The sequence below is a fragment of the Agelaius tricolor genome, unplaced genomic scaffold (assembly GCF_023055355.1).
Source record: "Agelaius tricolor isolate 1412-34295 unplaced genomic scaffold, bAgeTri1.0.p SCAF_5, whole genome shotgun sequence".
Lineage (NCBI taxonomy): Eukaryota > Metazoa > Chordata > Aves > Passeriformes > Icteridae > Agelaius > Agelaius tricolor.
This window is the reverse complement of record NW_027269265.1, coordinates 8,892,468-9,020,001: the sequence shown is the minus strand read 5'-3', so window position 1 is coordinate 9,020,001 and position 127,534 is coordinate 8,892,468. Positions and strand designations below refer to the sequence as shown.

The 127,534-nt window shown below is 42.6% G+C and overlaps 2 protein-coding genes across 8 annotated transcripts; one reads left to right on the top strand and one right to left on the bottom strand.

Annotated features, from left to right (window-relative positions):
* Nucleotides 1-3,572: 3,572 nt before the first annotated feature.
* SIVA1 (SIVA1 apoptosis inducing factor) lies at nucleotides 3,573-10,460 on the top strand. 4 transcript variants are annotated; one of them, XR_011679097.1, is made up of 5 exons: nucleotides 3,573-3,749; nucleotides 3,872-4,048; nucleotides 4,716-4,872; nucleotides 5,625-5,779; nucleotides 9,757-10,460. XR_011679097.1 is itself a non-coding variant. In XM_071426311.1 (4 exons), exons 1-4 carry the CDS (start codon nucleotides 3,632-3,634, stop codon nucleotides 5,677-5,679), a joined length of 507 nt encoding a protein of 168 aa, XP_071282412.1. In that variant the 5' UTR covers nucleotides 3,573-3,631; the 3' UTR covers nucleotides 5,680-10,460. The 4 variants fall into 4 exon arrangements, 2 of the variants coding, with proteins under 2 accessions (XP_071282412.1, XP_071282411.1); XR_011679096.1 differs by having other exon boundaries at nucleotides 6,586-10,460; XM_071426311.1 differs by having other exon boundaries at nucleotides 5,625-10,460.
* A 10,787-nt stretch (nucleotides 10,461-21,247) lies between these two features.
* AKT1 (AKT serine/threonine kinase 1) lies at nucleotides 21,248-100,466 on the bottom strand. Of its 4 annotated transcripts, XM_071426308.1 has the most exons (15): nucleotides 99,900-100,230; nucleotides 93,230-93,405; nucleotides 88,418-88,603; nucleotides 61,065-61,193; nucleotides 54,297-54,408; nucleotides 51,386-51,533; nucleotides 44,787-44,918; nucleotides 44,555-44,620; nucleotides 42,639-42,707; nucleotides 41,799-41,924; nucleotides 40,403-40,531; nucleotides 35,521-35,735; nucleotides 28,156-28,243; nucleotides 23,121-23,223; nucleotides 21,248-22,581 (listed from the first exon to the last, which is right to left on the bottom strand). In XM_071426308.1, exons 5-15 carry the CDS (start codon nucleotides 54,395-54,397, stop codon nucleotides 22,502-22,504), a joined length of 1,257 nt encoding a protein of 418 aa, XP_071282409.1. In that variant the 5' UTR covers nucleotides 54,398-54,408; nucleotides 61,065-61,193; nucleotides 88,418-88,603; nucleotides 93,230-93,405; nucleotides 99,900-100,230; the 3' UTR covers nucleotides 21,248-22,501. The 4 variants fall into 4 exon arrangements, with proteins under 4 accessions (XP_071282409.1, XP_071282408.1, XP_071282406.1 ...); XM_071426307.1 differs by lacking the exons at nucleotides 88,418-88,603; nucleotides 99,900-100,230 and adding an exon at nucleotides 100,334-100,466; XM_071426305.1 differs by lacking the exon at nucleotides 88,418-88,603.
* Between the last annotated feature and the right edge of the window lie 27,068 nt (nucleotides 100,467-127,534).

Sequence of the window (127,534 nt, the reverse complement as noted above, 5' to 3'; positions counted from 1 at the left end):
AAACTCCCTATTTAAAGGAGGAGGTAGAGTCCCACCTCTATGTGATGTGCTTTGGTATCTTTCTAAATGGCCTAGTAATGAAGGAATAGAAAAAATTGGGAAGTTTTACTACAAGCACATGGAGAGGAGGGCTTTGGTATAAGTAAAGCTGAAGGAATAGGTTAAGTATTTTAAGGCCTCGATCACTATTTATCTACTTCTAAATCACCAGTGGATCTTCCTCAAGGCTCACTGCTCTGGAACACTCAGCACCATTTTGCTGGGTGACAATTCAGAAGACAGGCAGGTGAACCAATTCCCTCCCTGCAGGGTGCTCAGACCTGCTGGTACAGAGCAGACAGAATTATTTTGCCTTCATAGCTTGCAAAGAGGAGAGAGCTGGTCAGTAGCAGATGTTGGTGAAGGTGAGTCTTACAAAGCAATTAAGAGATGTCACCACCCTAGGCTGACTCAGAGACGCAACAGAAGATTCCTGCAGTGGGGTAGGGGTGGCAATGTGTCAAATGTAATCAGCCCTCAGCAAAAGCTGGACTTGATGATCTTTGTGATTCCCTTCCAACTCAAAATATCCTGTGATTCTGCAAAAGTGCCCTTAAATTTACTCTTCAATGACAGCACCAGCAGCACTGCTGCAGCATGAGCTGCTCCCTTTCAAATCTACTTCATATTTGAGATCAGTGTTTCAGAGCACTCCTTCCCCACAAGTGGAACAGTGCTTTTAGTTCTTTCTTTGTATTTCATCCAGTTCTCAGACAGCCGAGTTCCATCCATGTTTATCCCATGCCATGTGAATGAAACGTGTGTGATCCACTGTCCTCTATCCTGACAGGGGTCTTTCCAACTGCAATTACATTCTGATTAACCCATATTCCCCAGAGAACTTCAAGGACATCAGATTGTCTAGCTAGTGAATATTTACAAAGTAGTTTCCTTAGAGAGAAAGAAAAGGACATGAGTTTTCAATATGCAGTTGGAAAAGTCTGCTGAACGTCCTTAAGCATGCATTTGCAAGTATGTGCAGAAAAAGCCAAAGTAGAAGTCCTTGCAGATAAAGAAAGAGTGGCAGGAGTAACATCTTGGAGCTTAGAAGGAATTTTTGGGAATTGCTACAAATTACAGCCATGGCTTTGGCTCCACAGACCAGAAGGCTGGGCTCATCAGCTCAACAGAAAAGTAATTTAAAAAAATCACATTAACCTGTAAGAAATAGTTGCAGGTTGTACCTGCAAACTATTAGCAGTTCAGCCGCTCACTATCATCATTTTGGTGTTTGGACAATGTTCTGAGGCATTTGTGTGATTTTTAGGGCTGTTCTGGGCAGAGCCAGGATGCAGAGCTTGATGATCCTTGTGTGTCCCTTCTAAGTCAGGATAGCCTGTGATCCTCCAGCCATAGTCAGACACTGTGCTCAGTATCACTGGTCTTTAGGTTTCAGTAATTTTGGAAGAACTCGAGCAGTGAAACCAGACAAGAGTTAGTCCATTACGTATTGTGGCTCATTTTCAGCACACTAATCTATGCCATTCTAAATCTTGTGCTAGTATTGAAAATGTACATTGAAGTTTCTATGAGTTTCTGAATGAAAGCCTTTTTAAAAATACTCATTCTGTCACTGCTATTTGAGGAGGTTGTTATTGTTTGTTTTTTCATGTTTAGAGTTTTTGTTTGTTTCTTTGTTTTTTTCAGGAAGAAACACAAGTCATAACTTGGTTTTGACCAGAACAAAACAAAAAAAAACAGGAACAAGTCCTTCACCCTTAGCAGACTGTAAGTTAATTCATGGAAAAATCTCTCCTGTACTTGGTTGTGATCCTGTCCACAGTACATACAGGGGAAGTTTTGAATTCAGAGACCTCTGGAAGAAATGAAAGTGTTTGGAAGAATAAAACTGTCTTGACAGATCACCTTCAAGTGACACAAAACATAGCACCTAAACTCCAACGGTTTTTAACTTGTTTTCCCTGAGGAAAACAATGTATTTTCAAAATATACATTGTACCCAGACTGGCTGCCACTTGAAATGGCATCTGATACTTTTAACCCATGTAACCACACCTGGGGTGCTATGGAGCCCACCTGTAAATAGAAAATTAATTGTAGTAATTCCCTTTCACAGCAGAAGGTCTTGGAGAGCTCCAGATTTATCTGAAACTGGGTGTCAGTCCCCAAAAACTCATTGTGCCCATAAGTGGTGAACCCACTCCTGATGTTGGCTGGTGCCAAGGAGCCCACCAGAGCCCCCTGGCCAGATAGGGATTCTCCAGCCTCCTTGGTGGTCTTTCAAAAAGGAAATTCTCAAGCTTGTGTACATTTTTGTTGGTTCCACAGCATTCAGACAGCCCAAGCCTGGGCAGGGGTTTTAGGCTACACAAAGAGCTCCATGAGCCCAGTGTAGTGTGGGGCCCTGCCAAGAAGGGAAAAGAGGGTTCGTAAGTTGGATGCAGGACTGGAAAGGATACTAAGTAGGTTTACAGGTGAAATTGGGAAAATTGTTGATTCCCTGGAAGGCAGAGGTCTTGCAGACGGACCTCGACAAGTTAGAGGGCTGGGCAGTCACCAACTGTATGAAATTTGAAACAGAAAAGTGCCTGTTTCTGCACCTGAAGGAGGGCAACTCTGAATGTAGAGACAGAGTGGGGAACTAAGAAAGGGACCTGGGGGTCCTGGTTGATGGGAAGTTGGGTATGAGTCAGCCGTGCATGGCAGCCAGGAGGGACAATCCTGTCCTGGGGGGGATCAGGCACAGCATGGCCAGCCGGGCAAGGGAGGGGATTGTCCTGCTCTGCTCCGGGCTCGGGCTGCCTCACCTCGAGTGCTGGGGGCAGTTTTGGGTGCCACAAAATAAAAAAGGATTAAAGCTGTAAGAGAAGCTTCCAAAGGAGGGCCACGAGGAAGGTGAAGGGTCTGGTGGGGAAGCTGTATGAGGAGTAGCTGAGGGCACTTGGTCTGTTCGGCCTGGAGAAGAGGAGACTGAGGGGAAACCTCGCTGCAGTTACAGCTTCCTCATGAGCGGCAGAGGAGGGGCAGACATTGATCTCTTCTCTCTGGTGACCAGCGACAGGACGTGAGGGAATGGGCCAAGCTGTGTCAGGGGAGGTTTAGGAAAAGGTTATTCACCAGAGGGTGGTCGGGCACTAGAACAGGCTCCCCAGGGCAGTGGTCACAGCCCCAAGCCTGACAGAGTTCAAGTAGCGTTTGGACAATGCTCTTAGGCACATGGTGCGAGTCCTGGGGTGTCCTGTGCAGGGCCAAGAGTTGGACACGCTGATCCTCGTGGGTCCTTTCCAACCCAGCATATCCATGATTCTGAGTTTATTGACAAACGCGAGTCCCAAAAGTGGTTTCGCTTTGCCCCGCCGGGTCCGCGCCGCCGCTCCGGGCGCACGGAGGTGACGCCTGAGGGGCGGTGGCAGCGGGCGGGGCGGCGGGGCCGGGCCGGCGCCTCTGCCAACCCCGCCGGACGCTCGGGACGCGGCGGGAAGAGAAATTTTCCGCTGCGGACGAAGCTTTCGCTTTCCTGCGGAAAGAACGGAGCGGCCGCGGTTCCCGAGAGCCCGGGCCGGGATGTGAGGGAGGCGGTGGCGCGGCCGTGACGCGGCGCGGGGCGGGGCGGGCGCGGGTCGGTCCGGCCATGCCGAAGCGCTCCTGCCCCTTCGGGGACGCGGCCCCGCTCCAGCTGAAGACCCGCGTGGGGCTGCGGGAGCTGAGCCGCGGCGTGCGGGGCGAGGAGTACCGGCGGGAGGTTTTCGGTGAGCGGGGCGCGGAGGGGGGAGCGCCGGGCTGGCCGCCCCGCCGGGGGGATGTGCCGGCCCGCCGCGGCCCGCGGGCATGGGGAGCCCGCCCCTGACTCTGCTCTCCTCTCCGCCGGCAGAGAGGACCCGGCGGCTGCTCTTCAGGGGTGCCCAGGCGTACATGGAGGGCGCGGCGGCCGCTGCCCGCGCGGCGGAGCCGGGGCCGGCCGGGGAGGCACCGGGCGAGGGGCCCCGCTGGAGCGGGCAGCTCCTCATCGGCCACGACGGGAAACTGCGGCGGCGGCCCGCGGACAGGGGTGAGTGCCCGGGCCGTGTCACGGAACAGCGTAATGCCCTCAGCTGGAAGGGACCCGTCGAGGTGTAACTCCTGTCCCGCCCAGGACATCCCCGACGTTCCCACCGTGAGCCTGAGGGTGGAATGATTCTTAAACTCTGGCAGGATTGGGCCCTGGCCACTTCCCTGAGGAGTGTTGTAGTGCCAGACTACCCTCTGGGTGAAGAACCTTTTTCTAGTATCCAACCTAAACCTCCCCTGGCACAACTTGAGGCCATTCCCTCTGGTCCTGTCCCTGGTCACAGTGCTGTCCCTTGGCTTCCCCTCCCAAGGAGATCTATACTATGATGAGTAGTTTTGTGCTGTGTAGTTCTTCTTTATTAACTTTCCTTAAAGGCAGTGTTAGATTTGACCTGACGGATTTCGGAATTGCTTTCTCTGCTCAGTGGCAAGACTAAGGGATGCTAAAACAGAACAATTTGTTCTGTTTTAGCATCCCTTAGTCTTGCCACTGAGCAGAGAAAGAAGCAAGAAAGTTCCAAGCTGTTCTCCCTGTCCCTTGGCATTCCCGAAGTGCTGCCACCTGTAGCTGTGCACGGCGCCGCGCTCTGCAGCCCCTGGGACTTCCAACTGCTTTCTCTGCCTTGCTGTAAAGCTCATCCCTTCTTTACCGTGTCTTTGCCAAGCAGTTCCGCCGCTGGGAGCGTCCAGAGCCTGCTCGTCGTGTGTGAGAGCGGCCGATGTGAAGGAGGCGTGTGCGCAGTGTGACCGGCTCGTCTGCCAGAGCTGCAGCAGGCTCTGCAGCTGCTGTAACACGGTGACCTGCTCCTTGTGCTCCGCTGTTGAGTAAGTGCCTTTCGAGTTTGGAAGCTTATTTTAATTACACATGACCTGATAGTCGGGTGCAGCAGATATCTAGCTCATACACATAAAGAAGTTAAAGTCTTCCCATGCCTTAGCAGCAGTAAAATGTCTGAAACGTGCAAGCCAAGATGCCTGTGTGAAGCACTCTAATCAACCGTAGTACAACTCTAGTTCAGCTTCTTACTTAAATGCTGTAGGAGGCAAACATTTCTCTTGCTTTCCCACCAGCAGTATAGTATGCTGGCCAGTGCTGACTGCATGCACTTCCAAGGAATAATCTTAATTTTTTTCCCTCATTGTTAACAATTCTGTGGTATAAAGAAATACTGAGTGTGCTGTGTGGGAGTCCCGTGGTTGCAGTTGATAATGGAATAGTGTGCCATTCTTATGTTCCAGAAACAGTAGGCACTCTGACTTTTGTTTCTTCTGTTGTTTTTTTTTTTGTTTCTTTTTTCCCCTAGTTATGGTGATGTGGGAGAGCAAGTTCTCTGCAATGGTTGTTCAGTATTTCAAGTCTGAAACTTGATGAAATAACCCTTGTGGCTAAAACATCCATGAATTTCATGAAGTCTTCTCCTTGCAGCTGATCAAATACTCCTTTTAGCATGTAAATTAGTTATGGAATTTCTATGTTTTATATCTTTATATTGTACTTTTAAATATTGTAGTTAAATAAACATTTATATTTTAAAGCTTTTTAGATTATTTTGAGTCGGCTTTCTCCTTTTCCCTAGTTGTGATATGCCTGTCTGGAAGGGACCACTCTGTGCTCTTACCTGGTGTTCCTGATGTGATACAGGATTCAGAATATTCTCCTCGCTTGTTGGTCATGTTAGGACACAGTTTTGGGGATCAGAATAGAAATCAGTTGCTCCTTCTGTGCTTTCAGGTGAGTGTGAATCCATTCTGGACACACAACATTTTCTTTGTGAGCTTACTAGGAAAATCAGCCAGGCCTGAGGGCTTTTCCAAATAAGAGAATTTGCTGATTCTGGTTAAGTTGTTTTTTTAAGCTATCACAGACATCTTGTGTTTACTGACAGCTTGAATGGTTTCAATCTTTCTATGGTAACTTTGATAGAAAGAACAGTAGCACACCAGGCTTGGAGCAGAAAAGTTTTTCTCATTAGTAAATTTTCCAGTACCTTCACTGAAAGGTCTTTCTTGGAAAGCAACTTATCTATATGAGTTTATCACGAACACTGTAAACTTCATAGTAGCTCATGAAGTGGTCTGAAAAATGGTCAGCACTCAGGGGTACCTCTCCATAAACCAGCTCATTCCTCATTTTCTTCTCAAATTACTGCAAGGGCTTGGTATTGTTTGTGCTGTAATAGTGAAGTAAAGTACTACTGGACAGCCCCTCAAAGTAGTTTTCCTTTACTGATATTGCTGTTTCATTAAAAAAGTCACTTTTCATCTAGCAAACCAACTATGCCTAAGAGGAAACTACAGTGGTCTTTACCTCAGGAAAATGCTGATTTGAGTGGCTGATTTCAGACTGTAGGATAAAAGGAATAGGTTCGACACACACAAGAAAAGAAATCCTTGTGGCACAGCTAATGGTCTGTTTCTCAAATTCTTTGCCCTCAACTCCTGAAGCAAAGCCTGCCACTCATCCTTCCCAGTCTTCTCAGCTTAATTAGTATGTTTTGGGTGGAGTAACATTGTTTCAACTGTTTCCCTCCACTTCAGCCATTTCTGTTTGAAGAGATGGAAAGTCCATTGCAGTGCAACTTGAGAGCCTGACTTCTCCCTCGTGGGGACACCTTTATTTGACATTCTGTTGGAGGCATTCTGGGTGTTTGCCTGTCAGAATCCTGCAGCTACCCAAAGAGAATGGTAAATGTTTTAGCAAAGGGTGGGGGTGGCTGTTGCAGGAGAGCAGCCCTTCTTCATAGCTGCAGTGTCATGGCTTTGGGTGTATCAGCTACAGTGGGGTGCAGGATGACATCCTCTCTATCCTGTGTAGCACTTTGTGTCACTATACAGACACACTTTGAAAGCATTTGGGTACTTCAGGGTTTCCTGAGGGGTGTTGCTTCACTCCCAACCATCTGTGCCACCTTAGACTGACCATCTGTGCCAGCCTGGACATGCTGATGGATCTGGTTGGTTTTCCTGTTCTGCATGTTTTGGAGACAGTTAAAATGGGGGACTTTACTGGTTCTTACTCCAGTCTTAATTTTGAGCAACTCTGAAATGTGTCCTATCTTCATTCCCATAACAAACAAAAAAAAAAAGTCTCAAGTCAGGTGACTTAGTTGTGGAAGAATTATCTGGAATGTGCAGGAATTTCATAGCATTATTTGTCTTTTCAAAGCTCCAATAGATGAAGTCAGGATGGTGGCAGATCTCTGGTGCAGTTCCCAGCTGGTATCACAGGGCAGATAAAAATGTTGCTCCTGTGGCAATCATTTTAAATCACAAAGCTCAGTTTTATGGATGGGAAGAACCTGTGGTTTACTGCATTTAGATGTTAGTTTTAGGAAAGACTTTAAAAACTTGGCTTTGTTTCATTTGAAGCTTTAAGCAGTGAACTAAAGTGTTTTTTCAGTCAAGTATATTTTTTGAAATGAAACCTTTAAGTATGTGTCTGCTTTTTCTTACTCTCTCCTGAGGGTGAGAGACTGAAAATAATGTTTTGCTTCTAGGCTCTGGGAAAGATGAGACATGTTGTTTACAAATGATTTGTGTTTCAAACTAGTGATAGAAATGGTTTTTTGGCTCATTTAGTCACTGCTGTATTTCATAGAAAGCTGTCCACTGTAAACAATGACATAAATTTCATGGCTTAATGTTCTTATTTGTTATCCTCTAGCTGCTTGAAAGATGGCTGTGCATTAGGATAGATACCCAATGCAGCATGAAGAGCTGGGAGAAGAAAAGCAGGAGGGTGGAAGAAGGTTAGAGGCTGGGAGGGGAAGGGCAGGAGGAGCACAGAACATGAGCATGGCCAGCTCTTGCATAGGGGAGGTCCTTCATACATGTGAGAAATGGGGTTTAGTGGTTACCACATCTGCTTCTCTGCCTTCAGAAGGTGACAGAACTGCCTGTGTCTACCAAAAGACTCAAATATTATTCAGGGAAGTTCTTTTTCTAGTCCTGCAGTTCTCAGATAAACAATGGGAGGTAAGACTGGAGACTGTTTGTAAATCTTTATAATGCCTACAGAAACAAAAAACAAAAAACAAAACCTCTGTGAAGGGAAGAATCTTTGGGTGAGAAGTACAAAGATTTTTCTCTTTGCCTAATTAACTCCTCCTCACAAGGACTTGTCTGTTGCCACTGATCATTGAGCTGTAATAGAGTTACAATACAGCACATAGGGTACCCCTAGGACTGTAAATGAGAGCCAGAGAAATTGTCTGGTTTATTAGCTGAGCAGGAAATTGGGCTCAATCCTGTGCTTTTTTGTTGTAATTGTATGTTCTTCCCCTCCTACTCAGTGCAAAGTGTCAAAAATCAAAGTTTGCCTGCTGTTCCAAGGGAAGGAGATCCCCTGAGGAGCCAGCATATTGATGGGTAAAAATATCCTGCAGTAATGATTTTACAGATGGATGAGAAACTTCTGAGGCCTGTGTATCATTACTGGTGACATATGTCTCAAAGAGCAGACCTTTATGTCCAAAAGGAAGTCAGCTGATCTGATCAGGATAAAACAATTTCTCTTAGGACTAATAACTGAGTCAGTTCTAGAAATGTGTGGTTTCATAGACACCAGATATTTAAGGACAGTCTGAGGTGGTTAATGACTGCAGTATCTCCAGTATCTCCAGACTGTATTAGAACAAACCCACAACACTGTAAAAAAGCTCACTGAAAAGAACAAATACACTTGAGCCGTCTCCTTCAATAGCATTTGTCCTGTACACAAAGGAATTCCCAATATTTTGCAGTTCAGTCCAGAAGTCTGCTTTCCTCCAAGAGAAAAGTGAGCCATCCTACAGGTGATCCAGACAACGTGAAAATTAAAAATAAATAAATGTTAGCTCTCCATTCTGTGACTGATGTGTCTTTTGTTTAATACAGTCAGCACCTCAGCTTCTTCCCCTCCTTTTTGTTTTAGGGTCCTACACATTTGGGTTCTGACTTGTAGTCAGTTCATGGGCTTTTTTTGGTATTCCTTTCTGGACAGGTGATAACTAGATGCAGCGGTATTTTATCTCAGGACAGGGCATAAACCCCAAATAATGCAGGTGAGAATGAGAGACAATGTCCTTTTTTCCCTTACAAGTATGGGCAAGGCATTTATGCTTTGCTTCTGTGCTGAGTTTGCTGCCATCAGCTGTGGCACTCAGAAGTTTCAGCAATATGCAAAGGGCTTAAATCTTCTGAATCTTACTTTGGAGAGGTGCAGCCAAGAAGTAGAAATGGAAACAGTTACCTTTGTCCCCAGGTTTGTTGGGCCTGTTTTCCTTTGAAAACACTCAACTGGCCTCTGGCTGGATTGGTGAGACAGCAGCAAATCCCAGCACCATGCAAGGAATAAATACTTCTCTCTCTCACCATGCTCCCTACCAGTCATTGCGTGATGGCTTTGGGTTTTGACAGGATCAAACTGGATTAAAAAATTGAATCCCAGCAAAACTTACCTGTCATTAGGCTCCCACGTATGGAGTATGTGTACAAACTTGCATCTCCTGCTGCTCTGTAGCTTTTGGTTAGGTGTGATACTGTTTCATCATGGCAAATTCTGCAACTAAAAGCTCTTTGTGCTGCCTTTGCCGCCCATCTGGACTCCAAGAGCACTGACTGCCTGGACATGAAGCCCTCTGTGCTTGGGGCAGCTCCAGCTGGGATGGAGTGTGGCAGAGCACCTCCTGTTTGTTCTGTCTGTCAGGCTTTGTCCTCTGTTCTTTGCAGTGCTTTACCACGGATCGTGAGACTAAGCTTAGATCCAGACTACTGCAGGAACGTGTGGGGTTGTCCAGGGAGGGGGAGGAAAACCTCAACCCACCCAGCAGCAGCACTCAGACGTGCAGAACAAAACTGCTGCAGCAGCTCAGGGACTCCAGAGCCCACCCTGGCAGCACAACCTCGGCTGTGGCAGCTTGGAAAGGGAGAGGGATATGGGGGCTCTTCCCAGAGAGCTTCCTGCCCCCAGCAGGCTTCTGAGTGAGGACAGGTAAGGCTGAGGAAGAGCACCTGTGCCTGCTTTCCTCCACTCTCTTTAGGGTTTCTCACTGCTGGGAAGGGGAAGGTGGCAAAGCTTTGAACACTGTTTTTAGTGAGGTAAATTGGTTAACCTGTTAAAAGCAGTCAAGAAGCCTCAGAAAATGTTAATGATTCTTTAAGAAATAAGTAGGAGCTGTGTAATTAAAAGCAAATACCTGTGGGTAGAAAATTGGAATAAAATTCTTCCAAATTACTTTTTATTTTACATTATTAAAATTGCAATAGGGTGAAAGTGATCACACAATGTTGTATATTTTAATGGCTAATACACATGCACACACATATATAACTTTTTGTATAGATATTTTATATTGATAGATATTAAAATACCATAGCTTTTACAGTTGATTGCATTTTGAACTGCTACAATTGTAATACAAGCTTTAATATTTGCTGGTGGTGTGTATTCTGGGCTTTTGTTATTTTGTTTTCTTCCTCTGGGAAAAAACTCAGCTGGAATCAAATTATTATGTCTTACACTTTTATTAAAAGTTTTTATTCTCATGGCTGTGATTTGCATTAAAACCCTGTGATAGATGTTATTTATCTTTGCAGAGCTTATTATTGCTTGAACATTTTGTGGTTATAGGATTACTTTAAATTTTAGGATTTATTTAATCGTATTTTCTTACACTGTTTTGCTCAAGTGTCATAGTTTAAATCATGATCCCCTTCTCGTTTATTTGTTCTGTAAGATTCAGATGTTTTTCTATTTCTTCTTTCCCTGACAAAGACCCAGTTGAAGGTTTTGAGGGGAGGTGTCTCCTTGATAGCCTGCACCAGTACTGTCCTGATCTGTTCTGTACGATTTCTCTCAGACTTGCACTGAATTCCACCAGCTGCCAGCAGCTCCTTGTGCAGAAGTGCTCTTTAATCTGATTAGAGGCTTAAGATAAAACAATCCCTCCTCCAAGCTTCGCAGCAGAAGTTTCATCCTCAAGCCACAGGGTGGCAGCACGACGTTGGGTTTATGGGTTTTGTTACCCAAATTCTTGGATTTCTCAAATCCTCACTGCTCAATTGATACTGTAGTAATTGGGCTGCTAGTTTGGAGAGGAAGTGTATTTTAAAATATTCCCCTCATTAATCTGTAGGTCAAATATTCACAAAACAGATTTTTTTAATCCCAGATATTTTGTACCATTCATAAAATATGGCCTGAAATTCAGACCAGACCATTTTGCTGCCTGCAAAGACAAGAGCAAAAAGTAAATCAGATGCAAAAGCATAAATTGATCCCATTTTTTCTTTGAATTCTAATGTATCAGTATGACAAATAAGGGTGATTATATGCCAACATGTAAGTTATGTCACACTTTTCTTAAAAAGAAAAAAAAAGCCCAAAAACAAAAAACCCACCCCACCAAAAAAAAAAAATCCAAATATTTCCATTACACATTTCTTTGCATTGAATTAACACCCTGCTCAAGGTGCTTCTCACAAAGATGTGAAAGAGTACAGTGATGTCCATGCCAAGGGTAGGACTGTGGATCTGGACCAGGACGTGTGCAGTGGGGGCTGACTGGCAGTGGAATCTCAGGGACGGTCCTGGTGGTGGAAAAAAGGTGAGAGTTGTGCCAGTCTATGAGGAGAACAATTTGGGGAATGATGGGCTGGTCAGTGTGACCTCAGCCCTCAGGAATGTTATAGTGTGAATCCCCACAAAAGCTGTGTCCAGCTCCACATCCCGGCACAGGAAGGGTGGGAACATAATTGGGAACAGTCACACAGATTTATCATGGACCTATCACATGTGACCAACCTTACTGGTGTTTCTGATGAGATGAGATGAGCAGCACTGGATGAGAGGAGAGAAATGGAGGTGTCCTTGCCAGGGGAAAGGCAAACCTTGTTGGGCTGCAGGGGCAGGGGCAGCACAGACCCCCCTGCTGCTGCTGCTACTGCTGCACACAGGCTTTGGTGGCCCTGGACACCCTGCAGTGCAGAGAAACCACAGAGGGGAACAAAAAGCCTGGTGACTTCCCAGGTCACACATGGGACACATCTGTGCTCTACAGAGTCTACCAAAGCACAAGGATTTAGTAAATTTTTGAGGACTGCAAACTGTGTGTTGAGGTGTGGACACACTTAGAAGTTTGTGATGTTGAAACTCTTCAGCACTCTGAGATCTTCTGTTCTCCTGAGCATTGATTGCTGCTGCCAGAAATGAGGAACTGGTAAAAGGCAATGAGTATGTCCACTCTTACATCCTGTTTACTCTGCTAGAACTACTGATATGATCAAACTTACTCATATCCTTAGGTGTTTTGGTGGGATGCTCTGTAGAGTGCAGCACTTTGCTGAATATTGATTTCTGAACCTAAAGAAATGATTCAATTTTCAACCAAGTAGTTTACATACAGAATTTAATGCACTTTTATGTATTTCATCACAGTGAGTTTCATTTCATTCATTGGAGCTTGGTTCTCCCACGCTTTCTTGCACTGAGTAATACCTCCCCAAATGAGTAATCTGATTGTTCTCATTTTGCTTTCCATGATAGCAAGATTATTTACTGCCCCAAAATAGATTTTGAAGTATTTTTAAATGCAGTAAAAACAAGCTTAGAAACCTGGGATCAGTTGGGATAAGTACAAGGAGTTGAAAGTACAGTAAAATGCAAGGTTGAAAATATGTAGTCAGTGTGCAGATTTTCATGGTCTCCTCCCAAAAATGTTAAGAAAACCAGTTTGAATATTTCCTTTGTAAATTGTTTTCTCTTCTGTTGAGTGGTTTCACTCCAGGTTGTTCTGGAAGTCCTCACTTCTCTAAAAATGAGAGAACTTGGTTTCAGTTGGGTGTAGTCACCTGTACTGCTGCTTTAGAGCTGGTTTGAAGAAATTTGTGTACTGAGACGTGTCACAGGAATGCAGGATCTTTCTTGCTCAGCCAGGGCATGGAGTAAAGAAGTATTCTAGAAAACTGCTTTATTCCTGTGACTTTGGGTCAGCACTGCTGAACACAAACTTCTTTAAGTCCTGAAAATCCCTTTTGTTCCTCACCTAGCTGATATTGGAGTGTGCTGTCTTGGTGAGACCAATAACTAGATGTTATTGAACATGGAGTGAGAGGAACTTCCTTTCTTCCCTGGTACAAGACTTCACTCTGTTTACTCTGTGCAGTGTCATGTTTGGGATCATTGCTAGATGAGTTTTTCTTACATCTTGCACTGGCTTTATCCCTTCTGTGCTGTTGCTGCTGCTAAGGACACAGTGAGAGCCTGTGCACTTCTGTTCCCCTTAGCACTAACAAGGTTCCCATTTGTGAGCTGCAGTGCTGTCCTTGTTCTGCTGGAGAAATCATCAGTGCTTGCAATGCTGTCCCTTCATTGGTGCTGCTGCTGCTTGTAATCTACTACAAAACTACACAACCTGGGGTTCTTGCCTCTTTTCCTTAGTGCCAGACATTGTGGCAAGTGCAGCTTCATGAGCAGGAGTCGTGGCTCCAAGCTGTCCCTGAAATGGCTGTGATATTAATTCCATACATGGTTGCTCTGCCCAAGTGAAATGAAAACTTCCACCAAAATGAGTGCTGCCAGAAATGAGAGCACCCTTTAAAGTTTAGTGGCATACATCACTTGGACATGGAAACTAGTTCCAGCCTTAACACTTGTTCTCTGTATTTTCTCAAGAATTTCAGTTCTTGTGAGGCCTTTAACTTAGAATATTTTCTTAGTTTGCTTAACTCCTGCTACCATCTGTTGTTCAGTAACAGCTCGGAGCCAAGGCGGCTGATGGAGATCTGAGTTCTCCTAGATCAGCACTTGGCACCACAAGCTTTTTCACAACCCAACAAGCAGTTCCAACAGCTGCATGCATGAATCACTTAAGTTATAGTACCCTGCAGTACCCTGTAAGAATGGGTTTTGACAATCTGGTCAGATGCCACACAAGCAAAAGTGTGATGAACTGAGCTCCTTGGAAGGTGTAAAATAAATTTAAGATGATTATTTTGATACATATTTTAATGCAACATGCTCCACCGTTTCATAACTGTTCAGAAAGTTCTGGGATTACCTAGATTGCATGTAAGAGTTTATAATTATGAAAAAATTCAGTGGGTTGGGGTGTGTGTGTGTTTATTTGTTGTAGCAAACTATTCTGACACATTCCCCATGGCATTTCATATTACTGAGAGACAGTTTGCCCCAGCAGTAGAACAGCTCTTCACGTGCTTTCGAGTCAGTCTATATTTAAACCTCTCTCCAGCAGTATTTTATTTCAGTTGTTTTACTCTGGTTTGCCTAGCTGTGGATGCATTCTTGATTATGATCTGTGTTTATTGAAAATTTGCTGTCACAAAACCATAGAATGAATCATTTAGGTTGTAAAAAACATCAAATTCATCCAATTCACCCAGCACTGCTGAGCCCAGCACTAAACCCTGTCCCCAGGTGCCACATCCACACAGCTTTTAAATACCCCCAGGATGATGGGTGACTCCACCACTCCCTGGGCAGCCTGTCCCAGTGTTCACATCCTGCTCTTCTGCAAACACTGCAGAACATCCTTTCATTCAGAGGCTGGCCCTGCAAGGGCACCCCTGGAAGCTTTGCAGGAGGACTGTGTTTCAATCCAGGCTGGTTTCATAGCAGGGAGCACCAACACCAAGGGACCAGTGTCAGTGAGCCTGGTGTCACTGGGCAAACTGGGCTGCACAGCTGAGGATCTGCCCCCGTGTGTAATTTGTGTTCTGCTCCAGTGGTGTCATTATTTGTTTAATGATAACCATTGCTTTGGCTGAGTGTTTCACACGAGGCCATTTACAAAGGATTTATGGGGTCCATATGTTTGGATTTCACTTAGCTGCCCAAATAAGGGGAGAGGGAGGAGGATGGAGGTTGATTTTATTTTGAACCTGCATCTGCAGACTAGCTGGAGCCAAGCAGGGTAACTACAGGATGGGACAATATCATCCAGGAATAGGGTGTTAAAACTTCTTGGGCAACTTCCACAGAGCTGCCTGGCAGGAATTCCCCCTCAGTTCCTCTTAGAAAATGAGATCAGTGGGTACCCAGGGGATAATGTGGGCTGGGTGCCAGAGAGGGGAAGCTTTCCCTGGTTCTGCAGTAGGATGGGAAAAGACAGGATTGTCTTGAGTTCCAAGAGTTTTATCAATATTGTTGAGTTGGACTGCAAGCCTTTCACACCTAGAAAAGTGGGTAAATTGGTCCTAGGATATACAGGCTGCAGACTGAAGCAGTGAACTTGAGGATGCTGAAGTAGCTTGGGTTTAGTTTCCCACATTTTAATGAGTTCTTAAGTGTTTGTAAGAGTTTTAAAGAGAAGATGTAAATATTTTCCATCAGCAATTTTCAGTTAGTGTCTTATCGGGTACTTTACATTTTTAGAGAACTCTAGATAGGTTAAACTTGATATTTCATACCACAAAGCAAAGCAAAGTGAGATAAAGGGCAGACAAATTTTCAGTTTTGTTTTCCCCAGGTTTTTTGTATTTATCAGGTTCACACAAATTTAGGTATGTCCTGTAACAAAACGGATGCCAGACAGTAAGGGGTAACCAAATATTTTTTTAAAGCAATCAATTCCATTCTAACTCTGCTGAAGGAGCAACAGTGTGTGACAAAAGGCACTGGGCACTTATCTCCTCCTCTTATCTGTAGCAGAATTGATATTAAAAATATCAATAGGAATAGGAAATCACTTTAAAACTCAATGGGAGACTTGCTCTTTTCTTTGTTTAGGCCAGTATTTCATGCCAAAATACACCAGTCAGGACTCTGCATGAACCTTGAGGACATGCTCTGTACAGACAGTGCAAGTGCTCCTATGGATTGGGGTCAGAGGAAGTCTCCACAGTGACCCAAGGAACATCCAGCATGAGGAAAATAATTATTTAAAGAGATATTCTGTCAGTTGATAACACACCCTCTAGAAGAGACTGCAGAAGATGAGAGACAGGGTAAGGCACCAAAAAAGAATGAAAGTGAGGGAGAAGAGGAAGAAGGAATCCATTGTTCCTTGTCTGCTGGGAATAGATGGGAGAATGATGTCATAAGGCAAAAGGCAAATAAAGAGAACTGGAATTCTGAAAAAGAAAAACCCTGAAAAAAAGGGAAAAGGAACTCAGTAGTGCAGGCTGGTCTCTACAGGTACCACCCAGCAATCTGCATCCAACCTCTGTGCAGCAGGGAACTGAAAGCCCACCTCCATGTGCCAGCTTTTTTCCTGCTACCAGGAGAGGAGAGCTGCTCAGCAGAAGACAGATGGCATTGCCATTGCCTGTGCTCCTGTGGGGGCTTTTTCCAGATGGGGAGTTGGAAGCTTCTTTGTGCTGCTCCAGCCTTCCTGTGCAGCAGCCCTCGGGTGCTTGGGGCTCCACCAGCCTGCGTGCCTGGATCCAGTGCTGCTCAGAGGAACTGCAGCTGAACCCACTGGGAAAATAAATGGATTTATATCCAGGGTTTTCTCCCTGTTTGAGGTGTCCTTGTTGATTTCTCCTTTCTTGTGAGGAGAGATTATAGAGAGATTGCTAATAAAAGCCAAGTTACTGTCAGTGATCTGAAAAGAAAGCTGACACAACTGTTCTGCAGAGGGAAACCCCAGACAGCTCTGTGCCACTCACACACTGACCTCCAGCCAAACTCGGTGCTTTCCTGCACTGCTGGGATGCCTCTCCTACCTCAAACAAGGCACAGCTATGAGAGGTTTCTCAAAGTTACCTGAAAAATCACTGGGCAGTCCAGGAAGCATCACCCTCATTACAACTCCCTTTGCTGCTTACGGGAATTTTAAAAAATATCATTTTAAATACCAAGCAGGCACCTTTGATCCCCACTTTCTTCACATTGAGCAAGTCACCACAGAAAGTAAAACTTTGGAGAGGTAACCTGATTCTAAGTTTTACAAGCAAGTAAAGGGAGATACCAAGTTTAATCCCTTTATCTTAGTTACACATTAAATTTATGACCTCACCTGCGTAAATAAGTACATTTTGTTCCGCTTTCTTCCACTTCCTTTCCTCTGCAACTTTCCAATCTGCAGTTGCTCCAAGAGACTTTGTTCTCTCTGCTTTGTACTCAGTTTCATTCTACACTCATTACTGGATGGGCACCAGGTATTCCTGTCTACCTGTTTAGTTTCGTTTCTCCCAATCTCATCAGAATAAGGAACAATCACAACAGCTAAACATATAATATGGAAAACTTATCATGTGCTGCAACCATCCTAATAATATCACTCCATTTTTTGTTCTGGAAGTTCATTGAAGGGCTAATGTTCTGATCTTTCTGCACATCTACAAAGCCTTTAAAAGTCACTGGAGCAATTTATCAGGTATGTGAGAAAAGTTCATTAGCTATTTAGGAAAAAAAATATCACTCAAATGCTGTATGAACTCCAGCCCTGTGTGTGGGAGAAGGTGCTGGAATTGTTCTCTGAAGTCAGGTCTGTGTCCCAGTAAATTAAAATAAAAAGCCAATTTCAGAATAAGGAGCCTCTAAAGTGCAGCAAGTCCTAATGCAGAGCAGGGGCACAGAATCACAGAATAAGCCAAGCTGGAAGGGACCCACAAGGACCATCGAGTCCAGCATGTTCAAGAATGGATTTCATGTTCCTTCTAATCCAATTTCAATGAGATCTCAGGCACTCTGCTGAAGATCACAATCACCATTTTTTGTTCTGATATAGATTTTTTCAGTACTACACAACTTCCTGGGTAACAGCATCAGTACTGTAAGGACAGCAGCACAAAGGAATAGATACAGGGAGTTTACCAATAGCTAAAGATCAGAGTGTTTGGGGAAGAGTTTGTGTGTCCTCTATGAAGACTTTTGACTCCAGTATAAAAATAATTATTTCTTCTGCAGGGTGAATGTATTAATATGTAGAGAATTTGAGAGACCTTCAGCATCCAGACAATACAGCAAATGCTGTGTTGCCATTTATCTTCTTGAAACAAACTCAAAGCCCCAGTGAAATGCAGCATTACAAGCAGTTACAGTAACCTGACAAAACACATGAAGAAAGTGTGGAAAACAGGGTTACATTTAACACAAAGCCCATCTTTGGGAGGAAGCAAAAAAAACCCAGTTACAGGCAAAAAAAACCCCATGTGAAGCAGCACTTCAGCAAACGGGAAACAGAACTGAGCTATGTGCAGGCTGAAAAGCCACAGAGGGAAGTGGAGTTTTTACACATGAATACCTTGATTTGGTCCTTAAGAACCCACCACGCTCACAAAACCAGGGTGGCGACCATCAGTTACAGAAATTTTAAAAAGTGTCAAGCAGGAACTACTGTAACAAATTGCATTTGTTGAAAATGATTTTGGGCAGAGAGCAAGAGGCCATCAGCTGATTAGAATGCAGCATATGCTGCAGCAGAGAGCAGGCACACGGCTGCACTCTCAGCTGCAGGAGGACAATAACCCTGCTCACTACAGGCACTGTGTGTTCCTTGCCTGTTACTCCTCGTGGCAATTAACCTCCCTGTTATTACAAAAATTGAGCTCAAAGTGGAAGACAAACAGTCATTTGCATCGCTGAAGAAACAGGATCCTTTACATTTGCCTGTTTCTTCAATTTTGTTTTTACCTCTGAAGCTCTTCTAGATACAGTGAAATAAACTGGACCTGCTAAATCATCATTTCCCAAACTTCTCAGGCAGATCTGTACAACTTGCACAGGCACTGTCTGTGTGTGGGCTCCCCCTCTGCACCTCTGTCTCCTTGGAGTTTGCACTCCCACTGTGGGCTGTGACCTCTGATCTGAGACCACCATCCTACAGCCAACTGCTGGAGATAAAAACCTGTTTTGGCATGTGCTCTCTAAGAAGCAAAGGGTATTTTCTCTGACAAAGATTGAGAAGGCCCCACAAACACTCAGGAGTATGAAAACACAGAGTGGTGTACTGAGCACTTCAACACATGGGCACAATCCAAAGCAGCAGACAAAATTTCCCACTAGTTCAAACAGGGACCGTCCAATTCAAACAATCCAGGCAAGGTTTTGCCCCCAAACCTCCAAAAAACTATCATAATTTGTTTCTCAGGTGGAAAACTGTGAACAAATTCAAAAAACAGCTAGGGACTCAAGACAAGTATGAGAGCTGGAGAGCAGGTGGAGGTCACCTGCTGGAGGAGTGAAGGTGCAGAAAGAAAAATGAAGAAAAAGCTGCTTCTTGTACTGGGGGGGTGGGTATAGGTCACAGTTCATGCAAAGTTTGGAATACTATGAACCAGAGTTATCTTCATCCACTTTAAAGGGAGAACAGCCTGTCATATCCTAATGGGATTGTACTGGATGCTTAGTTACACCAGGGAGTATAAAATGGAATTTGCAGAATTACCTGGCTCCAGCCCATGTCTCAACCCCAAGCAGCACTCAGAGAAGTGTATCTGTTTCAACCACTGCCCAGCTGACCTCAGTTCCAGACTGCAGTCACAGGCACACAGAGAACTCACTCATGTGCTCTTGCCAAGGGGCTTTTTCCCTGTTTTTCTCCAAGTTCAAATTTACAATGACATTCCTGGGCTGTAGCATAGATCCACTACTGGTGCTCAGAACCTGGGATGCACCAGCTTTGCTGCAATGTGCAACACCAGAGCAAGATGACATTTTTCAATGCCAGAAGGAAAAATGGGGAGGCTCTGGCTGTAGACAACTGTTAGAAAAGTTCTGAGGTTTCAAATCAAAGAGCTAAAGAAACATGTAAGATTTAAGCAGTCTCTGCATATATGGTACAAAAAGAATCTGAGATGAATGACACTTAGGTCACAGGTTTTTGCAGTAGGATTTTCTGTGTTGAAAATGTAAAAAACACATTTGGTGTTTGCAGATATACAGCTGTAACAGCCATAACCATTCAATTATGGACAACAAGGTATTTAGAACAATCACTGGCAAAATGAGGGAATGTGTCCAGCATTCAGGTGTGGCCCTCAGAGCTCTCAGTTGCTAACAATATTAAGATTCAGAGATTTCTGGCAGCTTTTTTTTTTTTTTTTTTTATATAAGGGAATTAAAACAATCCATTAGCAACAACTGGCAGGAAAACAGTGAGACATAATCAGCCTCAACAAAACAACCTGATCCATGCCCGCTCCTGCATTTGACAGAGCAATTTTCCTGGGGCAGATAATGGTAACCTTTGCTCAGTAGTGTTGCCTATATTTGGATGCACAAAGTTGTGTTGGTTCAGAACTTGTCAAGACTTGTAGACTTGCAGAAGAGTTTCTTTGGACTTGGTCCCTGGGCTGGCTGGAGATGCAGATGAAGGCTTGGAAGCAAAGGAAGGAGAGCAGTTAGATCAGACCTGCTGAACGGGACAGGCTGTCCAGCACCAGTCTCTAGAGACACAGATCTCTTCTTCCCCTTCCCCCCTTGCATAAACACACAGTAAATTGCACTGGGAATTACAGCTTATTCTTTGAACCAAAAAACGTGCTGGATGTTTAATGGCTTACCACAGTTGCAATTCCTGCTGCTTATTCTGAAGCACACTGCAGTTGTTCTTGGATGTTCATATCTTGTTCTTTGTATTGTTGTTTGAAAAAGGACATTCCAGCCTCCTGTAACCACCTCCCAGCTGTGATTAACATTAGTGCCTGGAGAGGGTTAGAGACTGTGCAGCACAGACTGGCCCGGGTGGTGGAACAGAAATACCTTTGCAGATCAGGGCCTTTTGCTGGCACCAGGAGGGCAGCAAAACAAGGCCAGTCCTCATTCACCTCAAGACAATTTATTCCTGGCACAGGTTGCTTTTCTCTGAACAAGCGTTTTCCAAAATTATCTTTGCATAATGATCAGCACAGAGATGAAACAACTGAGGAGGAACAGAACAACCTGAATCCCTCAGTGATATACACATCACACTTGAGAAACTGGAGCAGTTGTTGCATCTCTATAAATTCAGAAGGCTCCTACCACAAGAAATAAGAACCTAACTCGTTAAAGCAATTTTATTTAAGTATTTGGAGGGAAACTTTCATATCATGAGTAAAAATACTAGAGTTGAATGTTGTTAAAAAAAGTCAAGATGATGGGCTCTCTGTGCAAGCACAGCAGTGTCTGATGGAGAGGGGAAGAGAGGGTTTTCATAATATTATTCCTTTCAAAAAAAAATTAAATGCTACTTAACTGGAATACATGTCATCATTTTTTATACAGTCAAGAGAATGAAAAAAAACAAAAAAAAAGCGCAATTTAAAGAACGCAACCTACAATGGAATAACTTTATTTGCAGCAGAGACAGAATAAGACTGCTTTTATGAAAATTACAAAGAAACATGATACAACAAAAATAGGGCGTGGGGAATTTCCCACTAAGATTAAAAATGAAAAACAAAAAAAGAGTTCACTTTTTGAACACCATTATTATTCAAACACATATGAAGTTTCAACCTAGTTTTTTTTATACATGGGAAACACTGTTAAACTGAATCTTCAAGAGCGAGAAGGCACCATGAACTGTTGGTTGATACCTTTAATGCACACTCAAGAAAGAAGAAATGATCTGGCATGATGCAAAAATTCATTAAGTGTTTATATATATTCATATATCTTTTCGTAAAAAAAAAAAAAGCGGCAACAAGTCATTACTTCAGTGCCAAATGTACTCGTGTCTGGCTGACTCGCTCATGAGGATGATTTCTCACTTAGACCTGTGTGGTATTTCTGTACAGTGGTGAAAGTGGGTGATTTTGTGTTGTTGCCTTTCATATTAGATTGGTAAATCAAGCGTTTTTCTAGGTTCTGAGAAGCCAATCCTATGAAGTATTCCTAGATTCTATGCAAACGGAATAATTAAATGCACTGCCTAGAATGAAATACTCATCTGTACGGCGTGGCAATCCCACCGGATTCAGTTTGATATGTAATGTCTTGTAGCAGATGTTATAACAAAAATAACTTTTGCTTTTTGATTTACCTCACTGAGGCCATTAATGCTGTTCCTATAGTTGGTTTTCTGGAGTTGGATGACACTTCACTGCTGTCCAAAATGAGTTTGAACCTTAACCCTCCAGAGTTTGTTCACTTTGTTGCTTATATTATTGCACTAGCTACTAAAGTCTTATATCTTCCTATATAAATCTAATTGATCAGAGTGCAGATTCTGTATTTAGATAATGAACTGTATGAAATAAATAAAATAAGGGGATTTTCTGGTCAGAGTTGCTGATATGTTGAATACCTTAATTATTTCTAAAGTAAACAGTTTTGGTGTATATTCTTAAAAACCTATGGTGATTCAGCATAAAAGCCTTGACATAATACTTAAAGAATGGATTTGTTCTCCTTCTCAAAAACGCATCAAAGAATTGTTTTAAATACAGAATCTGTGAGGCTTCCTACAAATTCATCTAAGTCGTAATACAAACACAGTTTGTAACTTGATAATATAGAAAGTTCTCTAGTGTCCATTGAAGTAAGGTCCCCAAAATGCAGTCTGTTTTGTTTCTGAATGGCAAAACATTAAGCGGTTCCACTGGCTGAGTAGGAGAACTGAGGAAAATGAGGTCTTCTCTCGTTATCTACACAATCCATGCTGTCATCTGAAAGAGGAATAAAAAACATTAGGTAACATTTGCTACCTTTAGTTTTATTTTCAGCAAATGAACAATAAGAGAATGCACAGTAAAGTTCTTTCAGGAAATAGATGTTCAGATGTCCATTAAAAACTGCTAGGAGCTGCACTGCTTAAATCCACACTCACTGTTCTGAATTTCTGGCAATTGCTATTTGAGAGCATCAAACATGCTCAGTTATCACAAAAATACAATATTTTGGTGGGACATTAGCCCATGCTCAACTGACTGCTTGCATATACACAGTGTGTGTGGATATGGATATGAGCTAAACATTATTATCACTGTTTTCCAGTGGGAATGGGCAGGTTTGGAAAAAAACACAGTACAAATAATTTCACTCTTATTAAGCAGGTTTTTCATTTTACCAACTTCTTGGTCAAATACATATGGAAAACCCTCAAGTTTAAACTGATACTTTTTCATATGGGCTGAAGAGACCCATCAGAGCAAATTATTTCTGGTGGTGTGGAGAACACAGTGGGAAACATTTGGAAAAACTTTACCTTGGTCAGGAGGAGTGATTGTTATCATCTGTGCTGTAAATTCTTCATCGAAGTATCTTGTATCTGTTTCAGATGTAACCTGTGGCTTGAATGGAGGTACAAGCTAAGGAAAGGAAAAAAAAAGTGTCCATTTACAGGTTCTTGCAGTGCTGTTTGAAACAAGTAGAATTTGACACAGTTATAAGCTACACTGCCTTTTTCTACATTCCAAAAATGTCTAAAAAACACCAGTTCATGAAGGAAGCATATACAGTAAAAATACTTGCTTAGGTGTGCCCTTACTATTTATGGGGCATTTGAGGCATTTTTTTCCCCTAAGATTTAACTGCACAAAGAAAACTTTGAATCCTAAAATTTCTTCAAGTAATAACATACTGACCAGTGTTTAAAAATAACACCACATATTAGTTCCCCACATCATTATACGGAAATTGTCAACCTCATCTAGTCAGAGTTATGCTTAAGGAGGATGAAAATGATTAAGAAAGATGCTTAGTGATATAAAACTTATCAGCTAATCCTGTGTATCACCACAAGGGTTGTAACATTCACCAAGAAGTTTCAGCTACAGTGCTACTGTGCCCATGCAGCTCACACTGGAGGTCTGACCAACCCAGCAGAATCTAGGCCAAGGCAGCAGCAACATTAAGCTTTAATATTCCGGTCCCCTATCACTGTCATATTTTCTGGAAAAATCCCTTCACCAGGATTTCTTCTCCTGGGAAGCTGAGAAGCCTCAGAGTAAAAGGAAAACAATATTATCTCATTTGCTTCTCCTGTGTTTTGCTGCTTTGGAATGTGGTTGGAGATTGTTTATCCAACATGTAAATTATTTTAATTTAATGACCAATCACTGTCCAGCTGTGTCAGTGCTCTGGAGACAGTCATGAATTTTTCATTAGTATCTTGTTAAGCCTTCTGTAAGTATCCTTTCTCTATTCTTTAGTATAGTTTTAGTATAGTATTCTTTAATATAATTCTTTAAAATAATGTAATATCATAAAATAATAAATTAGCCTTCTAAGAACATGGAATCAGATTCATCATTCCTTCTGCCACAGAGGACCCCAAAAATACCACAGTCCCCAAAAGCAGTTTGATGTCAACTCTGAACTTCGAAAACCTGGAGTGCTTACAAAAACCTGAGCCCAGTCAGCAGTGAACATCCTCCTCTTGCTACACCAGGAGCTGCACTTGTTGGGGTTTATTCCTGAAACTCAGGCAGACAGGCTGGAAATCATCCATGTGTACCTAGGCAAGCTCTGGCAAGAGCAGCTCCAGATGGAGCGGAGCTGCCTGGCTGGGGCTGGAGGAGGAGCGCGCCTGGGAAGCGGGATGGGGAGATGGCTGCATACAGATGCACACACTTGGAATGTGGACAACTCTGGAGGGCACTGGAGAAGGATTCAGACCTTGCCCACCTTCCCCTGCATGGGGGCAGAACCAGGATGTGCACAAGGCTCTGAAAGCACAGGGACAGGGATCCTGCTCACCCACCACCGGGGTTACGCGTGGCCATCTTTTAATAGCGCACAGCCACACCGGGCAGCAATTCAGGAGCGTGACTGAGGAAGCCTCAAGCTTCCAATCCAAAACTGCAGGGAGAGGTTTAGCAAGGTGGATGGTAAATTGCTCCAACTGGAATTATGCAGTGACCCCAGACATGCACTTCTGCATTTGTATATACAAGAACGACACCAACAGAAATCACTACCTGGAAAACATCAGCAAATCTTGAATACACAAACATCTCTTCCCCACCCCTGACTTTGCCTCCTGCTTGGATATGAAGAATCATTTGTTTGTCAACTTTCAAGCTCCCTATCACCAGGATGGTCTTTCTGATCTGTTTTGAGAGCACCTAACAATGCCTGTCTTACAAACAGCAATCCAAATAAATGCGCTCATTTTCAATGTAAAGACAGTAAGAAACATAATGTATACATATGGCAACGCTCCCATATACAAAGAAACATTTACTGTTTAAAATCAGAGCATAAAAGCTCTGTTTATTATAAGAGAGCATAATTATAGTATATTTTCATCATCTTTTTTTCCAAATTACTCACAATTCTCTGTGCCCAAGAATGGCTTAAAGGAGCTGGGTACATTACCCTTACAAAAAAATATTAGATCCTTAGAAGCAGTCTTTATGTCCTGAATTTAAAAAGGAAGAGGAAATAGGAAATCCCAAAGTCAGGAGTTACTCTGAGCCTTGCAGTCCCCTGAAGCTATTGAAGAGGGAATGCTTTACATTATAATGTTAATAAACACTTCTCAATCAAATCACACCAACATATTACATATAAAAGCCCTGTGGAGCAGGAAGATTCTTCCTCATGTAACTCTATTCCCTCTCTCTCCTTGCAGCAGCTTCTGCCTACTTCCCAAAGCAGCCTTGGGTTTGACAGGCTGTGCATGTGTGTGTGTGTGAAGCTCTATCTGTCCTTTTAAGCTAATGGTGGTTTTGGCACTCACAGTGCCCCCAGTTGCTCTGCTTGCTGTGCACAGCTCGGAGTGATTTAGGGCTTGGGCACTGCAGCAGCCACCTGAACTGAGCACATTGGAGCAACTCGGAGCAGCAATCCCAAGCCAGCACACATGTGGAATGGGCCAGTGCTGCCTGGATCATTTTCCTTTTTATTTTAGTATCTGTTAAAAGCAATTTGAGACAGATTATGATGCACCCACAAGACATCTTTTCCCCCTCGCTGTCAAATTCTGAGCGCTAAGCTGGAAACAGAGGGGAAGCCGCAGAAAGCTCCAACGCTGGCTTTAACAAGCAAATATGTCACTTTACTGGGAAGCTGTCACTGCAATAGCTCTGCAGTTCAACTGGCAGGGAGGTGCCACCTGTAGCCTCCCACGGCTGCAGACCAGCATTGGTACCCACAGGCTCATGCTAGTTTAAGAGAGAAAAAGGACCTGAAAAAAATCCCCATGTGATTAAAATCTCTTTGAGTATGTTTTGCTTGTGGGTGGGCAGAATACTGCAAATTAAACTGCACCTTTCTCTGCATCAGAGACAGACAGCACTCTTCCAAGTGAGCCTAATAAACATTTTAAATCTGGGGGACAGCCCCAGTTATTCAAAGCTCCTTGTAATTTAAAGCAAAGCTATGTTTGCAAAAAGCTTAATTACAAAGCAAATGTTCTGGATTACCCAAGCCCATATTCATACACATACCCAGCATTACTGGAGATGGTGGGGAACCAGGCTTAGCACACAAACAACTCTCAGCAGCTGACAAAATGCAGCTTTAATCCACAGGACTGCACTTGAGGTAAATGCTGCAAGGCCCTCTCTGGACCACCAGAATGTAGGCAGCAACTACTCACAGGCTCTCCATTTGCACAGTGTGCCTACCTCAGGTGCAAACACTAATGGGACACAAGCAAAGCCAGGATCTGGACTTCTCAGATAGGCCAAGGTCAGGAATAGTATCAATTAGCACACAGCTTTCTCTAAAAGATGCAAGTATTTGGAATTTCCTCATAGTTTTCAGAATAATCTGAATCCTTACCACTATGGAACAATTTATGAAGGCTTTCTCAGTCCTATGGATAAATAAAACATTGCCTCCAGCTTGTGTGATTTCTCTTCTGTTCTGGGAACTGGGACTACTACCAAATGACAAATAACTTTACTCAAAATATTTGAGCCCCACTGTCAGCTTTTTACCTTAAACTGCATAAAACCAGCAAACCCTCAAGCACTCACTTTGTCAGCTGGGTGGAAATGGGGACAATTTCCTGTTTAAAATAGGAACACAGATCTACTTTTCATGTTATACTCAATAAACTCCATGGAACTCTCTTCTGCCCTCCTGACTGCATGCATCTCTCCCTCAAGGGATGCTCTGAAAGGACTGAGGTCTTAATGTCTTATCCCCACTTTCAAGGCACAAAAACTTGGTTTATGATTTTTCAGTTCTTTTAGCCACACAGATCTGTGAGGAAGTGAAAGAAGAGAAGGAAACAGAGCCCTCTCTGTAGCAGTACACAGGCACTGGACAATGCTCCCACTACAATATGGGAACTCAGTTTCTGTCAAGTTTCTTACCTGCTCCCACCAACTGGAGGGAAAACCAAACTGTATTTAGAGATCAAATGAGATCTGATAGCACAAGGGACTGCTGGGGGAAGGAGGGAAATCAGGCAAGGCTGGGATAGAGTGACATTATGTGGCACCAATAGATGGGAGCCTTGAATCAGCAGACTCACGTTTGGCTGCATTTCATGAGTGTTATGAGAATGTGGCTGCTGAGAATTGAATGTGAGAGGACAATAGCACACCACCCTCAGAGCACAAAGCAGGGCATCTTGGAGGTGTGAAAGAGTTATCTGAGAAGAAGGGGCAGTGAGGCACAGACAACTGATGAAACACATTCTTACAGGAAGGGCTGGGCTCTTTGACTTCAGCTCCCACTGAAAAGCCAACAAACCCAGTGGGTCTCAAAGAAAACCCATGAGAAATACCACCAAGTGCAGACACGTCATATCAGTCCTTTGTCACACACAAAAAGTAGTATTAGGCTTGGATTGATGTAAGTCCAGTCTTAGGACTTGTCTTGAATGCTGACAACATTAGACTGAAAAGGCAGGAAAAGATCAATGGGAAAGAAGAGCCCATCTTCTACTACTCCCTCAAGGAAGTTTGGCTTCAGATGCTCAGGAACCAACAGCAACTCTGGGCTTGCAAGGGATGCTTCAGTCAACAGCAAGCAATGGCAGCAAGAGTTCATAGGAAAAGCCATTTTAAATGCCTGTATACTCTAAATTTGGAAGCTATTTTGATTACATCCTATTTACTGAGCCATAAAACCATGTATCTCATTAAAAGATACTCCTATCATTACAAAATAAAAATTCAGAAGTAATCTGATCACAGTATTTTAAGTTGTTTTTGTTGCTAAAAACAACTGCAAACCTTTTCTGTGGAGGGTTTCTGTGTATCTTGAGAGAGCAACAAAATTTGAAACATTTGATACATCCACAGCTACAATTCACCTTGGGAGAACAGTTGTATAAATACCTTTTTCTCGTATACATCTTGCCAAACAATGCCAGCAAAGAATTTGTGCTGCATAATCTCCTTGGCATCATCAGGACCACCACCTAACCTGTAGGAGGCAAAATAAAAGTAATTAAATGTTTGAGTACAGTTATTTTTTCTAATACAATTTTTATTGCAGTGTACTGAAGAAATTTGGAGTTTATATAATGCATTTGGGAGCAGTTCTAGCATTTGCTGTGTGCTTGGTTTTTTGTGCAAGGCCTATTTTAGGCTTCAACACAGTTCCACTAAAAGATTTAAAAACAGGCTAACAAACAGAATTAGAAAAAATGTCTCTCTTAGACAAAGAAAAAACAATAACCACAGTTCAAAAAACCTCCCCTTCAGGAATGATGCTGTCCTGGGGACCACAGCAGATCCTGTAAAATAGAAAGTCTGAGCCACAGATCCTTCCTTCTACATTAACATGCAACTACCCCTTGCAGTCTTCTAGAGCACAGTGATGCCAGCAGTAAAACTGAATTTGAAGTGAAAGAGAGACAAGGCTTTTTAAGGCAAACTGATTTATGCAACCTGATTTAAATTTCCATTAAAGAAAACAGTTGACAACTGCAGTGATAATATCACAGCATATGCAAATCTTTCCTCTTCCTTGGCTTCAGGAAAGCACAAAGAGTGTTTTATTGACTCGAGGTATATCAAGATAAAGCACTTTTATTCCAAAATAAAACTGTCCACACAGCTTATAGATGCAATCAGTTTTGCTGCAGTGTTGAGCTAACTGATGCTTAAATTTTGCTGTGGAGGTTAAAATGTTCTCTAAAAGACTGAACCACATCTGCAAGCAAAGGAGGCAATGAGAGAACAAAACAGATACTGGGTGATCAGCAGGAGACTCAGGTAACAAGGTTAAAACAATGCTCAGGTGTTACCCACGTTCACCCAGGCTGATCTCCAGGATCTGCCTGTTCTCCCATGCCTGGTGCCACTGGCAAGCTGAGATACTGACCCCATTTCAAGAGCTTGAAGCAATGACTCTACAAGACCCAGGCTAGAGTTATACTGTTACAGACATCAGGGACAAGGCCTGTTCTCTGGGCCTGGAGCCAACACCTGGCCAGGCCTCATCCATTGTGCACAACATCTGGCCCTGAATGTCCTCTGGGCCACCTGTGGTAACCCCATGCCCCAGGTCATGATTATCTGGGGATAGAGGGGAGGGGTTTGGTTCAAAATATCAGAGAAAATATGAAGGCTGTGCTAAAACCCATTGAAGTGGCATTTTTACAGCTTGAGACTGCATGCTCTGGAATGCAGCATGAAAGCACAATGCTGTTGGGACAGCACTGGATGACAGCTCAGCATGGCAAAGTCAAATACTGTGACACTTTGTTCTCAGTGCTCACTGGGAATGGATCCTGAAGCATTCAAGCCCTCGGCCATGCCCGAGCACCATCTCAGTTAAGGCAAACTGGCAGAGGCCACAGCTGTACCAGGGACACCCAGCAGCACAGGTGCCTGACAGTCCAGGGGCTGTGCTTGCCTCCTTGCCCTCTTCCATTACAGTGCCACAGTGACCTAAGGGGTCTGCTCCCTACCATCCTTCTGGAAATGTGCAGTGCAACAGCTCCCCAGCCTCCCAGTACCTGGGTGACTCTCTCCTCCCCAGGTGAGCCCTAAGACCAACCCAAGTCCACCCCAGAGCCCCAGGGGCCAAACCAAGCTGGATGAGAGCTCTCCTATCTGCCTGGCAGCGCTTTCTACAGCTGCAGAGCAGCCTGGAACAGAGACAAACTCCAGGGCAGCCTGGGAACAGAAACAAACTCTGTGAGTAATCATTTCTCGGCTGGTTCCCTCCAGGTGGAGTGGCTTTGCCAAGTCTCTGCCAGACTCCTTGTTGCTTCCACAGCACAATGATGATGGCTGATGAAGAGGGTGGAGTCAATCCTCTTTATCCACAGATGTCAACAGACTGCACAGGAGCTCAGCAGTGATTCTGAGCTAAGAAGCACCTGAAAGTGTTCTGCAGAAGCAGGCAGGAAGGCTGGCTGGCTGCAGCCATGTACAAGTGCTTTGCAGAATACGTTATCTAATGCAAGCCTGTGTTCCATGAAGGGCAAACACATACTCAGGGAAATGCCAAGAAAGACTCCAGATGTTTTACTTACCTTTTAAAAATGACACAAATCCAGTCAAAGTGAATGGTGAAACAACAGATATCTCATATTTTGGATATGGATTTATTCCAAAATACAGTCTTGTTTTTCAGAATTATTACGAAAGGTCCGTCTCAAGGACAACAGAATTAAATTGGCAACTAGCACAAAAATTATGGTTAAGCACCAGTGAGGATGTAAAGAGCAGCAGGTTTGTCTTTCATACGGACATGCAATAAATAAAGTAAAATGCAGCAGAAATAAGGGTTCTGAAGAGATTCCTGGATCATAAAGTTAAATTCTGCACATTTAAGTCCTCAGACAGAACCAAAAATAGTATATATAGGACTTGAAAAGCAAAAGCTACAGAAATTTACAGTATATAAAGAAATAGAACAGAAAGTATAGAGGCCAAAAAGTAATTTAAAGAAAAACAAGAAAAAAACATCCCTCAAAACCTAACTGCCAAACAATTCTGGTTATTCATTCAATTTCTATCTACACTTGAGAGACCTTCTTATTTTAGTTAAATCCAAAAGTGAAAATTATTAATAAAGTGCAACATCAATATTAAAATGAAATTATTTTCACATTTAATATCTTTATGAAACTGCATATTGCTTTTAAGTCCCTTTAACCATTTAATGACAAATGCCTGTGCTCCATTGCACTGAGGGCAATCAGCCATAATTCCACAGATATATCATATAAAAATAAATTTTAAAATTTGCTGTACTGTATTTTTAACATATAGGTATATATAACACATAGGAAGATTGCAATTAGTGGATCACATGAAAAATAATGTATCTCTACTTGCCCACTTACTTGTAGAAGTAAACAGTGCTCAGCTCCCAGGTCCATTCCCAGCTCTTTAAAAAGAAACCTGCACACTTCTGGTTTTCCAGCCCTGTCTTCACATGATTTCTCTGAGTCAGCCCTGCCCCCAAACCTGATTCTACCATGGCACAAACATCTCCTCCAGGCTCAAGAACGGCAGCCCAGCAAAGGCTGTTGGTGTTCACCATCTCCAAGCACACAGACTCTTATTTCTCCTTCTCTGATACAGTCAAGATGGACACCACTAGCTTATTTTACTATGGCCCTTACCTTCAGAGGCTTCTAGTAGCCACAGGAAGGATTTGGGAGCTCTATCCACAGCAGCTTCCTGTGACTGGCACTATCAGCACAGAGAAGCTGTCTTTGGCTTTGAGAACAGCATGACTGGAAGACTCCATATTTGGAAGGAAAAGGCCACATTCTTCCCAAAGTCCAGTACACAGAGTCTTTGGGTGCTTTCCTGCTCAGAGATTAAAACTTTTGGAAAGCCAAATGCAGCTAACTCCCAGCTCTTTGCTGAGCTTTACTTCCCCACTTCTTCATTAATCACCTGTATGTGACACAAACATGGTAGATCCAAAAAGCACTGAAAAGCTCCCACTTCACATCAGTAATCAAGAGGAGCCATGTTTGAGGTTGGTGAAGCTTGGGAAGTCTCTAAAATAGTGATTTCTGGAAAGCTGGGAGAAAAAAATGCTGTAAACTTGCCTTTTATGTTTTTCTCAGCTTCAATTTAGATCTCTGTGGGAGAACTGTTTGAGTTTGTCTAAATCACTGTGGACAGAACTGATTTAGACTAAAATTATCATACACAACAGCTAAATCTCAGCCTGACTCAAAGCACCTGGTGAAACATGGAGACATGAGCATTTTGCACTTCAGCTGATACATAGGACCCTGAAGCTGTCTGGAGACAGAAACACTTTCCTACTCAGGGCACACACAAGTCACCTGTCATGTGTGGCTCCAAAACTCTGCATGTCCACAAGGCATCCAAGGGTGCTGTCCAAGAGGACCAGCTCTTCAAGGTTACCTCCTTCTGCTGGCCACAGCTAGCTGGGACCACCTCCAGGCCCCTGAAATCCCCACAAGTGTCACCTTTAGCTCTTCCAACACCAGCAGTGACTGTGAGGGCTGCAGACCTCCCTGTGCCTGACAGCAAGGGTGCTCAAGAGCCACCTAAGCTTCCTGTGGCAGAGCAGCAGAGAGGACACAGACACACAGCTTAACTACAAATCTCCTCCTTTCACTAGGGAAAAAACCAAGGAGTTATAAAAGTAAGGGCTTGACTGACTCTGACATTCCTGAACATCTGTGACCAAACTTTCATGTAGATATGGAAGAACCTTCATGGCAAGGGAGAATGAAGTAACAGAGTTTCAGGTGACTGCAAGAACTGACCACCAGGTCCCAGGGAGCAGCTTCAGCTCTCCAAAGCCACAACTGCAACTCTTTGAAGGCATCAGATGTTTTGAACAGGTGTTTTTGAAATGCTGCATCATCTTCCTCTCATTCTTGCTGAATGGCAAGGTCCAACAGCACCAGAGGCAGGTGAAGCAGCCTGTGACAAACCCCATCTGAGAGAGGCTGAACAACCCTGGCCCATGACAAGGAACTAAGGCACTTCAGATTAAACCATCCTCAAGTTCTCTCAAGTTAAAAACCTGCCAAGATTCAGAGCTTGCAAGACACTGATTGTAAACCTACCCACCCATCTAAACTTAGCCCGCTTACACAGGGTGCTCTGATCCATGCCCACTTTCACAGGATGCAGTCTCCACAGCCACAGGAAGAACAATAAAAGGTAAAAAATTTGTTGTTTCATGTATGAAAATATGCTCTGATTACCTTTTCATTTGATCCATGTCACAAAGCAGCAAAGGGGAATTTCAGGTCACATTAACAGGAAATATTTACAGAATAGATTTTTTCCTTCTTAGGAAAATTAGGGCTCACATTACAAGATTAATAAACTTCTATCAATCCCAAAAGAAACTTCAAAATTCCTTTTCTCTTACAAAATGGATTTCATATGACCAAATTTAGAAAACAGCCATGATTAAAAGCAGAATGCAATTTATTTTTCTTCACATTTTCTCCATATGCCTGGGAGTTTGAGACTGAACTGGTATTACTGAACACAGTGTGCTAACACTGCTTCAGTATATCCAGCTCAGGTCCAACAGGTCATTTTTAAGATTTAAGTGACTGATAGAGATCACAATTACCTAGCTCCCTGATCTTTAACCTAAAGTATCCTTGGCACTAAGCTTCATTATATCAACCTTTATTGTTGGGTTGGTCAGGTTTTTTTTTATCATTTCAGGGGAAGTGACAACATCTCCCAGTTTCCTTTTTCTCATGGTTTTGGCTGCCTCCTCCATCTCAGTCTGAAGTTCATCCAAAGTTACGCTGCCAATTCTGCCGCTTTCTGCCACAAATATTACAATGACACCAACTTCTGTCCACCACTGACACCAGAGGGCATTTCTGCTGAATTACACAGTGGCTCCCCAAAGCACAGACTATCACACATTACATAACTTTTCAGTGAATGTATTTCAGTAGCTCTCTGGCTGTTTTTTGTCCATATGGCTCCATGAGCACAATGTGAGTCCACTACCAAGTATGCCAGGCGCCCTCCCCAGCACCCAGACTACCCAGAAAAAAGAACATAACACTACAAGGGCAGGATGCAGGACTTCCACCTCCAGTGCTTCCAGATCAGTTCTCCTGAAATGCTGCCTGAAATGTCACAAAGTGCAAGGGATTTGCTGAACCACAGCTTCAGTTAAAAGTTATGGGAACAGTGACTGGGGAGAAACCAGTATTTAAGAACAGTCCATGATCCAAAAAAGCTTGGGAAGCACCAGTGTAATTAGGCATAATTATAATAAGGCATGTGTGCAGGCTTGTCTAGTCAACAGTTATTTCTATCAGCAGCATGAAAATCATCTGTCCACCAGATCAGAGCAGCACTGCTTCCAAGCCTGCAGAAGATCCATGTGAAGAAGTGGCTATTTGTATAAAGTGAGCATATTGTGGAGTAATTATTGGCATTGGGAAAATCTTGTAATTAGAAATGAGTGGGTATTCTTTGTTTGTAAACAAATTGCATTTTGGTTCAGCAGAGATGCTCCTTTAAGAACAAACTGCAGCAGATGCTGCTTGTGTTCCCAGTGATTGAAAGGCCCCACCTGAATAAGCTATGAAAGGGTCACAATTGCATTTAACCTAGTGCTTTACTGGACAAGAATGCTGTTGGCAGGGGCTGCAGCCAGGCTTGCAGAGCAGAGCCTGGGGGCTGCTCATCAATTACACAGCCTTCTCCTGGAGGTCCTCTCATAGACACTGGGTTCAGGAGGGGCTGCAGCTGTTGCCACCTTGTACAGGGCTGGCCACGTTCCCCACAGCACCACCAAGATGAATCCTCCAACATTAAAAACTGTGCATTTGCATTATGAGACCTCCCAACAGGATTTTCCATCAAAAAATAGTGAAGGAAATAGCCTACAGTGATGACAGAAATCTTTGCTACAAGTATCCAGGTAGTGGCAAATCCCATTTTCCTGCTATGTGCACACACAAACAGGCAGACTAAACAAACACCAGAAAGTAAACCGGAATTCCCTGCTTGCACCTCACATGAAAGGTTTCCTATTTGGGGCCTATTAACAGTGGAAGGTTCAGGACAGGAGATCAGGGCCAGAGTCACAATATTATTTGTTTTAAAAATGTCTGGGTTGACAAGATGGCAGGTTTTTAAACTGATGTTTATCTCTGTGAAGGTCAACATCCTCTTTGGATCTTGTTCCATTTTCTGTTTGTTAGCCATTAGGGGCTTCTTTTGTGGGTTTTTTTTTTTTCTGTTTTTAAATCAAGGGTCATTTTTTAAAAAATACAGCAATATAAGAGAAACAAAAAAAAAAGGAGGAAATAGGAAAAGTCAATTGAGCATGGTATAAACTCCACTACAAACACGGTACAAACACCACCACCTACTGTCCAAAGCCGGACGCTAAAACACTGGCACATATCTGGACAAAATTCAGGAAAGGGACAGCAGTCTCAACTGCAACAGAAGGCAAAAGCATTTGGGGTAGAGCATCACAGCAGCCACTGGATTCATTACAGCCAAAGGTAGGGTTAACTTGCTTTTTCCCAGGCTATAGTTTTACTTGAATGGCAGCCACCATACTCTGAAGTTCAGCACCAAAGCTGCTTCGTGTCACTATTTATGCTGTTGGCTCATTCAAAAAGTTAAAAATAAATGAGCAGATCCATCTTCTGCATCTTGTTGGACAATCAATTTGAATGGATTAAAAATTAAATTACAATTTTGTCTCAAATACTTTAAAAAAGTGCAACTATTAAGCAACAGCCTCACCTTTGCTTGGGATCTTTCTTCAGCAAACCTGACAAGAGGGATTTTGCTTCAGGTGACAATGTGCGTGGAAATCTGATCTCCTCCATAAGGATGAGTTCAAAGAGCTTTTCATGGTCCTGATTGTAGAAAGGGAGCCGTCCACACATCATTTCATACATCACAACTCCTAATCCCCACCAGTCCACTGCACGGCCGTAGTCATTATCCTCCAGAACCTGCAGATTGCAAGGAAAAGGCTTTAGAAGGTACTCCCACACCAGGCATGAACACAGAACTCAAGAAGCAAAATTTACCCCAGCAAGTCTATCTTTGATCACACAGCCATATCTACCAGCAGAGTATCTGCAGAAGAACCATGTGAAAAGAACTGGTATCCATGCTCACCACCCTGACTGAGCAGAGGGGGAAAAGGAGGCAGCAGGAGTGTTACAACAGCTTCCTTGTCTTCCTTCTCCCATCTTCCCTAACATTACAGTCATGATAAGCACAACCTTTGAAAGTCCAAAGGCCAAGAACTGTTCTCACATTACAGAGCTAGCTGTTAAACTCTCACTTATTCATCACAAACTGTTCCAAACAGGATCCAAGTTTTTAGAAAAACTCCAACCCACCAAGGAGCCAGTACATGGAGAAAAGGCCATCAACCTGCTCTCTCACAAGCAAAAAGCTGAACATATCCATCATCTTCTTATCAACCTGCACCCCAAAGCTGTGGCTCTGCACATCCTAAAAGACCACCCACAAATACTCAATGACTAATCTATATTAAACACTAAGAGCCAGAACAACAGTTTTAACATTTGACCTGCTCTCAGGCTGTAAAATGGCAGCCAAATTGTCTGGAAATGTTTCCCCCCCCAACCCTTTGCCCTGCTCCAAAGGCACTCCTGCCTCTGCTTAGAGGGCTGCAAACACGGAACAGTCAGTGGGGTGGATTTCTGCCAGGTCTCACAGCAAAAGGAGCCCAGCACAGTTCATTCTTCCTTCCCCTGGGTACTTCTACCTAGCAAAGCAGTGGCTGGTGCAGGGACTCAGGACCCCAGCAGCTCTTCCCCCCTCTCCTGCTTGCTCCAGAGAAGCCCTGCCACAGTGCAGAGAGTTGCTGAAGGGAGTGGGGAGTGTTTTGTGGCCTGTGCAGTGGATGCTACCAGGGCTTCTCCAGACTTTGTGTCTCCTATGCAGTTGTCCGTAGCTGACACCAACATCTCATGTTCCAAACCCTGTCCTCAGGTTTTAGTTATCATCTTTGCTCTTTGCAGGGGCCTGCACTCAGCTACTTACTCGTGCCAAGAGCATGAACCACAACTGCAAAACCATCCTGTTTTCTCACTGGACAGTGTCTGTGTGAGCTTTACATTCCTGCAATTCAGAATACTTAACATTCAAAATTAAAAAGGTAAAAGAGCCCAAGTCAGTGCAAGCTTAACAAAAGCAAGATCTTTACGTCTTATAAATCCTGATATAAAGGTTTTACACATAAAAAAGAACCATCGAGGCACTTCACATAACAACTGTTTGCACTCTGCCTCTCTTTATTCACTAATTATTCCCCTTAATTATCTGAACGAGGGAGAGGGCCTGCAGTAAAAATCAAAAGGCTGCCAGGTATTGGATTACCCCACGTCGGTCTATTTCCAGCATCCCCGGCCGTATGATTCACACCAAACGACAGCTGGCTCTGCAGCTGCCCCCTCCATGGACACGGCCGGCACAGCTGCCGCCGGCTGGGATTCCGGGAGCCGGCCCCGTCCTTCCCGAGGCTCGGCAGCCCTCGGCTCACAGAGACTGTGTGACAATGCAATTCTGGGATTCCGGGAGCCGGCCCCGTCCTTCCCGAGGCTCGGCAGCCCTCGGCTCACAAGAGTTTGTGTGACAATGCAGTTCTGGGATTCCGGGAGCCGGCCCCGTCCTTCCCGAGGCACGGCAGCCCTCGGCTCACGGAGTTTGTGTGACAATGCAGTTCTGGGATTCCGGGAGCCGGCCCCGAACTTCCCGAGGCATGGCAGCCCTCGGCTCACAAGAGTTTGTGTGACAATGCAGTTCTGGGATTCCGGGAGCCGGCCCCGTCCTTCCCGAGGCACGGCAGCCCTCGGCTCACAAGAGTTTGTGTGACAATGCAGTTCTGGGATTCCGGGAGCCGGCCCCGAACTTCCCGAGGCTCGGCAGCCCTCGGCTCACGGAGACTGTGTGACAATGCAGCTCTGGGATTCCAGGAGCCGGCCCCGAACTTCCCGAGGCACGGCAGCCCTCGGCTCCCCTCGGCTCACGGAGTTTGTGTGACAATGCAGTTCCCGCTCTGAGTCACCCCGCTCCACCAGCGCTTCCTGTTCACACTCCCCTACGCTCGGCTTGCCTAAAATAAAACACTCACACGGTCTCCGATTTGTATTTTTGTTTTTTAAACTGCTGCAAGAGATGCAATAGGAGAGACTGAAAGAAAAAGAAAACCACAGAGGTCTTTGCTGCGCATGTAGTTAATGTTACAGGTGCTTCTAAAATGCAGTAAACACTTCACATGTTACTTTAAAAAGTGTATTAATGCTCTGTATTATAAACTAGATTACTAACTACAACGATTTCCTTCACCTCCATTAATTTTAAACAGACTATAAAATGCTTATTTCTTCAAAGTTCTTTAGCACAATGAGCATATCTTCAGATTAGTGATTGTGTAGAAGAGAGCAATGGTGTGAGTATCAAAACTGCACCGTAACAAAAAAAAATATTGCACTCATCCATGATTTATTGCAAGACACCGGATAGCTGGGGAGCAGTAAATAACAAGGTCATTTCACCTAAATTAAGGGATCATAATTTCTTAACGAGCAGCTCTAGACTGTTGTGAGATGGAATTCAAAAAAGAAGGCAGAACAGCTGTACACATCACAGCCATTGATGCATCTGACACATCAAAGTTGACATGGTTCAGTCACTGTCATCCATGCATGAGATTCCAGTATGAACCTAAAAACAACGGTGCAACAACTGTACAGACACACTGCCGTGCTGGACTCGAGTTACAAATGCAGACAGGAGCACTGACACCCCTGCTTTGAAGGATGTATGACCTCAAATGCACAGAAGATCTTTTGCACACAATTTCCAGATTTTTGCATGCTATCAACCAGATGACAAAAGCCTCCCCAGAATTTAACACTCCAACTCACAGATGGGACTTGCAAGTAAGGGAGAGAACTGAGTTAATCAAAAGGATTTGTCCTTCAGGGTTTTTGGATGAGCCAACTCATCATAAATATTAAAAAAGAAAATGTAATAGCAAGTAACAGAACAGAAAGAACAGCCCAACTGCCTGCACAGGGAATCCCCACATTCCAAGTTAGGAAAAACCAAAACAATAAATATTTTTAGCATCCTCATAAAATCCTTGATGAGAAACTGAAGTTCTGCAATTGATTTTAAGAGGGAAGCTTAAATAAAAGGCATGTTTATGAATAATAAACACTCTGTCATGCTGCTAATTACTCTCTGCATCAGTAAATCTCAAATTGTGGTGCATGGACCCCAATTTAGATTCACTGAAGACTTCTGGTGATCCATGGAAAAGCTGGCAGTCATCGTGAGACTGGCTCCGCCTCTTTGCTGCAAGCTACTTCGACAGGTGCCCATGTTCTTCATTATTACAAAGGACTGGAGGCCCTTGAAAGCAGCTGGGAGTTAAAAAAAAAAAAAAAAACCAACAAAAACCAAACAAAACCCAAGAGCATGCTGCCACCACTATGAAAGCAGGGAGCACAAAAGCGCTGATCGGCAAAGACATCAGCTCACAGCAGAAAAATTCCTCCTCCACGCTGGTTTCCCATTTTTGTTACTTCTGCACAGTTCAATTCAAGGCAGGTTTGCAATGCTCAAGTCTCCCAACTCAGAGGAAAGCTGTGCCAACAATCCATAACCTGCCAGCAGCCCAAGGCTCACTTCTGCGTGTGCTCTGAGCAGGATGGAAATGCAAATGCCATGGGAAGCAAAGCCCCACTGCAAGGGAAGGAGCCCTGGTGCAAGGCACCCCACCTTGGCTCGGGCTTCCTACAAGTCCAGGAGTTTGCATCCACAAAGCTCGGAGCATGGGCAGAGCACCGAGTGTACACGCATCCCCTACAACCTGACCCCACTTCCCATCCACCCCAACTCACCCCCAGCTCTAACACCACCTCTGTGCACAACTCAGAGTGCTTCCAGGAACAAACCTGCAAACATGCATTTGAATTTTGCACTTGAAAAGGAAAAAAAAAATTTTTGCACAAAAAAAATTACCCAAAACTGTTTGGGAACTGAGATCCCCCGCCTGGATTTATTTCCTCTAAAACTGGAGTGCTCAAATCAACACTGAGAAATATCTTGTGCTTTTATAGTCATAAACAGTCAGCACTTTTAATGCATGCCATGCTAAATAATGCAGAAACAGCTTGGTCTGTCCTGTTTCTGAAAGCATGTCACCTTTGACTGTCCTCAAACAGTAAAAGAATTGGACAATACTTCTACTTCTCAAGTGAAGTCCTACTGATAACCTTTCAAATAGGAAAACACATAGCAAGCTGCAAAAAAGATAATCTATCATGAAATATTTGAAGTGATTAAAAGGGCTTTTTTAAAAATTATGTATTTGATACAAGAAACAAGCACTGTTCCAGTAAAATGTATATACTCTGTCAAGTGGAAGAAACTACCCCGCCAAAAAATTATCATGTATCATTATGCTAAAGATGTGTTCCAGATCATGATGAATAAAGGAGTCTCAGGATGTGTAATTATATAACAGCAGTTAGTGCATGAGCACATCATGGCACAGGAATTATTCTGTACTCCTACTGCTAGCATGGAAGGCGTGAAAGAAGGCAATTTAACACAACAGCCAACATAAACATACCTCTGGTGCAAGATACTCTGGAGTGCCACAGAAAGTCTTCATTGTTGCTCCATCCTTGATGCCTTCTTTACATAGTCCAAAGTCTGTTATTTTTATGTGTCCATCTTTATCCAGCATAAGATTTTCCAACTGGGAAGAAAAGCCAAATTAAAAGACATGATTACCTGTAACATACACTAATCCTGAGCAGGATAATCAAAGACATGAATTTTGCAGGTCAGTTTTGAACCTCATCCTCACTGGGGTCATAGCCAGAGCACATAAAATGTAAATATACATTTGTAACATTGTGCTTGGTTCTTTAGGGAACATAAAGTAACTAATTTGAATTCTTGGGATAACCAATCATATATACAGAAAGAATGCAGAACATGAACATTGTATTTATGCTTCTACAGTATCATCATCAATAGAACACCAGTTCTTTAGAAAGTATATTAAGTATTGCCCCTCACACAACTTCATCCCTGCTTTTACTCTGATTTAATTAAATAATCTATACCAGTAAGTAATAGCATAAAATAAATAAAACAGAAATCATATGCAACATTAAGGAACCACTTCCAAAGAGACTCTTTAAATGAGAATCAGTATATACATTTACTCAGCACATAGTATTCATCCCACCCTGAGCCTCTAATTTTTGAGAAAGTCACCCAGGTATTAGGAGTTTCCTCAGTGTATCAATAAAGTGCATTACAGGGGAATCACAGTGATATCGAGACAAAGATGCCAAAATTACTCTGACATAGTCTGAGAACATTACAGAGCATGCTTCCTTTCAGACTGCACCTAAATAAACTATCAGGATCCATTCATCCTGTCCTAAAAACTCTTCTCAGGAAGAAAGAAAATGTTATTGTTGCATTTTCTTCAAGAATTTCTCAAGTCTGTTTGCCCTGAGATACCTTGTTTGGTTGGGGTTTCTTTTCCCCTTCTGTGCTCCCCAAACAAGTGAATAACTTGAAGCATAGGCAGTTTTCTAACTGCAAGCAGCTACCATGCAGATGATGTGAGCACACTGCAAGGAAGCACAACATCCATGCAGTGTGAACTTCCATCTCTCTGCTAAGGCCAGGATTATGTTCCACCATGCAGAAGCACCAGCAAAGTTTCTCTCAGAACATAAGCAGGCAAGTGAAAACGAAACCCCTGTAGCCCAGTAACCCTTCAAGTTCTCTGAAATGCTGCCAGAGTCACAATAAATGCCTTATGCAGCTTCTTAGACTATCAAAGGGTTTAGACATCCTGTAAAGTCCAGTCCAACAGCTGCAACAACAGTTTGGATAAAGTTCAGTCAGGAAAGGATTTCTTAATAGTTCAGGATCATTTGCTTTTTTTAACAACAAACAAAAAGCCAAACCCCAAAAAGCCTGAAAATGATTTTTCTACGTACCTTCAAATCTCGATAAACCACATTCTTCTCTGAATGCAGGTAATCCAGCGCTGAAACAATCTCAGCCCCATAAAACCGAGCGCGGTCTTCAGAGAAGACACGCTCTCTTGACAGATGGAAAAACAGCTACAAGAACAGTAATTTTTTAACTTTAAATGTTTCTGAATTATGCCTTGCAGTTCACAAGCCATCCTGCTTAGAAGATGCTATTAACTAAGAGAAAACCTCTTCCCATCCTCACCCAGCTGAGTTCCCAAATGTGTTAAAAAGCATCATAAATTAAATTATTAGATAATTATGTCTCATATTCCCAGACACGCACTGATAACCAGTTCATGTACTACAGTCTTACAGGTTCAGAAAATTATAAAACTATTTTTGACAGAACTACAATTACATACTAAAACTAAAGCCTAATGTATGATTTAAGAGAAATGTTAATATTCCAACTTTTCCTTCCTGACTGTAATAGCAGTCAGCAGTTGCTATTTCTCCCTCCAAGTACACTCACAATGTTAATTTAAGTGTTAAAACTTGTCTGACAGCTACAGCAACTAGAAAGCAACCTTGCCTTCTTGAACTTCTAAATGTCAGATTACAATATACTGCTGTCATGTAAAATATGAACCTATGCCCAAAACCTCTATGTTCTAAAAATGGAGTTGAAAAAATTAAGTCTTACTTCTTCATATTAGTTAAACCTGTGAACAGCTCTGTTTAATTGGGACAGCTTGGATTAATTAGAATTGCAAAAATGGGCCTTAGCTAAATAATGTCAAGCAAAATTAGCAGTAGAACAGGAAAATCCTAAAGTATTAAACATTATTGTATTTCCCTTACCTCCCCTCCATTAGCATACTCCATAACAAAACACAAGCGATCGTGTGTCTGAAAGGAATACTTTAAAGCCTGAAACAGATTTAAACCAAAACTTAAAAGACAGATCACAGTGACAGTAAGAAAAGCATTTTAATAGATTTTCAGAAGCAGACATGAAATTTTTTATTTTAGTGAACTTTTTGTCCTTAAATCTTATATAATACTTTTATTTTCCTGTTGCAGCTGAGGAAACTGCCAACTTATTTCACTAAATAAATTTAATAAAACATTAAACAAATTCCTTGCAGAAGCTATCATCACCTAAAATGCTGCAAAACAAAGTTCTTCCCCATTAACAGGGACTCAAAGTGTACCAGCAGTGACAGAAGTTTCCTCCTCTGGCCACAGGTTCAACTGACAGAAAAGAGGCCACAACCAAACCCTGGAGCACAAGGTTTCACCACACTGGCTACAAGACCTCTTATATGAAACACACATATTTTCACACAGCAGCCCCTTGGCCTCTGCCCTGCTGCCTGCAACTGCTCCCTTCTGACAGCCTGCCCGGGGATTGGCCAACACTGGCAATACCAATTTGTGAGCAATTCACAAAAACAGACCAGATGGAGGCTGTGATGGAGAGTCACAAGGTGCCTGTGTATAGTCCTGTCACATGGATCCCTGGAGGAAGATCAACTTGTTTGCCATAGTATTAAGGTTTTTCATCACAGAATATGCTGAGCTGAAAGGGGCCCAAAAGGATCATCAAGCCTAACTCTTGGCCCTGCACAGGACCACCCCAAAAATCCCACAAAGGACCTCAGAGTGTTCTCCAAATTTTTCTTGGACTCTGTCAAGCTGGTGCTGTGACCACTTCACTGACCACTGAGCCTATTACAGGGTCCAACTACTCTCTGGGTAAGAACCTTTCCCTAGCACCCAAGCTAAACCCAGTCTTGTAGCTAACATCTCAAGACAGCCCTTGTTCTGGATACTTGAGTTTATAAAAGCTCAAAAAAAGAAAATACTGAATATGATATTGTTGTCTTCATTACAAAGGGTGGTACTTTTAAACCAGTCATATTTTTTCTGGAAAAATGAAGAACCAGGTTTTAGACATGTCAACATTACTGAGTTTACTCAATACAAGCAATATTTACTTCCAGAGGTCATGCTTAAAAGGTCCAAGTTCCAGCTAAGCCCTTGTACCTGGCCAAATGAAACAACCAGGATCCTAAACAGTCTCTTAGAGGCTTTAAGCTGTTGTAAAAAATTTAGAGACAACTTGTAGTAAATATTACAAACAAAATCTTGAGATGGAACTTGGATATCTGAACTCAGCCCAGAGAGACTGCTGGCACTGGAGGTCTAAAATGAGAGTATGGATTGACTTTACAATTCAAAAGGAAAGCAGCAGATAAAGCACAGTCCTGCTCTTCTCCTTCCCATTCCACATGCTCCTACCACTATCCTTTGGCTGGCATTACCAGTGCTCTGATTCCACTGGTGAGCTGTATCTGGGAGCTTAAAAAAACAACAAAGACAAAATCAAAGGTTTTTCTCCCCAGTATATCTTCCTGAATTTGTCTGTCACAAAAGCAGAGTCACTCTGACCTCTGCTACAAAGGGGAGACCAAACATTTGAAGGGCAAGGAAAGCAGATACTCCTCTCGAGATAGCAATTAAATGGGTGAGCCCTAATGTCAAACCACAGCCTGAAACACTAACACGGTCTTCAAGAGGTGCTAAGGACCTGCCCTCCAAGAATCAGAAAACTTGAAAAAGTATTTTCATTTATGCACCCCTAAAATGGAAGGCTACAAAAGTACACAGACACTCTGTAAACACAGACCTAAGATGCATTAAGAAACAAAAAATAAGGAAAGCCTTGGTGGTAGTGATATCAAGTTACACTGTGCAGAGGCAGAAATGCTTACTGTTAGGAATGGGTGCCGAGAGTTCTGTAAAACCCGGTTTTCTGTCAGCGTGTGCGCTACTTCATCCTGAAACACAAGCAGAAGGAAATCAGCAAAGTGATTCCCCAGATCAGGGGTCCATTTCAAACACTAACAGAGCAAGTATTTACAACTACTCTGAGAATTCTTCCCATGACTTTGACAAAGGCTGTATCAAGGGTAAAGCACATCCCAAAGTTTCCCATCTACTCACCTTTGCTACAATAACTTCTTTCTTCAGAATTTTCATAGCGTAATATCGTCCAGTTGCTTTTTCTTTAACTAAAATGACCTTTCCAAAAGTGCCTTTTCCCAGTAGCTTAAGGTATTCAAACTCATTCATGGTCTGTTAACGATACAGATAAAGAAGAAATGAATTACATGATCTAACAAGAAGTCTATTATTCTCAGACCAGAATTTCTCATTCACGTGAGAATGCATCACATATGTCGCACATGTGGGTTTTTTAATCCTTTTGTTTAGTAGAATTCAGGAGCAGAAATGATTCTTCCACAAAAATGAATGCCAGTGCACTCCCAAAGATAATCAATCAAACTATCTACAGAAAACCATAAGCTTTCAATTAACTGAATGCTCTGTTGCATGACTCAACACTGAACTGTACAAGTAACACTGAACATATTAATCCAGAGCCATTCTGACCCCCTAGCCAGTGCAGACATTCATTAAAAGGCACATGCTGCTCTGATTCCAGGGATTAAACCCACACCTTTTTTCTGATGTTCCCCACCTCTCTAGGAGATCAGTTTTCTTGTGCTTCATTGAACAGTACCAAAAACCAGAGACAAAATGACTCCCTGTAAGGTCTCTATCTATCTGCTCAATGGGACTTTTGAAAGGGCTTTCCAGTAGTTCATGCACTCTGAGTCGTACACGTATGGGAAATACCAACCAGATATTCTCAAGAGGTCAAAACAACACACAACACTTACTGGAAACTTTAGAAATTCAGGCAACTTTGGCTAAAGGTTCACTACAATATCCAATCAACATAAAATACTTCTCACAACATTAACCTGGACCATTCACCTTAGCAAACTATAAATCGATTCAACAGTAAATTACTTAAAACTTTCCAACAAGAGGGAATGAGGAGAAAAAGACAGGAAAGATCTAGAAAAGCACACATACAGCTACCAGCTCCTGGGTTCCAGCTGTGTTCAGACAGAAACTCCAAGAACAGGTAGGGCCTAGACAAGGTGATGGCCTTGTGTTGGACCCTAAATATCCCCTGGCCTTCATAGGTCCTTTCCCCAGGTGGGACTTGTGGTCATTTGGCCTCTCAGGAGCAGGGTTAGGGGAGAATGGAGCACTGCCTCTGGTGTGTCAGTGACTGGCAGCTCTGCCAGGCTGGGATACAGGCTCTGGGGGGGTTGGGGCACTTCACTGTCTCACCAGGGCAAGGCCTGACTGTCCCCTTTCCCCCACACACATGCACCCCAACATTTCTTGAGTCTCTGACAACCATCCCATGCCTTGAGAGAGATCACAGTAATGGTACCTTTCCTCTTGTGGTCTGATCTAGCAGACTGAGCAGAAAGGAAAGACGAAAGTACACTAAAACTCATATAATGGGCAATTGCTATTCCAATAACATAAGTCTAGTTAGTATCCTCCTATGCAGTGCTCTCCACTCCCTCCTCACTGCAGGTGAGGTGAGATGCAAATCAGGATCTGGGGGAAGAGTTCATGAACCATTCTTTCAGTTGCAGTGCCTGAAGAGTCCAGCAGTTTGGTCCATGATTTCCTGTGTGTTCCTTGAAACAGCACTCCTTTTCTGGGAGGTTATATACAATTTTATGCAATCATTTTTGGAACTTGCTGGACCTGTAAGCTGGGTTCCAAAGCAGCTTGGTAAGTTCAATTTAGGATTCTCTATGACTTATTGATAGTGCAATACATTGCACTCCTTGTCAAACTCTGTAAGGATCAATAGTTAGGCTGTTTTGCCTTTTGGAGTCCATTATCTTATAGGTTCAGGTATCAGCACCACCTGAACAAATATATATGTCCCAAATTGCCACTGTTATCCCTCCCACCAAGCAGGTTTCAGGGGGATTTCCAGAACCTGCACCCAGGGAAAGAGGAAGAGGTCAGTGGGCACCATGGGAAACAACATTCAGTAAAATTCTACTAACTAATCATCTGAATTGCCTCAGGGCTGGGGTCCAATACACACCAACACTCAGTCATTCCAACCTCCTCAGCACATAATTTTAGTCAAGGCCCCAGATACTTTCCAACTTTACCAGACTCTTCAGCAGTCCTCAAACCCCAATTTTTTTTTCTCTTAATTGCTTACGCCTTCTTCATCTACAGCTGGAACTTCCCAGCTCCATCGTCAGCCCCTTTTCTCCTTCATTCCAAGGCCACCAACAGTTCAACATTCCATGCTTCTGTACAATCATGCCTCACACATTGCTCATCATGACTACACACATTTCCCCCAATTCAGTAATTCTGTATTCTTCGCTGAGAAGACAGGAAGAGGTACATAAACTTGTTTCCATCATCATATGAAATCCTATGTGTGAGCTCCTAAACTAAACTGGAGGGAGGAATCTTTCCACTCACTCTGGCAACCAGAGGGAAAATATTAACATCTCAAAATGTTGCAGCAACAAACTTATACAAACATATATGAACATAAATATCTTAAAACCCTTCAAGACAAAAACATGTAAAGACTTGATGAAGCAAAGGACAGCAACTCCTCTGTCCTATCACTACTTCATCCTCTCATGGAACACTTCTAGAAGGAGAGAACTTGGTCCCACTCAGACCTACTTCAAAAAGAGGAAGCGTCTACTTGGCAATCTTTTGTGTTCTCTGCTATAGAAAGTTTAATTGAATAATTAACAGTCTGTGAAAATAACCTTAGAACATACAAAAAATGCAACCATCACTACTGAAACTTAAGTTATCTAGTACCTTAACAACGCTGATGAGCATTCTTACCCATGTAGGCCAACTTGAATTAGAGTAGCCAGCCATTCTTTTGAGGCCTTTTCACTTTAGACAGAACAGTTTTCATTGGATCTACATATTCTGTTACATCCAATTTTGCAAATTTGGACATCAGTCCAAAAGCCAACCAATAATGTATATTTGTTCTATGTGTGTGATGTTAGAGTGGTCCTTAGGGAAAAGGACACCACTCTCTTTTCTTTCTTGCTCACCCCTTTGAAACCATACTTGGTACTACAATTGTTAGGTACAAAGTCCTGCTAGGAGCAAACAACCAGGAGCAAACAACTGTGCTGGCATACTGGGAACACTGTTCTGAAAATACAAGATGATAAACTATTTAATGTATTTCATTTTAGATTTCAGATTTCACTGCAACTTTCTCTCCAATGGATTTGCTGTTTACTATACTGTCCAATACAGTCCTTCTGTGCTCCTCTTTGTCCAGAGCTGACTTTAATCACATAATTTAGATGTCTCCAGCTGCAGATCTCACAGCTGTGTGTATAGTTAAGAGTCCCTTCCACTTCTGCTTAAGCAGCTCTTTATTCCACTTCCAGACATACACCCAGCCTTCTGCCTGGTCAGGATATACTTGAACATGCAGAGTTATTTACCAAGACTAAAACAACAAACTTGCACAGTGACTAAAGTATTTTTTCCCCAGAGGTTACAGATTCTGCAGTCCCACCTCTGGTAGTGGCAAGGCTCAATACTCCCTGCTGCCAGGAGGAGGCAGGGTAGGAGGAGCCTGCAAAGCTTCAATGCTAATACAGCGAAACTTTGAGGGTATTTGAATTTAACACCCTCTCCCACTTTTTGGAGCTGGCCCAGGGAGTTTTTTGTCTCAGGCTTGATCCTTAAATTTTGCAATAAATAACAATAACACTGGAGAAGGCCAACAGGGCACTGGCTGTTTCCCATGCACTAGTTGGAAGCCCACTGCCTCTCATATTCTTTCAGTAATTTTACCACATGTTGGAGTGAAGAGAGGCATGAGTTTTTCACCCTCCAACAAGTATAAACTCTAGTATAAACAGGTTTAAACTTTTCACACAATATGCTGCTCCCTTCTCAGAAAGCTTTGTTACACTCCCCATCAGCGAAAATTTCAAAACATTCTCAGTTTTATTTTCTTTAGGATGAATGCTAATTTTCCTTGCAAATTAACCAATTCTGCTACAGAGTGTGATATCATCACCATCACCTCTGCCTTTGGATAGAGGGCTTGGGGTGAGGGGCAGTGGGGCTTTGCTGAGTCAGACCCCTCCTCCAAGGTGTGGAGGGAGGTGACATCAGTGACATCATGCTCAGGGAGTCCCACCTCCTCTTTTTTTACCGATGGGCGGGGTTTTGGTTTGGGAAGGGGTTTGGCTTTGTCGCATCAAACTCCTCCGAAGAGCTGAGAGGGTTGAAATCACGTCAGGGAGGTTCAACTCCTCCCCTAGGCCCGATTCCCTGGTTCATCCTCCACAGCTTTCTCAATGGTGTTAATTTGCAACTCTAAAGCTCTCTGGTTCCCGCACAAAGTTGTTTAACAGGTTTCTCAGGTTTCGGGCTAGTTGCTTTTGGGCTGTTAATTCTCACTCCACCCTGAGGCGAGCTATTGTTTCAGCCTCCGAGGCAATTTGCAACTTCATCAGCTCTTTCCCCGGCCCTTCCAACACGTGCTTCTTTATCTTTCTGGGCAGCCATTTAGGACTCCGAAGTGGAACCCCTACCAGGCAGTTTTTTCCCTTCTTTTGATAAAGCTCCAATATATACCTGAGTTTTCTGCCAGATTTTCTCAGACCACACGTCTGTGTCTGATCAAGCTTCTATACCTGGGATTCCATGACCTTTTTGCCAGAAAACACAGGTTTTAACTGAAAACTACCTTCTCCTTATTCTGAGCTGGACACATGGAAGAAATACCAACCAGATATCCTCATGAGGTCAAAACAACACACAACACTTACTGGCAAACTTTAGAAATTCAGGCAACTTTGGCAAAGGTTTACTACAATATCCAGTGAAGATAAAACACTTCTCACAGCATTAACCTGGACCATTCACCTTAGCTAACTTTAAATCGATTCGATGGTAAATTACTCAAAATATTCCAACAAGAGGGAATGAGGAGAAAAAGATAGAAAAGATCTAGAAAAGCACACATACAGCTACCAGCTCCTGGGTTCCAGCTGTGTTCAGACAGAAACTCCAAGAACAGGTAGGGCCTAGACAAGGTGATGGCCTTGTGTTGGACCCTAAATATCCCTTGGCCTTCATGGGTCTTTTCCCCAGGTGGGACTTGTGGTCATTTGGCCTCTCAGGAGCAGGGTTAGGGGAGAATGGAGCGCTGCCTCTGGTGTGTCAGTGACTGGCAGCTCTGCCAGGCTGGGATACAGGCTCTGGGGGGTGGTGGGGCACTTCACTGTCTCACCAGAGCAAGGCCTCACCTGTCCCTTTCCCCACACACACGCACCCCAAAATGTCTTAAGACATCTTTCCAGTCTCTGACACTGCCTCCCAGTTCAGCCATTTACTCTGATTAGTTTCACCATGAGGAAAAACATTGGAGGAATCAGAGGCTGAGCAGAGACTGTACCATTGGATCAGTGACCATTGCCAGCATGGCAACAATAGGACTCACACAACCAAAGGCTGCTGCAGCCTCAGTTTGGGAAGAAAATTAAGATGTCCCCAACAGCAAACTTCCATATTTTTCCCTAGAGATGGGTGAGGAGATTTCTGCCAAATTGCTCAATACAGTTGATGTCAGGACCCCAATAATAATTTTGGTTATCCTCGCTAACATGTCCAGGAAGAGACAGTCACTGTTTCAGAAGGCTGTATCCATCTGATGAATGAGGTGGTTCTGCATTTCTATGAAGGACTCCTCAGCAAGAGCAGGATCTGTTCAGCCAAAGACCCAGAAGCCTGCTAGCAAGCTCTGACACAAGTAGCATTAAAGTAGCCAACCACATCACTCTGACTACTGACATGACACAAGGGTAACATAGAAGCTTAGTGAAGACACTGGTGGATATCTTTTTATAGAAAAACTTCATTGGTTTTCCAAGACTGAAACAAATTTATGAAAGTGGGTGAGGATGACAATGGTGAGATAAAGACACAAGGAACTGGCCACCTAAAATCCAAAGACAATGGATTTGCATGGGCAAAGGTTCTATCAATTCCCTCTTGCAGGAACAGGTGGGAACACTTTTGAAAACAGAAATATGAAGAGTACACAATGGGGTAGAAAGAAATAAAGGGAAGTTGAAGACAGACACCTAAAAGGGCTCAAAAGGGCAAAGATCTCTTCTGGCACATACTCATGTCATGGAAGGCCATTTCTTAGCTGGCCCTCTGCATTCAGACTAGGTAGTGCCTAATGCAAAACCCCAAGTTGTAGGAGCACTATAGACAGACACTGCAGTGGCTGGCTGGAGTTAGCCTAAACCCTTCATCCAGAGCAATTAAATCCATGGACCTACCCTAAATCCTGCAAATCCATCAGAATACTTCTGCACCAGCCTGCAAGGAGTTTAGAGAGTCACAAGGTCCAGCAGGAGCTTTGGTTTCAGGCTCTGTACCACAGGAAAATGAGCAAACCAAAGCCAGACCTGAGCTGGCCTTGAAAGCCATCCAGTAAGGACGCTTGAACTCAGAACTCTGGCAGACCCAGGCAGGCTCTGCTCAGCTGAGACAATTGTTTCCTCCAGAAGCTGCATCTACAGCCAGTCATGTAATTGTCAGGGGTACAGACACAGCCTGATGGCTACTTCTTGTCTATATTTGAGAAGACCTAAAAAAGAGTCATTCCTGCTATACCCACTTACCACTTTGTGTTTTGGCTTTGTCATAGAAACTTCCATTTCTTCGGCACCTGAATTATCACTGGGAGAGCCAGATCTGAAATCCATCATCTCTTCCTCTTGTTTCTTGAGGCTGTCTGCTACTGTTTGGATGGCTTTTGTCCATTCTTCCCTGGCAAAATATAGGCAAACACATTAATTACTTGTGGCTTTAGATTACCATCTGCCATGGCAAGGATCACCAAGGAATACAGAGCCACTAATACTCTCTCATGAATCAATGGAAGATATGATGAATTATGTGCATTTTCAAGCACTGCAAAAATGCATTTTTAAAATCTTTATTAATCATACTAGAAACAAGAGACAACTGAAGTCCTCCCAGTCTGGACATAATACAAGACTTTTTGGATAACAGAATTTCTAATGGGCATTCAGTCAACAGCTCAGGATATGACCTGGTCATACAGACATTTACATAACCAAAACAGACTTGCCAAAACCAAAAAAAGCAAAAGGCTTGCACAAAGCAATTAAAGCAAGTTTCTACATTTCTGTGGTGCACTGAAACACACATCCAACTCCTGGGGACACTGTGGCACCTCTTCACAAACATAACCCAAATTTTAGTGGCTGTAGTGGCAAGAGATGTTCTTGGAAAAGGTCTTAAAGCTCAGGACACTTAGGTTATTCTTCTGTTGTAAAGATGATGACATTAGTACAGCAACTGCTGTGTAAACTTTAGCAGAATGTCAGCAAAAGCAGTGACATTTCATCTTAGGCACAGGTCTTGGTTACGATAAAGTTTCCACAGCTGTTTCAGCAACCAGTGCTCTAACAGTGACCCCTTCAACTCCCATGGAGACAACTTCCACTCCAGTGTCCTTGGGGAGATTTCACACCTTTGAAGCTACTGAAGTGAAAGTTCTCGGTCTTCACTCGATTTCACTGCAAATTTATTGAACATAAAGAATGCAACTCATAAGGGCTTCCAGGGTCTCAGGACAGGCTTTAAAGACACACATGGGGGCTGAAGACACATCCAGTGGACAATGTGGACTTACATGTTTACTGTCTTTTGTATATGCAGGGAACAGGATGTGGTGATTTAGTTGGTGTTTCTAGGGACTGGTTAAATTCTTCTCCTAAGGACATCCCAGGTAAAATATTTTGCAACTTCAGCAGCAGCCAATGCTGAACAACTCTGTGCACAATCTGCAGTGCAGCTGTGCCATCCTTATCAATGTCCAATTATTCACTGGTCCTATGAAGCTGTTTTTTTTTTAAAAATCATATCTGAACATGTGAGTTTCCATTTATAATGGATGCCAGAGGCAGATCATTCCCCAGAGGAAGCAAAGTCCATGGGAAAAAGTATCCAACACAAGATTTTAATAAAAATTGCACCACACAAGGTCTTTCCTGCCTTGTGCATTTTTATCTTGGATTTTGCCTGAATTGTGCACAATTCATCCAGCCCTGTATGGGGCAGCAAGGTGATGTCAAACATTCAGAACATTCTCCCTATACTCCCAGCACAGACTGCTCCATTCACCATCCCTAACACATTCCCTTATTTACTAGGCATATTTTTACATTCAAAATTATTACAAAAAGAACTTCTTCTTCCACACTTTTCTCTCTCCATTTCTTTCAAAAAAGCAAACATTGGTTCTAAAGGCATACAGAAAGCTAAAGGCATATTGACCTTCATATCTCTTTTTGTTACAGACTTGGTTGAGATCTCAGCCCTCCTGAAGTGAGTATCTTTGATTTCTGGGAGAACAGAATTTCACCCTCAGCTTTTATGTCTCAAGAGTACACAACAGAGGTGACTAACACTCTGAGCCCTGAAGTGTCACAAAGCTGACTTAATTGGCTAGGAGGAAACAAAACAAGACTGAAATACAATCTTCCCCCAAGTGGAAACTGCTATTCACTCCCTTTAGGGTCAGTGACCACGAAGTTCCTAAAAGAAACAAGGACAAGTTTCTTTTTCTTTGCTTTTAATTTGACTAAACCTTCTTCTGATCATTGTAACAGAATCAAAAGCAATAATAAGGAGCATGCGAAGTGCATGCAAAGGCTATGAAAGAAATAAGTGAGTAATTCTTGGCAGAATTTACTGGTCTTCAAAATAAATATGTGCTAGGATCATATCTAGGGAGGACCAGGCTTTTAAGATACCCACTCCCTTAGAACACTGATACTGGAATAATTTGAGTTCAGTTTCTGAAGAGCAAGTAAATATTTAAATACCCAGTTGCTGTATTATAGCTGTGCTGGAAAACTGTTCTCTCTGGAGGTAAGAGATCAATTCTCCAATGATGAGAGCACAGGATGTAGCTCTTAGCTTTGTTTCCTAAAAGATGAAACAGAAATCTGCACCTGCAGCAGATAACTATCACCTTTATTATCTAATTTGCATAAGACATTAGCAATCAGCAATGATACAAGTAACTTTTCCTTTAGAAATAGGGTGTCTAAATAGACTTTAAAAGGTCACTATTTTGATACAACTCAACTCTGCCTGAATCTCTATTTCATTTGTGCTCATCCTTCCAGAAACTCCCAGGTCAGAAACCCTTCATTTTACATACCACAACATTTCCAGTGAGAAATGAACCTTAAATTCCAGAAATAACTACCTGTGTGCTGGTACACACCTGCACCTGTCCGTTTTGGATACCCAACCTAGCAACAATTCACTTACAAACACTGCTCAAAATCCACTCACTGAAACCCTCCCTTTAGGGTTGCTTTTATACTGGGAAATGCACTAAAACTGAAGGCACTCCAAAATTATTTGTCACTCTACAGTCCAGACGTACATCATCTGATAAATAAGAGCTTCAGCAGAGGACTCACTATTAATGCTGAACACTTGCATCTGCTTTTGCAAGGAGTTTATGCATTAAATATGAATGAAACATACCGCTCCTCTGGAGTCTCCACATGAAATGTTCTTTCAATTACTGTGGTCCACTGGAGGCATCTAATGATAAATGTGTTTGGTTTAGGTCGCTCTGTCTTCATCAGCTGGCACTCTACCACAATCAAGAAAGAAAGAGTCATGGTACATAAGCAGGTTTAAATAATCATTTGTCTTTATTCTTATCTAGCAAACTGTTGCAATTAATCAGCCACAGAAATCTCTGTAAGTACTTCTTTAGGAGACTTGAGACAATTTACTGTGTTGATGAAACCAATAAATAGCTTGGGAGATAGCCATCTAAGCAGCTCTGAAATCAAATTCTGCTTTGAAAGGCTCCACGTTTGGTCTGCCCATAGATGTAAGCAGAAATGTGATGTGATAACACAGAAGCCATTCAGACTCAGGTCCCATACTCTAAAGGTCATCCAGAGCACAGCACATGGCCAAAGCCATTTGATAATGTAGCAATTACATACACTGAAACTAAAATCAAGCCCCTACATTCCCTCCTATTGACTTTCCCACGTAAAACCCTGTCCATGGGTTCCAGGGAGCTGCAGGAAGAACATCTGATCATTTTGCAGTAACCTGATGAAGATCAGACTCAGCATTTCCAGTCCTCAAACACTAGAGGGAACATCAAACTGCAAAGGCACCCCCTGGGAAGACCCCATTCCAAAAGCCTTCGGGAGAGCTGTGGCAGTCGGGTGCGAGCAGCTTCCATCCCTGCCAGGCTCTAAGCACAGCCTAAAAAGGCCACAGAAGTACAGCTACATGCTAAGCCACCACTTCCTTCATCAAAATGTTCTGTTGAGAGCTGAGTGTAATTTTTTTTTAATTTTAAAATTTTAAATTAAAAAAAAAACAAACAACTTTTTTTTTATTTTATTTTTTAAATTTTACTTTAAGCTTCTTAGGATGTTACAAGTGTTTATCCTTCAAATTTGAGCCAGAAAATGCTCCTGGATAAAGGGTACGCTTTGGCTCTACTAACAGAGATCTGAAAAACAAAAGAAAATCAATGAAATAACAAAAGGAGCCAAATCACCACATTTTTCGGATAAACGTTAATAGAAAAGCTAATTAATTAAACAGATCCTGCTAGAGGAAAGTCAAATTAAGAAACCAAGTCAGCAGGGAAAAAAAATATAATTGTAAGAGTTTTTTTCTTGCATTAAATTCTTTTCCTTGCAGCTAATGAAACCACAAGCTTGCTGTTATTTGGTCTTCAGTTTCTAAATAGACTCCTAAATAAATAAAAAGGCACTATGAAGACAAGAAGAAATTTCTGTTTACTGCTAGAGCTATGAACTTCCTCCACCATCAGCAATGTGCAAGTGGAGGACAGAATCCACCAGAATAACAGTACACATTACTAAGGTTACACTGGTACCATTAGGTTAATTTCATTATTGTGTAAATTTAGAATGCTCAGTTTTAAGTTCAAGCTCTTAATTAGCACCAAGATAAAATATTTACTGCCAGTGTTTTTGAGCACTGTATTTTTGGCAATATATTTCATGCCTCATTTGCTGCTGGAATTATAAGCTTTTCAATTAGTAACTGCATTTTTCATTACAAGAAAATATAATTTTTCTTTAATAGCACACTGAGGTTATACTGCATCCTCCTAAAGCACTCCAATTAGATAAGAGAAAGTTTATTAATGAGTCATGCAAAGGCTTTAGTGCAATAAATGGCACTCCTTCATTCAGATTAAACAACTTCCACGCAGTGATGTGGCTGCGCTGGGTTCGCCCTTGCAGCCACCTCTGTGAGAGTCAAACACAACTGCCCGGGTGAGCCTGGGGCTGATAAATTCCACTCCAAAGATCTCACTCCTGCTTCCAGACCTCCCACCTCCTTAGCTGCCCTTCTTTTTTTGTTGTTTGTTTGTTCTGCCCCCCGTTTTTATCTGCTTAAGGTGATCAGAGGAAGGCTGGGGTTGTCCTCTAGGAGCGTGCACAATGCAGCCCTAAGACACCGAATCTGGCTGCAGACTCAGGAACATCAGGCTGTTTCCTAACCCTGTGCTAATCCAGAGCTGTTCTCCCATACTCATCCCAAAATACAGCATCATAAAGAAATAAACACAGAGGTTTTACTTAGATTTTAAAAACATTTTAGATTCATATTCTGAAGTAGCTGCATAGACATTTAAACTAGCCATGAACTCTAGATTTAACCATTTAATTTCAGCATGATAAACCACACAAGGTTTTTTCTGTTACAGACAGAGACCAATTACATGTCACTCTTCCCCTAAATCAGCACTGTCCATTGATACTTGTTAAGTTTGCTGATCCAGCAATCTTTAAGGCGTACAGCAAGATGAATAATAGAAATTTGTCAGTTAATAACCACTATAATTCAGGAATGTCACCCAGAATTGTTTTGTTTAGTGAACAATATGCTGTCTAATTACCCTGCTCAATCATAACAGCACATATCAAGAAATACAGAAGGCTTTACTTTACCAAAGTGCTATACCATATAGGTTCTAGAAGTTTGAAACTACCACTTACTTCTCACCATGTATGATGATCACATGGATTTTATCAATGAAACAAATGAACAGTAATTTTTTTCTTACTTTTAAACTCAACTGTGTGCTCTTCACTGTAGCTGAAGTTAGAGAAATCCAAAATTCACCTACTCTAATCATCAATGTATTACTGCAATGTGCACCACTCCAGCAGAGCAGAGAGAGATGCTGTGTAGTTTTAGGTCTGATTTATGGCATGTTTGGGGATTCTGCTATAAAAACATTCAATTTCAAACAGGGGCTGAGGGTTACCCACTTTGAAGGAAGTTTTTCCTGTGAAACAGGCCAACGTAAGTATTCCCTATTTGCAACAGAGTAGGTACTATGAACAGCAGCCTGTTGAAAATTATTTAAATTTCTCTAAAGAACCTCTTGATTCTTTCCTGGTGTTTGGTCTTTTAAAGTAAGTAGGACAGAGAAATTGTTCCTAACAGGAATAGACACCAAGGCATTCAAATGTAAATTACCATTTTGTATTTGAAAGACACTTAGTATTATCCCAGTGACTTTCTAAAATGTCACAATATTTGCTTTCCCAGCACTTAAGCTAAAAGGCAGATTACTTTCGTTGAAAGTGTCAAACTCTGCTCCCTATATAATGACATCACACTTAAAACAATAATGTCAAGGAAGAATCCTTCCTATTCCTGCTTTGGTTTCTTTAAGGAAGGGTATGGAGAAACAGAAAAAAGAAAACAGAGAAAAAAAGGAAAAAGGTAAATAAGGAAAATAGAATGATGAAAAAATAAAACTTCTGGAAGACAAACACAAATATTATGTTGAAGTGTCTGTTTTCTGTAACACCACTGGATAGATTCAACTCTCAACTGTTCAGCATGGCAAAAGTGAGGGGCCAGGAGCACCAAGTTACAGACCTGCACAAAGGTGGCTCTTAGTAGCACCACACAAAAAAATCAAAAAATCCAACCACTAATCTGGCCATCCTGTGCCCTCTGAAAAATGCTTGACTGCAGACACACAGTCCTGTCCCAAAAGGAGCTCTCGTATTGTTGAGCAATTACGTTTTCAGCAGTACAACAAAACCACCACAGTCCATCTTCCTTTTTGACAGCCGGGAGCAATAATCCCTTTCTAACAGGAACAGCCTCTCTCTCCATGTGGTTTTTCACAATATACTGCTTTTCTCAGCTATATGGTTTTAAAGGCTTATAACCTAATAGGGAGACATACATGATAATCCGAGATTACAATTGGTATGAAGGCTACTTATCTCACAGATTTACAACTCAGCCTCTACTGGTTATTCATCTGCAGGAGCTCTGGAGCAGAACTTTTAGGTACAGACTTTTTTATTCATTCTACCTTATTAGTAGTAAAGTACAGAACACAAAACACAAATAAGATTCAAACACTCAGGCACCACGCTTCATGAGTGTTACTTTGGGTTCTTCTGTATTTGTTTTTTGTTTGTGGTCATGTTTTTTTTTAATAATCAGTAGGTTAATTCCAGAGAAAATAAACTCCTTAAACAGAGCAAACATTAGTATATGCCTATTTTAAAAGGAAAACTAGGTGGAGAAAAGGTTATTTAAAATAAATAGTATGCCTCTCTTTAGCTAGAGGGGCTTAGAAACAAGTTTTCAAAAATGTTCGATTAAAACCCTCACAGACCAAAAGGAAAAGGCGAGTGTAGGAGAAAGAAGAGACTGTCAAACACATGGAAATCACACACTATTTATTGCTAATACTTTCTTCATACCCATTAAAGGAAAAGACAGGTGACCATTAGTTGTTATCTTCTGTCATAGCTTTCTCATTAATTATTTCCCACTTCTCATGAGCTGACAAAATCACTCAATATGAATTTTACACTAAAAGTAATAAAATTCCCCCTTTAAAAAAACCCTCCTTTTACTTGCAAAGATAAAAAAGCCTACATTTTTGTACAGCAGAAGAGGTTAAAGATTTTAATCAGAAACATGGGACCACTTCCAAAGAACAGACTGACAGAGACAGCCTGCCATCTCATTAAAAAAAAAAATCTGGTTCACTAATTAACAAAAAAAGTCAGGGCTATCATGGACAAAAAGAAAACAGAAAGATTAATTTTTACAAAATATTTAATCTTAATATTTAAAATAATTAATTTTTTTTACAAAATAATTTCCCCCACCTTTCACTGGCAGGAGGCTTCTGCAGGCCTGTGCTCTGGCCTGAGCCTTCCTCCAGAGACAGCTCAAATTCATTCACACTAACATGACATGTTAACCTGAATGAAAGGATAAAGCAAGCAGGTTCAAAGGGAAAGACTGTGGTGCAAAATACATCCAAACAGTGATTCCTGAGATGAGCTCAGCTGGTTAGAGCCTGGTGCTAATAACACCAAGTTTGTGGGTTCAATCCCCATATGGGCCATTTACATGAAGAGTTGGACTCGATGATCCTGTGGGTCCCATCCAACTCAGAATATTCTGTCAATCTGTGAAAGTGTGGAGGGCACCCAGAAGGGACAGAAGTGCTGGCAGCACTGCCTGCTACTGCCTTACATGAGAAATTAAATCCTGGTGGGGAAACAGCTGCTTCTGTGGGCCCAAATCCACAACAATGACTTCTAGCAAGGAGGCCCACTCCAATCTTCAAGGCCTTCCTGAGCTGCCACCAAGCAAGAGCCTCTTCTAGGAACATCCTCCCACCCATCACCCAGCCCACGATGCCTCTTACAGGCAACTCTTATAACTCATCTCTCTATAGGCACGTGCTGTGTCTTCTCTGACAATGCTCCAATGCCATGGTAACAAACCTGTTTATCTATAAATGCTGAAACTGATGGGCTCAATCTGCCAAAAAAGCACCATACTGCTGTTGAGAAAACTGATTTAAGTTAACCCATTTTAAAGGCAACTTAGACAAAGAAAAGGTGATGGACACATTTTTACTCCTTAGTACTGAGCTGCCCAAGTAATGCAGTTAGCAGCAGCAAGAGAATAGAAGTGTCCTCCAGAAAGTGCATTTGTTAAAAGCCTCTGGCTATAGACCAAGTATTGAATTAATTTATAAATTAGTGGCTTTCTTCTCCTTTGCTTTCAATCTGTAAGAAGATACCAGTCTAAAGAGGAAAGTACCATGTCATTACTGAAATGAAAACACTACGAGAATTCTCCCTCTCAAACGACACAGAAAGCCCCAAAGCACTCTTGGAATCCTGCACAGAGGCACCAGGAAACAGCATGTCCATTATGTATTCCCTCATCAGTCACAACAGGTATGTGCTGCTACTGGGGGAAAAATAATGAACATTTCCATTAATTCCTACTGCTGCCTAGCCCTCTTCCAGGAGCAGGGTGTTTCAAAATAAATACCTGCTTAATGATCAGCTACAAAGAAGAATCCCCTATATTTTGAGCTACCTTGTAATGAAGAGGGAAAGCCCCTACCCTTCTCTCTGCAGAGCTTTGCTTCCAGTAGTCACCAGGAACATGGAACAGATCATTGTTAATAACAGGTGCCACAATGATCTATTTTTAAGTGGTGGAACGAGACACAGGCAGATCACGAGACAGGAAAGATGAAGAACAGGAGAAAATAAAAGCTGGAAGTATATAGTGAAAAGTTAAAAACATGAGCAAGAAAAGGAAATTATCTTCAGAGTCTTCTATCACATCCTGTGCTGCAGCACCTGAACAAAGTCGGAAATGTTTGCATAGTAGAGAGTGCAGAGGTTAGGAGATTGTTATTATTTCCAAACCCTTTTGTTGGCTTTGATAGAAGAACTATGGCTTTGTGTTCAAAATTAAGAAAATCCAAGTGTGCTTTGTTAAAACATGTGCTCACTCTGCATTCTCTTATGCTAACAATTAAATAACTCTGACCAATGTCAATGCCACTGGAATCCAGATCTGGTGGCAGAAATGCTTCTGCTGTACCTACCCCACCAAGTACATGCACCTGGGTAAATTTTCACTTTAAAGCAATTTGCTGACTAACATACATACAAAATATTAACAAATAAACCAATTTTATTCAATAACCAGAAACGCTAAATTACTAGAAAACTTCAAAAAACAAGAAAAATAAGCAGAGCATCAAACCTCCATGTTACAATCACTCCTGAGAAACACAGTGGGATTTATCAGCTCAAATAAACACACTTTGTGTTTAGACACAGCACTCTGGGCAGATCTGAATGCTACTGATGCAGCTTCCCAGCTATGTTACAAGAAGACATCAAGGACAAGGACAAGGAAGCAGCTAGAAACACTTACGAGCTACTGAGAAGTTATTTAAAGGTGATTCCCGCTGGTCCACATCCTGTGGCCGTTCCTTGTAGCCAATGAAGGTGCCATCATTCTTCAACAGAAAATACCGTGGCCTCCATGTTTTGATGTATTCTCCTGGAAAGAGAGGATGGGCAAAGGGAAACAACATCAGAAAACACCCCAAAATACTGACACATCAATAATTTCTGTTAATATTGGAACTGTATGTCATCCTGACAGCAGCAGTTGTAAGAACATTCAGTTCAGTCTGATACAAACAGTGGAAAAACACGGGCACTGAGTCACATACTGATAGCGATGTTAGCCATAAAAATGGGACTTCACAAAAGGTAAACAGCTATGTTTTGTTCTTCCATCTACTTTGATTTCCATTCAAATTCTGCAACATCTGCCTTAAATGCATTTTAAATTTTAAAAAAATCAGAGCAGATGTCCTATGTATTATTTTTGCTATTGTCATTTTTCATACTGACAAGTGGAGAAATTTTTTTCATTTACATTTTGCAGCGCAAGTATTTTAAACAAGAATGGGTAATTTACTAATTAGTCAACTGCTTTATCAAACCAACAGTCACTTTCAGACCATAAGAAGATAATTCTCTGCTTATGTTACATAACATCACTCACTTCTCTCACAACATCTCAAGCATGAAACACAAGATGATATATCACAATATGAAGGAGAAAACACTGGATGATGTATAGCCACCACAAAGTCGAAAACAAACATCTACTCTGAAAGATATGCCACCTTTCTTTGTCTGAGGAAACATCCATTGCTCACACCATGCTACTGCTCATCTGAGTAACCTGCACAGGTGACACTTGCGTGACTGCATTACAGACACACTCAAAATGTTCAGCAGCAGAATAAGAAGGAAGAGTTAATCAAAACCTCAGTTATTTACTGGATTTATTAAGGTCTTCAGGGAAGGAAGCAGAAATCCCATTGAAGGCTCTTCTGGATGACTGTCAGTATGCCTGAGTTTTTTTGCTCATTTACCAGATCATTGTTTTATGAGGCAGTCTCTCAAGAATCTCAAATAGTTTTTCATGGTGTCAAGTTGCCCCTCTAGGTCCTAAAAGGTCCTGTTTCTACTCAACTGAGTCACAAAAATCTCATTCAAGGTGTTATTCTAAACACAGTACTGGCCACACTTTTCCAATTCTGCTCACCCCAAAAACTGATTAAAAATCTTTAAAAGCAAGTGGTCAACTACAAAGCACCCACAGCCACACATCAACCATGCCCTCCTCCCTTCTGTATGGTTTCTCACTGGTTTGTTTAACACTGGGGAGAAGATGAGAGAGCACACTCAGAGCTGAACTCCCTTCCAGCCTGCCACAGCAGGACCACGCCTGTGCATCCTGTAATGCTGCCCTGCAGTGGCTGGTGCCCAGTGCCCACAGGTTCACCTGCTGGCAAGCTCTTCAAACAACCAAAATAGATGAGAGGAGAAGGCTCACCAGATTTACTGGCTCTGGCAACCTTCTGCTGCTCTGCTGTTCTCCAAGGCTCCTCTCATACTTTCCCATTGCTCAGCTTTCCTCTGCTGGTGATTTCTCTCCCAGCAAAGTGCACCCTGCCCCAGGAACTCCCTTGCAGCTGCTTTGTCTCCTTCCTGTCCCCACAGACCTCCTCTCCGTCTGTGGTGCAGTTTCAACCTGCTTTGGGCAGCAGCTGTGTCACTTCTCCGTTCACACTCATCCTTCTCTCTCCTGCACACAGAAGCAGAAGCAACCCCGACGCCCACACAACACAGACAGGGGTGTGCACAGCCCCACCAGCTGCTTTCACCTCTTTAGTCCTCACTGGGATTTCAATTTCCTCATCTAAACCAAAAAACTAAGAGCTACTGAGCTGTTAGGGAGAGTCACACAGAGTCACCTTTGCAGTGGCCACGTCTGCAGAAAACATCCATGTGAACTAATGAAACAGGTATGGGGCAAGAAAGAGGAGAGGAAAAGGAGCACAAACCTTCTCATTGTTTCTTTTAGCAATGGCTCTTACTGCCCTAAGTGTTACACCAGCCTGTAAGGCGCTTACGAAAGTGTCATCATCGCTCCAGGAATTTCAGAATTCACCTGTCATGGTTTAACATTTATAGGCAAGGAGGTAAATGTAGAAGGTTTTGTTGTCATCATCTTTTTAATTCTGACCTTAATTAAATGCCAAAAACTTTCTGGGATCAGCAGGAGATTATGAAGCCTTTCACATTTAAATTATCAGTCCAACTCAGCCCAGATCAGTGAGATTACTCCAATCTCATTACTGTTACACCACAGATGTGACTACAGGGACAAGAAGACACTGGCATGCTCAGCCCAGCTCCTGACTAGAGGTTTGCCAGGTAAGCAGGTTGGGAAGGTGGCTGCCTAGACCATCAGGATTTTGGAACATGCTGTTACATACCAGACTCCTTGGCATTTTCTTCTCTTGCATAAAGCACACCCAGGAGACCTAATGACCACCACACACCCCTTATCATACCTGCACTTGAGACTAAACCCAGATGGGATGGGACAAATAATATCTGAACAGGGACAAGAATGAGAATTTCTACTTCACTTACTCCCTAATTTATGCTACACATCCTCCCCACTGGCATTTACAGAGGGGACAATAATTTTTTGCAGATTCTGAAATTATTATCTGGTTATTTGCAGCGAAGTACACATAATTTTAAACAGAATGACACTGTACTGTCACAGGAGACTTTCTCTAAGATTAGATGCTTATGTTTGGCTCTCATACTTTCTTACAGCTTTATCCCACCGATCTGCTTCTCTGTTAGAAACACATCCTCTAACAGGATTAATCACACAGTCTTTAAAATTGTGCATTCCATACATATATAGCATCCTCCTCCACACTCACTGCTTCTGTGTGAAAAATCAAGGATTTCATTACCACCAGCCTTTCTGCAGGGATCATTCTACTTGGATCTTCCTTTAAGCATTGCTTTAGCTGGTTATGGTTCCTGATCCACCTTTTTAATTTGCAAATAAGTAACATGATTTTATTTAAAAATTTTTCCACATGTCTGGAGCTTAACGAATACTGTAATATGGCAATCCAACATATTATTGATTATTGTTCTTGCCAAGGAGAGTATGAGGCACAGTGCAGCATCTGTGGTACAAGTTTTTATTATATAACACACTGAGGTTGTACTTCTGCATCCTGCAAAAAAAGTGGCAAGACACTGCCTGGTGTGTGACTTCCCAAGGAAATGATCTCCAAGTATAATTTTACATTCAAGCCTGAGCAAGCTATCATTCCTCTGCAGAAGCTCGGAAACACAGACTCACCAACAGTCATCAAAAAGATGTACAAAGTGCATATTCTTAAGAAACAAGTTTATAGTTTTATGATTAGCTAAAAGGCTATAAATGGCCTACAGCCCACGAGGACCACATCAAAAGGTGACAGCAAATCTGAGTACTGGAGGCAGAAAAGGAGTTTGTCAATACAGAAAAAAAAATAATTATGTGGAACTGCTGGGACAAAGCTGTCTGAAAAACATCAACACCTTTTCCTTCCTCCAATATACTCAGCAAGCTGTCATGCCTCAAGAGTGAACTGAGCTGTTTCAATTTTTGCCCTGTGTTCTTTGTTCCTTGTTGCGGTTTTGTTTTTAAGAATCACAAGAAGAAGTTACTTGAAGTCACTAATATTAGCAGTTATGTACTCACACTAGAAAGAATCATACCGAGTACAGTAAATGCAAGCATGTGTGGCAAATTCTATCAGACAACACTAAAAAAAAAAATAATGATCCACCATGGAAAAGTGAACAATTTACAAAGCAAAACATTTTTTCCTCTGTGATTCATTGCTTGTGTAATGCCCTGGCAGAGCCTTCTTTGTTTTCAGTAACAGAATGCTAACACTGCAGAGACAGGAAAGCAAAAGCATGGGTTATAAATCCTACATATAAAATCCTGGAACCAAACACACTCCTCTGTAGCTTGCTAGCTTTATTATTTAAAATCTTTATGTATCATTCTGTTTACTCCGAGCAATTTCCAAATTGCAAAGATTCCCAAACTGTATATATCTGGAAACATACACAAAGATTGTTATAGACTGATTTCCCTTTATTGCCTTGTGCCTGCCCCCACACACTGCACATTAAAATACTTAACACACACTCAGAATGTAAATCCATCTCATGCCAGAAAAGCTTTTTCGCTGTAACACATACTGCAAAGCACTCTTATGCCTGAATATTTCAGAAAAAGTTAAACACAAAACTCCTTTGGCTCATGAAAAGTTAATTCTACTGAGGATTTACAATAATGCAGGGTTAGATTATTTTCCTCTCCTCCCCACAACAGTATCTCACCGAATCTGGAGCTGTCTACCACTGATAGAGTGTCTAACATCAGAAACAGCTGCCACTCCCTGGGAAGCTCACGGGGTAAGTGGAGAATAATGAGCAGCAAGCACCAGCAGAACAAAAGAAAATCCATCTTTATTTACCAACTGCTGCATGCTTGTTGCTGCATCAAGCTCATTCAAAGCCAACACCACACCCTTTAATTCAGAACAGACTATATTTAAGAAGCCTCTGTTTTTGTTTTAATCAACTCATACATACCAATGGTTTGAAAAAAAAATAAATCCTTAGGTTAACCAAGTCAGCATCCAATGCTACCCTTGATATTTACAAAAGCACCCGACTGACTATTAACTTTCTTATGGCCCAAAGTAACCAAGTAACAAGCCCAGGAGCACTGACTGAAAACAAAGTCTCAGTTATATGAAATGCAGTCAGGTGGCTACCACAAATCTACCAATAAATAATGCATTAAACTTTCTGCTCTGAGCATCAGAAGTAGCACCTTTAATTGCATTTAAGCATAACACTCAAAAAATTAGAGCTTTTGAGTTATGCAAGCCTTTTCTACATTCCCACACGCTCTGATGATGTAGGGCACTCCCTGCTTGTACAGCTCCAGTTCCTGTCCGAGGGAACATGAAAGTTATGCCAATCGAAACGCTAATGTGCCACCCATCAAAGGCACAGTGACTCATTTCTGAGCCTCAATGGCCATGAGAAGTGGTCTGCATCCTGTCGGCCTAATAAGGGCTCAGAAAACAGACGCAAATTTCCTTAAAGGTTTGAAGCTTTCAGGAGCTGCCATCTCCTTCGTGCTGAGGAGTGGGATGGGGATTTACAGTTAGTTCTTACTGCTCGAGTAAACTGATTAAGTGTCCACTCGCTTCAAAACCAGCTGAAATCAAAACAGATTTGGAAAAAGAAAGCAGGGCTTGAAAACTTGCCTTTGCATTTCTAAAGCACTCGGAAGCAAGCCCTTTCCAAGTGCAGGGAGCTAATTCTGGATCTTAACGACCTGACACCAAACAATTAAGTCTAGGGTGACCTGAATGAAAACTCTCAGCTCAAGTATGTTTCGTTTTTTATAAAAATAGCTGCACAGACACCCACCAGGCTGGTGCACCACTCTCGCTCCCAGATGCAAACTGTCAGAACAAGATATTTAAACACAGTAGATTTTCAGTAGCTTGGGGAAATTAAAAAGAAAGAAAAGAAAAAGAGGTTATGTTAATGTCTTTCCCAACACGCTGGCGGAGAGAGGAGGACCTCTGGTTTGTCTGCCTATTCAGAGGCGCAGCGAAGGGGCCGCTTCTTTGATGATTTTTTGGGGCCCCTCTCTGGATGCCTCCTCGGCCACCGCCTCCAGCGTACAGCTGCAGAGGCGCTCCCTGTGCCTGGAATCTCAATGAGGAGCCTGGGGCTGCCGGCGGGGCTGCTCCCCGGCGGGGAGGTCAGCGCAGCCCTCGGCCAGCGCTGTGGGAACAGCTCTGTGCATGGCCACCACCAACCAGGCCAGCCCCGCACAGCTCAGCTCCTCCGTGCCTGGCACGGCCCCGATGCGGGGTCCCACGGTCCCACTGGGCTGACTGGGGCACGATAAATCGGTTCCTCACTCTCTTCCCCCGCAGGCAGTGCGATGGCTCTGGGGTGCATGGCCGTGACTGACGTGACTGCCAACAGGTTCAGGAGAAGTGCTGCCTCCTCCTCCTTGGTTTCAGCTTTTCTAAACCTCCTGCTGCTTCTCAAGCTCAGGGAGAGTTGCAGTCCAGGGCACCTGCTTCATTATAATTTCTTGGGGGAATATGGGGAGGGGGGAGATGGGCACCGGAGGTAGGGCAGAGGGTGATGGATGAGCCGTCTGGTCTCTGAGCGACAAAGGGAGCTGTGGGAGGACAACTCCTGGTCACCTGGCACCCCACATCTGTAAATTAACTTCAGAAAGCAGCACATAGCCTTGGCTTCGGGCTTCCCACAAAGCTATGTAGAAAAGTAAATGTACTGGAAGCTGCCCCTGTCTGTAGTTACACAACAGCGCAGGTGGGAAACACCTAAGGAAGGCATCGGGTGCTCTGATTCACAAAGCTGGCCATGGGAGAGATGAGAAGCCCGATTACAGAGAAAGAAAAACAGATTCTCATCCAATACTTTCTCTGTGCAGGGGATGGACAACTACCACGTTCTCAGATTCTATCTCTCCCAAAGGGTTTGAGATCACCAGCCAACACCACCACTGCAGAAGATGACACCCCTGTATTTTTTTACCACTATACTTCAACTGTATAGTTATGTAAAACTGAAACATGGAGGTTTATATTTTTCTTTTTCTTTTTTTTTTGCTGAATTTCAGTTTAGAAGGTCAAAAATGTTGCCATATTGCTTACAGCAATCAATTTAAGCAATACCAGATATTCCCAAAGGAGCAAAAGAGAATTAATCAGCATGTAAAAAACTCCTTACTCCTACCTTTGGCACAGCTTAGTCAGGCTAGTCCTAACCTACAGCTGTCTCCAGTGGGAGAAGATGTAAATGAAATTTCATTAAAAACAGCAGTTTTAAGGATAGCTACATAAATTACAGGAAAATATAAAGTGATTTCTTAAGCTATACTGAAAACAATCTCAGAGTGAATTGCATCTTCACTACCTCATGGTGCGAACAACAGGACTTAAAACTACCATGAGGTGTCCAACACGATTAGAGAAATCTTTAGAAATAAACTTGCAAGCAGCTACAGGATTTTAACAAAATAAAACATTCCTGTAACAGAAAGTGCCATCATGTGTTTCTCTGCTTTTGACAGGTGCCCAACTCTCTCCCATTTTTATAAATAAATAAAAATGACAGAGGAGGTGTCAGATTCACTGAACTGAATTAAGCATACTTAGAACAATTATTTCTCCCCAAGTAATTTCTACCTTGACACTATGATGGAAAATAGCACAAGCAGCTAACAAGGCACTTAAGCTAATGAGCCTCTGCAAGTTTTTAAATATCTTCCCTTAGAGGAAGGAGGCAGCTACAACCATTCCTCAAGCTCAGTCAGTATTTCTGCAAATCAGGCTCTTAAATACACCCCATGCACTTACACAAACAATATGACTTGGTGCTCCAAAGATTTTATGTCTACTACAAATACAAAGAAAAATAAAAACTAAAGCAGAAACACCAAACACACCACACCCTGGTGTATTTGAACAAGGATGGGCTTTTCTAGACAGCCTCTGAAAGTTGATTCAATGATTTTACCTTTTTGCCTAAGAATCTTTAGGCATGACACTTGTGCTTATCTGAACACATGCCTGATTAGAATACCACATACCCAGTTTTGCTCTTCAGTAAATCCCATCTAGAGACTGGCAGAGCGTCTGAGAGGACAAAGCAAAAAAACATACACAAACCAAAGCTCTTCCTGAACAAATTAAGGTGAAATCACAGGTTTTAAACTTTTATTCCTCAAGTGACCTAAACATAGAGGATGTTCAGGAAAAGCATCATGAATTGATTAAAAATTATTTTAGTCCCTTCTCTCACTCTGCCCCAAAAAAAGATTCGGTGAGTCAAAGACTCGGGCAAGAGTGATTTTTACGATGCGTTTATTTGTTTTATGAACATTAAACCTGGAAAGTACTCAGCAGAGGTTCCTCATTAAAATCTGAAAGTTGGTGAGGCTGAGAGATGACCTGGTAGCCTGGGGGGTGGGACCCCATGGGAAAGCAAGAGCAGGGGAGGGAAAAAGCAGGACACAGCCTCGAAGAAAACAGAAAACATCCACATTGAGGATGTTTTCATCCACCACTCCTTGAGTCCCTGGCTTGCTCTTCTAGGCTCCCATTACCACATCATTGTGTCATTCACAAAGTTAATCAAAACCTCAGGGAATTGTAAAGAAATGGAGAAAAAAAAAAGGTTAAAGGACATTAGGGGAGATTTATGGAACAGCAGCATTTCTAAAATAGATATGAACCAACTACAGAGGCAGTTTGAAGAGGGGGATAAAAGCTCTTTTAGTAAAAACGAAGCTGCAGAACACAGATTTTAATAAATAAGCAATTTATGGAGAGTAAGAAATTAACACATTGTATTGTCACCCTTTAGCTTCTGGGTTCGAGTCCTAATTTTCAACATAAATGCATGGAGTTGTTTTCGGTCACTTACAATAAAAGCTCTACCAGTAATTGTGTGATCATGCTGTGCATCAGGAAATTTCTTAAAAGTGCCAAGAAAATAAAATCAATGTAGAATTTTAAAATGTTTATACAAACTGATAAATATTTCGTAGAAAGATGAATGAAAGCTAAGTTAAACAAACATTTCAATGGAAAAAATAAGAAACTACATTAAAAAAGAGGTGGTGTCTTTATAGGGCTGGGGCTAATTTGGATTTCCCTTCTTCATTTAGTCACTAGCAAGTCTACAAAATCCTGGAGGAGGACAAGAAGACCATGTTAGTTCTAATAAAAAGTTTCATTTATCTTGAGGCATTTAATGGCCATCAATGGAAAAATTAGGAGCACTTCCCAGAAAGCAAGTCCTAGTATTTGTTATCATGGCAACCTCCTGGTTACGCCTCCAAATTTAGTATTCCACAGATAAGTTTTACTGAGTCACTACCCCAAACTCAGCAATGAAAATCTCCTCCAGATAACAGGAGTGCTGCCTCACTTCAGAAGAATTTTGCAAAGTAACTTAATTGCATGCTGAGAATTTAAGCAACTTCACCACTGAGTAGTTTAAGAGCAGAACAGCCACAGCAGCTCTGGTGCTAAGCTTAGCTGAGTAACCCAGGCATAAGAAACTCTGCCAAGGATTTCTGTGCCTTGAACTAAGGTGTGTTGTCACTGTAAAGCAGAGCACAATCCACACTGCTGCCTCAACAGGGTCAGTCAGACTCACTATTACATCTCATTTATTTTTATAATAGACAGTAGAAATGTTGAGTCTTAAAATAATCAAACAGCAAAATTCATGCTGGATTTCAGTGGTACCACAATTTAGCCCTGTGACACTGAAACATGTCTAAAATACAACTAAAAACACATACATATGATCATAACTATTTTTTAGCCTCAACGTTATCTATTATATTAAGCTCATTATACTTCTCTGTAACAGCTCCAAGCTCTAGGAGAGAATGCATTTCAGTCACACAAAGATCTGTTTCTTACACAAGGATGAATGAAATAAAGACCAACCTGAAAAAAGACACAATAAAGACCTACCTACCTTGACACTGCTACCAAAAATTAATTTCCTTGTAGCCAACAGCATCTTGCTACACTAAAGTCACTTTTCATTTTAAAAATAGGACAAAAAATGAACAGTATATCCCTCACAGAAGTGGGAAGCAGATGGACACAGAAGCTGGGAGCCTAGATTACAGTTTTCAGTCTGCAGTGCCTCTTACTTTTGTTTTGGGAGGACATGGCAAAAATTCCATTTTCTATTCCAACTGCTCCTATAAGCAGTGTTAAAATAAACATCACCCCCAGCCTGCCCTAAACTCACACCAATTTCTGTGGGCATCAAATCTGGTACTCGCCTCACTGGATCTTCTGCAGTCAGGGACTGCCAGATTAGCCCCACCTTTCCTCCACACCTGGTTTTCCATGCACAGCTCACCACACAGCTGCTCCTCACCACACACATTCCTTCATCCACCCGAATCCTGAAAGCCCCATCCCAATAACTGAACACAGTCCACTCTCTGTAGTTCCATCTTCCCACTCTCACTAGGATGTCCCCAAAGAACAGAAGCCAAACAAACTCCAAAACACAAACCTCACCTAACCACATTACAGCTACCCATCAGGTGTAGTACTTGCAACAACTACAGCAGCTCTCCAGGAAAGTCAGATTGCCACATTCTGGGAACACCAGAAAACCATAAATAAAACTTTAAACTTTTAAATGACAGCTTTTTGCTTGTTCTTGTTTGTTCTGCATTTTCTTGTTTATTAATTCCATTTTTTTAAAAAGGAGAGACAAAGAGCCCTACAGGTCACCTGAGGTAACATTCCTGAAAGCCAGGTGCCTCAGGGACTTCTGGCAAGGAAGGTACAGACACATGTACAGAAAAGCCTGCATGCAAGCACTGTTTGATGCTTAGCACACTCTGTTTTACAGCATGGCCTGCCACTGATGCTTCCAGCTCAGGTGGCAGCTGCTGGGGGCTCCTCTGCCACTTCAGCCAAGCCAAGCAAGGTCAAGCCAAGCAAGGCCACCCTGCAAACCCTGCAGCTGCCAGTAAGGTGGGAGGGGAGCTGGAGGAGAAAAGGAGGGGGGAGATAGAGGCACCTTTTGGAGGCAGAGAACTGTGTTAGACGTGAGTTAAGACATGGTTACAATTCTGGCTGAAATAGCTGCATGGGAGCAGTGCTGACAAAGGGACAAGCTGGGTCTCTGGTGGGCAGAAGGGACGGCACTGACTGGGCTGAGAGCACAGGCAGGGCAGGGAGAGGCTGCAGCCTGACCCCCTCCCCAGGCCATGCCAGTTGTGCTTGTGGCAATCACCAGTCCTCTCCTGCTCCTGTCCCAGCACCGACACAGGCAGCTGGAAGCACAGGCTGTGCCCAGCCTGTAGGGAGAGTATGCTCCCCACTCAGCACCTCCTTGCTGACATGCAGCCAAATCCAGCAAGCTGGAATCTCAAAGCTGAATCCTTCAGATACACACAGACACGTAGGGATGCTCCAAAGAGCTAACATGGAGCCTGGCTGGGAGCACAGGGTCCCTGCACTGACCCTGCTCCTTCACAGGCACAGCCAACACTCTCAGGAAAATCTTCCTGTGTCACACTGGCCACAAAGACTGAACCACTCTCTGGTCTGGGGAAGCTGTAAGGGTTAGATTATTCTCCTGTTTACTGCTTTTGCACATTAATTTCCCCATCCCCTGTGAGAAAACCTTTTTAACTTCAGGATTACAGCCTGAGTATCAAACTAAGAGACAAAAATGTTTCCAAAAAGCTGTCACTGAACACTTAAAATTTTCATTTATCCACAGCATACTAAACGAACCTTGGCTGTGGGCAGACTTATTGCAAATTACAGTTTTCTAAATGAAGACACATTTGGCTATAGAAATTGGACAATACAGGTAACACCTTCTTCTTTAAAAAAGAGAAAAAAAGAAAAAAAGAGAGAGAACAAAGGACCCAAATGAAAATTACTGTACGGGTATTTTATTTGGTGGCAAAATTGCAGCTCAACTACAAGATTAACTAAGCACAAGTCCACTACTGGGTCACTATCACTGGTTTGAGAAGATGTTTTTCTATACACTTTTCTTCCCCCCTCATCAGAGAATCCAAATTTCCTAGTGTAATCATTTTCCCAATTTTAAAAGAAATGGAAGCCTTTCCAAGCAATGAAGACATCTAGTTATTTAATCACAGATGCAATACAGGATTAAAATGGCTTTGAAAAGGTAATCCTTTATGATAAAGTTTCCCAATGAGCATTAAATCAACAGGTTCCAAATTTCAGCTATAAAATCTGATTGAAATTGCTGCTCTGCAAAACTACCACCTACATGCTCCTGCCTGTCCTTACTGAAAATGCAGTCTAAATTGCTACTTCAATAAAGAAATATACCCAATACTAACAGGAGTTCTACGAAAATTTCTTGATGGCCTGCAAGGATTGTTGTACTTAACCCAAAGGTAAAATTTACATTATAGAAATCAACTGCTCTGCAGATATGCATACAAGCAGGTTCTCGTTTCATGCTGCATTTGGAACTTCTACCAAATTTTGGATGGTGGCAATTAAATAGCTTCATTTGCAATCCTCTCTTCTTTGCACCTAATTCATGACAGCACACAGGATGGAGAAAAAGGTGGTTATGGCATTTCATTAGGTATGTTTCCATGTCTTAATCCTTAAAAAGGAAACTGTAAACGGCAAGCTGGAAAAAGGATGATGATGAAAAAGCAAAGAAGACAGGGATGAGGGAAATAAAAGGATTTTTTTAAAATGGAATTTAGGATTATAAACATCAATGCCTTTTTTAGAAAGAGATCCATCCATATTCCCCCTTTCTTTGTACTGAAGTTTAATAACATTCTCTCCAAGTTACCAATTTTGAGAAAATCACTGGATAAACACTTGTGTTAACCCAGCTACATGGCTCAGTGCCAAATGTAATGCCAAACTTCCCAGTTGCAAAACGAGCTGTTTTTACACACCAAAGTAACCACGCAGCAGGCCTGCCGAGCCTGAAGACAGCTGACAGAGATGACTGTTGCTGTCCCCCCATTGCACCGACATCCATCCAAATACCAACATCTGCTGTGCTACAATTTACTTTTTACACAACATTTAGCAAAACAGTGCCTCTGACTGCAACATCATTAAGGAAGTAACAACAAATAAATCGCAAAGTCCCATCAGACAGTTGTAAAATTAAAGCATAGTTTGCCTTGCATACACTGAGCCTTAGTCCAGACGTGTTGGACTTCAGAAATAATCAGCATTAGAAGGCGTTTTCTTTTATTAAACGCACAACACAAAATTCTGTAAACCATGACAAGTGTAATCCATCATTACAGTGTAAATTACAGTTTTGAGGATATTGACTTGACTCAATCAGGAGAGAAGCAGATGCCTGCGAGGCAGCACAGCCTGCCCAGGACCATTGCAGCAGCCCAGACTCCTAACAGGATTACCCCGTGCCTGGGAGTGTAAGCTCTAAATTCAGGGCCTGCTCCTTTCCAAACACTCTGAGCACGTATTTGGGCTTGCAAAGTAAGGAATTAACATTCCTAGAAACTCAAGTGCCCTTTGCTTTAAAAGCAGGGCTGAGCAAGGAGGCCAAGGCAATCGGACACCACGGCACAGAGGCAAGGTGGGCGCTGGTAGCGAGCCCTGTTACAAATTCACAGCGTGGAGGTTCAAACCAGGATTCTGGCTCCTGAGTGCAAGCCAGCTCTGGTGAGCGGTTCCACTGCACTGCCCAACACAGCTCACACCACAGAAGACCCTACATGATCAGTGTCCTCCCATCAGTCGTCCTGCACACCCGCATCACTCAGGGTGCAACTCAAAATGGGGATGCACAGCCACTCTGACACTGCCACATGGCTCAGGCTTTTATTGGCACACAGGCAAAAGAGGAGGAAGAGCAAAGAATTTTAATCTTAAAATTTGTGACCAATTTTCAAAACCAACTCTTTCTTCCTTCTGTCCTGCAGCAATTCTATGAATGCAAAAAATAAGAAAAAAAAAAATTTCTCACTTTTGAAAAGCAGACACTGAAATGAAAAATTTACTGAAAAACAACTTGAATTTTATTAGGCATCAATTAAAGGGTTTTCCCTCTATCTTTCTGCTCCACATCACCCTCTTTAATACCTTTAATAAAAAAATGCTTGAGTTACAAAAAGCAACATTTTTTGTTGGAACAATCAGTCTCCCTACATCTCCAGACAACGTGTCTGTCTGGAACAACAACATACCCAACACTCAGCTCGAGATACAACTACTTGGCAGGCTGTATTTCAAAGCAGTTTCACCAAAACAATACCCTTTCCCTTAAATCCCTATCAGCTTAACAGTGGAAGACCATAATATTTCAGATAACATAGACAGCAAGCATTTTGGTAAATTCAGTGGACATTCTTTATCCAATCCAAAAATAGCCAATGTTCACAGCCAGATAAACAAAAATGCTACTTCACCTTAATTCATGCTAAAGGCAAGGGGTTAAAGCTTAAATACTTCTGGGGGTTTGGCCAGTGTTGATCTGTGTTAGGCTATGTATATATGCACACACACACACACATATATATATATATGGCCATTGCAGGACACAGGAGAAGCCATGCAAAGCACAGCCTCTGCCCAGATCCTCTCCCAGGCAGGGTTTCAGAGGACAGACTCCTCTGTGCTAGCTACTATGTGTTTGCACAACACAAGTCAAGGTCCAATTGGAAACTTATCTGAAGAGTTGCTCCTGTGCAAACTTTAAGTTCTGAACCTCTGAGTTCAGAACTGAAACACTATTTGTTTGTCCATTTATCCCCTGGCACGGTTGGCTTTTTGTCAGACAGATGTATGCCACATGCAAGTCATTTCCCAACCTCTCTGCTCCACCTCCCTCCACACACTCTGCACACACTCTGACCCCTCAGCAAATGTTGTAAGAGAGGAGGAAGTGTTTCTGACAGTTTGCATACTCTTCACAACAACTTTATGCCAGAGTATAAATGTTTTCTCCTGCCCTCCAACCCTACTTGTAAGGAAACAAAGCAAAACAAACACCACTTCCCAAACAACTGAATGCCCTAAACCTAGCAGCAGGAAAGGGGAGGGAAGGGGTGGAGAGGAAAGGAAAGGATGGATTACACTGAAGTTATTTTTGTCCTGTTCAAGTGGATGGGCAGAGATGACTAAATATAGAATTTATCAAGGCAGGTGAAGAAGAAAGATGACATGAGCCCCATGTTCTAAGGAGTAAGCAATAAATGAAATATACTTCTACTTCATGGCCCAAAAAGCTTCCAAAACAAAACTTATTTGCATGAACAAGATTCAATTGAACAAATACTCAACTCACTGCCTCCTTCCCTTCAGACATGTCACAATGTACATATTAAGCAGATAGGTTTCCTGTCTCTTACCTGGTTGTACTATATATAAACAAGACTAAAAGTCCACACTAAAATGGAAAGAGCTTCACTCTGTGGTGACTCTGGACAGAAATTCTTTAGAAGAAAGTATGCTTGCATGTACAGCTGGGTAATAAGCTTTGCTTGAAATCAAACATTAAGGAATGTTATGTTGTCAGTGGCAACACAAAGGATGTGGTTTCTATGAAATTTAACCAGTTGTGTCAGGGACAATTGCTTTCTTCTGGTCACACTGCAGTCCAGGGCTTGCTCAGAGTAACTGCTGCAGTAGTCTGGATTTTGTAAGTGAAAATCCATTCATGCATATCTTTAACTCCTTCCAGGGTGTGAGTTAGTCTGTGAAATGCCCTGGGTGGCTGGTGCCAGAAGCACACACTCCATTCAGTAACTGTGAACAGGGCAGGCTGGAAAACACAGAGCAAGAGTCCCCCAGACTCTGGGGCTCACAGAGCCTGCAGCCAAGGACCCAAACAATCACCTCCAGGAGGACATCAAGGGCTTTCCCTGTTGGCACACAGAAGGAAGGAAACCTTTGAAGGGAAGACATGGCACCAGTCAAGCCATGACTTCAGTGGAAGCCACACTCACATCAGTGCGATGACAATCTACCACTGGGCTCAAAGAACAGAAAGCTTTTATGTGGAACATTTCCTTTCTTCCATCTGTGCTCCCAGTTACCACAGTATCCAAAAGCCCCACAGCTTGAGCTGCATTTGTCCTCACAACATCCCCATGAAGCAAGGAAGTGCTGTTATCACCACTTTACAGATAGGGAACTGGGGCACACAGAGAGAAAAATAACCCTGTCCGAAGTGATTGTATAAGGAGGAAGTTTGTGGCAGAGCAGGGGAAGACTGGGTTCAATTCTCAGTTCCATGATGGTACCCTCCTGCTCCAGGCACCTCTTCAGCTCCTGGATACTGTGCCTTCAATTTGAGTGACCCACCAAGCTCCTCTGGGCCACAAGAAATGGGCAATGGATATGCCTTTTAGCAACAGCATTTCCAGCCCAAGAAAAATGGAAGAGGGTATGAGACATAAGGGTTGTTTGCATGCAAAAATCCAAACCTGAACAAGGAAAACAATTTCCAAAATAACCACCACTATCCTGGTATTGTGGGAAAAGGAAGGAAGACGTATCAAGTTTTCAAAGCAGAAAATTAAAAACATCCACTGCAGATTCTAAGTATAATTTTAAAATAATTAGTGAAAGTTTAACAGGAAGCTGGTATTAGACATGCATCCTTCAAGAATCTCCCTGCTCTAGATAGTTTAGGTTATACAACAATAAGAAATAAAAAAAAAGTCCCTTTGGTACTACAGCTATCTCATTTCATACATAGATCCAAACACAGGCCTAATGTAGTTTCATATGGAGACCTTGGCTCCAGACTTCACACAATACTGTCTCAGATAAAACAAATTCCAGAAGCTGCATACTACTCAAGGTTTCCCATTCCTGGCTGAGCCAGGCTTCAACCCTGCCCTCAAAGGTTCTCTTTTCTAAGTGAAACAGCACATCAGGTCCAAAATTTACTCTGTCCTCTGGGACTCTAGTTGCAGCCATCCAGAGAACCTGTTATGAAATAATCTACAACTTAAGGGCATTCATAAAGCAGCATTTAATGTCAACTGTTTGAGGTGACTATTACCCTGGAACAAACAGCAGAGATCCATCACACTATGGATCACCGGCTTTATCGAATCTGACTCCAAAAGGTGACTGCTCAGCTCAGTGGCCAAAAAATGACAAGACTGCTACTAAACCATCAGGAACAGGCCTTGATGAATGACACAGTCACTACACTGATTTGGTCAAAGGAAGAAATTTCTGAGTCGGTGGTAGCTGAGGACACCAGATCAGCCATGATGAGCTTCCAGGTCACCTCTGCTATCCATGGACTGTTCTATCAATTGATGCTGATAGGCTGGACCTCATGGCCCAGGTCTCAACTTTCACAACAGGCTGCTGCTGCAAACTCCAGCCACCAGCAACACAACATGCACCTAAAGCACACCTCCTCTGCCACAAAGTCTGAAGGAGCTGAAGCCAACCAGCTTCTTCTGAAGGCGGCACCATCAGGCACCTAATTTAACTCCTGTCAGTGACAAAATAGAAGCCCTGCTTGAAGGTGCCCAGAAAGAACAGAGCTAGTTCTACCACACATCCTGCTACACCCGAATTTCTCCCCTTTCTTTTATACCAGGACTATAAAAAAGTGAAGGAGAAAGGTTGGGATGAGGGTAGAAATATTTCTACTTTCTGACAGCAAGCCTCACAGCAACAAGAGCCAAATAAACAAATGAAAGCAAAACTTCCAGCAGCTTCACAGCTACATAGCAATCTTAGTAAACTAGACATTCTAGCAACTAAAGCAAAAAGTAACTTTTGGGTTCAGACCCAGCACTTACAAAAAGTAGTAAATAAGCACAGTTTGTTTATTATTCCAAGTTTGGAACCTTTCCCTTGAAAAATCCCAACTTCTGTATATGAACAGACCAGCCAACACTGAAAAAATAAAAGGCCTGTTGACAACTGAGGAACTGCTATTTATTTTCTCCTTAATAGCCATCACAAGGAATATGAAAAACAAAGCCAAACACCTCTATATATGAGGTTGTTATTCTCTTTCAAAATCCAGGTGGGCTTTGCATGAGATCCCCAATATCCCAGTATTAAACTGGTCAAGAACCACAGAGTACTTTATGTTAAAAAGAGCCATTTGAGGTGATCTGGTCTGATCACCCTTCCCAAAGTGGAGCCACTCAGAATGCTGCAATGAATTCCTAACACTAATACTGCATGTAGGTAATTCAGAATTAAAAACCATACAAACACAAGAAATAGAACAGATGCGATTTTGGCAAACTGCAATTTTCAAATCAAATTTGAGGAATAAAATCTCAAGCCTGCATGGGCATGTGCCTTCATTTTTATCTCCTTACCTCCAATAACTGGTCTGAGTATTTTAAGAGTCAGCAGAAAGACAAGTATCAATACATTCTCTGTGTGTTCTGGGCATAAAAAGGAGAAATGAATCCACTGTTCCTCCATGGTATATTTCACCACATGAATGATGAGAGAAAAAGCACAGGATTGTACATGGTCACAAAGGTATGCATGGGCCCTGAAGCATGAACATGTATCTACAACCACACATCCTGTTGTGTGTCATTCCATTTCTAAAATAATGCCTGGAAAGAGAAAAGTCTCCAGAAACATGAGGTTTTGCCATAAGCACACCCACTCTAGTCACAGGAATAAACAAACCTCTCCAAGAAACCAACAAGAGCTGTTATGAAGTAGCCCATTCCTAGTAGCCTGGAGCAGCTCCAAGAAGAAAGTTTTCCTCTGGCCATAGGAAAGGTTTCATAAAATGTGAAGAGAACTTCATATATACCCATTTTTTGCATAATCCTACCAGTAACATGTCAGAGGATTAATAAAAAAAAAACAAACCCAAACCCCAACACTTAAAAGTACACAAAACTTACTACAGTGTATCTGAATTTTTTTCCCTATTTTAGATGCAGCTTTTCTGCAACATAATGATTTGTGTTACTGTAGTAGACAGCAACTTCAGATACACATCTGGATCTGAGCCACCTGCTGTACACATGGAACAACGAGACAGTCCCTGTTCTGGGAGCTGACTGTCACAGGACAGGGACAATGGAAAGCCAGACACAGACACACACAAAAAGGGGTACCGATACTGGGCATTGCTGGGAACAGCAGCCTCAGTACACACACATTACAAGTTCATTGGGGCCTTTTATAAGCAACACAAGGAGCCAGAGCTTTTGAAGAGGATAATAAAGCAGCACTGCAGCTGTTTACAGGGACCATTTCCCAAGTGTGAAAGGCTAGCACAAGAGAAAGCACGAAAAACTGCTTGCTTGCCTCTACGTTGTAGTCACAGTATAGACACATGCTAGGCTAAGGGGAGGCAGAAGTTAACATCTTAATAGCAAATTAGAGATGGTACAAATAGGTATGAAAAGCAAAAGCAGCTGGTTTTGTAGCTCAATGCAACAGAGGAACTAGTGGTAGGGACAAAGCAGCAGGCTAAAGAACGAGCTCTGCTCTGTTCAGAGCAGCACTCTGAATGGGACACAGTTACATGCCAAGCATACTAAGATGCAAGATGATGCAAACCTTAGAAGAGTATATTCCCCCCCCTCCATGTTTTGCTTCTGTTTTCCATTTTCAAGAATAACAGTACAGTCCAACAACTACAGGAACTTAGAAGATTAAAAAAGTCTCTGCAGCTGATCTGCTTAGAGCTGAGACAAGTCACTATTTTTCAGAAAGAAATCTGGCCACCTGCTGCTCTAGGCAGAGAAGGCAGGATACATGTAAAATCATGCTCTCTCTGAAATTACAACTGATATTACCCAGGAAACACAGACTAGACTGGGAAAAATATGCATTAATGCCAAATGGTGCAGTGTGCTGAACTGAACTGTACATGGCTGGCCAGCAGTCTTCATTCTGTTCACATAGGTTTGCTCATCTTACAATAATTTTATATTATTTCCAATGAACAATCTTCTACAGACACTTTAGACCTGTGCCTTCTGTTGTCAAAGTGAAATCAGAGTGTAGATATTGGTAAGGCTAGGGCATCACAAAACCTCAGGCATTAACAAAAAGAAAGTTACATGAGTTATTATGGAAGGATGAAACACCTACAGAACAAAAAGTTCCTACTGCAGCAAGAACAGCACATTCTAACCCAATAAAAGCAATCACCAAGTCTAGTCACAGAGCACACAAGAAATCAGATCAGTCTAGGCCAATTACAAGGTGTAAGTTTTAAGCAACTGATCTTAATGCAGCTGTGCCACTATGGCTGAAGGGAAGACATTGCTCCACTGCATCTCTCTCTTTAACAGGGATGTCCCACTGTGTTCAAAATGTGAGGTCACATTTGGCTGCCACATCTTTGCAACCCCACTGAATAAAGGGTGACAATTAACCCAGCTTGTAAAAGCAACAGTCTGGAGAAAAAATGCCTCATTTTACCTGAACATGCTGAATCTGGCAAGAGCTGACAGTCAGGGAACACACAGAACCCTTGAAAAATACACAGCATCGTTTATTACACTGGGACAGTACTTTGTGTTGCACAATCCAAGCTTTTGTTTCAAGCAAGAAAATGTTTTCTAAATATTTTGTCACCATGACAGTCTAGCCCTGGACTCTAATTCTGCCCTTGGTTGCTCCAGAGAACCCCTGTGAAGTCAACTGTGTTGCACACTGGATCCCAGGCTGCCAGGAAGGCTCACCTGGCAGTGCAGCCAGCAGCATCCTCTTGGGCCTGTGTGCTCTGCACAGCTCTTTCAGCCTGAGTTATTGCCTGCCACAAACTAAGATCTGTGTGAAGAAACAATATCACATATAAGAGGAAGAGAGGTTTGCAACTATGAAGCACCAGACATCTTCTCAATAGGTTCAACTTTAAGACAAAACCTATTTCTGAGATAGCAAAATGAAGAATTTTAAAGACAGAGAGAAAATGAGGCACAGGAAAACATCCCAACTTTGAAGGCCCTGTTCCAAGAAAAAAACATGTCTTTCAGGGACATTAATTTGGAAACTAAATCTGAGCAGACACAGCCCAAGTGCACAGCACAGCACCAAGAGGAGCAGCGGAGCATTTCCGTATGACTCAGGAAGCCCAACAAACACTTCTGCAGAACAAGATCAACAGGGTGTTTATATACAGCAGCAGTGTCATGTGAACAGGCGGTTTAGTTTGTGAAATGAATGTTTGCATTGTCATTAAAAAAAAAAAACTAACCCAAACCAAAAAACACCCTCTATTCCACACTTACAAGTTTCCAACATAAAAACATAGCAGGGGAAGGAAGTACTTCAGCAGCCAAAATTTACAAATTCTTACCATAACTTTGGCACAGTAAACTTCTCCAGTGTCACAAAGGCCTATTCTTCAGGGGGCTTGGTTGCCTTTTTTTTCAGAAGGACTAATCCACATGTGAAGGCTATTAAAGAACACACAAAATGCCAACAGAAGCATAAAACACATTTTGTGTGTCTGTTTTCCAAGTTATATCTGTTTTTCCTTACAGAGATACCTAAGAACAGCCCGGAGGCAGGTATTCCTGCTTTCTTGCTTTTTTTGATGAAGCTGGGTAAGCTTTTTCCTTTCCCAAAATGACAATGCTGCTTTTATTTTAATTCATTCAAATCAGTGAGAGAGATTCACCCTCTTGAGCTGCACTCAAGCGGTCAGGCTTCAGGAATTTAACAAAGAATGAAGATTTTAATACAGAGGGGTTTTGCTTGTTAGTTTGAGTACAAAAGAAATTCCTCACAGTAACCTTTTAATTGTTTGAGAGGCACCTTACTAGAATCTCAAAGAAAATGCTTAATACTCTAAGTTACACTTGGCATTTCTGCACAGCAAAACAAATTCAAGCTCTGAAAGTCAGCATTTTTCCCCTCTTATTATCTGAAGCTACATTAAAGCTCTAGCATAGATTTGAAAGAAATATAACAGAAAATTCTGCCTGATCGAAGTACATAGAGCTAAATTTATCCTTCAGATTCCAAAACACCACTTGGAGATTGGGCATTTAGAGTTCTATTCACTGGCTAGAAAAGCCAAATGGTACATTTTAAAAAAGTGACTTTGAAATATTGTTATGAGAACAGGGACAAGCTATGTAAACCCTAAAATTCTGTGGGTCTTTGTATTCACAATTATTGTCACAAACTAAAAGGCTCATATTCCCCACTAAGCAAACATTTACAATTAAATCCATTCTGCACAAAGCATTTGCATTTTGAGATAGAACAGTCAGTTGTTCAGCTGCTGTGATTTAGATGGATTGGTTCATTATTGCTGCAGTTCGTTTTCAGCTACACTGTATAACAAAGGGGTGCCAATGTAGTCGTGAATGGCTTTAAAGCTAAGTATGCTGCTATTCTTCCATGATGATGTAATTTAACCATCTTCCCATCTCTCAGATCAAGATATCTTGACTTTACAGGCTAAACTTCAGCAGAAACAACAGAAACAAGCTGTCACAAGTGTTCAATAGGCAATATAGAGATACTGCAAGTCAGCTGGAGGTTGTTGCCAGCAAGTTTGCACTGGTTTTCCACAAATGAAAATGGAATTTTCGCCTAATTCTTATTTAGAATAAATGCTTTTCTTATCATGCAAGTAATAAGGCAACTTTGACTTCCACATCAGGAGATACATCAGTTATATACCTTTCAAATGTTCCTGCTAGAGTAAAAATATACCTACATCAGAAAAGAAGACCAGATTTACAGCTATCCCTGATGCAAAGAAAACTTCAAATTGAAAAGGTCAAATGGTATACTACTCTTTCACTGTCTGAAAAATAAAACCAAAGACAGCATTTAAGTCACCAATTTCATTCTTTAAGAGAGATTAAAGAGAGAGTGACTTCTTACACAGGCAGACAGTGACAGGACAACAGAGAATGATTTCAAAATAAGAGAAAATATTTAGATTAGATGAGGTTAGAAATTCCTTAGGCTGAGGGTGGTGAGGCACTGGAATGAGCTGCCCAAAGAAGCTGTGAATATCCCATCCCTAGAAGTGTTCCAGACCAGTTTGGATGAGGCTTTGAGCAACCTTATCTAGTGGAAGATGTCCCTGTCCATGGCAGAGGGGTTGAATTTTATCATCTCTAAGGTCCATTTCAACTCAATCCATTCTATGACTAAAGCAGACAAACCATTTTTTTAGTAACAACCATGTAAAAAGGCAGGATTTCTTTTTAAAAAAATTATGGAAAAAACTCCATATGATTTGAAATGTGGTCTTCTCAATACATTTCCCCAGCAGCACAAAGACCACTTCCCATAAAATTACTTCATCATTGAATTTATACTGTCATAGGACTCACATCCTCTGCCCAGAAATCAAAGTCCACCTAGAAAACGACTTCCAAATCCTACAACCAGCACTGTCACCACAGATAATCACAACTGGATTCCAGACTGCTCTATGCATAAACTTCCAGTAGAAAAATAAACATTTAATACAGCTAAATCTATGCAACTACACATTTCAGTCCTGAATTATTCCTTGGTGTTCCCAAATTTTCATTCTGCTTAATGAGCATAGGAAGGCAAAGAGACTGGATGATCAAAAGTTAAAAATAATAAAACAAGACAAAGAAAAATCTACATTACAAAGAAAACACTTTCAGTTAGTTAAATGATTGCTATTTATAGATGGTTTATTGACCACAGAAAGGCACAGGGATACATATGACATGTAAAAACACCAGTCCAGACAATCCATGCCTGGAAGCCCCTGAAAAGCAACCAGCAAATAAAAAGCTGTATTCCCTCTCTGCAGAGGCCTGGCAATGCATTTTGAGCTGCTTAACAGGTTGTTCAAGGGTGTAACTATTTACTAATACTCCAACTGAGAAGCTCCAATGTAGGCATAAACCCAAAAATACACAGAATTGTGTGCAGTCTTGTAATTCTGGGCATAAACCCTACCCAGTGCAAATATTTTCTACACCAGTTTAACTACACTACTCTGCACAAAACAGCTATATGTTGTCATTTGTAATATGGCACATACAAAGCCTTGTACAGGAAGAGACAGCAAAATTTTAACTAAGTATTTTTTTCTCTTGAATCTTAAGATTTATTTTAGGAATTTGATACATAAATAAGCAGTTCAAATACAGTTTCATTTCTATGTTTCTATTAACGATGAGACCTGCCAAGCATCTTGCAGGTAACCAGAAATTTATTTTTTCATATTGCCTGCTTTCTGAAGTGTAATCAGGATGTGCTCTGTGATCCCCAGACCCTCTGACACAATTGTAGAAATAGCAGGGTAAGGCTAGGAGGCCAAAAAAACAAAAACACACACTACAAATTATTTCAAATCCTCTATTTTTTGAGCTTTTTTCTGTCAAGTAATTAAACAGCCCTTTTTGCTCTGCTTAGTCTAAACCATGGAGCAGGTTCTGCTTATCTTTTCCAATTTTTCTCAACGTCATGAGGACTAGCAAGCTTCTCTGCTTCAGGAAGAAAAACAGGCAAAACTTTCAAAATCTTGGGACTTCTTCAGGTGGGAACTGATTTATAAAGCCAACATAAAGGCTGCACTTAAATTTTGAGAATTAGTAGCAATTGATATAAGCAGCCTGACCTCCATCAGCACCTGAAGTTCACTTCAGGGCACACCAGTGTCAACCTCTTGAGTCTTCATCAGCAAATAATGCTTGTCTTGAAGACCTCTCCTATGGAGACAGGCTGAGAGAGTTTGGGGCTGTTCAGCCTGAAAAGAGGATGCTCTGGAGAGACCTTACTGCTCACTTTTTATACATACTGAGGACTTTTAAAAAAGACTGAGAGGCTATCAGGGCCTATTGTGATAGGTTATGGTTCTAAATATAGAAGAGTAGATTTAGACTATGTGATATTTAATAAAGAAATTCTTCACTCTGAAGGTGGTGAGGCACTGGCACAGGCAGCCCAGTGAATCTGTGGATGTCCCACCCCTAAAACTGTCCAAGGCCAGCTTAGATAGGGCTTTGAGCAACATGGTCTAGTTAGGGCAAGGTGTGCCTGCCTATGACACAGGGGTTGGACTAGATCATCTTCAAAGGTCTCTTCCAACCCCAACCATTCCAAGGCTGGAGCTCCCTCCCAAAACAGGTATCTCCTGTGAAGGCTGTGGCTCACCACCAACACAAAGCCCACTTTTCTGGCATGCTTATCCTGTGGTTCTCATTAGGAGACTATTAGTAAAGCCCAGGCAGAGGACACTGATTTGACAGCCCCATAAATTACTCAGATGCTGCACTCAGTCTCATTAAGAGCATGAAATACCACTGCACCATGCACAGAACCACTGACTCTGAAGTGTATTTCTACATGCAGTTCACCAAAGGCCTGGGTTTTGGACAGCACTTCAAAACATGCTCTCCCATCTTACCCAAGAGGCTCAGGGGAAACAGTAACTGACTTGCCCACAGTCTGTGATGATTGTTTACCTCAGCTGTCCTCAAATATGACCATGCACTTTTGAATAAACTGACAAATTTCACAATGTTATTTGACCAGCTATCTTTTTCACATTTTTGGCTCAACTTGAAGAGGTGGGAGAATAACCCCAGAGGTCTGCAGCATGCTTACCAACTGCCCTCAAAAGTCAGTCTTCATTATTTCCCTCTTTCAGCTGCAGTAAATATTTCTCACAAAAACACACTACTTCACACCTAATATGGTGCTTTTCTTTCTCCATTCTTTTTCTTCCTCTTTCCTCACATAGTTTCCTGGTTTTTGTTCCCCCTTTAAGAAGCACATTGTACCTACAACATAATGCATCTGAAAATAATAATCCCTCCTCTGTCATCCCCCATGAGAGATGACTTTTAAATAAGGCTTAACTAATTTTTTTCTTTGTAAATCAGTTACTCCAATATGTAAAATGGGGAAAACCCCAAACAGCTGACAAGTATTTGGTTTTTACAATGCTCTCTCTTTTAAAATACATTAAAATTAAACGTTGAGCTATTAAGCAAATTCTTTTTTTTTTTCCGCAACAGATATCAAGGTCTGTTTACCAAATGAATCTGACACCAACCACCACTCCAATTTTTAAGAGAATTATTAGTGACACAGAAAGTGTATGAAAGAAGAGACACCACATGTCACCGTGTACTGCTCTAAGAGCATCAAAGTCCTCACCAGCTTTTTCAGATGGCAGAATCTCAGGCTACAAGGGATAACCAGGAGCAAGTTTGGGCAGGGGAAGGCATAGGCAAAGACAAGGAGTGCAGCTGACAGTGCTTACACAGTGGCAGCAGCACCAGTTGGAAGGGAAGGAACCTTCTGGCATCCACACAGGGGCTGCAGGGGAAGACATTTCCAAGCGAAGACAAGGCGCCAAATTTGAAATGCATGGCACAGCACCTTGCCTAAAACCACCTCTGCAGGAACGAGCAAGCTTTATTCTCTTGCTCTCTCTTTACCTCAAAATAGCATACTCACTCAGTACTTCTTTCTTCCTACATCCAAACCTGATGACTTCTCAATATGCCTACTGAGAGAAAAAAAGAACAGAAAACACGGAGAGCTCTTTTTTTTCTTTTTCAGAGGCCTACCTTTCCCTTTTTGAAAAGGAAGGAACCATGAAAAAGAAAATCAAAGCAAATACAGGCACTTTCTGCATGATCCACTGTATCATGCATTCCTAGGCTTGCTTTTACAGGGCTTGCAACGTCCTAGATCCCTCATTCTCAAATCCCTTTTAATAACAAGTAACATTAATCTATGACGCTACCCCACTTTTAGAGATAAAATTGAGACCTAGTTTGTTTCGCTTCTGATGTGCAATAAAACAGAATATGAAAGTAAACTTCCAGGACTGACATAAATAACCTGGGCATCAACATCCCAGCTCTTCCTCTTTGCCATTCAAAGAGAGAGTGCTCAGTCTCACTTCCAAGTAAGCTCCAGTCAGTTTACAATCAATGAAAAACACATCTAACCCAGCATCACTTCTCTAAAGAACTGAAAGTGTTTTGTGAAAATGTTAGAATAAAGACTTTTTGGAAGTAATTTTTACTGAAGAAAGAAACATTTCGATGTCACCCTTCAAAAATGTGAAGCTGTAGAATAAAGAATGGGTTTCATGCAAAAATGTTCTGGAAGACAGTTTTCTGAAAGGTTGCTGGAAAGTAACAGAAACACTCCAAGACAAGTAGTCTGCTCTGTGAAAGGAAGATGAGCCACTTCTAGGCTACACCAGCTCTTTCAAAGATGAAATGCAGTACAGTTACACTGCACCAGCTGATTCTCAGTTTCTGACTTCCCCTGTCATCCAGAGCAAACTTTTTACAGTACACTAGACCCAGCCTGTTTCCTATGATCTCTCCACAAATAATTCCATCAGATGAGATTACCCTCCAAAAGTCTAGCTGACTAGCCATTATCAGCTCATATTTCTCCAGATGTTTTGTGATCTCATCCTTTCTTAATGTCTCTAGCATCTTGCCTACCACCAAGGTCAGATTTATTAGTTGACAATTTCCTGGTTCCTCCCCAGTCCCCTTTTCCCAGAACAGGACAAGTAAAATGAAAGCAACCAAGAGCTAGAATTGCAAAACTATTGCCCCTTGTGTTGAAAAAGAGACACACAAGGAAAACCACAAACTGACACAGCTTATCTTTTGTTTCCAACAAGAAGAGCAACAGATTTCCCTATAAACCCAACCCTTCAGTTCCAGAAACAGCATCAGCTTCTTTCCCTCTGTCACAACTTCCCCACTCCATTCTTCATTCAGTCCCACTCCGTTTTTTGTTCAGTCCCTATCTTGTTTCTTACCTTTTCATTCCCCCCTGAAGCAGCTGTGCCTTCTATAGTTGGCATCTTCAGAGTTCAGATGGCTCTTAGGATCCTTTGCATCAAGTGCCACAGCCATTCTTTGAAATACCATGAAAGGCAGGTGATCCTTGAACTAATCTGAACCTCAAAGGTTCTGACTACACAGGTCACCAAGACAGTGCATCACTACATCCCAGGGACAGACAGAAGCCAAGGTAAGAACAAAAAAACACCCCAAAATAAAACACACACACACACACACACAAACACACACACACACAGAAAAAGAGGTAGGGAACATGGTGAGAACAGAAAAGAGAGAAGAAAGAAGAGGTTGAAGAAAAACAGCAACACCAGAGACTCCCTGGCTTAAAAATATATCTGGTCATATCTTCTTATAAAATCCTCTTTTGATTCACACTAACAGAATACTGAAAGTATGAATCTGTGCTCCAAATAACAAAGGTAAAGTTCACCATCTGTGCTATTCTGCTAGGGAAAGTTAAAAGAGCAACAATCAGCATTTTAGTCCTGGTTTGTATTTTACATATGGATCTTGCATTCACTTTATGCAATGAAGCTATAGCAAGAAAAATCACAACGGGCCACTTGTTATTTATTAGGCTGTCTGTAACACTCCATTCATTACAGAAATAATTCTTTAACCAAAAGAAAAAGAAGGTATTATATCCAGAAGTGGAGTAGGTATCTTATGTATTATTTCTCATTTTAAGGTCTCTATTAGATTTGATCAGCTTGTAAGCTACAGATTCCATCAGTCAAATAGTTTTACCTGCCTGAAGTCCATAAAATATGGCATTTGGAGGACATGTTATGGTTTTCATGGTTAAAATTACTATGTGGTGCTAATATGCTATTTAAAAACAAAACAGCTCTGCATTTCCTGCTAAATATTAATAGATGAATACACAGGTCTCTCCAGCTCCTTATAATTGCTTCTGATTTCTCAGACTGAGAAATGGAGATTTTTCAATTTCCTTTTTCAAATGTCAATGTGTATTTTTCCCTCCTCCTCTTTCCCTGCCTCCAAAAGACTCCTTTTTTTCATACAAGTTTATGCCCTAATAAGAAAACCGGACATACTAGGGAGGACAGAGATGACAGAGTATCAAAACACACAATCCCCTCTTTGTTAGCCATGCAGAAAGACTTTAAAAAAAAAAAAAACCAGGATGAAGACTGAAAACAATAGAAGGACCTTTATAAACAGGGACAAGAGCAGAAAGATACAAGAAATCCAATGAGATCTTTAAAATGGATCAGTAAAGCAAGTAAAATACACTTGGGTACACCTCTGTTCTCCAAAAAGTTCCCCACACACAACCAAAATTAAGGATCCTCATGACATACATTCAGAAAACCTATAATCTCAGAGCTCAACAAGCAGCAATTTGGGCAGATAATTTTCTCCTTCTCTCCTCATATTCAATCACAATTATAGCACCTCTGCATCGAACCATTTCCCGCATCCTTTCCCACTAAACAAAACCCTCAGTGTCACACAAGCAGGGACTGCACACCCTGGATGTGCATACACAGGCTGGATGCACAAATCCAAGCCTGAGCTCCTTCACACCTCCCACCTGTGTGCTGGAACAGTCCAGCAGGCACACAAAGAGTGGTCACAAGAGTCCATCCTTGCTGGGATTTGAATAACAGCACCAAGCACTGCCAATGGGGAAAGGGATGGGGAGGGAAAAGTTCATTCATGAATTCTTTCATTTCTGCCTGGTTGAGGTTAGACATGTCATAGACACAACTGGCCCCTGCTCAAGCAAACATCTGCACTACTGGAAGTGAAGCTTCCTTCAGTGACTGACTTAGAGAACTGCCAAGAGCTCTCGGTCAGGCAGCAATGTTTAATTTCATTTCTCCATTTGTATTTTTAATCTTGGAAACAAAAACATAAATGTAAAGCATGCTGACAGAAGAAAACAACTACACAGTTCTAGAAAGCCCTGCTACTTCCCTGCCAGGCCGAAACACCTGCTCCTGCTAATGATGGCTTTATGCTTACTTACACCTGCCATCCAGAAGGGCTCCAGAGCACTTTGCAGCCTGATTTATACATACACAAATCATTAAAACCACCAAAATTAAGCCACTGCTGGGGTGAGATGTGGCAACTGTTTAACTGCACGCAGCCATGCTGTTCGACTGCTCAGGACAGGAACTGTAAGAGACACCAAATCCAACCAAAGCTATGGGGAACGTTAGGTTGAGAGAACATCATTGCCCAATCTGGATTTTAGCCAGTCACTACCTAATATATTTGCATGTGGAAAACCTTAGGATCTTTAAAGTGCACATGCAGTGCAACTTTTGATTTTATAAATGATCTAAAATACTATATATACATATACATACACACACACACACATATATATATACACATTTATATATATATATATACACATATATATGTTTCTTGTATCTGAAATCCCCCCTTTAGCAGTCCCTCCCTGAACTAATTATTGTTTATGCCTTGACTTCAGAAGCTCACCGTATCAGACATCAGTTTTGGAAACATCCTGTGGTTGAAGCACTTAATCTAGCAGAGCCAGCAAACTGATAGTGTCTGGTAATAAATGTAGATTGTTTAAAAAAAAAAAAGATGCTTAACAAAACACATGCATACACAGAGTGGATAAGTTACTCCCCAGCAAAAATGAACTGAATTCGTCAACCTATCCCTGAACAGCTACAAAAACCAAGAGATTCCCAGGGCTGACACCAGCAGGCTGAAGAGAAAATAGAGCATTGCTTTCTAAAAACCTCCTCATGAGGACAACACCAAATTAACAGCTGCAAAGTCAATGAAGTGGAATGAAATAGGTGTCCTGCACATACCAAGAGGGCAAAAGGACATTGGGAAACAGGTCAAAAAGATTAGGAAACCTGGAATCCAAAAAATGCCAAGGTATTTTCAACAGTTTAGGAGTCTGGGCACAAATTTGCAGCATCAAATATGCGGAACATGCAGAGTAACATTTTGAAAATTGGAATGTGCTCAGCACGTAATCTCATCATAATATTATCAGCAATCCATCAGAGATAATAATCTGTTTCTCTAAGGCAATTTTAAAACAAAAAAAAAAAAAATCAGGAGATCTGGGCATCTTTTTCTAAGACCTCCTCCAGAGGTCTCCTTACTCGAAAGTAGCTTTATTGTAATCCTAGAAACAACAAAAATTCAGTTCCCAAAACTAAACACAGACAAACTTGAAATACAACATGATTGTTGAAAAGTTTCAGACACATGTGCCTCTGAATCATCCTGACAATGCCTTTTCCATAATGTTTAAAATAAATGTTTCTCCCTCAGATTTTTGTGCAGTGCTCCTCAAAATAACAGATTTTTTTTTATATTACAGGTAAGTGTAGGAAGAATTGCAACAACAGACGATTAAAAACCCTCAGCCTGAAAACATTGTTTAAAACTAAAAAAAAAAAATCTCTGATTTGAAGAGTTTCTAGATTCATAAATGGGAATTGGAAGTATAATTCTCTATTTCTTTCTTCTTTTTAATCCAAACACAGAATAGTTCTCAAATACTTTGTCAGAACAAAGCAGCCTGGGTACACCAGAATTACTGAATGAGCTACTTAAGCTAATGAGTGCAAAGGTGCTTCCAACTGAAATAAACCGGAACAAAAAAAATCCCACACACCCCCCTAAAAAAACTTGAACAAAACATCTGTACATCAAGCATCAACCTGCTAAATTACACTGCATATCCAATTGTTAGAAATATACACTTCCACCCTCTTAAATACACATCATCAACATGTTTTCTAAATTCCTAGATATTTCTTATTGTTGCCAAAGAACCACCAGCCTTTACCAAGGTTATGATAATGCATTTCAAATTTCTTCCATAAATAATTATGCTATACCTTTGCACCTTCAGGCAAGTTGTTGCAAACCCTCTAGAAAAATCCTGAGTCTGCAGAACCATGTAAGTTTCTCTACTGCTGGAGCACACAGATTCTGGTTTTGGTCCAAAAAAATGACACTATCATGGAAAGTACCTAAGACTGCTCTCTCCAAGAAACAATAGTAGAGTACAAACAAACAGGTAATACCCTATAGGATCAATGCTGTGGTACTTGAAAATGAACACCTCCCCAAAAAAACCAAAACCACTGTTTCGGGAAGAAAAGAAGGCAAAAAGCCTAACCACACACGTGACTGTCTTTTCAGTTTTGCCACTCTGTCAAGAATAAAGACTTCTTATAAAAATCAAATGTTGTACATGGTACAACCAAAATGCACAGAGCGCAGAAACTCAAGGCTGTTCTTCTTGTCCAGGACACTGGTACCCAGAGCAATTCAGACACACAGAGAATAGCACATTTTCTAGCAAGTCTCTGCAAGAGCACAGACTTGCTCACAAAATGCAGGCATATTTTTCACTGATCAAAAATATTCATCTTCATTGTCCCTTCTAGCATAAAAAGGAAAGCTACAGACCTACATACAAACCAAAATTATTTACTACAGTTTAACCTCTAGCACTCTTAAGTAGTATCTCCTTCACTTGCTACCTTTATCATCATTTTTAAAGCAGTTGACACCAATTTTTGGTGAACACATGCACTCACACACACAAGAAAGCCCCTTATACATGCATTTGCTAAAGCTTGAAAAAAAGTAAGGCACACTCCCTATGTGCTGTTTCCCACTAGGATGAACAGGAAAATAATGGATTATTTGAGGACATGCTGCTAAACACCAGATTAGAGAGGGATTGGAGTAATTTCACTGTCCAGAAGGGAAGAATCACTCACCTCGTTTGTGAAGCCAGCCTTCCTTCACTATCGCTACTTCATTCATAATGGCAGGAATGTCTCTTGAAAACCAGTTTATGGCAAAAGATCACTCAGCTGAAATTCTTGAACTCCAGCAGAAGGCTCCACAAGAGGGACGAGGGTTTCTCCTCCGTTTTCCTCCTTTCCAGCTATTTCTAAAAGGATCAAAAGAAGAGTACACCATCATTTCAAAGCACGTCGCAGATGTACAACAACGTGTACAACAGGGAGTAGCTTTCATTGCTGCATTGCTGGTTTGGGATTTTTCTGTTCTATTATTATTACAAATCTTAAGCAAGGGCTTAGCTCTCCACAAGAATTTATCTTGGCGAGTAGAGGTGCCAAAACACAAGCTTGCTAAAGTCCTGCTTCTTCACTGAGTAGGCTGATCATGGGCAGACTCACAACACTACCAGGTGCTGTCTGAATTACAGGTGGGTTCAAGACCTTACCTAGTAGGCCTCCATCTGTGCAACACCACCTCATTCTTTGCAACAATAAAAATTCTGAAATATCACAAAAAACAGTTTTCAATGTTTCCTGGTAAGGAAGACTTCCAGAACATCTCCTGGAAGGTTTCTCTACAGCCTGATAATAGTCTATTAACAAGCACACAGTGTGTCTTAGAGATAAACCTCTGACAGTAAATTCCTATCCTGCTTACAATTTTCCTACCTTCAGCATCATCCCCTTAATACCACTCAGATCTCCTTGACTCCCCAAAAAGTATCTTCTCTAACTTTAATATTTCTAACTTCTACCTCTCCTAGAGGTATACAAACAACCACAGATAAGCTCACATATCTTACTGTTATCCCAAATCAGTCCTTACAGCACCCCGATCAATTTTATTGCTCTTCCTTAACTGTGCTGCAGTTTGCTGATGCCTTTCTCACAATGAAATATACCCAACAGAACTTGGGACTTTTACCCCTCTGTTTTATGAGACAAAACCCCTCTCTAAATAGCTCAAGATTGCCATTTCTTATTGAAAATGTGCCTTGCTCGTGGCTGACTACCACAGAAACATTCTGTGCATTTCTCTCCCTCACTGAATGTATTCTCTTCCCAAATGCATTAACTTTTATTATTTTTCTAAATTGAATCTGATTATTTTTCTCCTTGTGGTACAAACATTCCCTGTTTTTCTTTATTTCTTCTATGCTCTCAGAAGTGTCCAGGCTGCCATTCAATTTGGTATTATCTGAGTGATCAAAAAACCTAACTGGTGACAAATTCCCAGCAGTAACCAACAAGTTTAATAAAACAAAACCCAGCAGCATTTGTAAACTGCCACCGAAGACGCAGCTTTTACTGGAGTCTCTCACCTACCACAGAGACATCCCATTCCCACCTGACAAATATATACCATCTCTGCATGAATTTGGCACGTGTGCATCAATTATCTCTGAGCATTGCAGGTGATAGCCATCCATCAGAAACTAGATTAAAAAGCAACTAATTCCCCATAACTCACTAAGACACAACACTGGATGGAAGAAAACAGGTGGTCAAAATGAATCCAACCTAGAACTGAAACCCCAGCAGGGGCAGAGGGCTTTGTACTACATCCGAGTGATCTGAAACAGGCAGTGTTCAAAGCACAAAGCTCAAATTTGAACAAGTTCCATCACTGCCAGCAGAAATGGATGGAGAAAGGAGATCACTCCCCTGACACTCTGCCTACAAACCTACACTGTTTGTTACTGTTCCTCAGCTTTTCCAGTTAACAGTTTATGTTGAAGTTCTCCCCAGAAACAAGGTGAGTTTGGATTTTTTTTCCAAATTACAAATCTGCCAATCTCACTAGTTAGAATTATCAACTCCGCGAAACAGATGTTTGCCTGAGGGAGGGAAGATACACAAAAAATTACACTGGAACAAGTGACATGTAATAATTCCTAATTTCATAAATAAATATGAGAACACTGTATGCTGCAGAATAGAGACCAGTAATCCACAGCTGCCAGAGATACCTTGGAACAAACTCCTTGCGCTCCAGAGCAATTAGGATAGAACCTGACAAACACAGCAGGCTTTTTCCTTTCAAAATGGCCATGCACAATGCTCAACAGCCATACAAGCTAGACTTGCTTGCTGATGTCAAGAGGAGACTAGACCTCAGTTAGAGGCTTGAGCAATTTGCAAAGTGTTGAACAAAAACCCCTAAGATTATCACAGCTTGAGTATGGAAATGCAACACCCAGGTGTGAAAGTTAACACTTCAAATCTGTGTCACACAGGGTGCAGGGACTGTGCAATCCTACCTCTGCACCCTGAATTCAACCATTTAGAGGCACTGAGCAATCAATATCCTTTCCAGCAACCATACAGAAAAATGGAAGCTACAAGACAAACTAGGCTGTAGAAAGGGCAATACTATTATTAAAAACATAAAAAAGCATGAAGGACCAGAACTCTCCAATCTGCAGCTAACTTACTCCAGGTTTTCCTGCGTTAACACTTGTCAGGATTACAACTTGGCAGCTTCCTGCTTGTCATCAGCTCAACTGTCATTTAATAATCCAAATTTGAATGACAACAGAGCCAAAAAAAGCAGATCAACAAAGAACTAAAGTTCAGAGGGACTATTTTTTCTACTCTCTGTGGTGTCCAAGCAGCTTGGACTGCCTTTTCCCTACCAGTTCTACCCAAGAAACATTTCCCACTTGCTACTGAAGCCGTGCTCTCAGGGATGTGTCTTTACCTGCCCACCTGCTTTCAGGGGAGGGGGGTGGAGAGTTTTGTGAAGAAGCCATGGCACAACAAAGTGGAAAAACATTAAACACTTCCTGACACCAACCTGCATCATTTGTCCCACCTCAGTCCTTCAGTCAGCCATGTCAGAGCACTTACTTCACATGGAGAAACTTAAGCTATTTTTAATTTGCAATGTGAAGAGCTGGGGATCCCTTCTCACTGTCTAACAAGACGTCCATAGGCACAGTTCCAGCAGCAGCAAACCTGCTCTATCTACTGTATTTTAAAACACACATTCAAGCTGTGCCTAATACATCTATTTTAGCAAGAGACGTTATTGAAGACAGTGGCAGCAAGCAAGAGTGATTTCTCGGAATAGAAGAGCAAGTTAACTATAGGTCAATGTACTACTGAAGATGTGTAAACCAGAAAAAGTTCCTTTTCCATAAAATCCTTAGAGGGGAAAAAGAAAAAAAAAAATAAAAGGAGTGATTACAGTCCTCATTTATGGCCATCTAGGAATGGTTCCCAGTGAAGAGAGGGCATCTGAGGTAAGTATGACCTGGCTGCTCCAGTCTGTGTCTGCACAGGACTGAATACTGTCAAAAGCTAAACAATTTGGTCTTTCTCTTAGTCTTCTCTTTGCTTGTTTTTCAACATGCATTTCTGTAATACTTCTTTTAATACTGCAATAGTCCTCACGCAGCTGAAGTGCTGTAAATCATGAATGGCACGACATCAGCATTGTATCATGGTGACACTGGTTTTGTGTACATATTAATGCCTTAAAGGCTATTAAGTTCTTCATAAATAATGAGATAACTCACTTCCATAGGCACTGCAGCAATGAAACCTGCTTTAAGGAGTCAGTCAAACCAAGCATCCAACAGAAGGTGGAGCAGAACCACCTTTTCCGTATTTGGGAGAGCTGTGTTAGAGCTCCTTCTCTCGTTCTCTTCTATACACCTATATTGTCTCTTCTATACTTCTATATTGTCCTCACACCTTCTTTTTTCTCTAAGAAATTAGAAATATTAATCTGTACTTCCTGTCCTCTTTTCAATGCAAAGTTTTATATTTGTTTCCATTCACACCCTAGAGCAGATCAGGAAGAAAAGGAAGTCTTCCATTAAGCTGAAGCTTAGCTTATGGGATGCAGGAGCACCTATGGTAATCACCTCATCTTCATGAGGGAGAGTAAGCAAGGGACTAAAGGGAGACTGACCCACCAGCCTCAGTCCTGGCACGTCAGACTGTGTCTTGGCTGCACTCATTAGCCCAGATCAGAAAGCAGATTACAAAAAAGCATTCCCCTGGGCTAACACTTTGCCCTGTCACACCACCAGTTACCACCGATGCCCACTGCCCTGGTGTGGCACAGTCCTGATTCTCCCAGGACACTCCGAGCCCAAACGTGCTGCACATCCTTACATGTTCTCATAAGGCACAGCAACAGGACCAGGCAAAACAGGATCCAGCTGCCCAAGTTTGCCTACTGTGGCCACATGACACTGTCATGAGAGCAGATGAGGTACAGGGGAGCTGGACTGGGCCAGGGCGGTGCAGTCAGGCCCGTTACATGGGATGCCATGAGCAACCTTCCCTCTCTTCCCAGTGCAAGCTCCCAGCTGACAGCCAACTGCACCAAAACAGCACAGACACAACAAAGTTGGGCTCCAGCCAGCATTTCAAGTGGAGCGTACAGATAGATGTTCCCACCAGGCTTTGACCAGTGGAGTACATCTCCTGCCTTACGCAAATCCTGCCCTGGCTGTTTCACGGGAGCAGCAGTGATTCCAACGTGCTCAAGGCCCTCTGAGCCTGCAGCAGCTTCGCACCATGACCCAGTTACCAAATCTGGGCAGACAGCTTTCAAGGAAGCTTAGAAGGACCAGGTTGTGCCACCATCTTAGCTTCCCTTAAAAAAGGCATTGTGGGCCACGACTTAGGTGTGGCCACCAGTATTTGCTACTGTGTGCTGTGTGTGTCCAATGACACCACATCTGTACTGGAATTTCATGGCAGCAAGTGCAGCAGATCACAAGGTTCACAAAGGATTCTCAGATACAAAGTTATGGGGAAAATGGCAACTGGAAAACAAAAACAAAAATCTCTACGGCCACATCCCCCCTCCCCCCCCCTTTTTTTTTTTTTTCCAATCTATTAGCCTAATCTAGGTTTACAAAACTGTAATTTGAAATATTTGCGCTCTCCTGTCTCTGATCAATAGACAGGAGGTTAATGCTGTTCAGGTGAGGGGCCACAGTTACGACATCCAACTGTCTGTGCTGCAAACACAATAACAGTTTGATTGGACAAACTAAGCTACCTATTTCAAAACTGAGTGATGGCAGAAAAGCGACTTCTTCATAAGCCCCTCTGCAGCCCAGACAAAATCTTCTTTATGTTCCCAAACAAGGACAAGTCTTTTTACAGTTTATGCTCATATAATTTAAGAACTGTGCTGCCCGGAACTCTGCTACCAACCTGAGATATATTTAATCAAATTCCATTTTAAAGTATTTGTAAATGAAGTTTTGTTCAGTCCCCAAAGAAATCAAGACAGTTGTGAAACTATTTAATTGTTAATGTAATCACTTACAGAACACTTTCATAAGACTGTAAGTGAATACTGGAGCTGGAAGTGACTTGTGGACACTAGATCAATTCTTAAATTTGATTTACCACTGCTGCACACCAAAAACAGTTCTATAAACAACACACACAACACAAACCCTACTATTAAAAAAAAAATCAAAGGTAGTTGCACAGTGTCTTTAAATCTGCTAACTCAGACAAATGTTGTGGCTGTCACCATGAAACTAACTACTACATGAAAGTAATTACTAGTCATGCAGTATGTCAAATTTATTTACCTGCAAACAAATACTCTTGAGCATTAAGTGTTAGTAACTCCCTTTTATAACTGTATTTTGAAATGTACATCCCTCCTGTGGTATAAATAAAGCAAACAAGTGAAAATCATGGATTTGCTTCTTACATGATAGAGGTGGTAGGAAAACAAAGCAAAACAGTTAAATATTTCCCACCGGGGTGGCCGGGGGGGAGGCACACACCACCAATAAGGTGGGAGCTGTATCTGCATCAGTAGCGTCCTGTCAGTAAAATGAATTGAAAGTACCAGAACATTTATATGCTTGATTATGTGTTTTACAAAGAAACAGACACAAGTCCTACAAGTCTCTAAGAACATTTCGGCAACTGCTTCACCTGGGGGGGCGGGGGGGATTCTGCAGACAGCTCCCTACACATCTGCAAAACACGACTGCAAAAAAAAAAAAAAAGGAAAGAAAGAAAAAAAAAAATCAAGTCCACAAGCGCTGCACAGCCACCTACACACGCGAAATGCCCACGGAGGGAATCACACCCCCGTCGGCAAACACTCAGTGGTCCGCAAAGCGGAGCTGGGCTGAACAACGCGGCCGCAGAAGACAAGGGGAGAAGATGGGGGCGGGGGAGGTGGGAAAATGGGGGGCCTTCGGCTACTTTGCTCGCCGCTGTTTCAGGAATATCACAAGAAATATCACAAGCCACCCCCCAGCCGCCCCCACCGCCGTTTCCCCGGGGGATGCTCGCGCAGGGGCCGGGGCGGGGGCAGGCCCGAGGGGAGACCCCCGCCCCGCCGCCCTCTCACCCACCGCATCCCCGGGGAGCCAACAGCTTCCTGTCCGTTCCGGGCCCGCCGGCAGCACGGACCGACCGGCCGGGGCCGCCTGCAGCCCGGGCCTCCTCGCCCCCCACCCCGCCTGGCCGTGCCCGGGGGCCGGCGGGGCAGCCCACGCCCGGGGAAGACGAAGGGAGAGCGGCCGCCCCCTTTCCCGGCCCTTCCCTTCCCTCCCGGCCCCGCACAATGCGGCCGCGCCGAGCAGGCCCCGGCCCCGGCGCTTCCTTCCCCCAGCCCTTCCCAGCCGGGGAGCGGGTCACTTACATGGCTGGAGCCCCGGGAGGAGGCGGCGGCGGCAGGGGAAGGGAGCCGGGGAGGGAGTCAGGGGAAGGGGAGGGAAGGGGGGGAGCGAGCCAGCGAGCGAGCGGGGGAAGGGGGCGGCCGGCGAGGCGGGCGGGCTCTGCGGCGGGCGCCGAGCGAAGGCCTCACTGGGCTCCCGGCAGCCGCCGCCTCCTCCTCACCATCCCCGGGCGGCGGGGCGGCTCCTCCTCCCCCTCTCGTAGGCGCTCGGCCCGTGGGGCTCGCACGCCCGCTCCGGCTGCCGGCTCGCCTTCCCCGCCGCTCCGCCCTGCGAGGCCGCCCCTCGCCTCGCCTCGCTCCGCCGCCGCCGCCTCCCCCCGCACCCCCGGGCCGCGCTCCCGCCGCCCGCGCCGGGCTCGTCCCGCACGCGTCTCCGCGGCGCTCGCTCGCTCGCTCACACCCTCCGCGGAGCGGCCGCCGGGTCCCGCCGCCGCTTCCCGCCCGTGCCGAGGGGCGGCCCCGCTCCGCTCCGCGCCGCTCCCCGGACGGGGTTCGTGGCCTCGCCACCCTTCGAGCTCCCACAGCGCGGCGGAGCAGCGCCCGCCAGCCCGGCCCCCTCCGCCCACCCGCCGGCCCGGCCCCAGGCCCCGGGGGCGGTGTTTCCTGGCCCCGGGCGGCCCCGGTGTTCCCCCTTCCCCTGGCACCGGCCCGGCCCCGGAGCAGAGCGCCGGGGACGCTGTGCCCCGGGAGCGGAGGGATGTGGCCTGCCCTGACTCGGCCTGTGAACCGGCTGCCTGGAGCATGGACAATTTCACAGAATCACAGAATCAATTAGGTTGGAAAGGAGAGGTCATTGAGTCCAACCTATAACCGAACACCACCATGTCAACTAGATATGGCACTAAGTGCCACATCCAGTCGTTCCTTAAACACCTCCCACTGAAATGGGCAGCCCATTCCCAATGTCAAAACACCCTTCCTGTAAAGAATTTCTTGCTAATGTTCAGCCTAAACCTTTCTCGGTGCAGTATAAGACTATGTTCTCTGGTCCTGTCACTGATTGCCTGAGAAGAGAGACCGAGCTCCACCTGGCTACACCCTCCCGTCACGGAGTTCTAGAGAATTATGAGATCCCCTTGAGCCTTTTTTTTTTCCAGGCTAAACACCCTCAGTTCCTTCAGCTGTTCCTTGAAAGACTTGTTCTCTAGCCCCTTCACCAGATTAGTGCCCTTCTCTGGACAAAGGGCAACCCCAAAAAAGAGGGACCCTGCCCCACATAGGTGAGAGGCTCAGGCAGCCCCAGCATTTCAAACTCTAGGAAGGGCCAGGCTCCTTCAAACCTCTTGGGGTGCCAGTTCTGCTTCTCTGCCCTCAGAGTTTTCCCTTCCGCTCCTGTAAAATACCAGATAACTAATGAGGTACCACAGTACATTGGAGGATGCTCCAATATCCCTTTCCATATTGGACAGGCTGAATTAAGGAATTGCCCGTGGAGGGGCTGGGGTAGTGATTCTGGATGTTGCACTCAAGGCCGTCCTGCTTTCACAGTAGGAATGGCTCAAAACATGACAAATTGCTTCAACTATTGCTTACAGCATGGCAATATTTTTGGTAAGGTTTTTGAGAGCCATTCTTCTCTAAAAAACAATGTTGTGGAAACACCAATGACAGATTAACATTTCTCCGCCCTCCCACTATCAAAATTTGTCTTCTTCGGTCATTAAGAGATCTTGCTTATTCTCAAACTGACATAAACGTTAACTGGGTTGTAAGAACTGATTGGATTTCTTCAGAAACGTACGATCACTGATGATCACATTTCTGCAATCGGAAGCTGGCTGGAATTTAGGAAACAGCATATCTTCCCACAGCTTTGCACTGTTGGCAACATAAAATGCATAAAACGCATTTACAGCAGTAAAACTGGGGAATACAGCTCTGCCTTTACAAACATATTGGATATAATAAGAGGCTTTTTTTACCACATCATTTTGCTGGTTGTAAGTGTTTACTGAAATTCACTTTCTTCTTCTGTTTTGATCAGCTAGGTCTGACTCATCATATCTGTCATCAGGGTTCCTGAGCATCAAATGGATTCCTGGATTTTGGGTACACTGGTGTGCTAGAGGAGCCAACGATGAGGCAGAGGAGAAATGTTTCACTTTTCTTCATGGAGGGTGAAGAAAGAGTAATGCCTCCTTTCCCGCCAATATACAGAGCAGTTTCTGCTGGCAGAGCAGCTACATCAGTGTGGGATTTTCTGTGCGTCACCTTTAGGTTTACTGGGGCATATTTCAGCACAGTTTTAAAAATGTACCATTCAGGCACTTCAGCAGAGTAAGCAGGCCCTGTGGTACTGGCCCAGTTACCCAGGGCAGAATGGAATGGCTGTGGGAACTCTAAGATGTAAAGGTAATGGAAAGGAAAAATCTGGGTTTGTGATCACATTTTGACCTACCTTGCATTACTTACAAAATACTTAGTGTGTATTAAAATATAGGTAGTCCTTAAAGATGTATTTTAAATTAAATTCCTCACCAGTGTGCAAAACTTTCAGGCAGCTCAGAGGACATGTATTTTACTTAATAAAAACAAGGACAAAATTAATTTATCAACTAATTTTGAGCCTTCAGGCTGTAGTTACATCTAGAAATAAAGAGTGTGTGTAAGTATAGGAGTTCATTGGCCGTGAGACAGTGGGGGCAGGGGAATCTCTGGTAATAGATCTGATTTCAGGAGAGCTTTCTCACCTTCCTGACAAACCCTCTCCTGATTGATAAGCTCCTAGGCTGCATGGTGAGCAAGGTCATTAGGACTTCCCCCTGCAAATGAAGCAGCAGTTTAAAAAATAAGATCATAGAGTAAACAGTTTTCTGTCCTGAAGAGAAGAAAATAAACGTCCGTTGTTTGCTAGAAAGGAAGTACAATTAAAAAAACCCTCCAGATTTCAACATGAACATATTGTTTAGATTTGCCGACTGTTGATTTACCATGATGAAAGACAGGCCCAAACTAGAAAGTTTGGATCCCGATCTGGATCTGACATTCCCCAAATCTGAGGGGGAAGTGTGATTCAGAGTCTGGAGAAAGGGCTTATCTCTCAAACACAGCAAAGTACTGTGGATAAAAATACCCAGGTAAAGTAGGAAGTGCCTGGTCTGCAACAACAAGAGCGACTTTGTATCAACAATGAACAAAAGCAGCTTTTTTTTTTTCTTTGAGAACAATGAAATCACTCAAGAATTGTTATAAATACAAACAATGTGGGTTTTATCACTCAGCTATCATCAGTGGGATTATAGTCTATAAACCCTAATTTTCAGGGAAGTCCCTAGATTTCCCTGAGCGCTTCCTCAGATTTCACATCTGTTAGCTCTAGTTTATTAAGTGCTTCAGGATAAGGTGCATCAACTGAGCCTTGGTATTACATTACCCAAAAATACTGAATGTAGGAGTTAGTGGCAAAGAATGGATGCTTTCCAGACAGTGTATTGATACCACGCCAGAGGAGCAGGCACTCCTGTTCCCATCCATTTTTAACAGGTATATAGGCAACAATTAATTCAACATCACTTTTAAAAGTTATTTGTAAATTTTTAAATTATGAAGCTTTGGATAAAATTATGCAGTCAGGCATAGCAAGAAAGATTAGCATGGTAAGATGAAGTGGAACTACTGAGTTAACCCCCAGTAGAACAAGCTCTGTTCCATGATTCAAGTAATGACAGCACCTCTGTGGGCCAACAATGAATTTGTTCCTCCCTTTTTAAAAGGTAGGCTGTACTCAGACATACTCAGAGGAAAAAACAATATGACATCTTATTAGAATTACAGAGCTGGTACCTCAGTCTAGGCATTATTAACTTTTAAACAACTCAATTTTGGTCTCAGAGAAAAATCTAGCTCAATAAAAATAGAAATTAGAAGTGCTTTTCACAGTGTCAAATATAATAAACATAGTTGTACTTCTAAAACTGAACTAATCCAATGTTTGAAGGTATATTTCTCAATAGCAAAACGATAGCAGGCTCTCTGGAAAAAAATAATAAATATAGTTATGCTGAAACATTGTGCATTTGCCTTTTAGAAATTCATCTTGAGACTAAATAGATGTATGAGTTCATCTGTATTTCTCCAATGAATTTCCTACAAAGCTGCTGTCAGCTGAACTGGTAAGTTTGCTGGAGAGCAGCACTGAATGAGGCCTTGCTGCTCTTCCTCATGGCTTGTTGGAAGTCCTGGAACAGGCTGGACAGGAGACCTAGCTTTGGTTTGCTGCTTCTGTTCCTGGGATGCTAAAGCTAGACAGCCCTAGGATGGCAGGGTGTCAATGCTGTTAACCCCAAAGTGAGAGCAGTACAGTCCTCTTCACCAGGAATATGATAGCCATGACAAGGGGCAAACATGCTGTGGGGAGTTTGATAAATAAACAGGAACCTAATTGGTTTGCATAGAAAATGCACTGAATAAAACACAAAAATGGCAAATATTCAGTTGTATGTATTCAAATATTCAGTATGTATTCATACCCCACTGCAGTTGCTTTTGTTGTTACAATAATAACCATAAGTCTCAGTCTGGACTAGGCACCGTTAGGCACTGCAGGCACATCAGAACACTTGAGATTTGATGTGAAGGGACTGAAGTCTGCTTCAAACCACTAGTTTTCCCCCTTCCTTGTAAAGTGACTTGTCATGAATTCTTAGATCAGGAAAGATACCCTAAAAAGATAAACTTCAATGATCTATGGGAGACAACATCACAATCTTAACTATAGTCAGATAGGCAAAACCTCTGAGACTGAAATACTGACATTACAGACACATACTAAAAGAAAAGTAAAAACTTTCAGGTTCCTGTTGCATTCCCAATCCTCACACACCCAGTTCTGATTATGTTCTTCACCTAAAATTACAGAGCTAAGCACAGTGTGAGCATATTAACCTGGGGGCTGTTTCAGTGTTTGATTACCCCTGCAGATCCCCACATGCAGATCTGCTCTGTGAAAGGAGCAGCAGCCACTTTGCTGGATGAGGGCACAGGCACAGCAGTGGGTTCTTGGAGCACTGGTTCTGGCTACATGGATCTCCAGGTGACAGCCAGCACAGAGCAGCTCAGTCTTCCTCATGACATTTGCAGTCTCCTAAAAAGCAAGAGTTACAATCAAGTTTTTAAGGTTTTAAGCATTATGGTGACAGGGGCTTCCCACATTCTTTAAAGTGTATATACCTATGACATTTACCTGGGGGACTGGCAAGTGTTTTTATCATTTTCATAATAATGCTAGAAGAGAGGGGTTTGCTTGTAATTTCTTCAGTGTGTTTTTAATGGCATCTGCATGCACATAACAATCTGCTATGCTTTGAATCACCTGCTCAAAATTATATAGTATGGAAAATTAAGGGGAGAAGTGACTGTTTCAGCATCATTCTGGTCTGACACTCTGGCTACTGCAGCCACAAAATTGTGCTTACTGATCCATATTCATCTACATTCAGATTCTGCTTTATTTGTAATATAAGAAGCAGTCTTGTGAAAGGAAAGGTGCAGTAATAATTTATATATTATAAATATTTGTTTGTTTGTTTGAGCATCTCTCTCCTGTGTTTCTTTGATGCCTAAGCTTATGCTACCGCTTGCCTTCAGTGAAATCACTGAGTTCTCCTTTTCTGCAAGATGTCTTTTTGTCACAAAACTTTTGAGTGCTTTCTCTAGCCCTTGGCTACTTCTATCCTAGTTTTGTTAGCTGTGCATACAGATAGGCTTGTGGCTGCTGCACTCTGTGGCCAGAGACAGTTATGTCCCTCCTGCTCTGAGGGGTCTGGGCTCCTCTCCAAGCCCAAACCCTCAGCCTGAAGTTCCCTGAGAGCAACAATCTGCAATGCACTTGGTGTGTGTGAGCAGTAATGGCCCTGAGGAATGGTTTTCTGCCATCTCCAAACCAAAGGTGTTTCAGGGAAGTGGGGGTGCTTCCGGCTAGCTTTAATGGGGTCCCATGGACTATGTACCCAGTTCATGGGAACTGCTCTGCAGGATCACACTGCTTTAGGTTCACTGGAAGGGCACTCAGTTCATGCACTGCCAGACTGGTCTGTGACACAAACCTAACAGCAATAAATCAATGTGATTTATCTGGAGGTCTGCCTCGACAACGCAGTCCTGATTCAAGCACGCTCCTAGAGAGTAAGGCGTTGAAACCAGAAGTTAAGTAGATATTAGGGAGAAGTTTAAGAAGATATTAGGGGCAAGAATCAGACACAAGCACTGCAAAATTCAGGGTTGAAACCCCTGCACACGTGCTGATGTAACAAGTACCTGTTTGGTTGCCCAGCCCACCCCTCAGCATACTTGGCATGTAGCATCAGTTTTCGTGGACATTGCCTGTCTGCTGAGCTTCCCAGCCTTGAGCAGAAGGGCTCATGCATTAGCTGCATCCAAGAGGAGCCTGTGTAAGTCAGGACAGGGCTATCCCCCCAGGGCTATGTGGGACAGAACCCACCCCTCCACATGTCCATGTCCTGTGCTGAGCACCATCTCTGCAGGAGCTTCTTGGTGTTCATCTAACGAACTAACTTTTAAAAGAACAAAGGCAACTGTGAAAGAAATCAATCTGCTGACTGGCCTTGCAGTCTTCGCTGCCCTCAGCCTTGTCATCTGCATTCAGCTGGAGGAGCGAGTGCTCCCCAGCCATTTATTCCTGGCAGCCCAGAGGGAATCAAGCCCACTGTGTTCCTCTGCCGCATCCAGCCTGGCTCTCACACAGCGTTCCCTTCCCGCTGCAGCCCCGGAGCCTGCCAGGACAGGCTGGCAGTTGTAGGGAATGATGTCACCGAATGGGCAGGGCTTCTTTGCCACCGATAACATCTTAGCAGATGTCCTCCAAACGTGCTCACAGCTCTCCCATTATAGCATCTTTATTTTCCATCTACCTTTCACAGTCCCACCTTTTCAGCTAGAAAATAGGTTGCTCTTTGCTAAAGACTGTGTCCAAAACTGGAGAAGAGCTTTGCCAATGTTGTTTTAAGTGGTTTTGATTTATTCTTGGGCAGAAAAACTTTACATTTCAGTAAAACACCACTACTGAGATACTTCAAAGCATATAGGTACCAGACTATTACTGAAAAAGTTAATGATTTTCCCTCGTTCATTTAACCTTTTCCAAAATAAAACAAGGGATCAAAGAAGTTGCTACCCATTACCTATAATGGTATGTTCTCCATAAATCCTGCAGGTTTTACTCCCACCTACTGTGCCTCATCCCTATTTAGAAAATCAGATCTACCCCAGGGTATCCTTCTGGACGTGTAGAGTTCCACTGAAATCAGCAGGGATCTGTTTAAGGACATGCTGGCAGAGAGTATCTGTTATTCTATATTTACACAGTACCCAGCATAATAGGACATGAAACCTGATTAAAGCCTCCAAACACCACTGCCATGGAAATCAGTCTTGTTATTGACTGATGACTCAACATGTCTGGATTTAGATGGAAGAGGGCTACTTTCAATTCCCAATTCTTTTATAGACTCTCTGCATAACCTAGCCAAGTCATTGAATCTCCATGCCTCAGATACTCCTGTATTTAATGCAGAGAAAGTCAATCATTGATTAATTCCCTTCTCCCAGCCCATTCTGCAGTTTTTGATTATAAGTTCCTTGGGGCAGGCATTGCCTCGTGTGAAGTGTGAGGACAGCACACAGCACCAGGGAGCTCTGGCAAGTCTATAAATGATAAAATAACAATCACGTGCAGTAGCACAGAAGCAGCTGTGATTGTCCTAATATTTGTCCTCACAGAGTCATTTTTAAATTGAAAGCACACCTGGGATAATTCAGTTCCAGAAGAGGCTTGACCTGATCTTGGGATGATGACAACCTCCCAGTAACCTGAGCTACAGCACTGCCTTTAACAAAATAAGAAAAGGTAAAATGAATAAGGGTAATAGTTTTGTGCGTTTTTTGCAAAATGTAAAGCAATATGGGATGGATCCAAACCTTAAATAAAATACCAGCAGCCACACAGCTTTCCCTCTTCATGAGAACAGATGTGGAAAGCCATTATTATAATTTGCAAATAATGTTACCCCCTTATGTGTGTCATTGGAGCTTTTTTATGACATGGTTTCAGTTAGAGAGTTTCTTACATAACACTGTTATTCTGTTTTCACTTCAGATGTAGTTATCAGGTGATGGTTTCCCATGTAAAGGTTCTATTAATAAATAGCTATCAGTTACACAGCTGTTTAGCTCTCAAAAATCAGTGTTCTGAAATTGTGAAGGTATTTCCTAGGCCGGAATACATGCCAAAATTTAAGCCCAGGAGCAAGGACAGATTCCTGCAGGTAAGCCACACAACTTGCACAGATGACCATTATTAATACAAATCACTTCAATTTAAATTGGCATGTGAGCTAATTAATAGGATGTTGATTGATAAACAAGACCTTGCTCGTTTTATCCAGGCATTTGTTAATTACCTGCCCAATGTTGCAGCTGACCAGCGAGGACACACTCCTGCTCTAAGGAATGTTGTGGGGTTTGTGTACATTCCAGTTTACCAGGAATTGGCTATACCTATAAAATAGCAGTATTTTTTTAGCCATGCAATACGAAGTTTTGTGTCTGCCTGCATCGCAGATGGGATACAGTATGCATCAGTTCATGCACAATAAGGTAAATCATACCTGCCATGTGATGCTACAGTAATTTTTCACATTATTTACTCACAGTATGTATCTTTTTTGTCTTCTCTATTTCCCCCCCTGTTTCTGAGCGCACTGGCAGCCTCCACAGCGCTCTGTAGCAGTGAGCACACTGCGACACTGTTGCAGGGGTTCCCTACAGCAGAGCCTTCCCAGTGCCATTGATCAAGCCACAAGCACTAGTTAAGTAATGCAAGGTTGCTCTAATTCCCTGACTCATCTCCTGCTCCCCCTGGAAATCCTAAATGTGGTGCTGGAAACCAAACTGCAGTCCTCTGCAGCAGGATGAAGTAACTTTGATTGCTGAGTCACCACGCTGACCCACACAGCTCAAATGTATAGTTAGCAATAGTCAAAAATGCTCCTTGTAATCTTAGCACAGTCGAGGTGCTAACTGCACATTCCCTGGAAATGCATTCAGCCTGGCTTTCAGCTCAGGGCTCAGATTCCCCCAATCACTGTTTGTGTAGTGTTTACAAAAACACAATCCATTTGAAGTAGCCTTGAATTATTATATTCCTGGGGTCCTTTTTTTTATGCATATGTCATCTTAGGGCTAATCAGCATTCTGCTCTTGCCTTTGCAACTGCTGAGAAAGTCAGATCTTAAAAGCCATAACTCCTTGACAATTTCTGCCCGTTGATAGCTTGTACAAGCTGTTTGGGTGTAGAAAGTAACGTGGAGGAAAATTGAAGATCAAATTATTCGCAGGTATGAATTAAATCTATTGCTTTGTAGCCGCCGCCACATCTCCTTGCTGTGCGTGGTGAAATTCTCCTCATTATTAACTGCACGCTTTTACAAACACTGCTGTCCTCCTGAGCATGATCTATGTTTCTGTGATAGAAATCTGTGTTTTGCCTCAGTGCCATCACTGTGGAACACTTCTGATAGTGTTAGCTGTGAGTCCCACTGCTTTAGCTGCAAACCTTTTCTTCGGGTCCGCGACATGACGTGGAATGTGTTTGATGTGAGCCTGACTGCAGAGGCAAATGGAAGAGTAGCAACACTTGCGTGCTACAGTTTGTTTCTAAAATTGATCTTGACCAGTCAGCATGAAATGCATCGTGTCAGAGCAGTTGCCATGATGCTCTTTCCTCAGGAGAAACGATTCCTCTTGGGCACAGGGCAAGCGGGAGTCGAGGGGGATGCCTCTGCTGCCCCTTCAAACTGGCTGACAGAGAAAAGTCTGCTTGCAATTCAAAGCAAATTATGAAAACAGATTAGTGTAAATAAAGATGAAGGAAGAGGGGACTCACATCAGAGAAGACACAAATGAAAAGGCATGTGACCAGTTTAAAATACGAATGAGCTTCTGTTAAAAGAGCTCTCATCAGTGACCTTCTTTCCTGCCATGTGACCAAATTCTTCAATCAGGCACTGTAAAGGCATGCTAAAATTGTCTTTATTTTCATTTCAGATCTGACCACATTACTCTATACTTGGTGTATTCATTTATTGCCCAAATAATCTCACTTTCTACTGAAGTCAAAGGGTATTTTTCTTGAAACCCCTCTCCTGGGTCTGCTCTGGGTTTCAGTGATGGTGTCTGCAAGCTTTCAGACTCCCAAGGACCTGGGGAGGCCAGCTCTATGCCATTTCAGGCCCATGTGGGAAGAGTGCAAGGGATTTTAAAGCCAGCAAATAGCTATGGAAAGAAGCTGATCTCTGTGCAAGGTCCTGGGCTGAAGGGCAAAATCTCTGAAAACAGCCAGCCCCAGCATGAGCAGAGGGTCCCTCTCTTTGGAGTTTATATTTAACCAAGACAAATGTCCTAAAAACAGGCACAGAGAGGTACCAAAGTGGGTAACTGTATCTATGCAGCTTCTGTAATTTCACAAAATCCTTGCTGAATCCCAGACCCAGACCTGGAGGCAGGATTCACTTGGTTGCACCAGGTGTGAAATGCAGCAATATGGCAACTCCTTCTTCTCCACTCCCCCCCACTTTGACTTCCAAGGATCACAGAAGAATTTCTGACGTGCTCCAACATTGAACAAAGCAATCTCTGATCTTAAGGAGAAAAAAATAAAAAGAGAAAAGAAAAGCAGGGTTCAGTTTAATACAGGCAACTGGCAGAGATTCAAATTGCATCTTATTTTAGCCAAAGCTGTTCACCAATCCTGAGGAGAGATGTGAATTTTCAGCTCCAGTCAGATGCCTAATTATTCCTTGCTCCTTATCTTGCTTTTACGATCTTGCCAAGGCTGCACCCATCCCTCTGTCTCCAGGCATTTGAATACCACTCAAGAAACATCTGAACCCTGTGACGTTCAGCCTGGTTCCGTCACCGTGTCACCTCTCAGGAGCCCCTGCAGATGACAGTGTCTGACAGAGAGCACCTCGTGCTGGAATGATGCTGCCTCTTACCTGTAGAGGTACCATTCCATCCAGAAAGGATCTCTGGGGCTGTCAACCTACTCTCAGCACACAGCAGCAAACCCTTTTCTATGGGATGTTTAAGCAGAGCTACTGTGTGACAAATAATAGCATCCATTTTGCTCCAGGCAGGACCCAGGATTGAATCCTGTTATTGACTACACAGTGGGGGCTTCCTCAAATTGCTGAGTCTAAATGAAAGGGAATGACAAAGAGGGTAAAACATGCAGGTTGTGCAGCACAAAATAAAATTTTTCAAAAATTCCAGTTTTGTTTTCCTTTCTACCCAACTTTCTCATCTTCCATTTCCTCCCCACCCATGTTTTCTGCAAAGGTCCCTTTCAGAGACACACCACACACTTGTTTTCTTCAGAGCTTGACTTCAGTCCGTGTCAGTCCTAAAGGATGTGAGATGATCACATCTGAGCCCCAGAGGAGGGACACTTTGGCTTCTGGCAGGGCATCAATTATAGAGTCAGAACAGATTTTTTTAATGTGTCAGTTACAATTAGAGGAGTGACCTGAGTGATGGATAACTCTTGTGTGGCTTTGCACAGGGGCCAGGTTCGCCCAGGTAAGGTTTAGCTCCACTAGGAGGGACTGCTGGCATTTTCTATTGCCTGGGAGACATGCTGTACATGCCACAGGACTACTTTCTTAACATATCATGTAAGAGGATGCTATGGTTTCCTATATCACCTTCCACTTTTAGATCTGCTTGTACTGTATCAGTTATAAAAGTGGTTATTGTTTATTACCTTTGGCTTCAAAAATGGCCACCTGCCACTTTAGAGTACAGGACATGCTGAGAAACAAATTCATTTCAATTCCCTCTCATTTATTAGCAGTTTTGTGCTTGGGCTTCAGGTTTGGGCAAGGAAACATTAAAAAAAATTCAGAGTGGCTAATGCAGAACCAAAGTCTCTTTTTTACCCTTACAGACCTTTCTAAAACACATCAGTTTGTGTGATCCCTGGAGAGTGTGTGACACCAAAGCCCCACTCTGAAGAGTTTGACTGTGTTTCTCCTGCTTTAGACAGAGCAGGCATCAGTGACATTGATACATAATTTAGTCACCACCTTGAGGGTACATTAAATTAGCAAATTCCCTAATTTGCTAGGAATTCACATAGATGAATTGATGATTAAATAGCTGATTGAACTGAAGAACCCAAATGGAGTAGTTTGTTTCTAATTTAAATGCTCTCTATGTCTAGACCACTCTCCTTGTTACATTCTAATTGACCTAATTATTTCCAAAAACACCCTTTTAGTCATTTCTTTTGCATTTAGATCGTTCCATATGGGGGCTGGATGTGGGAGGAGGGCTGTTCTGGCATATTCCAACAGCAGAAAGTATTTTAAGCATTTCTTTTGGATAGCAGCAGCAGCGACTGCTTGTGAAGCCGTAGAACCTCATGTAGACCTGGGGAGAAGGTTGTGGGCTTCCTGTTTGAACTTTGCCACTGCACAGCCACAATCCACTTCTAAGATGTCTGAAGGATGACCACATCTCTGGAGAGGTCTCAGTGGAGCTCCTGTCATCTGACAAGCTGCTGCCTGTCAGCCCAGCCGAGCGGGGTGACTGCTGTAACCGTGGCCCTGCTTTGCCTCCCATAAAGGCAGCAGAATGGCACTTGCCTGTGGTGAAAGCAGGCCTGAGGTAGCACCCTGCAGTTGCTGTAGGGAGCTATTGTTATTGCTTGTAGGAGCAAGCACCCACAGAGTTACCACATCTCAGCTGACATGAGGTGGCTTGTTCGCTCGCGGTAGCTGGATCGTGCGTCTGAGCCCCACGGGGACCTGGGCTTCCCTCACATCATCCTCTTATCTTTAATTTAAAGTAGTGAGGACAGCAGCTCTTGGATACAGGAAAGCTAAATGTTGAAACACATTTCTAGTCCTCTGGATCCTCTGTCTTTAATGTCAGAAAGAAAGCTGGGCAGCCTGTAAGTGCTCTGCATGGAGAATCCACCATGGTTGCTGGGAAGCTGTTGCAGTGGTTCATCATTTGTCCTGAAAACATGCTTTTTACATTCAGGCTAAACTGCAAGTGTTTCACTTTCCAGCTCCTGATCTTGTTTTACCTTTAGTTGTTAAATGTTCACCAAAAGTTACATGCAATCATCAATGGAGCCAGAATGGCTGTAATTATGTTTAACTCTTCTAGAATGCACTGGCAGATATCAATTTGTGTGACCAAAGCAGCCTTTTGTTTCCCTCATTTAGAGAGAGAAAGAAAAATTACTATCCCAGGTCTTACACAAAATCAAGTGGGGAAATTTGGATGGCTTGGTTAAGAGAATGTCTCATCAGGCAGGAACATTTTAACCAAAACTCACACCATCTTTAGCCTGCCCTTCACTGACCTCAGCTGAGTTACTCCTGGCTCACTCCTGGAGGCTGAGAGAAGAGAATGAGGCTTAAGATGCACAAAAATTCATTTTGTTTTCCCTGATAGCTGCTTTAGCTTTCTGTAGCTGGATATGTGTCAGTCAGATGTTTTGCCAGATGTTTCCCCCAAACAGTCATATAAATGAAATAGCTGGAGCAAGGTAGGAACATACTTGATTGCCAACTGCCTGCCAGTGCCTGCTGACTGGGTTTGGCAACCTATGGCTCTGCTCTTCTTCCAGTCAGCCTCAGAAGACTGGCCCATCCAAGGGACCCAGAGCAGATGGTCATGGCCACCACAACTGTGAGCAGACAATTACAGTGGCCACCCTGGTCTAGGCTGCCCTTTCCCTCATTCCCTTTTCAGGAGGTCAGGACCTGTTGGCAGGGGCTGGTTGGTGTAGACTCATTTTGTGGCAATGCTGGACACCTGGACAGAGGGGCAGTTGCAGAACCGTGGACAAGAAATACCATAAAGCTTCTTGGTATAAACAATCCTGCTCCAAATAGCCTTTGAACAACTTTCCTGTAAAGTTTCTTTTCCAAATGCAGAGTGCCAGGCGGGTGTTTCCTGGATCTGGGGCTTTAAGGGAGGTTTTCAGCTTACAAAGCACTGGATATTTTCTGTCGCGTCAGGCCATGAGAAATTTCTGTCGTGTACTCATTTCTCAAATCAAGTACATAAAAAGATGGTGCAGGCAGCCAAGTCTCACACAGATCCGGCTGTGTACTGCCAAACCTTTACACACTGCCACTGACCAATGCAACTGGCAGCCAAAAGTGGCTGCTAAATGCAGCAGCCTCCTCCGGAGGTGGTGCACGCTGGGCAGATGCAGAGCGTCCCTCCTCTCCATGGACCATCAGCCACAGGCTCCCCAGCCTGGCCCCCAGTCTCCTGATCCTCATCCCCCCTTGCTGATAGCACTCAACTGGGTCTTTCCTCTTCCTCTAGACAGTCTCTCCCTTCCCACCCTTGGATACCCCAAAAACAAAAAATTAACCCTTTCTTAGGGAATTTAGCGATAAAAATTGGAGTAGCAGCAGCTCTGCTGCTCCTTCCGATACCTTGTGCATTATTATTCACCACACCTTTGGATGTATCTTTGAAAGATTGTTATTTAGGGAAATCAACCATCACCTGGATTAATATCCTGCATAAACCCTCTGATTGCATCAGTGATCTCTGCCCATCACAGACTTCACCTCCCTCTTTTGGTTCTTCAGGGAGATCTTTGGTCTTTTCCAGGTTTTCTGTGTCAGTCCTCTGCTCATTTGCTATGATTGAATTGCAGTTAAATCCTTAAGGTATTTGCAAATATCTTTTTTCTTCTTTTTTTTTTTTTTTAATTGTCACTTATAGCATGAACTTTCACTTACAATTTTCTCAAAACTTCAGAACTAAAATTCTTTTTATGTGTGCATAGTACTTTTCTCTGAACAATATTTCTGCATGCAATTAAAAACCCCTGATTCTGTACATTTTATAAATAAAGCCTCTAGACTTATATTTAGATTACAATGATCTCTTGGGCATGAACTGTCTTTCCAGTCTCTATTTATGAAGCACACAACACTACAGTAACAATAAAAGCAATGTCATCTGGTTGCATTCAGACAGCAAAGATCTATCATCAGCTATATCTGGATATCCTCCTTTCATCAGCAGCATGTGAAGAAAAACTTACATGAAAATTTCTCACTTGAAAAAAAAAAAATTAGATTTCCAACAAAGAGAAATATTCTTGGGAAATTTCATTTTTATTTGTTTTCTTGTTTTCACTGGAAAACTGGGCACCTCAAACACTGCACAAAAAGTTCAGTGCAAACAAAACATAGGGATTTGGCATGTTAAGGTAAAAAAAACATACTCTCTGGTTTCAGGCCAGAACTACCAAAAACAGAGGATGTTTTTTAATTAAAAATCAAAATTTCCTCTAGCTATTCTTTTGTTTTTCAGTAAAAACTGCCGAACAACATTTTCTTGCCAACTCTAGCACAAATAACCTCTCTTCTGGTTTTGACAACTTCCTTGGGATTATGTTGCTCTATTTCAAGTTCCTCCTTGTTTTCTTTCCTCTACCTTAATGCCAGCGTTGGCACTGAAGCTTCCCTTAATGATGACATATGTTCCTCACTCATTCAGAATATGATCTAACTCTTTATATAGAGCATCTGTTTATTTATCTGTGGGACATGTGGCTAGAACATAAACTTGAATGAGCTGTGGGAAAGGCCAATTTTAAATATGAAAATAGACTAACATTGGTGTAGTTACAGACACTTGCAGCTCCCTAATTTCATTACTAGTCACAGAAAATGCTTAGACAGTCTCATGACAATTAGTATAAACATTATTCTTTCCATTGGAAAAAAAATATTATCATAGCTGGACAAATAAACTGACCTAACTTAAAAATGAATGTCATTTCATTGTCTTTGAAGGCATAATTCAGTAGTGGTGCTTAATATTCTCAGCTGTCATCAACTATGCAGTAATTAGTTTCAGTTCTAATGAATATTTATTTATATGAACAAGGTATAAGAATTGCAAATATCATACGTATTTGACCACAGTTTATGATGATGATATTGTAGGATTGCATGTATGTATTCGTTATTATTACATGAATATTTCATAGATCAGTGTGAAATGTAATTACACCCCAGTATGTTTGCTTAATGTCAGTGTCAACAGTTTGATCGAGATTAGCATAAGACCAAGTGATTTTCTCAAGTTTCTCATCTCTGGTACCAGGAGCAAGATTTTGGGGATCATAAATAACAGTGAGGTGCTCAGGGTACTTTTCCACGGCTTGAATTGCTTGATAGAAAACTCCTCCTCAGCTCAAAGACAGACATAGGAGAAGGGGGAAAAATCATGTTTAGTTTTCTTGAATGCTTAACCCTAGGTGAATCAAAGAGACAGAGCTATCAGAGTTATGGAGTGTGCTGCAAAGGTCTGCAGTTCACTTAAAGCCATTTATCCACTGCTCTTGCTCAGTTCAGGAAGAGTCCTAAATACAAACAATCTTTGTATCCTGCTGTCAGTAAGACTAAGATATTGTTTCATCGCATGCTAACACCTAAACTCTCTTTTACATCAGTTGTTTAAAAATTTCCCATTTGCCTGAAATGTTGGAAGTTCTCTGTAATCACAAATATCCCCTAAAAATGAAAGATCAGAGAGAAAATAAAGCACTGCTTTCTATTTTTGTCGGTGTTTACTTTGTTCCCTTGTTCACATGTCAAGCACGAAACCATTTCAGTTTCCTCTGTTGAGACAGTTTCTCTTGCACTTTCAATGTCTTTCTCACAGAGCAAGACAGCAGAGAAAACATGTTTTAAAAATAGGAAAATGTGATTGTAAAACCACAAACTTGTGTTTTGTACAGAGAAGAGGTGAAGATGGTCAGAGAGCTACTGTACAGAAATCCCTTTAATCTAAGTTTTGAATTGACAAAGTCTTAGTAAATATGAAACTCTTCACTTCTATACTCACATCAGCCTTGGTATGAGAACCTGTGTACATTTGCATGTAGGAAATGATTTTTCAATATTATTCAGTGCATAATTTCCCTTTTTTCTTTGGATTCCCCAGTTTGAGCATCTTTCATTTGCAGTGCTGCTGACCCAAATTGCCAATCCTTTCTGAAATACCTCTGCTGAGATCCTAAATCATGAAGATTTCACTGTATTAATCCATCAGTGCTGCAATGCCACAGCAGCTCTGTGGGACTCAGCTCAAGTCCATTGCTGGTTTAGTGTGTTTGGATGCTGCTCTGTGCTTATAATGCTGTTGGAAGGGAGTGCAAGGTGGGGGAAAAACCCTTCCCAAGGATAGGGTCACAGCCAACTTCTTTTTCTGATCCTCTGAGCTGTGAAGCATGTGCTGACATTTTCTACTGGTTGCTCCTGACAATCTCTGAATGATGTATATGGGTTTGCTTAGGACCTGACATTTTCTGGCTCTCCCTGTGTGTAAGGCAGAACCCCATGTGTCTGCAAAGGGCATATTCTCACCAACAAAACCTAACCTGCAAGTGCAGCTCCCAGTCCCATTCCCCCAAGTATTATAGACCTAGACAACACAAGGATTTCATGAGAGGTGGGTTACAGAGGCACAGGAAGGGCTTCTGAGGTTGGGGGTGTCGAGAAACCTCATGGTGAGAGTCATCTGATAGTCAGAAACCTCTTTTGAGGTTGTGAGTGGTGTGCTGTCTTGGAAGAACTGATGGATTTTTTCCTGCTTTTAGGAAATGATTTCATATGGAAGAGTTTTGGAAAAGGAGGCAGGATTTGTCTTTGCCTAAAGTCCTTCTAAGTCATGCTGGTTTATGATGTTGAGATGGTTCCCAGGTGTTTGGACTGAAACCACCAACTAAGGTGACAGTTTGCACAGTTTGTCACAGCATAACGTGCATAGTGCCTGGCACAGGCTTTGTGACAAATTGAGTTATGGTAAGAGAGTGCCCAGACCCAGTGCTTCTGATATTTCTCTTTAAAGGGCCACCAGCTACTGAAGCCTTGAAGGATGGATGGCAGAGGGGTGGCAAGAGCCACAGGCTTTCCAGGCACTGCTGATTTTGGGAATCTGCAGTGCTCCATTTTCATCTCACCTGGGCTGTTTTTCTCAGTGTATCAGGTTGATTTCAGCTCTTTGCTCCCTTGTCTCTATCAGCCATTCCCATAACTGCTGCATAGCCAGCACTGGTGTAATTTCAGCTGCTAAGCCCTTGGCTCTTCTTGGTTTTAATCCTCCTATCCATTTTCATGTTTCAAATCACAAAGATCTGTCCTCATGAAGAACAGTCCTTTCCTCTTTGAGCTACTGCTTGTTCTGCAGCTGAGTCTTTCCTTGATGCTTCCCTGGTGCTTTGTGTCTAAGGCACAACACAGAGACATGCAATGAAATGTGCTCCCTCCTTATTAATATAGATTGATGTTGAAAGGAGTGCTGGATGTAAGATTTTAATCAAGAAACTACAGCAACTTTATGAGCATTATATATCTCTCTTAATTTGGCCAGCAATGAAAATATGGTTGGCAGGAGGAAAAAAGAAAACTCCTTCTCTCTCTCTCACCAATGTACTTTCCAACATGGAAAAAAAAAAAGGATTTTGAATGAAGTGGCAATATGGATGCATTTGAAACTGCGAAATGTGATTCTTAATTGCTCGTGATTGTCTCTCCAACAACTGGTAGGTTAACCACGGCAGGCTGACAGCCTGCACTAACTGACAATCAATATTGTTGAAGCACAGAACCTTTGCCTGCAAGACACAAAAACATTTCATTTTCAAACACTACAGGACATCTGCTTCTGGAGAGAAAAAGTTGCTTCTTCTCGGCAATCTGCACCAACTTGTAACTTATTTTTTCTCCTTGCTCAGAGGAAACAAAAGTCTTCTTTATACCATATCCTTTCCACTAATCTGGCAGCTATCCAGTGTGGGTTTAAACAGATGTTCTGGAAAAAAATATGGCATATACAAATGAGATGGAATCCAGCAATTCAGTCATGGATTATTACAGATATAAAATGTGAAGGGCTAAATTCTTCCCAGATTCACATTCTCTATAATATTTGGCACTAGATGTAAGAACAGCACACAAACAAATCATTAATACCCTCATTATAATAATTATTATATATTTAGCACAAAGACCCCAGGCTGGCTCAAACCCTACATGTTAAATATTGTACAGATGCATGTTCAGGCTGAGGAGTTTATTCAAATGGCTGCTTGCACCAAAGACTTAGATATGTAAGTGACTTGCCTTGTGCATGTTTACAGGATTAAGCCCCACATGTGATTATATTATTGGCAACAACAGGCATTTCTTACTTTCCACGCTGCAGCCTTTGAATAAATCACACAATAATGAACAATTTGATGTTAAAGGGAAAGAATTTGATTCTTGCTGCATCTTAGGCTACTAAGGGCTGCCACAGGGTTGAAAATTTAGTGGTATAAATTGTATGGACACACTCTTCATAAACATATATGACACACAAGGCAATGAAACTGATATGTTTTTCTTTTTAAGAGCTGAAATGCATCATACAGTCTTCTGATGGGAAAGATAACCACCTAAGCCCCTGGGATAACCTGTGAAAGCATCAGGGAAGGAGAGCTTGTACCTTGGGACAGATGCTGGGTGGGACTGAGGGATGCTGGCAACTTTGGGAAAGGCACAAAGAAATTGCTTTCAGCTTTTACTGATATTGCAGAGCCAGTATGGTCTGATGGACTGAATGTCTAAGAGCAAGTGTACCCTTATGGTCTGTGGAGACCTCAGGGCCCTGATGCTTGTGGGGAAATCCTTGTCTCCCATATTCAGTCTGAGCTCCTGCTGACTGGGACTGTGCCTACCATAACCTGCTTTTCTTTTTAACTTTCCATTTCCAATTGTTGAGCGATGAAGCCCGGTGCTTATGGTAATAAACTAAAAAAACAATTACCTTTTTTGAGTATTCACAAAGGACACTTGATAATTTGATAAAAAAGTCTGTTTCCTATTATTGTTATTGCTGAACAAAATGAAATGAAAGATGTTGGGGTGATGCCAGGGTGACAAGTGGGAGGGATTCTCTTGTCCCCATTTTTCTGGCTGCTTTTTCTTTGCAGTCTCTAACTTCTCATCCTCTTCTCTCTCATCATTTCATGAATTTCAAAAAAGTTTCAGGGAAATGAAAATAGAGCAAACTGTAGCTTTTCCACCCCCATACTTTTAGAATTGAGAGCTCACTTGATGGGTTGCAATGGAAGAATCATGAAAAAATGTAAATGAGGAAAACAAAGAACTGGGCAGGTGATTTTTTTTCCCCTGCAGACAGGGTGAAACACCAAACATCAGACTTTTGTGAAATCCAAAGACATCCATAAATCACCATCTAGGAAACATCCCAAACGCAACTGTAAAAACCACTGCGTGTGAAACACCATGAAAGAAAAGCAAAAAGAAGGCAGCAAAAAGAAAGAAAAACAACCTGCACTTTTCCTTGCAGGAGTGTAACAAGCCTGTTCTTCCCTTTCCCCACTGCTGCCTGTTGCTGTGAGAGCAATTGCAAGAGCAGCACTGCTTGAGGCCGGTGGCCTGTGCCAGGGGCAGATGTTCTGGCTCTTTGCCAGATGTTCTGGGAAAGCAGAGGTGCTGGCAGTGCCCAGCCAGCCCTCATGGCTGCACACACCCTCCCCTACACACACAGCCCGCCCAGGATCCCTGTGTACTCGATGTCTCTGCAGAAATGCTGGTGAACAGCCACATGGAGATGGCTCCAGTGCACACTCTTGGGCAATTTTAATAAATTTAGCAACAGAAGAAGGAGCTGAATTGAACGTGAGCGCTGACTGCTGCAAACTGCCTGGTTCTGGTTATAAGCTCAAGAAATCGAGCGAAATAACATGCAAAGCTTAGCTTATCCCATCTAAGCCAGTGAGCAAGTGAGGCTTAGTGGGTTATTTGATGATATTTGATTCTTCCTCTATATGAATAACATCTGCAAATATGCTGAGTCTCTTTGGAATTGATTTTGGTTTGAAAGAATTTGTTATTTAGAGCATTTCAATCAGTCACTCCCTGCCTTGCTGCTTTGGCTGGTCACAGTGTCATGTTTGAGCCCTCCCATCCCCTGCCTCAAGAATCATCAACCTCATCATAATCAGGTGTTTGCTATGGGAGCCTCCAAAGGCCAGGGAGAGAGCCCTGATGCTATAAACTCACTGCTGAGGGTTAGAAATGAGGATGATGCTAAAGCAGGGAAAAAGACAAAGTTAAATAAAGAAAAATATCTGATTTCTGAAACTCCACTGGCTATGTTTAGATGTCTCAGCAGCAGGCAGCTCAGTGCTAGGCTACTTCACATGTGCATCCTGCCCTGTGTCAGTGCACCCACATTGCTGCTGTGGCAAGGCCAGGGACACTGGCAGTGTTAAGTCCCCCAGACATCCCCAAAACTCCTTCCTGAACAGCAATGCCTGGTCTTCCTAGGAAGGAGCTCAGGCAGAACTGTTTGTCTTTTTCACCCCAGTCAAGTCACAGGTGGGCGATGCTAGAAAAATTAGTGGCCACCACACCTTGACTCCATCATCCCCATCACACATCTTGAGGGCTTCTGCAACAGCCACCCATAGCAGAGTGACAGGAAGCTTTCTTCTGTCTCAGGATAATAATGAACAAACAAAGGTCATCCTGGGACAGACCAGAGGAACATCAAGTCTAATGTCCTCTCTCCAAAACAGAACAGCAGTGATGTGGTCAGATGAATGTAAGAACAGGGTAAGCAATCAGTGATGCTACCCCAGAATATTTTCATGCCATCAGCACTGCGTGGCTTGATAAGCCCAAATCTGTGCATTGCATTTGACACCTTTTGATGAATTTGTTAACCATGAAATTTTCTCATGGTCCTCCAAACCCATGCAGCCTTGACACCCTAGAGGTGCTGTATCAAGGAGATGCACACCCGAACCACAATCCCATAGAGAATCACCTCCTTTAATTCATCCTGAACTCACAATCTTGTTGAGTTTTCTGCTGTTCCTGGTTTCTATCCTGGAAGAAGGAGGGAAGGCCTGATCTCCCCATAATAATCTGACCCTGCAGTGTCCTGCCACCCCACCCTGAGTCATCTCTCACAGAGGCTGCAAGAGCTGTCCCTCAGCAACCTGAGACTACTGGGCTGGACACTAAGTTTGGGATTGGGAATGATCTAGACACAAGCTCAAAGAGAATCTCCTGACTGGTAAGAACTTAAGCCTCACCCAGGCAGTGTGGCTTAACTCATCAGTGCCCACAAAGAGTGCAGGTACCAAGTGCCATGCACAAGAGCCAGCAGGGTGGCAGCAGATGGAGCAGACAGTACCCCAGCCTCTGGATATGTTTAGACAGACAGCAGTGTTTTGCAATTTGCCCACCCTTACCTCCTCTTTCTTTCTAGACTTTAAGGTAAGCAACCTCAAAAGCAGCTCCAGAAGTGGGCAAGGACTAAAGAAGAAAGTCCCAGAAAAAGCATCTGGGCAGGGAGAGGTGGGAAGGAGGCACATGCCCATACCCACCATCACCAGCCTGCCTGAAAAGAGAACTAATATCATTTGTGTGGGATTTTCCTCCCCCTCCCACAGATCAAAAGGACAGCAGCAATGCAATCTGCTGTTTGTGTAGGAAATGTGTCAGAAGAAGGAAGGAGGGGATACACATGGGAACATCTGCTCTAAGAAGCCACTTGAAAATTAACCATTTAGGTCCTGATCCAGGGAGCACCTGCCTGGAGTTAAGCCTCAGTGACACCAGGGCTGCGCATGTTCATGGCACCTAATGCAAAGTCCTGGAGGAGGATGAGGGTGATGAGCAGCTCTCCCTCAGACTGGGCTCAGGTTGGCAGAGTGGAGCCTTTGCTGGTGCTGCTGGGCAGGTACATGCAGGCTCACTCTGGTGGCTCTGCTGAAGGTGTGGGAAGAGCTGTGGCTGGCCAGAGTTCTGCATCTCCATCGAGGCACACCTGGACAAGTGCAAGGTTTGCAACGTGGCTCCCTGAGTCACTGGTGCCAAGAGCAGGGCACAGGGGAGACAGGACTTTTTATCTCATTTGTCTGTCAGGCTTTAAGCACCAAACTCCTCCCTTCTACTGCTCTACTCGTTGTTCTCTCCCTCTTTCTGCAGCTGTACCTGTGGGGCAGCCCACAGAAGAAGCAGAAAACTAAAGGTGGGAGCAGCACATCTGTCTGTGACTATTAGAAGTGCCCTGATCACTCACAGCCACCCCTTGTGACCTTTGCACAAAAACTTGCCACTGGAATAAAGTATTTGCTGACCTGGCCTTGTAACACCACGACACATAAAGATAAGTACAGTGGAGAAACAGAAAAGTAAAAAAAAAAAAAAAAAAAAAAAAGTAAAAGGTCGAATTCTTTCTTCCTTCTGCATATAAAATTAAAAATCTCACATTGTCCCAGTGCAACAGAGTTGAGCACAAAAGGGAAAAAACAGCCCCGTGTTGTTCTAGGCCAGGCGCCAGCACAGCTTGTGTGAGTTTGTGCTGGCAGCCGTGAGCTCCGGCCGAGGGTCTGCGGAGCCGGCACCCCCGACCCCGACCCTTCCTCCAGGCACTGAGTCACCTTCCTGCCAGCCCCCCGCCGCCCTGAGCATCCCAGGCACTTCGGCAAAGGTTGCTTTTTGTTGTTGTTTGTTCACTTGTGTGGTGTGTCCCATAAGATGTGTCCCATGGATGTCGTTTACTACCCGGGGTGGCGTACGAAAGGCTGCTGCCTCTGTGAAAACATCAACCTTAACCCGGTTTTGGACACAGTCCAACAAATCCTTTACCCAGAGAAATAGTTTTACACAAGTATTTAAGTCAACAGGAATCCTTGCATGAGTAAAGGATTGTGGGATTTAGCCTTTACCCATCTTATTTTTCCAGTAAATAAAATGTGCTTTTTTGGCCATTTTATCCTTTCACTGTTCCTTGGTGTTTGCTTATTTCCCCAGAGTTCCCTATGATTCCAAACATCATTTACCTTACAATTCCTTTCTTTCTCACCTCTGCTTTACATAAATTTTGCTACTTTTGCCCACCTTACCTGTATACATGAATCAAATGGACAATCTGATCTCCAAATTAGGAGAGAGAAATTGTTTGGATTTCAGCTTCTCCATCAGAGCTGATCTTCTCAGTATTGACTCTGCATCAAATGCAGGGCTGGAAGAGCTGGGGAAATTCAAGTAAATCTCAATAACCAAATTTTAAAAAATTCCTCTTTAACTATATTTTTGTTAGAACTGATCTTAAAAGGACCTCTCCTTTCCTTTTTTGTCCCTGCCTTCTTAGGTGTCTGGTCTAAATTCATGTAGTCACAAATCCTTTCCCATAATCATCACTAAGATGCAGCAGAGAGCCTGAGAGTATCCTGATTACAAAGGTGTAGTTTGAACGTTGCTCTGGACTAGAGCTGGAGGCTATCTCTGCTTCACTCAGCTGAAAGTAAGCACTTAGCCTTTTGGACTATGGAATTAAAGGCAGGCATGAGCAGCAGCACATCACACCATGTACACTGCTGGCTACAAAAACCTTGGGTCCTACAGTCACCCCAGCCTAGGGGTCCATTCCCCCTGGGCACATCATCATGTCTGGGTCATGAATGTCACAAAAAAAGAGAGATGTAAAAACCACAGGGTTTTGGCCCACTGCTAATTCTGCAACTTTCCCAGTCCATTTAGTTTTACTTTTAGTTTGGCCCCTTCTTTGTCTTCTGCAAAGGAGCCTTTCATTGTCATGCCAGCTTCTACAAAACCCCTTTTTGTCTACAAATGGTCACCAGCACCATTTCCAGGGCAGTGATCCGTTCATCCCGCTGTGCTGTGACCAGGTGACATCCTACCAGCGACACCCGCAGGTCCCCGGCAGGTGATCACCATTCCAGGTCGTTCTTTTCACTTATTAACTGGTATGGGCTGGCCTCCAGGTTGACTGTGGTGCTGAGTGTCTTTTGCTCTTTAGCAAGTGTCACCAGGTTCACCAGATGAGACAGACACTTTGCAAAAGCATCGCGAGTATATCTTAACGAGACGGGGTTTTTTTCCCAAGGCTTTGTACATTTTCTGACATTTCTACCATCCCACTTTATTTCCAAGGGCAAACTACTGAAATCCCTCTCCTCCCCGGGTGCAGGTGGAGCTCAGGCTGGTCGCTGTGTTGCAAGAGGAACTCGGTAATGTGATAGCCTGGATCTCAGACTGCAGCCTGAACTTCCTGATGCAGTGAAGTCTGTTGCTTTGTTGTGAAGCCATGATGCAGGAGCAAAGTGTTGAATACAGGCTCTGAAATCAAAACTCTTTCACAGGCAGGGGTCTACCTGCATCTAAATTCAAACTTACTCAGGTTTCAGGGAGTCTGTTCCCCCTCACTGCACCTTCACCTCAGTACTAAGTTCTCATCCTCCCACAGACCCAGTGGGGTGATCAGCCTCAGGTATCCAACTCTGCAGCCACATTCTGAAGCTTAATGTTATTCACATCTTTCAGCAATTCATTAAAGGAGGACTTACACTGAAAGTCTAATTAAGACTGAAGTCCCATATTCATTTCCAGAGCAGTAAAAGGCAAGTTATGTAAACTCACAGCAAGTAATTCTTCTTTTACCAGAAGAGCAACATAAAAGCATAAAATGCATCCATAGGCAAAACAGTAAAAGAGGGGAGCAAAGGTTCTGGCAGACAGTACATAAGAGAAGGAAGTCTAGAAAGACATTTTTATTTGCATTTCTTACATGACATTCTCTGGACTTCCCCTCCACCTGGAATACATCAGAGGGAAGTGGAGCAACCAGTGTGATGGCTACTGTACAGCCCTGAGACAAAAGCAGCTCATTTTGACTAGAAAAATGGTCTGTCTTGCTCTCCTCATGCCCAGCCTCCCATTTCTCTCTCCATTCCTGGAGCTGGGCTGCTCTCAGAGGCACAAGTTTGGAATTCAGGCTCCCTAAGGAGTCAAGCAGACACAGCACACTGAGCCCAGCTTCTCTCTGCACAGAGCTCCCTAAGTCACCCCAAAATCCTTCCTATCCAGTGTCACCAAAATCTTCATCCCAGCTCCTCTGACTACATTGTGAGCAGCACCAAGGCAAGGTTGAGGCACAGCAAAGAGCAGGACTTGCCTTTGCTGAAAGGGCCAGCAAAAAAGGATACGAGGGTGAGGGAAGAGGAAAACGTCCTAGGAGGGTAAGGAATAGGGTTAGAAGATGATACCAGTGTAAGCACTCCAAGTTACAGAGGGTCTTGGAGGTGGGAACAGGCAGCTTGGTTTTGATTCAGTACCTGATAGAAGGATAAAGGAATAGTAGAGGTGATTGCAGCAGCTATGGGGATGTGTTTGGGAGGACAGGAGTGGGTATCACATTATAGCAAGGACAGTCTGAACCATGTAACAGGGAGGTTTTAGGATGGGCAACAGAGAAAAGCGAGATGTTTGGGATTTTCTTATTTTAACAGGCATCTGGGATACTTGCTTGTTTGTACTCAGGCTAGGTTGATTTGGAAACCCCATGGAAAAGCAAAAGAGAAGACTGATATTATATACCCCACATGTGAGAAAAGACAAACTCTTTCATGCCCTGAGATTGCTGATTTATCTAATAAGAAACCCAACACTTGGTTCTAAGAGCACGTTCCACCAACCCCACAAGTCCCAGGAGAGGAATGGATCCTGCTTAAGAGACCTTTTGCAGATAGTGGGAAAAATATGCCAGATCTCTGCCTTACAAAGCTCAGTTGTGGTAACATTGATTTGTCCTGGGATGAAGTGTTTTCTCAGGAACTGCTGCAAAAGTTGTATGAGAACATCTTTAGAATGAAGACCTTTATTCTAGGTTATATTTTGTGCTTAGCAAGTATTTTCATCCTGAGATTTTGCAGTCCTAATCTAGCAAAACACTTCTGCAGTATTAAGGTCTCTTCTGGGAGTTACCAGAATAAAGTGCATTGTTAACAGGGTGCATTATTTGCTTACAAATAGAGCAACGCCAATTAAATTCTCTCTTTTAATAAGAAATTAGTAACTCTACACTGGACCCTTATTGAGGATACAGCAGTTTCTGTTTTAAAGACTTTTGTCTGGGTTTGATAAATTTTATATCTGGTCCCAAAGCAGACACCAATTTTGTCTCTTAAATGTCCACTGCTCTTTCACTGTCCTTCTCTATATATCCTGCTACAAACTTCTATACACCTGTTATTTTATAATGTGGGTTCTCAGATTCCTTCCTGGGCATTGATAAATAAATATTTAAAAGGAAGGAACCTGCTTAATTTTATTTGAATTTTTAAATTAATTTGGCAAAGAAAACCCAAGCAATGTTAAAATACAGTTGCCAGGGTGATGAACAAGAGTGAAAGAGGAAAAAAACTCTAAAAGAAGAGTGTGCCTTGTCAATGCCATGCAAATTTCCTTCACCATTGCAAAGCAAGAAGCATGCTCTCTTTACTGAAAAAGCAATGGCTTTATAAAGGCTGAAAAGGTACCTTCATTTACCATTTCGAGAAAAACAGAACACAGCACACTGTAGAAAAACCCAAACAAACCAGAAGCTAAGGGTTTGACAAGCTGAGTGAAACTATGGAAGATGAATAACTGAATGAAAGCTGACAGGGGAGCCAAGGTACAGGTGTGATATTAAATGCCTGGCTG

Excerpts from the sequence above, each read along its gene's own strand:
- SIVA1 (XM_071426310.1), top strand. The coding sequence starts at position 3,632 with ATGCCGAAGCGCTCCTGCCCCTTCGGGGACGCGGCCCCGCTCCAGCTG. Across the intron at positions 3,750-3,871 it reads GTACCGGCGGGAGGTTTTCG|AGAGGACCCGGCGGCTGCTC; the intron begins GTGAGCGGGGCG and ends CTCCGCCGGCAG. Across the intron at positions 4,873-5,351 it reads TCCTTGTGCTCCGCTGTTGA|TTATGGTGATGTGGGAGAGC; the intron begins GTAAGTGCCTTT and ends TTTTTCCCCTAG.
- AKT1 (XM_071426307.1), bottom strand. The coding sequence starts at position 93,275 with ATGAATGAAGTAGCGATAGTGAAGGAAGGCTGGCTTCACAAACGAG. Across the intron at positions 41,925-42,638 it reads AGTATGCTAATGGAGGGGAG|CTGTTTTTCCATCTGTCAAG; the intron begins GTAAGGGAAATA and ends CTGTTCTTGTAG. Across the intron at positions 22,582-23,120 it reads AATCACTCCTCCTGACCAAG|ATGACAGCATGGATTGTGTA; the intron begins GTAAAGTTTTTC and ends TTCCTCTTTCAG.